At 39.4% G+C, this 144,179-nt stretch overlaps 5 protein-coding genes and 3 pseudogenes across 16 annotated transcripts in view; 1 reads left to right on the forward strand and 7 right to left on the reverse strand.

The window, feature by feature from the left end:
* Positions 1-10,786: 10,786 nt before the first annotated feature.
* Positions 10,787-12,040, forward strand: LOC118003980 (annotated as a pseudogene).
* Positions 12,041-22,938: 10,898 nt separating this feature from the next.
* LOC118004225 (olfactory receptor 52D1-like) lies at positions 22,939-23,939 on the reverse strand. The gene has a single exon (XM_034995457.1). It carries the CDS (start codon positions 23,914-23,916, stop codon positions 22,939-22,941), a length of 978 nt encoding a protein of 325 aa, XP_034851348.1. The 5' UTR covers positions 23,917-23,939.
* Positions 23,940-35,791: 11,852 nt separating this feature from the next.
* On the reverse strand, positions 35,792-36,784 carry LOC118003981 (annotated as a pseudogene).
* Positions 36,785-49,747: 12,963 nt separating this feature from the next.
* Positions 49,748-50,770, reverse strand: LOC118004105 (annotated as a pseudogene).
* An 18,887-nt stretch (positions 50,771-69,657) lies between these two features.
* LOC118004138 (olfactory receptor 52H1-like) lies at positions 69,658-70,627 on the reverse strand. The gene has a single exon (XM_034995312.1). The coding sequence runs from the start codon at positions 70,582-70,584 to the stop codon at positions 69,658-69,660; it is 927 nt and encodes a 308-aa protein (XP_034851203.1). The 5' UTR covers positions 70,585-70,627.
* A 20,909-nt stretch (positions 70,628-91,536) lies between these two features.
* On the reverse strand, positions 91,537-104,887 carry TRIM22 (tripartite motif containing 22). 3 transcript variants are annotated; one of them, XM_034995250.1, is made up of 9 exons: positions 104,714-104,834; positions 101,027-101,077; positions 99,312-99,782; positions 98,644-98,739; positions 97,772-98,002; positions 95,174-95,196; positions 93,849-93,949; positions 93,523-93,549; positions 91,537-93,265 (listed from the first exon to the last, which is right to left on the reverse strand). In XM_034995250.1, the coding sequence occupies exons 2-9, from the start codon at positions 101,048-101,050 to the stop codon at positions 92,670-92,672; spliced, it is 1,569 nt and encodes a 522-aa protein (XP_034851141.1). In that variant the 5' UTR covers positions 101,051-101,077; positions 104,714-104,834; the 3' UTR covers positions 91,537-92,669. The 3 variants fall into 3 exon arrangements, with proteins under 3 accessions (XP_034851141.1, XP_034851140.1, XP_034851142.1); XM_034995249.1 differs by having other exon boundaries at positions 101,015-101,077; XM_034995251.1 differs by lacking the exon at positions 101,027-101,077 and having other exon boundaries at positions 104,714-104,887.
* A 5,930-nt stretch (positions 104,888-110,817) lies between these two features.
* LOC118004097 (tripartite motif-containing protein 34-like) lies at positions 110,818-132,708 on the reverse strand. Of its 4 annotated transcripts, XM_034995265.1 has the most exons (7): positions 132,575-132,701; positions 129,981-130,101; positions 122,327-122,813; positions 119,464-119,559; positions 118,595-118,825; positions 113,626-113,648; positions 111,089-112,434 (listed from the first exon to the last, which is right to left on the reverse strand). In XM_034995265.1, exons 3-7 carry the CDS (start codon positions 122,750-122,752, stop codon positions 112,290-112,292), a joined length of 921 nt encoding a protein of 306 aa, XP_034851156.1. In that variant the 5' UTR covers positions 122,753-122,813; positions 129,981-130,101; positions 132,575-132,701; the 3' UTR covers positions 111,089-112,289. The 4 variants fall into 4 exon arrangements, with proteins under 4 accessions (XP_034851158.1, XP_034851156.1, XP_034851154.1 ...); XM_034995263.1 differs by having other exon boundaries at positions 129,981-132,708; XM_034995267.1 differs by lacking the exons at positions 111,089-112,434; positions 113,626-113,648 and adding an exon at positions 110,818-110,842 and having other exon boundaries at positions 129,981-132,706.
* A 1,050-nt stretch (positions 132,709-133,758) lies between these two features.
* The window catches only part of LOC118004095 (tripartite motif-containing protein 34-like), a 19,071-nt gene continuing 8,650 nt past the window's right edge, over positions 133,759-144,179 (reverse strand). For all 7 annotated transcript variants that reach the window (XM_034995256.1, XM_034995258.1, XM_034995259.1 and 4 more), the window contains 4 exons: positions 138,118-138,140; positions 136,783-136,883; positions 136,451-136,477; positions 133,759-136,146 (listed from right to left, as the gene is read on the reverse strand). In XM_034995256.1, coding sequence (XP_034851147.1) covers positions 135,581-136,146; positions 136,451-136,477; positions 136,783-136,883; positions 138,118-138,140 — 717 coding nt within the window. In that variant the 3' untranslated portion in view covers positions 133,759-135,580. The remainder of the gene's footprint in view (positions 136,147-136,450; positions 136,478-136,782; positions 136,884-138,117; positions 138,141-144,179) is intronic.

The raw sequence follows: 144,179 nt of genomic DNA on the forward strand, positions 1-144,179 counted from the left end.
GCAGCCAAGAATACTCTATCCAGCTAGGCTGTCATTGAAAATTGAAGGAGAGATAAAAAGCTTCCAAGACAAACAAAAACTAAAGGAATTTGCAAAAATGAAACCAGCCCTACAAGAAATATTGAAAGGGGTCCTCTAAGCAAAGAGAGACCCTAAAAGCAACATAGACCAGAAAGGAACACAGACAATATACGGTAACAGTCACCTTACAGGCAATACAATGGCACTAAATTCCTATCTTTCAATAGTTACCCTGAATGTAAATGGGCTAAATGCCCCAATCAAAAGACACAGGCTAACAGGTTGTATAAAAAAACAAGACCCATCGATATGCTGTCTGCAAGAGACTCATTTTAGAACCAAAGACACCCCCAGATTGAAAGTGAGGGGGTGGAAAACCATTTACCATGCTAATGGACACCAAAAGAAAGCTGGGGTGGCAATCCTTATATCAGACAAATTAGATTTTAAACCAAAGACTGTAATAAGAGATGAGGAAGGACACTATATCCTACTTAAAGGATCTATCCAACAAGAAGATCTAACAATTGTAAATATCTATGCCCCTAACATGAGAGCAGCCAATTATATAAGGCAATTAATAACAAAAGCAAAGAAACACATCAACAACAATACAATAATAGTGGGGGACTTTAACATCCCCCTCACTGAAATGGACAGATCGTCTAAGCAAAAGATCAACAAGGAAATAAAGACTTTAAATGACACACTGGACCAAATGGACTTCACAGACATATTCAGAACATTCCACCCCAAAGCAACGGAATACACATTCTTCTCTAGTGCCCATGGAACATTCTCCAGAATAGATCACATCCTAGGTCATCAATCAGGTCTCAACCGGTACCAAAAGATTGGGATCATTCCCTGCCTATTTTCAGACCACAATGCTTTGAAACTAGAACTCAATCACAAGAGGAAAGTCGGAAAGAACTCAAATACATGGAGGCTAAAGAGCATCCTACTGAAGAATGAATGGGTCAACTAGGAAATTAAAGAAGAATTAAAAAAATTCATGGAAACCAATGAAAATGAAAACACAACTGTTCAAAATCTTTGGGATGCAGCAAAGGCAGTCCTAAGAGGAAAGTATATAGCAATACAAGCCTTTCTCAAGAAACAAGAAAGGTCTCAAGTACACAACCTAACCCTACACCTAAAGGAGCTGGAGAAAGAACAGCAAATAAAGCCTAAACCCAGAAGGAGAAGAGAAATCATAAAGATCAGAGCAGAAATCAATGAAATAGAAACTAAAAGAACAGTAGAACAGATCAATGAAACTAGGAGCTGGTTCTTTGAAAGAATTAACAAGATTGATAAACCCCTGGCCAGACTTATCAAAAAGAGAAGAGAAATGACCCAAATCAACAAAATCATGAATGAAAGAGGAGAGATCACAACCAACACCAAAGAAATACAAACAATTATAAGAACATATTATGAGCAACTCTATGCCAGCAAATTAGATAACCTGGAAGAGATGGATGCATTCCTAGAGATGTATCAACTACCAAAACTGAACCAGGATGAAATAGAAAACCTGAACAGACCTATAACCACTAAGGAAATCGAAGCAGTCATCAAAAAGGCAAGGGAAGCAAGGGCAAAAATGAACTATTGGGACTTCATCAAGATAAAAAGCTTTTGCAAAGCAAAGGAAACAGTCAACAAAACCAAAAGGCAACCGACAGAATGGGAGAAGATATTTGCAAATGACATATCAGATAAAGGGCTAGTATCCAAAATCTATAAAGAACTCATCAAACTCAACACCCAAAGAACAAAGAATCCAATCAAGAAATGGGCAGAAGACATGAACAGACATTTTTCCAAAGAAGACATCCAAATGTCCAACAGACACATGAAAAAGTGCTCAATATCGCTCAGCATCAGGGAAATCCAAATCAAAACCTCAATGAGATACCACCTCACACCAGTCAGAATGGCTAAAATTAACAAGTCAGGAAACGACAGATGTTGGCGGGGATGCGGAGAAAGGGGAACCCTCCTACACTGTTGGTGGGAATGCAAGCTGGTGCAACCACTCTGGAAAACTGTATGGAGGTTCCTCAAAAAGTTGAAAATAGAGCTACCATATGATCCAGCAATTGCACTACTGGGTATTTACCCCAAAGGTACAAAAGTAGGGACCCGAAGGGGTACATGCACCCCGATGTTTATAGCAGCAATGTCCACAATAGCCAAACTATGGAAAGAGCCAAGATGTCCATCGACAGATGAATGGATAAAGAAGAAGTGGTATATATATACAATGGAATATTATGCAGCCATCAAAAGGAATGAGATCTTGCCATTTGCAACGACGTGGATGGAACTGGAGGGTATTATGTTGAGTGAAATAAGTCAAAAAGAGAAAGACATGTATCATATGATCTCACTGATATGAGGAATTCTTAATCGCAGGAAACAAACTGAGTGTTGTTGGAGTGGGGGGTGGGGTGGGAGGGATGGGGTGACGGGGTGATGGACAGTGGGGAGGGTGTGTGCGCTGGTAAGCGCTGTGAATTGTGCAAGACTGTTGAATCTCAGATCTGTACCTCTGAAACAAATAATGCAATATATGTTAAGAAAAAAAAAAGAAGAAGAAGAAGAAGAAGGTAGCGGGAGGGGAACAATGAAGCAGGGGAAATCGGAGGGGTAGACGAACCATGAGAGACGATAGACTCTGAAAAACAAACTGAGGGTTCTAGAGGGGAGGGGGGTGGGAGGATGGGTTAGCCTGCTGGTGGGTATTGAGGAGGGCACATTCTGCATGGAGCATTGGGTGTTGTGCACAAACAATGAATCATGGAACACTTCATCTAAAACTAATGATGTAATGTATGGGGATTAACATAAGAATAAAAAAAAAAGAGACTAATAACCATTTAAGAAAATAGGAAAAATACACAGAAAGAAAGTTCATGTGGTTAATAAATTAGAAGAAAAATGTAACTGTAAATAATAATTAGATGCCATTTCATATACATCAGATTAACAAAAATAAGCCACACCAAGTGCTAATAAGAAATACAGGGAAATGAACACTCTCAAATATTGTGGATGAATGTGTAAGATGACAGAAATATTTTGGAGATAAATTTAACTGTATGTAGGGCCACCTGGGTGGCTCAGTCTTTAAGCATCTGCCTTTGGCTCAGGTCATGATCCTAGGGTTCTGGGATCGAGCCCCGCATCGAGCTCCCTGCTCAGCGGGAAGCCTGCTTCTCCCTCTCCCACTTCCCCTGCTTGTGTTCCCTCTCTCACTGTCTCTCTCTCTGTGTGAAATAAATAAAATCTTAAAAAAAAAAAATTTAACAGTATGTAGTAAAGGTGAAAGTATGCATACACTTGAGTAAAGCAACTCTGTTTCTTTGTATATGTTATATTGTAGGATATTTCCAACATTGTAATACCATGGAACTTCAAAAAAAAAAAAAAAAAAGAAAAATTATGACATTATGGTATAAAGAAATGAGGCTCCTTATGATTGGAGGCAGTCCAGCCTCCATAATAGTGTTCCATTCCTACCGCCAACCCCAATCCTAACCCCCTTACTCCTACCCCCACCCCCACCCCATTCCCACTCTCACTCCCACCCCACTCCCACCCCTACCCCACTCCCAGCTGCCATAAGGACTGAGATCAATAGCTCAGCATACCTGTAACTCATTTATTATCACAAAAGGCATATTATAGCAGGTCGATTAGAACACTAATGCAGAAAACTTCTTGTAAAAGGAGACATAAAAAGGATATTCTTTATCTGTGATAACAAAAGTTAAAACGTTCACATGAAAATTTTTAAAAAGTTGCATTATATTAAAAGGATGGAATATATGTTACAGATAAAATATAGAGCTAGATTATGCAAAATACTGCATGAAAATGTTATACTGTAAGTCTTCTATATTTAAACACATATGTAAAGTGAGATAATATATTTTAATAGCTCATTCATAATTATTACAGAAACAAAGTGTGTGAAAAGAATATATGCTAAATTTATGTCATTAATAATCTTAAGTGAGAATGAGGACTGTGCCCTTTTGGCATTTAATTGACAGAAGGCAGAGATGAAGTCCTACATAGTGAAAAACTATAAAAATCTCTTGATTATTATCTAGGCCAAAATTTAAATACTAAACAAAGTATATTAGCTTTAGATATCTTTTGTCATGATAATGCTGCATAACAAAACAACCCAAAACTTAATGGTTTATGCGGTAGGCAGAATAATGCCCCCACACCCTTCAAAAATGTCTGAGTCATAATCGCTGGAATATTTTAGGTTACATGACAAAGGGGAATTAGAGTTATAGATGGAATTAAGGTTGGTCAACATCTGACCTTGAGATGAGGAGATTATTTTAGATTATCCAAGTTGACTCAATGTAATCAAAAGGGTCTTTATAAGTGAAAGAAAAGCCAAAGAGAGAGAGAACCAGAGAGATTGCAGGGTGAGAAGGACCTGCTTTGCTGGCTTTGAAGATGGAGGAAGAAGGCTAAAAGCCAAGAAATGAGAGTGCCCTCTAGGATCTGGAGAAATCAAGGAAACAGATTCTCTCCTAGATCCTCCAGAGGGAACATAGCCCTGATGACATCTTGATTTTCACCCACTGAGATCGTTCTGGATTCCTGACCACCGGAATTATAAAGTAACAGATTTGGGGTGCCTGGGTGGCTCAGTCGGTTAAGCGACTGCCTTCAGCTCGGGTCATGATCCCAGGGTCCTGGGATCGAGCCCCGCCTGCTTCTCCCTCTCCCACTCCCCCTGCTTGTGTTCCCTCTCTCGCTGTCTCTCTTTCTGTCAATTAAATAAATAAAATCTTAAAAAAAAAATAAAGTAACAGATTTGTGTTGTCTTCAGCCTACTAGTGTATGATAACTTCTTACAGTAGCAGTAGGAAATTAATACAGTTTATAGCAAGATGAATTTTGTTTCAGTTCTACTTCAGTTAGGCAGATTCTAAACTGGGCACAGCTGGATGGCTCTGTACATGAGGCAAGTTGTATTAGCTTGGTTTCAGGATTTGAACTGAATTCATGTGAAGTCATGACAACTCCAAGTGTTTTCATCCTAGAACCCAGGCTAAGGAGATAGAGGCCACCTGGGGCATGCTCTTCTCAGAATAGGTGTGCACAAAGTGCCAAGTCCAACCACACAAACACAAAATTTAAGTTTCTCTGAGAAGTAATTGAAAATTGGTTCTACCTTAATTTATTTAGGACTTTACCAAGAACTGTAAAGTCACTAATGGCAATAAAGCGTGTTGTATTTGAGTTTTACACCACTGACCTCTATCCATCTGTGTGTGCAACTGAAGGGGAACAGAATTTGTCACTCTAAAATATGCCTCTTTATCCTAGGAATTATTTTAGCTTGATTATTTTTAAGAAACAGCAGACAAAAGAAAAGCTCTAAAAATTGAGTAGAAGTTATCCTTTTGTAAGAGACATTTACACTTAAAAGGGAAATTTCCATTTGTTTTGAGGTCTCCCTCTCTGTTCCAGGAAGAGAAGGAGGAGCCTACATCACTGGACATTCTTATCAGTGGAGAAGACAATGGTTTAAATCCCCATTAAAAACCTTACCCTCTTTGGGGAGCCTGATTGGCTCAGGCAGTAGATCATGTGACTCTTGATCTCAAGGTCATGAGTTTGAGCCCCATATTGGGCACAGAGTTTACTTCAAAACGAAACAAAACAAAACACAAAAACAAACCCCCAAAACCTTGCTCTTGGTGACTGTGCTTTCCCTAATAATCTCCCATAACTGCTTCTCCTCTCCCCCGCCCCAACCACCAACAACCTCTTTTGTCTTTAGCTGGAGATATTACTTAAGACAGTGGGTGGTTTGGGCCACTTCAGAGAATTACTCAGTTTCCTCAGTCTCTCCCATGTATACAAGAGATATACATGTTATCAAACTTCTGTTTTTCTCCTGTGAATCTTTTTATTTCAGGGGTGGCTCAGCCAAGAACTCAGTACAGTGAAGGGAAAATTATTTTTCTCCCACATACAACTGTCCTATTTACAGAGACTAACTTCTAACTTCACTAGATTTCTATTTTTTGTCATGCCTGAATATTGCACATTAAAAGACATTTGTCTTTATTACATATATGTATCATACATACTTGTGTATATTATACATATACTTATCACATATATGTATGTATCACATATATACAATTGTTACATCTATTGCAAATTATTTTTTATCCTTTGTATTACAATTGGGATATTATACAGATTTTAGGTCTATTAAGAGGATATACATGTAAATTCATAATTAAGAATTGCTTAAGGAAATGTTCAGTTTGAGAGGGATAGAGCCATTACCCTAGAGTAAAGCACACATTAATACAAAAAGGGCAACATCTTCTCCACACCTTCAAGATTTCCACGAAGAATTACAACCATGCCTTCATCATCTCAAAATGAAAAACAATATTACTCAATATCTTTATCAAAGAGGAAAATAGTTTAATTGCAAAATCAATTTTCTAAGGAACCTTGAGCTTTTTAGGTAAAGGCATTCCCAAAAGCTGTTCCTATTTTGACAGAAATGGGAAAAAACACAACTGAATAAATATGAAGACTTACCTGTTTAAAATGTAAATCTTGAGAGCTTGCTCAGAATCTGTGATCAGCTGCAACTAACCTTGAATGTTTTATCAGATAAAATTTATAAATATTGTCCATGTACAGTTCCTGGAACACAACTGACCATACATTAACCCAATGCTTCTCAAGGTGGGGTCTTCAGAACAGTAGTATCAGCATCATTTGGGGACTTGTTAGACACACAAATTACTGGGTCCCACCCCAGACCCACTGAACAGAAATACTGGGGATGAAGCCCAGCAATCTGTGTGTGTGTTTAAGATTTTATTTATTAGAGAGAGAGAGAGAGCACATAAGAAGGGGGAGGGGTAGAGGGACAAGCAGACTCCCTGCTGCGCAGGGAGCCTAACATGGGGCTCCATCCCAGGATCCTGAGATCATGATCTGAGCTGAAGTCAGATGCTTAAGTGACTGAGCCACCCAGGCATCCCCAATCTGTGTTTTTAAAAGCCCTTTGAAAGTTTGCCAACAGCTGCTGTATTATTTTCAACAGTGGTTATACGGAGAAATTCATTACAGAGGCATTTGGATAAAAAATGACTGTTTTTGTGTCTTCCAAAATTAGTGTCCATCCAGAGAATTCTATTACTTTTGATAGGAAATTACCATTTGCTAAATCAGCAGTTTGTGCTCCTCTTATAATGACACAGAGGTACCTGAGTTTCCTCAAAAGCAGTGTTTTGTATGAGGATTATAAACTATTACCTATTTGAAGCATGACTTTATTCAGAAGTCCCTATGAAAAGGGTTAAAGCTGTATCTATAGGCATCCACCAAACAGAGGGAAGTCACATAACACCATCATTATGTGAAAACTGGGAGTGGTCAAAACTGTCCCTTTTCCTCTGAGAACCACTCTTCAGGTCCTGTTGTTCTTTGAGTATCAGGCCCAGTGGGATCTCCTAATAAGCTATTTCTTTTACCTTTTCTTCTTACTTGGCTTCTGGAGAGTCGTAGCTATGCCCAGATTTCTTGGGTGATGAAATACTAGAGTTCAAAATTTCCCCTAAATAGTATGAGAGTTTTGGTCCACTGCAACAAGAAAGCTTATATGTTCTGTCCCAGGAATAATTTCAAGACGAGAGCTGGGGTGGGTAGGAGGACCCTTCCCAGGAGCTAAAATCAGCTCAGCAAAAAAAGGAAAAATAATGTGCTATGAAACATGAATAGGCAGATTCAAGTTGTGACTTAGAATAACAAGGCTCTGGTTATCAAAAGAGAAGAGTATAGGGGAAGAGTACAAGGTTAAGAAGAATAGAGTAGAACATTTCTAGGTAAGTTCTGTTTTTTATCATTAAAACTACCCCTACCTCTTCTTTCAATTAGATTATTTTCCCTAAATGCCTTCTATCTGTAGTCCCCAATAATTCTATTTAACTGGCATTAACTTGCTAGCACCAGCAATTCTACCCCAGATATCTAAAAATACTGCCCCACTTCTGAAAATTGAGCAAGTTTACAGAGGCTGTAAGGGTTGAGGGAGTAAAGATTCAAGAATCAGATGGTTTTGAAATAATGCAGAAACACTGTCAGATATGACAAAATAGAGTTGATTTACAAAACCTGGCTCATAGGGAGTACTTAATAAATGCAAGTTAAATGAGAGGAATTGTTTAAGAAAGGAAATTTAAAAAGTGCTATGCAATAGAACACAGATATGGGCAGAGCCACAATGTGGGCAAGAGCAGAGAAGTGAGGATACGAATTTGTTAAGAAAAGAAAAAAGGAATGTGGAAAGCAATTTAGGCAAAAGGAACTGCTAGTCAGGGGTCCACTTTGGACACCGTCTCCAGAATTCCATGCACTTGACACCAAGGTCACACTGAGTTTCTTAATTCAGTTACTTAAAATATACCTAAGCTTTCAAATATTGGCAAATTTTAAAACCCTCAGATGTTTCCAAATGCAGCCAGGACTGTGAGCCACTCTTTTGACTATGAAGTATGAAGATACCAGGGAAAAAAAGAAAAATGGCTGTTTCAGGAGATGATACGTGGTTTAGTATTATTAAAAATAGAAGTTTAAAAAGCAATTATATCTTCACAGACACACATAAAGGTAGGGAGTGGGTGATATGAAAGTGTGTGGGGAGATGGAACAGCAAGAGGAAACACGCTAAGGCAGGAACAAACTTAGCATGCTTATTTAAGAAGAGCAAAATGGTCAAGAGTGAAGTGAGCCAGGGAAGAGAGTGGTAGAAACTTGGAGCTGAAGGGGTGAGCCGAGGCCAAAGCACACTTTGTGTGTCATGAGTATCATGAGTATTCATGATTGGAGTACTTCAGAGTGCCTTGTCCATCATGGCAAAGACTTGATTTTATTCCTTATATAATAGGAAGCTATTGAATATTATAATATCATGCTATTTATGTTTTTAAAGATAACAGGGTCACTCTATGGGCAATAAGCAATATGTAGGCAAAAGAGAAGCAGAAAGACCAGTGAGGAGATTATTTTAGCGGTCTAAGTGAAAACAAAATGTGTATTGGCTAAAATGATGGTGGTGTAAATTAGAATAGTTGGAAGTCTAACTGGAAAAGGGAAAGTCAATTGGCCAAGAGAATAGTGTAATTGCAGGAACAGGATTTTAGTCAGTTAGGGTCAGATACCTATATGAAAAGCAAAGGAAATCTCTAATCAGGGATTGTATAAAAACAAGAGTAATAATTAATAATGAATGAGCTCAAATTTTAGGACAAGAACTAGAATGAGGCAGGTCTATAGTTTTTTAAATCATACACAAAATATTTAGTATAAGCAGGCTTTTTAAATATTTTCTTTCTTTCTTTCTTTCTTTTTTATTTAGAGATAGAGTCTCAAGCAGACTCCACACTGAGCACAGAGTCCCACATGGGGCTGCTTAAGATTCTCTCTCTCCCTCTCCCTCTGCCCCTCCCCCCCTTAAAAAAAGTGCACCCTGTATGACTACTTTTGAGGGAGAATTATTCCATCTAGTATATTCTACCAAATGCTAGTGACAGTGTTAACTTCATTTGGGCAAAGATTCTCTTTGTGTTATTGGTCCTGGTTTCCTCTCCGCCGCCCCCCCCCACTTTATTAAAAAGATTAGCTTCCAGGGGCACCTGGGTGGCTCAGTTGGTTAAGTGACTGCCTTCGGCTCAGGTCATGATCCTGGAGTCCCGGGATCGAGTCCCGCATCGGGCTCCCTGCTCGGCGGGGAGTCTGCTTCTCCCTCTGACCCTCCCCCCTCTCATGTGCTTGCTCTCTCTCATTCTCTCTCTCTCAAATAAATAAATAAAATCTTTAAAAAAAAAAAGATTAGCTTCCTTTTAGATGCCTAAGTTTAATACAAATTTCCATCATAATGCATACCTACTTCCTATAGGAATCACTAATCATCTCCATGACTACAACGGCTCAAGGGACTTTCTAAATATCATTTTATGTGATAATGTTAAGTTCCCTAAAATGTGAGACAATGAGTAGAGGCTATAGGCATAAACTGGATACACATAACCTAAAAATAGATGAAATAGACAGCATGTGGGAGATGAAAAAAATAGATACAATGCAGGCAGGTATTTGTGGAAAGGGTTCTTGCTTTATTGCTTGTTATCTATAGGTCTTTGGAAGGAAAGACAAATTCTGCTAATTCATGATAGGAACTGAAGAATAAAAGAGCTGGTGGGCTCTAATTTGAAGTAAATCCCTCATGATTAAAAGCAATTCAATCTATACGTGAATGAGGGCCAGCTGTAAATGAAAGAAAGATGCACAGTTCATGTAAAAAACTTCAAAGGACAGTTCATCGAGTGCATAAATACTTGAGAGCTAGTGGGAAGCAGCCATCTTATGGTGTCCTTATTTGGACAATATATCCTTCATATATTGTCTGAAAATCAGAGGACCCCAGAAGGAGAAACAGGTTCATGACCAGAGAGTGTGGATCCCTGAAAGAGGGACAACACAAAAAAGCAAAGAAACTCAAAGGAGATTTCCCCCAACAGCTCAGCTCTTCTGCAACAAGGGGTGAGTAAGCATATTTCTTCTCTAATTGGGAAGCTTCCCAATGAGAAGATCATGGATTTTTCCATACTTTAATCAAGGAGAAAAATATTTATATATATTCTTCTATTCTTACTTAGGACTCCAGAAAAATTTTTTGAAGTATGGAATTGCTGAACTGGGACAGGTAAGAGTAAAGGTCCACTACAACATCCTCTATACAGAAAAGAATCCCGAAGCTCAGCTCACAAAGAAATGAGTATGAAAACAATAGAGTTGCTTACAGATGACTTGAAGCCAGACTGCAGACTCAGTGACCCCAGAGGTATTTTTCTATCTTTCTCTGAGCCCCATCTCAGCAAGTCATTAAAAGCCAAACTGGTATAAACAAACCACCACACATGTCTCATTGACAGGTATCTAAACTTGCTTTAACAACCAACAGTTTCTACCATGCTAATCCTCATCCATTCCAGCTTCCTGACCTTCACTTTGATGGACATACCAGGCTTAGAGTCACAGCACTTGTGGTTATCTCTTCCTTTCTCCTCTATGTTTTTGGCTATCCTCATTGGCAATGGTGCTATCCTTTTTCTGGTGGCCACAAAGCCCACACTTCACAGCCCAATGTACCTGTTCTTGGCCTTGTTGTTGGGGGCTGACCTCATATCTACTCTGGCTCTGTTGCCCAAGCTCCTCTGCCTCTTCTGGTTCAATGATCGGGACATAGCTGCCAATGCCTATCATCCAGATGTTTTTCATCCATGGAGCATCTGTGGTATGATCAGCCCTACTTGTTGCAATGACCTTTGACCGCTTCATGGCTGTGTGTGAGCCATTATGCTACAACACAATTCTGAGTCATTCCTTAGTTGGATGCCTGGGACTGGTGGCTCTAGCCAAGGGTGTGATTCTTATTCTGCCTATGCCTCTTCTACTTCAAGGGTTGAAATTCTGCCACATGGTCCTTCCTCATACCTACTGTGACCACATGGCTGTGGTGAAAATGGCCTGTGGCCATACCAGACCTAACTGTATCTATGGGCTCTTTGTGATTCTGCTCGTGATGGGACTTGATTTGCTGCTCATTGGCTTCCCTTATGGACTCATTCTGCAGGCTGTGGTACGTCTCAACTCTCGAGATGCTACCTGCAAAGCCCTCAACACCTGTTCAGCTCATCTCTTTGTCATTCTTATCACTTATGTGACTGCACTCTTTTCATCTCTCACCCACCGCATAGGTCACAATATCCCACCTCATGCTCATGTTCTCCTTGCCAACTTCTACCTTCTTTTACCCTCAGTACTCAACCCTATCATCTATGGCATAAAAATGAAGGAAATACGGCACAAGGTGGCCAAAGGCTTTTGCAGAAGACCTGCAGAGGCTGTGAGCAAAGACAATATACCCATGAGTAAATAAAGAGTGAGGACAACTGACATTGTCTTTGCCCAAACATCCAAGACCCAGTTGTATCCCTGAATGAGATGTGGAGCAAATAGATCTGGAAGAGTGTTTGTGTGGTGTGGTTTCTTGTGTTTTGGCTTGAATAAAGAACCAATACGTTTGTGTTTTCATTGAGCTAAGAACTAAAAAGGAAGAGGCCAAGACGGCTCTTTCTATGTCTGTTTTTTTTTTTTTTTTTAAAGATTTTATTTATTTATTTGAGAGAGAATGAGAGAGAGAGCATGAGCGGGGGGAGGGTCAGAGGGAGAAGCAGACTCCCTGCTGAGCAGGGAGCCTGATGCGGGACTCGATCCGGGGACTCCAGGATCATGACCTGAGCCGAAGGCAGTCGCTTAACCAACTGAGCCACCCAGGCGCCCTCTATGTCTGTTTAACAAGAGCCCTCTTACAGCATGGGTCTTCTGATGACTTTCACATCTGTGTTCATGTTCATAAACTACACACAAGATTTTTCTGTAAATGATCCAAAATTATCTTTCCTTGTCTGGGTGGAAAGTTTATATTTGCTTTGGTTTTGTATTTCTTATTTTTTAAATTCTGTGTCTGTTTCTAAAGAATGTCTTAGTACTGAAAGGGACCTGACGTACTCATCATCTTTGGATACCACCTTAACATGTAATAACTCTTCAGGAAATTGATCTTCTCAATAAGAATTGTTTTTAATGCAATGGCAAGTCAACATATTCACATGATTGCAATGATGTAGATGCTTATAACAAAAATGAAGGAGCTTAAAGAAGACATAGAGACTCAAAACGCAGGGACTATTGAAATGCATATCACAGAAGGTTTCATTGCAAGGAAAAACATGTGTCCAGATGACTAATTTAAAAATCTTCTGAGACCACTACCTGTTCCTCAAGTGATATTCCACGGTGACTCAGATAATGCACAAAGACCAACTTATATGATGAAGCTTTGCCATGCTCAACTACTTAAATCATTGCAGTGATTTCTATCCAATCATTTTAAATACATAGTTATCATAGGGTCAATTGCATAATGTAATAAGACAAAAGTTTGGATAGGCAGAAATGACCCCATTTCTAACAAAAGTTAAAATGAATCCATGGGGTAGGAACTACTAAAAAATAAGATAGTCACAGTTTTGGGACACCTGGGTGGCTCAGTCTGTTAAGCGTCTGCCTTTGGCTCAGGTCATGATCCCAGGGTCCTCTGATCAAGCCTCGTGTCAGGCTCCTTGCTCAGAGGGAAGCCTGCTTCTCCCTCTGCCTACCCCTTCCCCTGCTTGTGCTCTCTCTCTCTCTCCCTCTCTCTCTCTTTGACAAATAAATAAATAAATAATTTTAAAAAAAGATAGTCACAGTTTTAGCACAGTTTTAAAGTTAAACAATTTTGATTATTGACTGTAAAGTCAGAAAAAAGAATCCCAAATTTCTAAATCCTTCTTAAATCTCTACCCCTGTGCTTGAGATTCTTAAAAAGATATGACACTGGGGATAAGAGTTGTGTATGTACTTTTTAAACCTAGCCAGGACTTCTGACCAATCCTGACCTCCTCTCTACTCTGTTCAGCTCGCCTGTCTATAAACCTTAAGAACATCTTCAATTCATGTGACCTTGACTGAGAGAGCCCTCTGTACTAAATATTCCTTTTCCTTTAGTTTTCCCCGGTCTTGTCTAGCCTGCAGAGTAGGAAGAGGCTTACCAAACAGGGGGGAATATCATATTACCCTTATAAGAAAAGAAAGAAACCCTTACCTCCAGTCTATTCTGCTATTTATCTCTCTTAGTAAACAAATTTCCTAATTCATTCTTAACTATGAAAGTGTTTTTCTTATGAAGGATGTATTGGGGGAAGTTTAGCCTGGGGGAAGGAAACAGAGTAGAGTCAGATAATTAGTCTATGGTGTCTTCCCTGTGCCTTTGTGTATTTCATAACCCAGATTTCCCATTGAAGGGTGGAACGTAGAGAGAGGATTTATGTTTGACACTGACTTTTGGCCACCATCATGATCAGCATGTCAGAGTTTAAAAAACTAAGCAAATAAAGGAATGAATATTCTACTGTTATCAATATAATATTAATGATAGAGAAGAATGATAACATTCAAACCTTGGATAAACATGTGAGGATACTGGATAGTAAGAAACCATAAAGTTCAGGGCAATAGCTAAGGTTGAGGTAGTTCTGTCCTAGAATAGGAGTGAATGGAAGAGTCCTGTCTTATGTTTCTGACATTCTATTAATTTCATCAGACATACCATCTGTTGAAGTGCCTCTGTGCTAGTTATTCGAGGTATTTTTATATATAATAGCTCATGGAACCATTTCTACTCTAACTCAAGTTGTGTAATAATATCCATTTTGCAGATAAAGTTACAGAAGCTCAATTTCTTTATAATATCCCCATAATTATGCGGGTAGTAATAATGCTTGTAGAATTTTATTTACATAAGGAACTGGTCTGAATAGATGCATGCTTTACTTAGTTGAATAGTGTCTGCCAAAATTCATGTTCACCGAGAACTTCAGAATATGACCTTGTTTGGGTCTTTTCAGATGTAATCAAATTAAGATAAGGTTATACTGGATTAGGGTAGGACCTAATCTAGTGACTGGGGCCTTCATAAGAAGGAAATATGGACACAGAAAAACACAAAGGGAAGATGATGTGAAGAAACAGAAAGGAGAAAGCCATGTGATGAAAGAGGCAGAGGTTGGAGTGATGTGTCTTCAAGCCAAGGAATACCAGGAATTGCCAGCGCTCATCAGAAGCTAGGAGAGAGGCAAGGAAAGACTCTCCCCTTCAGTCTTCAGAGGGAATGTGGCCCTTTGGACCTATAGCTTCCAAAACTATGAGAGAAAAAAATTGTTTTAAGAGACCTACTTTGTTTTTGGTTTTAAGTTTTTATTTAAATTTGAGTTAGTTAACATACAGTGTTATATTTTAGCTTCAGGTGTGCAATGCATGATTCAACAATTCTATACATTAGTCAGTGCTCATCACTGTAAGTGTGCTCTTAATCCCCTTCATGTATTTCACCCATCCCCCCATCCACTTCCCCTCTGGTAACCATCAGTTTGTTCTCTATAGTTAAGAGTCTGTTTCTTGGATTGGCTCTCTCTCCACTTTTTCCCCCTTTGCTCATTTTTTTGTTTCTTAAATTCCACATATGAATGAAATCATATGGTACGTGTCTTTCTTTGACTTATTTTTCTTAGCATTTTACTCCCTGGCTCCAACCACATCATTGCAAATGGCAAGATTTCATTCTTTTTTATAGCTGAGTAATATTCCATTATATATGTATATAATATCTTCTTTATCCATTCATTATTCAATGGACACTTGGGCTATTTCTATAATTTGGCTATTTTAGATAATGCTGCTATAAACATCAGGGTGCATGTATCCCTTTGAATTAGTATTTTTGTATTCTTTGTGTAAATACCTAGTAATGCAATTGCTGGATCATAGGGTAGTTCTATTTTTTTTTAATTTAAATTCAATTACCCAAAGTATAGTACATTATTAGTTTTTGATATAATGTTCAATGATTCATTAGTTGCGTATAACACCCAGTGCTCATCACATCATTTTTAACATTTTGAGGAACCTCTGTAATGTTTTCCACAGTGGCTGCACCAGTTTCCAAAGAAGACATACATATGGCCAACAGACACATGAAAAGATACTTAATATCACTGATCATCAGGAAGATACAAATCAAAACTGTAATGAGAGACCACCTCACAGCTATCAGAATGGCTAAACTCAACAACAGAAGAAACAACAGATATTGGCAAGGGTGTGGAGAAATGAGAACCTTCTTGCCCTGTTGAGAATGCAGATTGCTGCAGTGACCTAGATTTGTTTTAAGCCCAAAGAAACAAGTGCAAATATGAACTATTACCAGTCATTAGCTGACTGGAATGTTTATATTATATCTTTATTTTAATGTTTATATTTCATGTAGTATATTTTGGTGATCAGGCAAAAAAGAGCTACAGTAAGAAAGAAAAAATGCATATACTCTTTCCTCTAATAATCACATTTCTACTTCAATAATACTTGTCATATGCAGGGGAAAAATGGTCAGTATAACAAGATGCTCATAAGACCTTTTTAAGAAACAAACATCAGTCCATTAGTAGGTAACTGTTGGAATAAATGTTGGCAATCATATGAAGGAGTGCTCAGGAGTCATAAAGAATAAAATAGGTCTATTTCTGCTGATAAAACAAAATTGCTAAGAAATAACACTAAGTAAACACATTTAAACATTTATAATGTGTTCTCACATGTGTAAATTATAAACATTAATTCAATTTTGCCCACAGAAGTTATTTCTTCTTTAATTTTCACTATGAAACTTTTTCTATAGAAGACATGTAGACACCTATCTTAAGATGCATTTTCTTGGGGTGCTCAGGTGGCTAAGTCAGTTAAGCATGGGCTTTCCGCTCTGGTCATGATCTCAGTGTCCTAGGATTGAGCCCCACATCACGCTCCCTGCTCAGTTGGGAATCTGCTTCTCCCTCTCCCTTTCCCACTGCCCCTCCCCGCCCACTTGTGCCCACACTATCCTCTCTCTCAAATAAATAAATAAATAAATAATATATTTTTAAAAAGATGGAACTAATGAATCATTGAACACTACAACAAAAACTAATGATGTACTATATTTGGCTAACTGAACACAATAAAAAAAAAGATGCATTTCCTTAAGTTCACTTAGAAATTAAATAAAAATTAGAATATTCTATCATCAAATTTATTGTGGTACTCAACTATAACATATATTTAGATATCAGTGACTCAATCCTGCTTTTCAGGATTCTAAGTTATCCAGAAAACAAGAACTAATTATATTAGAACGGGCAAAAGTGTCCTAATGTTATTGTGTTATTAATATGTTATTAAAAATAATATGTTTTAGAACATCTAAACACAAAAATAATTGGTGTTGCCCTTAATACTGCATTTAAGCAAATGGCAGACCATTCAAATAAAATGCAGTTGAAGGAGACTTGATACAAATTGAAATTTTTCTTTTCATCTGTCAACAATTGCTTAAACTTTCTCTCGTCAGATTGTAGGCATGTAGCTCAGTAATCCGAAGTGGAACTTCCCTAAAATCAGACCACCTCTGAGACAGCTCTGCTACATGTGACTGGTATCCACAGCCCACAGTTCACAGCAAAATCTCTTGAAGTGTGATGGAGTTTCCTTCCGTTGCAGTCAGCAGGGTTTTGCATGACTTGTTTGACTTCACTTCTATTCTTTTATTAACTATTTGAATTAGTATTTAAATACTCAATTTCTGTTCTCTGTCCTGAGTACATTTGAGAAAGTATCAAATCTGTAGTTTCTTCCATTGAACTATAATATAAAAATGCTGAGAACTTCCTAATAGTCCCCAAAATGATAACAGGACTTTTTTTTTTTGCATTAAACTGTAAACCTTAAACAAACAAACAAAATAAAGCAATGTCTGTCAAAAGCTGAAGAATTGACCACTGGAAAAGGAGGTCCTCCGTTGGTGGCACATATTCCGAGTATTAAACTCTCAGAGTTATATATGTGTATATGTATACAGATATACATATGTGTGTGTACATATATGTATATGTATACAGACAGAATGGAGTATTGACCTGTTTGATATAGTTACTGACTTGTAAGACTCCAAGACCAAACAACATGATATTTTAAAAACAACCAGGCAAAATGCAACAAGAGACACACAGTAGATTAATAGCTTTGCTTTGCTAGTATGAACTCAATAAGCTAAGAAGTTGTAAAGGTGCTAGCATATTCTCAGGTGTATTGATCTATTAAAACAGCCAGCCACATGACTGAAGTTTTAAGAACAGAACTTCAAAGCAGTGGTACTTTAAGTAGAGCAGAAAAACTCACCTAAATATCCATTTTTAAAAAAGATTTTATTTATTTATTTGACAGAGAGCACAAGTAGGCAGAGCGGCAGGCAGAGGGAGAGGGAGAAGCAGAGCCCCCACCCAGCAGAGAGCCCGACGTGGGCTCGATCCCAGGACCCTGGGATCATGACCCAAGCGGAAGGCAGCCGCCTAACCAACTGAGCCACCCAGGTGCCCCACCTAAATATCCATTTTTAACTCAAAGTAGGTATGTTTGGAAAAAGCGTATTCCGCCTCATAATATGAAATTGTGTGTTGCACAAGCAGAAATGAACTATTTAAACATACAAACTAAACAGGCTCACAAAGCTACATTTGACACTTCAGATAAGAATAAAGAAAATGACCAAGGTTCCCACAAATGCCTGCGCTCCTGCACACCCATAGGAGACACTCAGGAGAGGCTTGGAGTGGTACTTTCGCTTCTGTCAAATGGAGCATGAGCTCAACATGGCTCAAGTTCACAACCAAAGGAGAAAGTAGAAAGCACTACAGGAAAAGAAGCCCTGCAGTGAAAGAAGAAACATGGTCTTTCTCAGAACTACCAGACAGTGAGGGGGACAGGGTGATCAAAGGAAAGGCACTGCCAGTTTCATTTGTCTCTATTCCTGGATCTGTTTCACAACGTTTGTGTTGGAGGAGATGACACATGGATAGGAAAGTGTGATTTACCAAAGAAACAAAGTAGAAACATCCAGGAATGAATGAATAAAAAAAAAACAAACAAAGAATATGCCTGTTGGCTGATGTCAAAGGGGAGGAAAGCTAACTTGTAACTGGCAACAGCAGAGAAAGGAAATAAAAAACAAAACAAAAAAACCTGCTGCAAGTAAAAGAAGAAAGCTAAAGTATCTAGGAATATGGATGGGATAGTCATCATTGTGAGAAAGGGAACTAACTATATCCAGATGCTTGTATTTATGCATTAATATTTTAATATGTAAGGGAATTATGAGTATACATAACACATGTCTAAAGGCTTGACTTCGGGAACTGACATCACGTTGAAGTAGATGGATAATTTTACATCCTATTGTGTATCCTACCATATTTGATTGCCTTTCCGAGCACATGTATTATTTTAACAGCAACAACAGAAATTGGGATAGCAAACATAAACAACATTCTTATTTAGTTCTGGGTGAAAAAGAAAACTCGGAGAAAAATAAGGATTGAGGAGAACCATGCACATCATTAGAAGCTCTTTTTAGGAGCCCTTCAAAATATATATATTTTTAAAGATTTTATTTATTTACTTGACAGAGACAGAGATAGCGAGAGCAGGAACACAAGCAGCGGGAGGGGGAGAGGGAGAAGCAGGCTTCCCCCCGAGGAGGGAGCCCGATGTGGGACTCGATCCCAGGACCCTGGGATCATGACCTGAGCCGAAGGCAGACGCCTAATGACTGAGCCACCCAGGCGCCCCAAAATATTTTTAAGGATTATTTTTAGGGAATATCTGCTCGGGTTACCTGAGTTCACTTTGTGGAAATTGAGTTATCATAATAAAGATAGATGACTTTGTTACTAAAAGTTAGAAAATTCAGATAATAATTCTGTTGGATGGATGCAAGATGTGAGCTCCCTGTTAATCTCAAAGTCAGTCCACAGGCCTCCTGTGAGGCCTCAGTCGTGTGGACTGTTTCAGTAGATAATCCCCATGCCACTTCCTAATGCCCTTGGTCCCACTTCCTATTCAGCCACTGGTGCTGTGACCAGTTCCAGGCAGGTGTAATCAGATAGTGGACATCAGGTCACACCTAGTTCCTTGCCATGGGACTTCCCCAACTCCATGGCATGGGACAGCCCAGCCACCAGCTCTGCTGCCATGTGTACACAACCATGAATTACTGGGGTTGAGGACATGAGCCCCACAGGAGCCTTGAGCTCCATAGGAGCCATTGGGTAGAATCCTCTCAGCTCTTGGGGATGACAATTCTGAAATGCATTTCCTAAGGCTCTTTAGCTGGTCCTGGCAGGGTTGGACACCAGTCTCCACTAGTCCTGTGTAACTGGATAAAAAATTCCCTGTATTGGCTTTTCCTCTTTTCAGTTTTCACTCCACCTGTTTTTCACACCACACCTCCTTAATCACTTTTCTAAATAAAGCACTAATATGCAAGCTTTTGTCTTAGGCCCTGCTTTCTGGAACACCCAGCATATACTCCCCAGTGGTGAAAACTCCAGTTCTTCTGCCCTAGTACCTCAGACTCCAGTGAGAGTTGTTGCCTGCTTCAGAATTTTTTAGGAGTTAATTATATACAAAACCATTATATAATCATTTTGTTATAATAATTTGTAATTTATTTGGGGGCTTAGGACATCTCCAGGCAGAAATCCCTCAGGAAAGATAATGAAAATGAAATGGATTCAGCATTGATTCAGCCTCCAAAGACCTGACAGCCAAGCACAAAGTGATTTAAACTTGACCAAGATAACAAACATATGAACATTGTTCTGATTTTTGCATGGCTAGGAACAATTCTATAGGGTGAAGGGTAAACTAGTCAGTTGACATGTTTGTGAGCATAACAACACTGCAACCAGTATTAAGGTTAACTAGCTGCAAGCTTGTGAACTCCTTGCTTGCTGACATAAGGCCTTGCTCTGTAGCAGAACAAATTTACTCTCCTTGAAATTTGCAGACAATCAGCCTTGAGGAATGAAGGACTAGAACTCTCCCAGAAGATAAGTCCTGACTATATTCAAAAATAGCTGCCAGGGATGCCAGAGGGTCCATTCAGGTATCCACATGAGAGTAACTGCCTGCACACCTCCTTCTACACGGAGCGCCCCAACTTTTCCCCAAGCCTTCCCTTTAACATCTTCCGGTTGCACCTGGACAGGGAAGATGTCTTTGAGACATTAGTCCACCAACTTCCCAAGTTGCCGGCTTCCTGAAAAAGCAACCTTTCTCTCCACCATCACTTGCCTCTCTGGTATGGATTTTCCAAGCAGCAAGCAGCAAACCCTGAGTTGGGAATCAGTCTGTGTCCCATATCATCATCTGGCACATTTATAGCAAGGCCACAGGAGAGAAATCAAGCTCATCCTGAAGTAAGAACAATCAACCACAGATTAATAATACTTGTGAAGAAGGAAAAATGCTCAGCGAGAAAGGCAGACATAGTCAGGCTTCCTGCAGTGGCTTCTTCGATTTTCTAGTTTCCCAAGTTTTCCCAGAGTCAGCTGCTACTGCCAGGGTTCCCCACACATTCTCCCAAGTGTATGGTGTTCAAGACTTAGTAAATTTTTAGCCCACAATATCAGTAAAACAGAGAAAGACTTCTCATGTTTATAGAACAGCTCACCAAAAAACAGAAGGAAAACTATTTGCAGCAGGTGGATTCCCTTCTGTACCTGAAATCCTTTCAAATCATGCAAAGAAAACCACTCTCAGATCTCAGCAAAACCTAAGCCTCCTGCTATCACAGCTCCTCAGATGATGAGTGCCTCAGGCCTGTTCACTCTCTGCTACTTATTTGTCAATTAAATTATTAATCATCAAACCTTGTGCTCAGGGTTTTGTTTTGGTTTGAATTTTGTCTATGTTTTGTGGAGGATTCAATGTCTGACCTTGGTACTCCTTTCAGACAGGCAGGACCCTGCTCCTCACCCTCTGCTCCTGATTCTTCCATTCATAGAAAAGACACTTCCTATTCAATCCTCATTTTTTTTTGTCTTGAAGGTTGTGCCCCTTATTTCAAGTACTGAAATATCCTACCTTTCTCAATCCTTGTTACTGAACTGTTCAGGCTACTGGAAACATTTATTTATTATTTCTTACAGCAGGCACAACACTCTAAAGAAGTTTCATTCATCTCCCTCCAGTTGTAGTATCGTAAGAGTTCCATCTAAATAGTGGCCATGTGGCATTAAGGATAGGCATCTTTTCACTGAATTTTGCCTCATATACGAGTTCTACAATAGGATGAAAACACTAGAATCTTTCTGCTTTCAAGCTCCATGCAACTTCTAGTACTTGCCATTACAACCACATTAATTCTCCAGAGAAGAAAGAATATCCTCTGAATGTAATGATTCCCACATCTGGGCACAGGATCTGACCTCCACAGCTGCCATGAGTACCTGTTCAGGACTTCTTCCTGGATACCCACAGAAATTGCCTTGCAGAGGTCTGTAATCAAAGAGTTCCAGTATAAAACAGACTTTTACAACTAAAACCACTAAGGGGACATTCTCAGAAGTTCTCCTTGTAAGAGAATCTTGCCAAACCATGAATTAGTTGAGAGGAGCAGGAGAGGTGACTCTGGGAGTTTTTACAAGTATAAAATTAGGTCAAATGCTTTTAAACCTTTAGGCTCAGGAGCTTGCATTTTTTCTTTTTCCTCTGAAATGTCTCTGAGTGTAGATTATATCTCCTGTGCATATTCCTTGGTTCTTCATGGAGACAATAAAGTCTTCTACCCACAGGTAAGGGCAGCCAGCAAAGAAAATAACATAGTAACTACAAATACTATCTTGTACTTTCCTTCTCCCTTCTCACTGTTCCCAATCTGTACCTCCACTTCCCCTTAAACACTCAAATACAAATGCACACTCACACCCAACACACCTTGGCTTTGCATGGCACGGTGGTGGGCAAGTCATTCTTTCTTTTATGTTGCCTGCATAGGAAACATTCCACCTTATTTCATGTATGTTCAGCAAGTGCTGTTGTTTGGAGTCCTTTTACAAACATGATCACATACAATTCGCCCAACCAACATGTCAGTATGGAAAGACTGTATCACTACCTTCATTTCAAAGGGGATGATAGTCTTACTTCAGAGTTACTGAAAGCAAGGAAGTCCCTGTGACTTAGCCTCTGTATCTAAGGATTCTGGTAGTCAATCTGACCACATGACACATTTCTGCCACTTGAAAATTTGCCCAGAAACTGTTTCCATTTAACATTTTTTTCCTCATAGACACCAGTGCTGGATGATCAGACAAGCTTCTGACCATGGGCAATGGTTATGGACTCCTTCTTCCAGCACCCATATTTGGTCAGTTTGTCCCGAAACTCCTTGTTTTTCACTGCATAAATAATAGGATTGAGCATTGGAGGTACAAGGAAGTAGAGGTTTCCAAGAATGGTGTGCACATGGGGTGGAATTCCCCTGCCAAAGCGGTGAGTGAGAAAAGAGAACAGGGAAGGTGTGTAAAAGATAAGCATAACACAGATGTGTGTGGTGCAGGTGTTGACTGCTTTGTGGTGGGCTTCTTTAGAAGACAGTCGCAGGACAGCCTGGATGATAAGCACATAAGAGGAGGCAATAGCTGAGATGTCTAGCCCTGCAACCAACAAGGCCACCACCAGGCCATATATCCGGTTGACTGTGGTGGCCACACACACCATCTTCACCACAGCCATGTGCTCACAGTAGGTGGTTGGGATTACATGATTTGCATGAAAAGGCATGTTCTGGAGGAGAACAGGCATGGGCAGAATGAAAAAGATGGCTCTCACTAAACTGAGTAGGCCAATGAGCCCAATGCGACTATTGGAAAGAATGGTGGCATAGCGCAGGGGCTCACAGATGGCCACATAGCGGTCAAAGGCCATGGTCATCAGGATGGCAGACTGCAAGGCAGATATGGAGTGGATGAAGAACATTTGGACCAGACAGCCCACATAGCTGATCTCACTCTGGCCAAACCAGAAGATGCACAGCACCTTGGGAATTGTGGTAGTGGACATGCCCAGGTCTGTGAAGGCCAACATGCAGAGGAGAAGGAACATGGGCTTGTGCAGGGAGCGCTCTGTGCAGATGATGAAGATGATGGTGCAATTCCCAAGAATGGTGACAAAGTACATGGAAGAGAAGGGGATAGAGATCCATCTGTGTTTGTCCTCCATCCCTGGAATGCCTTGGAGAATGAAGAAAGGAGGATGACCCAGGGAGGCATTGCAAACGGTCATGGTGTCACCTTGGTGCAGTTCCTGAGAAGAACAATAAAATCCTTCATGAGCCTCAAACGTAAAAGAATCAAGGGTTTCAAAATGGAAAGCAAAACGTGGAGTGCTTAGATACACAAAAATTTTTCTGAAATCAAGACGATATATTTTCCATATCATAGTTGAATATTATATGCTTTATTATATAACATATTGAACTATTCCATAATAATAATGTGGTCTTCCAACATTAATATCTCACAGAATATATTCATTTGGAATATTTTTATTAAGGATGCACTTAATCATAATCATTGTTCACATATAAAGCATGTCAGTAAGTATATGAAAATATATTTTGTGAATTTTTGAATATGTCTCCACTTGAAGAAGGGAACTTGAAGAATATGAAACAAAAAATGGATAGATATACCATGAAAAATGACAGAATATTTAATACCACTCACAGTAAACATAAGATGAAATAGGTCAACAAAAGAGCTTTCCACAAATAAGATAGCTTAAGTGCTTAACAGAATTGTTCACCATACCTTGAAGGATCCATGTTTGCAGCACATAAGGGATTTGCAGGGACCTCTGATGACAACTGTTCTATGAGGAACAAAGGGATCAGGTGACAGGCTTGTGGGCACCTGAGACTAGGCTGCCAGAATGGGACTGTGAAGCGCAGCTCACCAGGAACCACTTACCTGGATGTGAGGCAGAGTGTGGGAAGCTGGGCCCAGACAACTTCTTCAAACATGTGTGTCTGAGTGTGGACAGCTATCTGTAGCTGTATATACATGCACAGCCATATGGATCCTGGACAACACACTCAGGGCCCCGCATGTCCCCCTCCTCACTCTTGGGCACTGAGAAGCCCTGGTGTGGCCATCTAAGTCACCTAAAGAAAGGCCCCCTGGGTGCCCAGAATTAGCTCTTTGCCACTCCCTCATTCCCCAAAAACACACAAACCAGGCACCACTGCTATTATATGCAAACTTGAACCTAGAGGTTTCCCTGAGCTCCCAGGAGATGGGGCTGGTTGACCCCAGGGGTTCTGGGCATGTTGCAGTCTTTGGCAGTCATGGAGGAGCCTGTGGAAAGAGGCTGAAGTTAAAGCTGAATCTGGAACTAGATTAGGGTCTGGGAGTTTGTATCCCAAAAGCCCTCTTTCCCAAGTGTGTGTAGGTGTGGGAGCCCAGCCGTGCCTTACTCCGTGGCAGGGTTAGTCATGCTCCTGAAGGCACCAGAGGTACTGAGCCTGTTGCTGGACACTCTGATAAAATGTTAGCTGCTCTAGTTCTATCTATCCTTAGCATCCTCCAGATTCTTTACTCTATCTTGTTTCTCTGGCCAATGGCTTTACCCTAGACATTCTCTCTCTCCCAGTGCCCAAGGTGTTTTCTGCAATCCCACCTCTCATGTTCCAACATCCCCTCAACTTTTGGGTCCAGACGTGGCCATGTTTCTTTCTTATTAGCTCAGAGGAAGAAAGTTTGTCAAAAATTCTGCCATGTCCATTGCAGAATGCATAAACCAACACCATACATTGTCAAAATCTGCAAAATCATTTCAGGAGTGGGACTCAGAGGACCAGATTCTAAATCATGGTGTAGTGCAAGTTCTTTTTACAAACAGGCCCTCTAGGGTGTCTTTGTTCTGAGTCAGGTGTCAACTGGAGGTAAGAAGTGGCTGAGGGAAGGAGTAGCAGAATGAAGGACCTGACACAATCTATATATCAACAGAAAGAATCACCAACAAAAATAGACAAACAGCGATGCATCTGCTCATAAACACATCTGCACAGCTTCCCCTGAAGAAAGCTTGTTCTAGTATCATGCCAAAATTCTGGGCTCAGTCATTCTTTCCTCTCTGCCCCAGGGAGATCCTGATGGATAATAATGACAGGTAGTAACCAGCAAAACTCCTTTTTTCCTAGCCCTACTGTCTTAGTTTTACGTTCATGATCCAGAGAACTCCCTGCATACTCCTAAAGAATCTTTTCTTGTAGAATATTCCAAAGTTTTCTAAGTGCCATGGTGTTGCCCAGAATCTGTGACCTCTCAGTCACAAGTTTGAAGCTTGCTCTTTGGATAATCACACTAGTCAGGGAGAATAGCCCTGGTCTGATTTCTCCCCAAGTATTGTACCCTGATCACTAGCATCATGCTTGTCACACATTGGGCAGATAATAAGAGTCAAATGAATAAGGAGATGAATAAGCCCATGAATAAATTCTTTAAATATGAATTAAGTGTGTCCTAGTTTATGAGATCTTACATGGTTTGTTTTCTTGTGTTCATAAAAAGCAAAGACACAACTACTTGAAGGCTATGCCTTCTTCAATGAATTCATAAATCACGGCCAATCCAAACAAATTTCAATGATTCATTCTTTTTAGAATCTTGACAAAATTCTGAAATTTAACTGGAAGAACAAGTATCTGAAAATAATAATGATATAACAGAGGGGACCTTACCCTCCTAAAAATTAAAAGGTATTATAAAATGTTGCAAACAATGAGCCTATGGTGTAGAAATAGACAACTTATTTGAGCAGAATGGCATCAATACAAATACCAAAGTACGTATACAGACAATATCCAAAAACAGTAGGGAAAAGATGGATAACAGATAATATAATTATATAGAAATAAATAAATCTTAGCATCTCACATCACTCAGGATGTTTTGATGTCTACTAATGTGAAGTCTAGGTTCTTTATTTTAATGTATTTTGGATACACAAAGGTTATAAAGAATAATCTAGCATATATTCATATATTCACAATGTAGATTAAGAAGAAAATGTTACAAACATTGTAAGATCTGCCTGTGTAGCTTATTCCTGTGGCATTTATTTCCCTTTCCCTTAAGAGATGAATTGTATCAACACTTGACATGACCAAGGAGGCTGACAGCAAATACACAATCACTGTCAAAATCAGCTAGATCCTGCATTTCCCTATAAAATTCCCTAGCCCTTTACTCCATGCAGACTTGCAGTTTCTTGAAGGTCATAGCCTGTTTCAGGCTCCAGCAAAGCAATAAAGCTACTATCCTCTTTATCCCAAACTCTGTCTTTGCATTATATTTTGGCTCTGAAGTATGGATGTCTGTTTTCAACAATACCACATATAATTCATAGATTTATTTGAATGAAGATAATCTATTTAATTCATTTTCTTTGATAAACATTTAGTTGGTTTACAATTATTATAATTCTATTGTTGATAATATTCTTATATAAGTCTACCTTATTCACTTGTGCATTGTGCCTCTCAGGCTTGTATTTGTGAAGTTTCTGTTTTATAGGATATGTATATCTCTAATTTTGCTAAATATTATAAATTGATCCTTGAAGTGGTTGATTCATAGTTAATATCCCACTAGCAATGAATAAATGTTCCTATTTCTCTATATCATCACTAATTGTTAGTGTTATTTGATTTTTGTTTTAATTTTGCCAATCTGAATGGTGTTTTTTTAAGTTTTTATTAATTTTTATTTTTTTATTGCGTTTTTATTTTTATTGCGTTTTCCTTATTACTCAGATGGTTGAGGGTTGTTTTCAGGAAAGGTTGAAGTGTGAAGCTTCTGGTTGTCTTTTCCCAATGGGTGCTACCTCCTCTTGGTCACTATTTTGACTATACACAGTGTTATTGACAACCAGGGATGCTCACTTGAGCCTTTGGAATCCAGAATTGGTAATTTGGCCAACCCTAAGTAACTATAAGCATTGGGTAGAGATTCATTTTCTTAGTTTTATTAGATTGTTAATCACGTAGAAAATTGTTTAAGTTAGACATTGTTTCAGTTATTTATTGTTGTATAACAAATCACTTCAGGCTTAGTAGCTTAAATCAACATTATTTTGCTCATGAAAGTGAAATTTTAGTGCCCAGCGGGGACAGCTTGTTTCTGTTCCCCCAGTGATGATGGGGACAGATTGAAGGCTGATTCTATTTGGCATCAGAGAAGGGACAGGAATCATCTGGCTACTGGCTTACTCCAGGGTCTGGTGTCTGGGCTGGGAGGATTTAATAGCTAACGGCTGGAACAGCTAGGAATCCTCATGAATCTCTCTTCATTTCTAGATGATATAATGGCAACTTCAGAGAAGCTGGAATACTTACATGTGAATGAGAGAGAAGAACCAAGAGGAAGAAGGAGGGCAACGGTGAGGGGACAGTGGGGAGAGGAGAGAGACCAGTCTGTATTTCCTTCCATAATGTGGCTTCAGAAGTAAGTCATACTCTGTCACTTCTGACACTAGAACTGAGACACTAAAGCCAACTCATATTTAAGGGGAGGGAACATAGCTTGTATCTCTCAGTGGAACGTCAAGGTCATTTCATTAGAAGAATGCAGAATAGGATACATTGGTGTAATTATGTTTTTATCATCTGCCATGGACATCATTAAATTTAAAATTTTTTCTAAGGCAAATTGGATACATATATATAGACAGAGATTCCAATATTCCCAATCCTGATTCACTTCATTTCCCTGATTCCTTTTTTAATTACAGTATAATTAACATACAATGTTATATTTGTTTCAGGTGTACAATATAATGACTCAGCAATTCTATACATTTCTCAGTGCTCATCAAGATAAGTGTACTCTTAATATCCTTTATCTATTTCACCCATTCCCCCACCTACCTCCCCTCTGGTAACCACCAGTTTGTTCTCTGTATTTAAGAGACTGTTTTCTTCATTTGTCTCTTTGTTGTTTTGTTTCTTAAATTCCACATATGAGTAATATCTTATGGTATTCATCTTTCTCTGATTGACTTATTTCACTTAACATAATATCCTCTAGGTCCATCCATGTTGTTACAAATGGCAAGATTTCATTCTTTTTCATAGCTGAGTAATATTTCATTTTATATATAATCTTTATCCATTCATCTATGGATGGATACTTGGGTTGTTTCCATATCATGGCTAAGGTAAATAATGCTGCAATGAACATTTTCAAATTAGTGTTTTTGTTTCTTGGGGGATAAATATCCAGTAGTGGAATTACTATTTTTCTTTTTTTGAATTAGTGGGGTTTTTTGGGGGGGAAGGGGGTAACTAACTACCCAGTAGTGGAATTCCTGGATTGTATGGTACTTCTATTTTTAATTTTTTGAGGAACAACCATACTCTTTTCCACACTGCTGCACCAATTTGCATTCTCACCAATAGGGCAAGAGGTTTCCTTTTTTTCCACATCCTGACCAATGCTTAATATTTCTTGTGTTGTTTTTTTTTTTTAATTTTAGCCATTTTGACAGGTGTGAGGCAATATCTCATTGTAGTTTTGATTTGCATTTCCCTGATGATGAGTGATGGTGAACATCTTTTCATGTATCTGTTGGCTATCTGTATGTCTTCTTTAGTAAAATGTCTATTCAGGTCCTCTGCTTATTTTAATTGAATGATTTGGTTTTTGGTATTGAGCTGTATAAGTTCTTTATATAACCAAGGAGGTGAAAGACCTGGACTCTGAAAACTATAAAAAAATGATGAAAGAAATTAAAGATGACACAAACAAATGGAAAAATATTCCATGCTCATGGATTGGAAGAATTAGTATTGCTAAAATGTCCATACTACCCAAAGCAATCTACAGATTTAATGCAATCTCCATCAAAATACCAACACCATTTGTCACAGTATTAGAATAAATAATCCTAAAATTTGTATGGAACCACAAAAGACCCCGAATAGCCAAAGCAATCTTGAAAAAGAACAAAGCTGGAGGTATCACAATCCCTGATTTCAAGATATAATATAAAGCTATAGTAATCAAAACACTATGGTACTGGCACAAAAATAGACACACAGATCAATGGAACATAATGGAGAGTCCAGAAATAAACCCATGCTTATATGGTCAACTAATCTATAACAATGGAGGCAAGAATATACAATGGGTAAAGACAGTCTCTTCAAAAAATGGTGCTGCATGCAAAAAAATGAAACTGGACCATCCTCTTCCACTATACACAAAATAAACTTAAGATGGATTAAAGACCTAAATGTGAGACCTGAAACCATAAAACTCCTAGAAGAAAACATAGGCAGTAATTTTTCTGACAAGAGCAGTAGAAACATTTTTCTAGATATGTCTCCCAGGCAAGGGAAACAAATCCAAAAATAAACAAGTGAGACTATATCAATACAAAATATTTTGCACAGCAAACCATCAACAAAACAAAAAGGCAGCCTACTGAATAGGAGAAGATATTTGCAAATGGTATATCCAATAAAGGGTTTATATCCCTGATTCTTTTTAAAAATAATGTAGCACAAGCACAATTACAAACCCACTAAGAATTTGTGATGGTTAATTTTATGTGTCAACTTGACTGGGCTAAGAGATGCCGAAAGAGCTAGTAAAACTATTTGTGGGTGTGTCTGTGAGAGTGTTCGGGAGGTGGACCAGGTAATAGTAGTCCCTAATGTGGGCAGGCATCATCCAATCCACTGAGGGCCTGAATAGAACTAAAAGGGAGAGAAAAGGTGAATTTGCTTTCTGTTTGAACTGGACATCCATCTTTTTCCCTTGAACATCAGCATTCCTGATTCTCAGGCCTCAGGTCTCATACTGAGCCTCACATCATCAGTTCCTTAGTTTTCAAACTTTCAGTCTCAGACTGAATTACACCACTGGCTTTCCCAGGACTCCACTTTACAGACAGCAGATTGTGGGGCTTCACAGACTCTAAAATTGTATGAGCCATTTTTTTTTTTAACTTAACTTCTCCTTTCCCTACAGCGTGAGTTTCCTGAAGTCACATACTGTGCCTTATTCAACTGTGAAATTCAATGCCCATCATACCTAGTACATAATTGATCCCACAATAAATCTCTTCTTTTATCTGTCTGTCTATCATCTTCCCATCAATCTACTTATTTACCTATCTCTGTAATCATCTATCAATCTATCTCCTATTGGTCCTGTTTCCCTGGAAAACCTGACTAATAAAAAATCCTGTGCTCTAATAAAAGGTGCCCAAAGGTTAGTCTTTGGAGGAAATTTTGATGTGCACAAGATATTTCATTTGTGAGGCACCTAAAACAAAAAGTAAATAATGTAGCCAATGATCTGCTTTCTTTAACTAGCATGAGTAGTGTTACATAGACTCAAAAGTCTCCCTGTTATCTTCCTGAGTCACTCCAAAAAGGGAAAAGCCTATTGAAGACCTATTAAGTTCCTACATTCTGTCTGGGTAGAGCCAGAAGATGCAAAATTGTGACTGCAGAAGACTAACTGACATGGTCCTGAAAATCATTTAAAGTGATATGATTTCTAACATACCTCTTACTCTCCCTCTGCTCCAACATGTAACATTTTTACATGTTAATCTGTGGCTAATTCTCCCTTCTTCCTTCCCTCTTTCCTTCCTTTCCCCTTCCCTCCCTTTCTTCCTTCCTTACTTCTTTTTCTCTTTCTTTCTCTCTCTCTGTCTCTTTCTCTTTCCCTTTTTATTCCTTCTCTTTCTTCCTCTCTTTTAAAAAAGTTTAAGGATTATTGGCCCCCCAAATTGTTCTTTTGGTTTATGCCCACTTTAAAATTGTCTATTCCAGATAAATCTAATATGTATAATATAAAATTAACCTATTTTTCTTTTAAGAAAATGGCTGAAATTTATTAAGATTATAAATTCTCTATAATATATACATTGTTTTATTATCTTAATATAATTGGTTATGTTTTAAAACTTTAGTTGATAGCCCTTAATTTATAATTTTATATTTGTATATTTGTATGTTTCTGTAATTCTATTTATATTGATACAAATATACATCAAAAAATTTAAAAATCCATAAATAATGAAGAAAATAATATAACAGCTCAAAAATACAGATCTTTAAACATTTTCTCTTTTGGCTTTCAATTGCTTTATCAAAAGTTCATTTTTAAAAAATATATAGTAAAGGTTTTAATAAACAAGTTTCTTATGGTTTTGTGTTCTCAGTATATTACCTTTATTATCTTGCATTATTTATGTCTTATATTCATATCTTGTCTTCTCTGATAATTTTCTTTGACTTTATATTTCCCAAAGTAAGGCTTTGATTTCAAAATAAGAAAAATGGTAAGATGTCTTGATACTTAAACTATCTTTGAGTTGTCTAAATAACCATTACTTATCATAAAGATTTGCTTGCATACTTCCTTTTTTTAAAGCATAATAGAAATAATTAGGCTTGTTTCACATTCTCTTTTTTTTAATTTTTTAATTTATATTCAATTTATTTATTTATTTATTTATTTAAAGATTTTATTTATTTATTTGAGAGAGAGAGAATGAGAGACAGAGAGCCCGAGAGGGAAGAGGGCAGAGGGAGAAGCAGACCCCCTGCTGAGCAGGGAGCCTGATGTGGGACTCAATCCCGGGATTCCAGGATCATGACCTGAGCCGAAGGCAGTCGCTTAACCAACTGAGCCACCCAGGCGCCCGAATTTATATTCAATTTAGTTCCCATATAGTGTATTATTAGTTTCAGGGGTATTTGGTGATTCATCAGTTGCATATAACACCCAGTACTCATCACAAAAGGTGCCCTCTTTAGTGCTCATCATCAGTTACCCCTTCCCCCCAGATACCTCCCCTCCAGCAACCCTTAGCTTGTTTCCTACAGTTGAGTCTCTTATGTTTTTGCATTCTCCAAATTTTAATTCTATTGTGAGAGCTCTCTCATTATCCATATTAAGATAAACTTTTTGATGATTGTTCACTTTTTAGATTAGATAAAACATATTCATTTTTTAAATTAATTAATTTTTATTATGTTAATCACCATACATTACATCATTAGTTTTTGATGTAGTGTTCCATGATTCATTGTTTGCGTATAACACCAGGTGCTCCATGCAGTACGTGCCCTCCTCAATACCCACCACCAGGCTAACCCATCCTCCCACCGCCCTCCCCTCTAGAACCCTCAGTTTGTTTTTCACAGTCCATCATCTCTCATGGTTCGTCTCCCCCTCCGATTCCCCCCCTTCATTCTTCCCCTCCTGCTCTCTTCTTCTTCTTTTTTTTTTTTTAACGTATAATGTATTATTTGTTTCAGAGGTACAGATTTTTATATTTAAAGATACAAAAATGTATTAGTAACATACATTATGGAATAAACAAGAACCTTGAACATTTGTTAATATCTTTACTGTCCATAATTAATTCTTACTAATAGGATACTTATGTGATACTAAAAGGGTAATCACAGATTAAAAATCTTTAAAAGTTAATTGTGTGTTATCAATCAGTTGGGAATTCCATTTTGATAATGCTAGTTAAGATGATAAACTGACTGTAGCTATTTAAGATTATCAACAGATTATCACCAACCGCCTTCCCATACCAACCACCTATTTACCCTCTACCATACAATCTTAAAAGAAGAGATAGGATATTTTGGAAACACCATCAAAAAGAGATTACCCTGATTCTCACTAAGAGAAGACTTCTCAGGTACTGTAAATAACCAGCACAGCAGTGAAGCCCCAAAGAATAATCCTTGAATACATGTTTCCAGCTAACAATGTCCCTTTTCTAATGAAAATTATTTTTTATTTTATTTTATTTTTTTAAAGATTTTATTTATTTATTTTGAGAGAGAGAATGAGAGAGAGAGCACATGAGATGGGGGAGGGTCAGAGGGAGAAGCAGACTCCCTGCTGAGCAGGGAGCCCGATGCGGGACTCGATCCCGGGACTCCAGGATCATGACCTGAGCTGAAGGCAGTCGCTTAACCAACTGAGCCACCCAGGCGCCCCTCTAATGAAAATTATTAAGGAATCCACATATTGGAACCTTAAGACTCCTCCAAAAGCAGACAATCCTTGGAGGGCAACAGCTCACCCAAAATTTTCTGCTTATCAGATGATGACACAAAGTGTCCAGCCTCTAGGCAAGAAAACAAACCAAGATTAATTTTTGAGATCTCTGTTCTCTTTTATTAATTTGCTTTATTACTAATCTTCCATATTATCATAGTTTGGTGTATTTTGCCAGTCTTGAATTGGTTTTAATAATTTTCAACAGAGGAGATAGGTATCACAGTTACTTAATTGTCCTTTCCCCAAAATATAGGAAGCACCTTATTACAATTACTTTTTGATAGAATTTTTTATAGAGATGGCTTAGTTATTTGGCATAGGAACCATGAGAAGATTAAAACCAAGATACAGACAGGTCATACCTTTTTGCCTCAGACCAGTGGAAAGAGGGCCTAGTATTAGGATGGATCATAAATTAATGATTATTTCATTGTAAGAAAAAATAGGATTATCTTAACATGTACGTATTTTCCTCTTTAATAGTATCTTTTACACCTTGTCACTGCAAATGCCATATTCTGTTGAATTACTTTACTTCCTCTCTCTCTAGAGTGTGAATTTTCTGAAGTCACACACTGTGTCTTATTCACCTGTGAAATTCAATGCCTATTGTACCAATTACATGGTTGATCTTCAATATATACTTTTGAATGAATGTTCAGCTAAAGGGATAAATAAATAAACAGTCTTTCTAAAGTTCTTGCAAAAGGCCTATTTTTGTTGTTGTTAGTAGATTAGAGATGTCCAAAGGCTGGGCAGAGGTAGGAATGGAGAGTTATTGCTTAATGGTTATTAAGTTTTTATTTGTGGTGACAAAATGTTTGGAAATACATAGTGCTGATAGTTATACAACATACTGGTTTGAAAGGCAAATTTTATGTGATATATTTTATAATAGCACAATAAAAATTCTTTTTGATCTCTGCTTATATGACCCTTATGCTTATGCTTCAAACATCACATTACAAATTAAATCAAGTCTTTATAAGTTGAATCTCAGATCTTAGAAAAAGAAAGATATGGATACTGAAGTTGAAAAGTGGCACAAATGCCTTAGAAGATGGAGAATTTCTGGTCAAAGACAACATACAGAAAAAGTGGCTCAGGAGAAGATTGATGTATTGTGTATGAGGGTAGACTGGTTACTTGCTTTCATCCCTTTCAAGGTATCCAAAAACAAACACCCCAGCTATGGAAGGCAAGCCTGTGCTAAAGTATGAAGTTCAGCTATTTGCAGAAAGCAACTTGTCAGCTCTGATTAACCTGTGTTACCCTGGCTAGCATCAGCAGGAAACTCTTTGTCCCCAGGATTTGTATATACCCAAAGCGTTGACTAGATGAGGCAAACAAAAGGTCAGACTACCTCCATAGTGGCCCACAAAATCATTTACACGTAAATCAAGTTCATTTCAGAGAATATCAGGGAAGAATACAAAGATCAACAGAAATGAAGTGAATATATTAGCTACAAAGTGTCATTTTTTGAAGCAATTCTTTGAGAAACTTGAGTTACGGCTTTCCCGTTGATACATGTGCTTCCAGACTTCTTACAAAGCGTCACTTAGCAATCATCTCCATTAGTTTAAATCTAATGCCAGACCCAGAGGATCCTGGGCTGCCTCAGCCCATCTCTCATCTAGGGTTGACACTCCTACTGCAAACACTCTTGGTTTAAGAAAGTGCTGACAATCAATCAATCAATATGTATGTGTGTTTTAGTCTCAATTTCTTGAAGCTATACGTGAGTAAATCTTTTTTGATCACTTTTCCTCTTTCCAGCGCTGGGTTTTCTGAACATAGAGTAACTTAACTGGCTCTTATTGTCAAATGTACTACAACAATGCCTCCTGATATTTTCCTACAAAGATTCAAAACCTACGGGCCTATTGATGAGCCACATAATAGCCTTACAGGAAAATAATATTCTGTAGATTTAGCAGGTATAAATGTGTTGTTCTAAATACTTCAAAAAGTTTCAGATAATACATGATACTGACTTGCTAGAACTAGCAGAAACAGAAATCTCTAGTCCAAGGAAGATGACGGATTAATTATAACTTTTTCCATTGGTCCTTGGGGTACATAGAGATTCTAGCTACCTCCTTCCCATAAAAAAAGCCAAATATTCTCAGGCAGATCTGTTTGGTATTAATGCCATAGACCAGGGGGTTGAGAACAGGGGCACAAGGAGATAGAGATTTGCAAGTACAATGTGGACATGAGGAGGTACTTGGTGACCAAAGTGGTGGGTGAAAAAGAAAAAAAAGGCAGGTACATAGAAAACAAGAATCACACAAACGTGGGCTCCACAAGTGCTAAATGCTTGGAATTGGGCATCCTTGGAGGGCAGGTGTAGCACAGCCTGCAGGATCAGGCCATAGGAGGTTGTGATGAGGACCACATCCATGCCAGTGACTGAAAGTGCCATAGTGAGACCATAAATGGTGTTGGGCCTGATGCTGGCACAAGCCAGCTTGGCAATGCCCATGTGCTCACAGTAGGTGTGAGGTATGATGTGATGTCCCCAGAAGGGTAAATGTTCGATGAGAATGACAAAGGGAAAAACAAAGAGGAGGCCATGGACCACACATGCCAGACCAATCTTTCCAATCACTGTGGCATTAAGGATGGATGTATAATGAAGCGGATGGCAGATAGCCACAAAGTGGTCAAAAGCCATGGCCAGTAGAACAGCCGACTCTGTGGCAAAGACAGTGTGAACAAAAAACATCTGTGTGAGACAGCCATGGTAGGAAATTATGTGGGACCTAAGCCAGAAGATTGTTAGCATTTTGGACAATGTGGTGGAAGAGAATCAGGTCAGGGATAGAAAATAGGCACAGGAAGAGGTACATTGGCTCATGCAGAGTTCTATCTGTCATGATGATGTAGAGGATGGTGCCATTCCCAATGAGAGTTAGGATATACATGGAGCAGAAGGGGATGGCAGCCCACACGTGCTGGTCTTGCATCCCAGGGATTCCAAGTAGAATAAATGTGGAAGGATGGAAGGCAGTGTCATTGGTGACTGACACAGAAAGCATAATGATGAAGAGAACACATGGCTTTATCTCCCTGAAAGTGGTTAGAAAATGAAATGAATCATCCTAGATGTCATTTATTCCTCCCACATAATCATTCAATTTCTTGCCTCTCTTTCATTCCCACCAATTCTACTCCAATTCATGCCTTCCTCACGTCTTGCCTGGGGTATTAAAATAGCTTTGTAACTAATATGCCTACTTCTAGGATTTCCATCTTCCAGTGAAGCCTCTACATTGCTAAGGAAATATTCTATCATGTGAAATTCATCAACAATAACACAAACATAACCTTTCTTAGTGTGTGCTGTTCAGAATCCCTTGTATTACCCTCCTCTGGTCTACCCTCCACCACTTCCCATCATGTTCTAGGTCCTGGGACACTGGACTACATCCAGAGACACCCTGCTCTCTCACTTCAGATTGGATTTGACAATAAGAAACACCAACAGAGGATTAAAGGCAGATGAGAGATTTATTCCTTCAGCTCCCTTCCTGCAGGATTGCTGCAACCTGGCTTTATCTCTCTGTAAATATCTTTCTCTGGCTTTGGTTTCTTCTTGTAACCATGTCCTCCTCTTGTCCTTTCAGTCCAAGAGACAATAACAGTGCCTGCTGTCACTAATCCGGGAACTTCACAAGCACTTGTGACTTCCCTACACTTACCCACATCTTTGAAACCCACATCTTTCTGTATTACACTGCCCTGAATGTTCCTAATGTAACTGTGGGTTCCATTTCCTGCTAGGATCTTGATATGGCATGCAAAGCTCTTCTTCCTTCCACTCTTTCCCACATCTCAGATTGTTCACCATCCCACTCCACCACATACTTCATGTTCCAGCCATATTTAAGTGTTTTGAAATGTCCAAAAGCATGCTTTGTCACATCTGCATGCTTTTTCATATGTTGCTTTTTGGGGGCACAGAATAGCTATTCCCATTGGTCACCTGGTGAACTGCTCTTTAATAGTTCAAAACCCACAGGAATATGTCCCCCTTTATGAAGCCCTTCTGTGATCCCTGCTGTTGTGGTGAGACAGTCACACATCTTCAGTATACCTCCTTTAGGAAATATAAACGACTTCTGATGATGTGTATGTCTCTTGTCCCATTATACTATGAAATTTGAGTCTCATTTTTTTCCCCTACAACTAGCATTAATGCCTTATATACATAAGACCAAAAAATAACATTTAACAGGTAAATGGATAAAAGATTGAACACAGCAAATGAATTTTTTAACAGACTTTTGTAAGTGACCACAGTTGAAAAATGGTGTTTCTTTGGATCAGACAAGATCTTTTCTCACCAGATCTATGATCTCCATCATGTTCTTTTCACTCAATATATTCCAGGATGTGCTCCTATTTAGCTCTTCAATACATATGTAATCTAATCTACATATATAATAAATCCCTACCTGCTTTCTTGATTGGCCATATTATTTAGTTGGACCGTAAAATATATCTACCTTAGTCTGTTCTGTTTGCCTTAAAGTATGAGCCCTGATATGATCGGTCAGGCCAGGAGCCTCTCAGGCGGGTGCTCCCTGAAGTCTCCAAGTGAAGCATGCCATGGGAAGGGAAGTAGAAAGTCAGAGACCAGGGGCTCACAGGTGAATTAAATCAGGGAAGATTTCTGGGAGAGACTGGGCTATAGATTGAGATTATGACAATAGCCAAGCAGAAAAGAGTGAGAGAGGCATCTTTCCCTGGAGTCATCTTGCCTTGAGAGATCCTTGTAGGTGAAGTCAGAGTTATCATTCCTACCTTATTGAAGTCCAGTGTTTGGGACTCAAAGATCCTCTTTTTTGGAAGGGACATTAACATTAAGTTCATCCAATTGTCCTCCCCTCAAAAGAATTTAGAATGTGGAAACACCTAAGACAAGATAAAAAATTCTATAATAATTAAAAAGAATATCCTTCCTTCAATCCCCTATTCATATCCAACTGTATTATTAAAAGACCAACTAATTTTGTTTGTTTTATTAATTGCAATATGCATTTCTCATATACTACTGCAAGTTTATTACTTCATGCTAACGATTACTATAACTACAAATCACATAGGTTATAATGTTATTACAAGCTTTAATTACTAGTGAAATTATGATTTTGCTTAACTTTTTAAGCCATAAAACAGAATTTACTACAACTCTATTGTAATTTTTTTATGTCCTTAAAAATCCAATAATCAAGTTATAACAGCAAGTGACTATAAACATGTCAATTTCCATCTTGGAAAGTATAAATATTTTTTTTACTTCCATCCAGGGAATACCTGTGGCTTTTAAACAATTGATAGATTAATGGAGCATAATCTTTCATCTATTTTGGAAATAAGTTACAAAGCATGTATAGTTCAGTAATTTTATGGTGCTTGGCTCCCAAATGTGATATCCTGAAAAGTGGTCACCTGGAAGTTGCCTATACAACTCTAATGGCAGAAAATCTATGCTTTCTTGAAGCATCCATTTTCAATTTCAGACCCTCTGGGTCTGAGAGTATTTCTCCTTTCCTTAAGTCAATATTTGTAAATAATCCACATCAGACAAGCACTATTCCTCTTCAGTGTCTTAGGTTTCCAATCTTATGAAATTAATATCTTTTCTAAAGTTGTTCTTTCATTTGGCTTCTTTGTCAAAAAGCACATTATTGATAGTCTACTATGTACCAGACACTCTTCTAGATGTTTTGTATATGCTAAATAGTAAGAATATGCATGTTCCATGACACATTAGTTTTGCTAATGAGAAGACATAATTAATCAAATAATCTCCAATATACATGTGGAAATGCTATGTTGATATATGCTATGAAGAAAAGAGAAAGCTTCACAAAGGAAATAAAATTTAGTCTCCAAATCTGAGTCTTCCTCAAATGCTTCAAGCATCTCTTGTGCAACTCACTTCCTAGGATTGTCACCCTTTTTATGTGGTCTGCAAAATAAGAGATCAGAGACTAAATTCAGACTGCCTGAGTTCAAAATCTGGCCTGATTGCAGTTACTTGCCGAATGTCTTATTCCCCTCTGTTCTCAGTTTCCTAATACAAAATTCAGATAATTCTTTATAAGGTTGTCAGGGAATTGAGAAAAATCATATAAAACATAATACAGTTTCTGTAATTTAATAAGCATGTATTATAACACAGATATTTCTCATACTTCTGCACATGTCAGAGTGCATTGCCTCTCAGAAGAAGAAATTTCATTTAGTTCCTCAAGTTGAAAGACATATTGTCTTTTCTTGAGTCTGTAATCCAAGGGTGAAGGCACTGTGATTTCATCCACTTTTAAATCAAGATCTTCAGAGATATGCAAGACCACTTCTCAGCTGGATTTGGTGAGTTTCCCGAGATCTGTGATAGAATGGTTTCTCAATGATCCCAATCCCATCAATATGATAATGTCATTGAGTTCCCCTCATTAATCTCTTTTGGAGACCAAGAAATAATTGTGATATTTGGGATCCTTCAGTACAATAGGAATGAGCATGCTCTGTGCTGCCACTAAGAGACAGTAAAGATGAAGAAAAATGTGTATCTTATTTGAGTTAAGGAAGAACTTCTATTAGGCTGGTCAATAAGACAGTCATCTGGTTTTGCCCTGGAAAAGACAATAAAACCTGGAGATACTGAAGCAGAGATTCCTGGTTTGGTGGGCTTCTAAGTTTCCTACATGTGAAGTTACTGGAAAGTGTTAGAGAATTGATTGAAAGGGTGCCAGCTATACTTGGACCCTGGTGAGGCTGGAAATCAGATGAGTTTACTGATTCCCTAGGCTTTCTGGGGGCACTGTGAGAATTTTAGGTAGTCATGCACAAGGTTACTCTCTAACTGATAGATGATTAGATAAATAGATGATAGATAGATGATAGATTCACTCTTGCCAAGCTGATATGAGTGAGAACAAAATACAGCTATTATCAAGAAATTCTGAATTCATCATTGCTTTAAGAAAGACTGTTCCCAGAGATTTATCTGACTGGCTTGTTTTGAGCCCAAAAGGAAAATAGCAAGAGACTAAAATCTCTAACTGCAACATAAAGGACTGAAGTGCAAAGAAAATAAGGAGTTACTGATGATACATTTTGATATGCAATCAGACTATGCAAACACTTGAGGAATTCAGGAAACTGTACTTCTCATAATGGAGTCAGGGGACAATCTGATATGACCTCCAGAGTGGCCAAGGACATCAATATCTTTGTATGATTGTCATCCCACTGTATCTTCCCCTACCACTCCTCCTGGCTTTACAGAACTGTCCTCAACCTTATTTTCTGTCCATTTCATCCATTTAACACTTACCCCAGCCTTGGTGGTTAGCCGTACTGGAGAAATCTTGATCCAGCACAAGTAACATAGCTCCTGGATGTATGATTTGGTCTCATTTATCTCCACCTTCTGAAGGCTTTTTTGACTCAAGGAGACTGTGGTGTGACTCAGAGCACCAAAAGTCCCAACTGCTAAAAGGAGAGGTGAATTTGCAAATAAGATCCCTAGGGAGACACACCAGTCATTTCAGAGTCTTCTCATAAAGGCTGGACATTTTTTAAGGCAGGGGAAGTGTCATCACTATCCTACAGTAAGTTAGTATCTGCCCAACTTTCAAACAAACAAACAAACAAACAAACAAAAAACACAAAAAAACCCCACAAAAAACCAAACAAAACAAAAACAAAAACAAAAACAAACCACATAGCCAAATTGTGTCAAATTGTTGGGGAGGGAAATTCAGGGAGAAAGGAGGTGACATGGGATGAAGATAGATTGGGAGGAGATATACCTTGAGATAGATTTTGCATGACTTCCTTTGGTTTCTAATTCAATACCACATATTATCTGCTCTCAAGAAAATAATCACTCTGCTTAATCTGAATTTCTCCACATTGACCTTGAGCCTGAGTCTTTATTTCCCTTTAACAGTTTATGTCTTCATTAGGGTAATTCTTTGTCTTTTCTCCTTCGTCTAATTAGATGAGAGGATAAGCTACTGATTCAAAGATACTGCTAGTTACAGTCCAGTGTAAAATGCATTCTTCTCCTATAACACACTGAGGTAATGACATGGTGGCCCTTTGAAATGTTTCTCTTTATTCGCCATCAAAGTCTCACTCAGGCCAAGTATCTAAATAACCTGGAATGAAGATGTAAAATATATGTTGAATTGATTGGGTCAGGAGAGACTCATAACAATAGCATTTCCTTCCAGGACTGGATTGTCATCTGGAACTATCCAAGACTAGGGTATATCTGAGCCATGGGTGATAGCTTTCTAGGAAGAATGGACAAAGTGGACTCAGATTCATTTCAACTGTACTTAGCAGGCAGATCTCATAGAACTGTAAACATCTTAGTTATCTCTCTTCTCCCTCACTCCAGCCCTAAGCATCTGACTCATTGGTATTGAACTATAAGTACATACTCAGAGCACAATAATATTGATAATTTGTTTGTGACTTCTTTCATGCAAGTTGGTGTGTAAATTGGTTCAAGATTTTCAAAAAGTAATTTGGAAGTAAAAGATTATTCCCCTTAATCTAGTGCTGCTACACAGAGGAATCTATTTTATAGAAAATAAAGCAAATTAAAATGAGAGAGATATAAATTTGAATCCCAGGTCTGACATTTACTAGATGAGAAATTTTGAATAGATTGTTTAATTTTTCAGGTCCTCAGTTTCTTCATCTGCAAAATAGAGCTATTAATTACACCATAAGTCTGTGGTTCCCAAACTATTGTACACTGGGACTTCCTGGGGGCTTTCAAAAAAATGCTGATGTCTTAATCCTACCCACAACCATGCTGATTTAATTGATATGGCATGAAACCTAGGCATGACAGCAGGTAGAGATTATCAAGGTTCTGAGGGGGAATGTACTTGGTGTAGTTGAGAAGATTCAAGAAGACAAGTATGGCAAAAGCAAGTAAGTCAGGGTAACGTAGAAGTAGATGTGATCCGCAATGCACAGAAGTCAAGGTTGTGTTGGATTCTGTAATAGAGATTTCTCATTCTCAAATCTATCTGGTTTCTCCATCCTTTCTCTATATAAGAGGGGGCCATGTGACTTTTTATGGCCAATGAAGTTAGAATAGAAATGGCAAATGTCATGTCAGGCTAAAATATTTAAGAAAAAGTGTGTACGTCCTGTTTTCTTGTCATCTGCTGCAGTGACAAGGAGGCCATGCTGCCATCACTGAACTGCAAATTACAAGCAGCCTCGGTCCCTGAGTCACTGCACGGAGAAAAACTACCCTTGAGAGTTGTCAACTGCTGTAAGACTTTGTGGACATAAGAAAACAACCTAAGTGTCCATCAACAGATGAATGGACAAAGAAATTGTGGTGTGTGTGTGTGTGTATAATGGAATATTATCCAGCAATAAAAATGAAATCACACCATTTGCAACAACATGGATGGAACTAGAGAGCATTATGCTAAATGAAATAACTCAGAGAAAGATAAATACCATATGATCTTTCTCTCTTTTATATGTAGAATACAAGAAAAAACAAAAAACAAAAACAAAACCAGCTAGCTCATGGACACAGAGAACAGATGACTGGTGGTGGTTGGTGGGGGATGAGAAATGGATGAAGGGTGCCAAAAGGTGACAGAGCTAGCATTTTTTGAGACTTTTTCTGAGAGGGTACTAGAAACCATCCCTACAGGATTTTCTTCATCCCCATTTACAGATAATGCTAAGATTCAGAGGTCCCCTGCCCCAGGTGACTTCAATGGTTTAAGTGTCCGGAGAACCCAGGAGGTCTCTCCCCCCAGCACTCACATCCTAAACCAATCCACACGGGGCACTTGGTGGCAGGTAGGGTGGAAGGCAATGGGCAGAGGAGCTTGCAGGAGGCCATGGGCAGAGGCATGGATACTGAGGCAGCAAGGGCATTTCATGAATTAGTAGTGTGACAGTCATGGCTCTGGGTTGGTGGGGATCTGTAGGTGTGGGTGGCCGTGGCCCGAGGTCCTTCAGGGAGGACTGGAAGTTATCCAGTCAAGCAGGCCTTTGTAACTGAGAGGTGGACAGTCCCAATGGCCAAGGAAAGCTAGTGGGATACACACACCCCCACAAACACACATCCCAGTGGCCAGGAAATATTTTTTCCAAGAAACTAAATTTAGTAAAGTTAAGATAGTGCATAGAATTTAAAACTTAATCTACTCCCCTCCCTGTGTCTTCCCCAAGACTTAAGGTTTAGTGGTTGAGAATGTGGACTTGGAGACTAGATTGTGTGGGTTAAAATCCCAGCTCCTCCATTTTCTAGCTGTGTGAATTTGGGCAAAGTGATACCCTCTCTGGGCCTCAGTTTTTTCATCTATAAAATGGGGATAATAATAGTACTTCATTCATAGGCTCCTTAGCAAAATGAAATAGAAGGATTTTACTTGGCACTCGGTCTGGGACCAGGCAGGACCTGGGAGGCTCTGGGGCATTGAGATGCCATAACTCCAGGTTTTGAAAGTTGGGAGGGCCAAACAGCACATAGAGCCAGAAAACTGCCCAAGGCACTCACATAGCCCAGGGAAGCAGCTACTTGCTGGGGAACCTTAGTGTCTGAGGGGGCAAAAAACCCAACAACCCCAAAACAAAACAAACAAACAAAAAAGTATGAAAATAAATAGAGAAATGTGATATAATTGCCATGAATTAAAAAACTTAGGTGCTGTACTACTGGGTATTTATGCCAAAGATCCAAATGTAGGGATCCGAAGGGGCACGTGCACCCCGATGTTTATAGCAGCAATGTCCACAATAGCCAAACTGTGGAAAGAGCCAAGATGTCCATCAACAGATGAATGGATAAAGAAGATGTGGTATATATACACAATGGAATATTATGCAGCCATCGAAAGGAATGAGATCTTGCCATTTGCAACGACGTGGATGGAACTGGAGGCTGTTATGCTGAGCGAAATAAGTCAATCAGAGAAAGACATGTATCATATGACCTCACTGATATGAGGAATTCTTAATCTCAGGAAACAAACTGGGGGTTGCTGGAGTGGGGGGTGGGGTGGGAGGGATGTGGTGGGTGAGTGATAGACATTGGGGAGGGTATGTGCTATGGTGAGTGCTGTGAATTGTGCAAGACTGTTGAATCACAGATCTGTACCTCTGAAACAAATAATGCAATATATGTTAAGAAAAAAAAAAGAAGAAGAAGATATATAGCAGGAGGGGAAGAATGAAGGGGGGGAAATCGGAGGGGGAGACGAACCATGAGAGACGATGGACTCTGAAAAACAAACTGAGGGTTCTAGAGGGGAGGGGGCGGGAGGATGGGTTAGCCTGGTGATGGGTATTAAAGAGGGCACGTTCTGCATGGAGTACTGGGTGTTGTGCACAATGAATCGTGGAACACTACATCAAAAACTAATGATGTAATGTATGGTGATTAACATAACAATAAAAAAACCCTTAGCTGCTGTATATTCCAGCTTGCCCAGGAAAGTCCCAATTTGTAGCTGTTGTCTACGTGAAATTATGTTTCCCTATCATTATCAAATTATTGTGGTCTCTTTATAACTAAAAACATTGTTTTAAAATAAGGTGAGTCAGCACATTTACAATTTTCCCATAGCTGCAGACATAGAGTGGGCAGTTAGATGTAGAAAAAAGTTACTGGAAAAGCACAGTGAAGTGTGTGTGTGTGTGTATGTGTGTGTGTTACAAAAGGAAGGAGGGTGAAAGGAGAGAAATAATTTGTAATCAACAGTAAATCTAAGAATGAATCTAAGAGTGAATTCTAAGAATGAGTAATTCTTAGAATGAATAATTCTAAGAAATTAATGCTGGTAAAGAGGAAGGAAAAAGGAGAAAAAGAAGGAAATATAAAAAGGTAAAAGAATCAGTTTATTATAAATGCATTGAAAGAAAGAGATTGGGGCGCCTGGGTGGCTCAGTTGCTCACGCGGCTGCCTTCTGCTCAGGTCGTTATCCGGAGTCCTGGGATCGAGCCCCGCATTGGGCTTCCTGCTCAGTGGGGAGTCTGCTTCTCCCTCTGCCCCTCATTCTGCTCTTGTGCTCTCGCTCTCAAATAAATAAACAAAATCTTTAAAAAAAAAGAAGTAGAGAGATTATTGGACTAGGATTTGAGGTAAAGTGAAAATAGAAGGTGATGGATCAGGAACTGAATGCCTAAAATTTAGATTATTAATAATTTGCATATATTTGTGGAAACACAAATTATAAGGTGTTTCTAAGGAATTAAGTAATTAAGTAGATGAGGTAGGATGGTCAAGATCTTTAGAGAAAAATTCAGAGTACTGAGAATCTAATTGTCCCAATTATTTATTATTGCATAACAAACTACCCCCAAAAGTAGTGGTTTCAAACAATTTATTATCTTATGATTCTGTAGATCTCCTGGGATCATACGGGCAGTTGTCATTTGGCATCTCTCCTCTCTCTTTCTCTCATGTGGCCGCAATCAGATTGTGGATGGAGCTGCAGTTACTTCTTTTTTTTTTTTTTTAAAGATTTTATTTATTTATTTGAGACAGAGAGAATGAGAGCACATGAGAGGGGGGAGGGTCAGAGGGAGAAGCAGACTCCCCGCTGAGCGGGGACCCCAATGCGGGACTCGATCCCGGGACTCCAGGATCATGACCTGAGCCGAAGGCAGTCGCTTAACCGACTGAGCCACCCAGGCGCCCTGCAGTTACTTCTAAGTAACTGATGCAATTAATTCAATTAATTCTGGCTGTTAACTAGTAGCTCCGCCAAGCTGTTAAGCACATGAACTCTCCATGCGGTCTGGGATTCTCACAGTATGGTGGCTGTGTTCTAGGGAGAATGTCCCAAAATGCAAATATCTATCCAAAAATACCAATGAAGAAGAAGTAAGGGTTCTTATAATCCAGCCTTGGATATTCTGAAATGTCATATCTATTACATTCTTTTTTTTCAAGGACATCACTAAGGCCAGCCCAGGTAAGAGGGGAGTGGAATTACACCACACCTCTTAGAGAAGTAGCAAGATCATATTGCAGAAAAGTGTATAGGATGCATGATATTGTTTAGGCCATCTTTGGAAAATAAAACCTGCAACAGTGCACGCTAGGCCACAATAACACCAATCTCCTTTTACATACAAAAACATTCACAAAACAAAACAAAAAACAAAACAAAACAAAACAAAAAACAAAAATAAAAACAAAATACATTCACCTCTTCCCTAAGATCCCAAGGTCTCATTCCCATTATGGGACTAGTTCAAAGTCCAGGATCTCAGCCTCTAAATCAGGACCAAGTGTGAATCAGCCTCTAAATCAGGGCTCCTCTGGTTCAGTTCCTTGTATGCAGATTCCTGAATGCAGTTCCTTTCAATCTGAAGACCTGTGAAGTAAAGAAATGAGAAAGAAATCTGCAATCTACACAGCCAACACACTCTGGTGATGCTGAGATGGAGAGCTGCAATTGATACTCATATGTAAAATATTGGGAGAGTCATATTACAGTCACTAGTCCATTAGAGTTTCTAAAATCCAGCCAGAGATTAATATCACCAGTTTCTTAATAAGGACCCAATCCTGCTTCCTGGAAATGATTTTTCATGGCTTTTGTCTAACCTCTGGGCACTTGGCTTTATATTCTGTGTCATCTTTGCTTCTCATTGAGTAGTGCCCTGTGTTTACATCTGAGTACTTTTCTTCATCCTGCTTCCTACCTAATGAAGTTGGAGACCCAAAGTCCCCTTTTCATTTTGTATTAACTCTGTCCCTTTTAGTTGAAGCTATGGTGCTTACCTCTGTACATTTCTCTTAAAAATTGTGGTTCTTTATGAATCCTTTAGGGGTTTATTCCATTAGAAAAAAATCATACCTCTAGTTTGCTCCCTATCTGATTTTGCCTGAAAGTTATGGTTCTCTGGGAATTTCCTTAAGATTCCTAGAAACTTCTTTGTCTAATTGAAAAGATTAATTAGGCATACCCTTAAATATTTCTCTACTCTTAGCAAAGGATTTTATAGTCTCATCCTAGAGATGATATTACACCCTGAGGACATTTTTTTTTTTCTTTTGAGAGTCTTTTGTCATTTGGAGAGGATGGGGAGGGGAGAGATTTCTTTTTTATTTGATTTCAGCCAGCTATGACTCCTTTGTATTTACTCTAAGTTATGCTTGAACACTGAATAATTTCACTGTAGCTTACATCTATCTGTACCTTATCATCTGTGGCATAAAAATAATGTTGATATGTTCAGTACTCCGCTTCAAAATCTCCTTGGCCAAATGCATTAGTTAATTAGGTGTATTTTCTACTTTCCAAGTTATGGTATTTTCAAACTTCCTACAACTATCTGGTACCTATACCTTTTTCTCCAGCCTCAAATAATAATTTTCTCACTGTCTTTGACCTCCATTTACAGCTTCTTCAAGGTCTTTTCAGCTTTTGCTTGCTGCCTATGCCAAAGCTAATGCTACCTGTGTTAGGTTTTTGCTACACCAGCACCTCACTTTCTGTTACCAATTTCTGCATCATTTATCTATTGCTGCATAACTAACCATCCCCAAGTTTATTAGCTTAAAACAGCAAGTTATTACTTCTTGTGGTTCTATGACTTAGCTTCAATTGGTTGGGTAGTTGTCTCTTTGAGTCTCTCATACATTACAGAGAGATGCCAGTTGAGCCTACAGATACCTGAAGTCTCAACATGACTGGTAGTTGTTGTGGACGGTTGGCTGGGATCTCAACTTAGATCGTCCACCAAAATATTTAGACATGGCTTCTCCATTTGCTCGGGATACTTGTAGCTCAGTATTTGGGTTCCAAGAAGGAGCACACCAAGATAAATCATTTCAAGAGACCCAAGTGGAAGCTGCAAAGATTTTTGTGGTCTAACCTCAGAAGGCTCAGAATGTCACTTTCACTGAATTCTGTTTATCATGGAACCCCTCTGTTTAACAACAGATTCAAGATAAGTAGTATTAGACTCCAACTGTAATGTGGGAATGGCAAGTTCACACTGCAGAAAAGCATGGAAGATGGAATATAGTACTGTGGCTATCTTTAAAGAATACCACACAGAGTTATTAATGTGTCATCTCTGTGTTTATTAAAATAACCAACAATCATGACAAGAATTTTTTGTGCCAGAAGTGAAATCCTTCAAAGACTACAATAAGTAGAGGTAATTGATAATATATTTTGATGATATGAGACTTACAGTTATGGAATTTTAAGATGGATCACTAAGACTATACTTTCAGGGATTATTTCTATAGTTCTTTAAGATGGATCACTAATACTAAGCAAGAGGCAGTTATGGGGAGCATAAAAGGGAGCTATGTTACTTCCAAGCCCAGGAAATTACTAGAAGAACCAAGTCTATGGGTATTTCAAAGGACCAGGACTTTTCTGATTTGGAAGGATCCAAGATTTCTTAGGTATTGGAATCACCTAGAGAACAGTCAAAGAACACAGAGACCCATTGAAGTAGGATAGAACCCGGGACTTTGCATTTCTATCAAATTCCCCAGGTGATTTTGATACTCATCAGTGTTTGAGAACCATGCTTTTAGATGATTAATCTTCCTGGATGATTCCTAAGGAGGGTAATCATTTGCTGTTAATGTTACCAACTTTCATCTGGAAAGTATCCAACAAAGATATCTCAAATTGTTAGACCTTTAGTCATCTCTTTTAACCTGTTAATTAAGAATAATATTCTATTTTTTTTCATCCACATTATATACGATCAGTATTCTATCCTGTAAGTCTTGGAAATCTATCCCAAAATGAAATAGAAATTTCCCTCTGGTCTATCTTTTCAATCAGACATATCTTCTTCAACTTTTTTTGTTGCCCTTCTTTACATCTACTTCCTTACCTTGTCTTACTGATTCCTCCAACACATGGAAAACTTTTAGGATTTCATCACCTAAATTTAAATTTATTTAAATACCTAAATGGTATTTAAATCACCATTGTAGATATTTTAGCTGTAGAAAAAATGAAATGCATACTAAAGTCAATATAGTTACCTGTTTCCTTTCCCAAGCTCTCAGTCTCATGTCACTGGTTCCCTTTAGGGAAAAAGGGTAGGATGATTTTTTTCCTGAATCTGCTTGGTCTTCACCCCATAGATGAGTGGATTGAGTGCAGGAGGGATGGCTACATAGAGGTTGGCAGCCAGTATGTGGAAGGAGCGAGGAATATTGTGACCAAAATGGTGGGTGAGGACAGAGAACAGGGCTGGGGTATAGAATATAAGAATGACACAAACATGGGAACCACATGTGTTGAGGGCTTTCTGGTGGGCATCTCGAGATGGAAGGTTAAAGATGGCACGGAAGGATGAGAATGTAGGAGATGCCAATAAGGATCATGTCTGATGTAACAGTCATTATAGGTACAGCAAAGCCATACCAGATGTTGATGGAGATGTCAGCACAGGCAAGTTGGGCAACACCTATGTGCTCACAGTATGTGTGAGGGATGATGAGTTTTCGGCAAAAAGGCAGTCGCTTTAATAAGAATACACATGGGAAGATGATACAAAAGCTCCTGCTGACAATAGCCATTACAATCTTAGTAATAATCTGACGGGTAAGAATAGCGGTATATCTTAGGGGGAAGCAAATAACGACATAGTGATCAAATGCTATAGCCAGGAGAATGGCAGAATCCATAGCAAAGCTGTAGTGGAGAAAGAACATCTGAGTAAGGTATGCAGGAAAAGTGATTTCCTGAGGACCTAGCCAGAAGATGCTGAATGTTTTGGGTACACATGTATTAGACAGGATGGTATCTGTAGCAGCCAGCATGGAGAGGAAAAAGAACATGGGCTCAGGAAGGCTGCGCTCCACAGAAATAAGATAGAGAAGGACACTGTTGCCTGTAAGGGCCACAAGGTAGATAATAAAGAAGAGAATCCCCATCTAGACATGGAACTCCTCCAGCCCTGGGATTCTCAGTAGGATGAATGGGCCTGGATTGAAGCTGCTCAAGTTCAATGTGGCCGTCATGGTCTTGGATTGGATACATCTCATAGCCTGAAAATAAAAATTTCAAGGCTGATTGTTATAGTGATCTACAGACATCCACCTCTGAGCCTTCTTCAATATTATCCCCTCACTTTCAGCTCTGTAAAGTGATAAACTATCGCTTGTCTCTTCTCCTTACTAATAAATACCTGCCAAACTTTTCGTTACAATTTTGTCATAATAGAAGTGGTATCAAAATAATTTTTTTCCCCAGAGACACAAATCACGTAACTCCAGTCATATAATTTTGGACCTGCCTAGTTATCAGCAAACCAGGAAGTTTTCTAGGAAAATAGGTGCCCAAAATACTATTAGGTGGAGAGACAATGACTAGTTAGGGATTTGGAACAAAGTTCAATGTAAAGTCCCAGCCATAGTGAATTGGAACAACAACTATGGGGTCTCAGGGGGTTGAACAAAGGCAGGCTCAATGTCTAACACCAAAGTAGACCACACAGTCTCTTTTTTTTGCTCTTTCTCTGCAATGGAACATCTGCCCTGGTTCTCATCAGTATTGTAGCAAAGTTCACCAACATAAAGAGGAGACAAATATTCTTCCCTAAAGGCTAAGGTTTAGATGGTTTACTCTGCCTTCAGATATTCCCAGGTTTGAAAATTTCCAAGAAAAGACATTCTCTAATAACTTACTATGTCAGATTGGTCTCAAGGAAAGAATAGAACCCTCCTATCCTCACGGAGGACATCTCAGCAGGAGGAGCCCAGTCTCTGGGTAAAGTTATACCACAGCATTCTTGACCCTGTCTAATCTATATAATGACTCATTCGTGTGAGACTTCATCAAAAACAGTTGGGCCCTTCTTCCAAAATTCTTCTATTTGTGACATGATACACAAATCTTTTTCTTCAACTTCAGTAGTCTCTCATTTTTCTTTTGGCCTATTCTTGAATGTTGGTATTCTGTAGTGCTCTATGTCTGCTGCTTTCTAGGTCAACAAACTCCACCTGGGTGATATGCCCAAATGCCATGACTTTGTGACTCCTATGTTGAAGATTCTGAAGTTTGTAATTTTGAAGATATTCCTCTCTCCTCAGGTTGGAACTAGTTACCCAATGCCTGCCCTCTTAGAAATCCTTTTGGTGCATCCGATTCAGCATGTTCCAAACTACCCTATTTCTCTTTCCATTGCTCCAAATCTGTTTCTTCTATAATGTTTTCCAACTCAGCAAATGATAGTATAACACAATTTCTCAATCTAGAAACCTTGAAATTATCTCAATCCTATTCTTTCACACACAATCATCTTGCTCATCTTCCAAACATTCAGGTGCTCATTCCCTAAGTATCTCTGTCTTACATCCACTTATTGCTATCCCTGCATTAACTGCTTTATCCCACATGCTATCATTTCTCACCAAGACCTCTGCATTCTAACTCAAATGCACCAGTTTTCCTTGAGCAATTAAAAGCAGATGTGATATAAAGTCTATCCCAACTAGAAAGAAAAGAAAAATGGAAAGACTATAATTCCAGATAGGAAGAAATGACAAGGCTGGCAGTCAGCAGCAGTAAATATCCTCAGGGCTCAAATCTAGGTGGAGTCCATTTCATTAAAAATAGATATAGTTACAGCAGAGGCCAATGTATAGAGAAGCCTCAGCTAGGTTTCAGGATCCAGGATTTTGGTTCCCTATTCACTGCCACAAAATTATGTATAAGCCACATTGTTCACATCCCATATCCCCTACCACATATACACCCAGATGACTTCTAAAAGAAGGAAGAAAGGACAAAATAGAAATTGGAAGGACAAACTATTACAGAGAAATAATAATAAAACAGGAAGCAATAAATTCCATGACAAAAGCACTATGATTAAAGATTAATCCAAATGAAAAATATATAATAATTCCATTAACATTTATTTAAAGTCTTCTTACAGATCACTAAAGCAAAGTGGAAAAAGTGACAACGGATATGAACAATGAAGTCATATAAGAAGAAACTCTAATGTGTAATAAATATGTAGGATATTCTCAGTCTCATAAATAATTAAACTCAGTATAAATATGAATGACAAGGTATATTATTTATTAATTAAGAAAGACTTAAAAATATCAATGGTATCATTGATAATATCCATCCTGTGAAGGGTCTGAAGAAACAAATTGTTGTAACTATTTTAGAAGGGTTTGCTATATAACATTCCTAGATACTAATTTGCCAATGTATATCAAAATATAAAATTCACATATCCATTGCCCCAGAAGTTCCAAATATAGGAATGCTTCCACAGATACAATTATACTAAAAAAAAGGCATAAAGATATTCACAGCAGGGGCACCTGGGTGGCTCATTCAGTTAGGTGTCTGCCTTCAGCCCAGGTCATGATCCCAGAGTCCTGGGATCAAGCCCTGCATCAGGCTCCCTGCTCAGTGGGGAGTCTGCTTCTCCCTCTGCCCCTCACCCCACTCGTGTTCTCTCTCTCTCTCACTCTCTCTCTCTCTCAAATAAATAAATAAAATCTCTTAAAAAAAGATATTCACAGCAGCAACACTTACAATATGAAGTTTGAGTGAAATTATAACATGAAAAATTAAAACTGAAATGCTGGCACCACTTTAATTTTTAACATGGAAGTGATTTTAACATTTACAGTATGGTCATACAAGTGGAAGAGTATACAGCTTTCAAAAAGAATGAGGTAAAGCTATGTGTATATGAATCAAAAGATGCCAAAAGAGTGCTGGATTCTGCAGCACACATACTGAAATTGGAATGATTCAGAGAAGGTTAGCTGGTAAATATAATTAAAGGGTAACATAATTTCAGAATATTTTTTAAAAGTAAAAAATATGTAAAGAAAATGTTTTAAATGATAATAAAAAGGATTATGCTATTTATGAGTTAAAAATAAAATGGCATGATTAACTTGAATACATGTATAAAATGCATGAACACATAAAACAAATTAAACACATGAATAAATTACATAGTATATTGCTGGCTCAGGAATAAATATGCCCAAAGAGCAGAAATTATAGCCCCAAAGTTGGCTGTAATTTTTATAATAGTATATGCAATTGGAGGACTCAAGATCAGCAAGAAGATACTGGATAATTCCACAAATAGCTTGGAAATTATTTGTTATTTATTAGAGAAGAAAATGTAGGGGCACCTGGGGGTGGCTCAGTCATTAAGTGTCTGCCTTTGGCTCAGGTCATGATCCCAGGGTCCTGGGATCGAGGCCCACATTGGGCTCCCTGCTCAGCAGGAAGCCTGCTTCTCCCTCTCCCACTCCGCCTGCTTGTGTTCCCTCTCTCGCTGTGTCTCTCTCTGTCAAATAAATCAATAAAATCTTTAAAAAAAAAAAATAAAATGTAGATGGATCCATAATTCACACTAAGTAAAATAAAATTCCTCATGAATCAAAAAGATATATGTAAATCATATCACAATAAAATCTCTAGTTTATATTAAAAGTGTATGCACCTGAAATGCATATGAGAATGAGGTCTTTAAGGAACATATTTAGGTGAGGGGCACCTGGGTGGCTCAGTCCTAAGCATCTGCCTTCAGCTCAGGTCATGATCCCAGAGTCCTGGGATCAAGCCCTGCATCGGGTTCCCTGTTCAGCAGGAAGCCTGCTTCTCCTCTCCCACTCCCCCTGCTTTTGTTCCCTCCTCTCTTGCTGTTTCTCTCTCTGTCAAATAAATAAAATCTTAAAAAAAAAAAAAAAAAAAAGAAACATATTTAGGTGAATAAATAACCAGCAAATATCAAATAAGGCAGAAAGACAAAAAGGTAGATATAGACTAGAAAATGGCACCAAGGACTCACTAAGTGGCAAAACTTCAAAAAGTAGTAGAAGCTGCTTTAAGATGCAAAATATTAGTCTTGAACACATTATCAATTGAATAAGAAATAATTAATATAAGTATATTAAATATCCACAAGTGGAAATCAATTACTTTAAAAAGAAAAAAAGTAAAAAATGTGATCAGTAGAATTAAGTCTCTAAAGTCACAAGTGAACTACATAAACATAATGATTAAAATCCAGATAAGAAGACAAAAACAATATCTAATGACAAAGAAGATATACTTTTTAACAATAATGGTATTTTGAAATCAATTTTCATTCTCTGACAATTAAAGTAAAATTAATGACACTCAGGAAAATATACATTAACAAACATGATGAATAATCATAAAACCTAAATAAACCAATTTATATAAAATAAAAAGGTTGTCAGAGACCTATCTCCCTCCAAATGGTGCCCAAACTAGACAATTTAATCAAATATGTCTTCTTGTATTTAAAGAGCAGGTAATTCATGTAGGATACAATCGATTTCTGAGCATATAGGAAGCTTAAAAATGTTCTAAGTTTATTTTAAAAGCTGGTAAAACTATTTTGTGAAACCTAAATATATTCATTTATTCAAACACTATTTGTAAGTCCTAATATGTGCCCAGATGGAATAGGAACTCATTCTGTAAATAAGAAACCTAACCGAGTACGATAATCACTGTGGTGAGGTAGAGAAAGACAGCCTGAATTAATGTAACAGAAGAGGTTAATTGACTTCAGAAAGATGAGAAGACAGAATTGGTAGGACTTGCCAGTCAGTAGAGGGGTATAGAAAGAGGAGTAGTCAAGTTGGAAAGAGGAGTAGTCAAGGTGCTGAAACATCAGTGAACTCTTCCATCTCTATGAACTTGAAGTTAAGTTTGTCGTGTTTTATTTTGTTTTCGGGGCTTCTAATTTGTCTCCGTTTTTTTTTTTTTTTTTTAAGAATTTATTTATTTATGTATGTATGTATGTATGTATGTATGTATGTATGTATGTATGTATTTATCTATCTATCTATCAGAGAGAGAGAGCACAAAGCAGGGGGAGCAGCCAGCAGAGGGAGAAGCAGGCTCCCCACTGAGCAGGGAGCCCGATGCAGGGCTGGATCTCAGGACCCAGATATCGTGACCTGAGCCGAAGGCAGATGCTTTAACCCACTGAGCCACCTAGGCACCCCGTCTCCTGACGTTAGAGAATAATTTTAAAGATTATTCAAAATATGGCCATTTGTTTACTGGCTACTAAGGTAAGAAAATGGGCATTAACTTGAAGACACATTACCTGGTTGTGTGAGTAGTATCCACATCTGTAGATCTCTTGCTGCATACTCTCATAAAAGAATTTGCAAAGAACTCATGGTTCTCTACCTAACACCATGGTGTTACTGATACCCATGTAGTACCCCAATGTCACTTTAAAGACTTTCAATAGTTTTCCTTGTCCAATCATAAACAAGTATTATATTAACTAACACCAGACCCCAGATGAGAATATTAAAGTGGAAGAGGCCACAAAGCCTTCTCCCATGTCAAAAGTGAGATAACTTTAGTCTACTTAATGTGTCACTCCCAATTTAAACTTCAGCTTTGGGGAATACTCTTGTCTGATTTCTCTTCCACCTACATTTGGTCTTGGAAGTTTCATCAGCTTGGTCCATTTTCTTTCTTTCTCTAGCTAACTTTCTCTCATCTACAGTACAGAGCAAGCTTTCCTGAACAATATCCAAATTAGGTAATATTCCCAGGTACACTCCTGGCACTCCACATTATCCAATCAGAGCACTTACCACACTATTTTCATTTTGTTTTACTTAGCTTTCTCACTTAAGAAATGGTAAACTTTAAGAGGATAGATATCGTGTCTGCTTATTTCACTGTTCTATCCCTGGAACAGTATCTGCCGCAGTCTTCAGTAAGTTCTTGTTGAGTAAAGGAGTGGCAGAGGGCCCAGTGGACTTCACACTAATGAACTTCCAAATAGTGTTGTGAAACGCTATCATTCACCCACCTCTACCTCAGTCTTATATCCTCACAGCCTACCATAATAACACAAGATAGGCTCCTCCACCTAAACATTGGACAATTAAACATCTGGAAAAGCATGAAAACTTGCTTTCCATATTTAAATACTTCCAAACTGGATGAAGACTCCCATCAAACAAACCTAAGGAATCCACTGACCTTGCATGCTACCAAAAGATGGTCTGGAAGGAAGGACACAGCTAGATGTGGGAAATTAGTAGCACTTTCCTCACCTACCTTCAAAGTCCTATATACAATAAAAGGTCTGTGGCTTTACATTTCCTTTCTTGAAACTTCTCAGGTATCACTAACTATGCATTCTCTTTAATCTACTAGTATTGGTACTCTTTGATCACAGTCCCTTTGATTACAGATTCCTGAATAGGATTTTGCATTTAGCAAGCATTCCACTCCCACCTTATTTACTGGTCTCTGATTGTTGAGCATTTTTCTCCTCCCTCCTAAGGCTAGGAATATTGAAATGACACATCCTATATCTCTACATGCTCCATCTCTCCCAACACTAAACACAGGACAAGTCCCTCAGTAATATCTTCATCACGAAGAATTATAATTCATACCTTGACTTTATTTCTCTTTTTTGTGCTAAGTGTCTATGTGAATATCTTTCTTTGGCCCCATTTTATGGAAAGGAATATCCATGGTTGGTCCATGGATCACAGAAGGACCATTTTAAGACCGATTCCAGAAAACAACTGTTCAACTGCATTTTGTATTTGTGTCTCTCTATTGTGTGTAGGGTGGGTGGATATCTTAGTGTTTGCCCCTATCATCCCAAAAGAACAACAGGACACTCACTCATAAGTGCATTCACAAATACAAACCACTGCTCACACATATAAGATAACCTAAATATCTCTGAGATGGCATATGAAATTTTAATCTCCAGGTGCCTGGCCCCAGTCTGAAGTGGTTAGTTCTAAATCTATCATGACCACTCATGCTCGCTTATTTATTTATTTGTTTGTTTGTTTATTTTTACATCCATAGCATTATAAATTTTGATCTTTAGAAAAGCCTAGAAACGTTTTAGGAAATAAGTGGGAGGGGCTCAGAATTAAGCTCCTAATAAACACCTCTCTTCCACACCATTCTCTTAGCATGAGTGTCAGCTCAATAATCTATATGTAGAATTCTAATCTTGTCCTTTCCTCTTTCCTGGAGCCTCCTCTTTCTCCACCTGCCTCTTTCCTCTTCACCAGCTCCTTTTCTCATCGACTCTACTCCATTACTCCCTAATAGTTCTGCATTGCTCACCATGGGCTTATACCTTGCAGATCCTTGTCCCAGAACTGCTTTGCAAAGACAAGGTGATGATCAGAGAGTGCAGAAACACAGCAGGTGAAAAACAGACCAAAGAACAAAAGAAGCAATTCCAGGGTTAGTAAGGACAAGCACAGGGACATAAGGGACAGACATGAGATCATGCTCACAGTAAGGAAGAACTAACACATTGGGGCGCCTGGGTGGCTCAGTTGGTTAAGCAACTGCCTTCAGCTCAGGTCATGATTCTGGAGTCCCGGGATCGAGTCCCGCATCGGGCTCCCTGCTCGGCGGGGGGTCTGCTTCTCCCTCTGACCCTTCCCCTCTCATGCTCTCTGTCTCCCATTCTCTCAGATAAATAAATAAAATCTTAAAAAAAAAAAAAAAAAGGAAGAACTAACACAGAACCTGGAAGAGTGGAGTACAAATGTACTCCCTTGTCATCTCTGGGGATTAGAGACAGGTTAGAACAGAGGACCCTGAACCCGGGGGATCTATGGGCCTCAGGTCCCAAGGCTCCAAGTCAGTCCGGGACATGAACAAGGATTCAACCAAATCAACACTTTCCCAGCTTAGAAACTTACACCTCTGCTCATATTAGCGGTAGCTTGGAAATTTTGGAATCCATGATGATAGCATACCTGAGCCTCAGCAGGATCTTGATCTAGTTTGATCAGTAATTTGATAAAGAAAGTCTGGCAAGAGTCATTCTACTATGTGTCAGCCTAGTTATAGAACTCCTAAAACTTCTTGTGCAGAGACTATTTCATTTTCCTCTGAATCCCTAGCTGAGAGTACTTCATAGTGGAAAATCAGTACATGTCTATTGGGTTGAAATGCATCTGTTTCTAGCCTTATATAACAAAACCCTGGAGATATTTCTCACAGGGGCTGCATCTCTCCAGGTGTGAAGAGGCCTCTCCTCTTAGATACTTACTTCAATGTTCAGTATTGCTTGGTAGTTCTATCTTCCATCAGTGGAGAATCATCACTAACTCTGTGTTCTGTCAATTTTTTAGACTACACGCTAGTAATCTGTTTGTTTAGGGCAAATGTCTAACACAAAGCACATGCAAATCTGAAAATCACAGCTAGCCAGCCAGGGTAGCCAGCCAGGGTAGTCTCACCCTTCCAACAGAACTCTACATACAAATTCCCATCAGACCAACAAGAAAGTCTACTTTCAATGTCTAGTGGCTAAACATCTGGAATTTATCTCTGTTCTACTCATCCCTCCTTTTGTGCTATAACAAAATACTTTAACTCTTCTGGAAATCAGTTTCTGCATCTATAAAAAGGGAATAATAACTTAGAAATGCTTAATTTAAAGAAGGGCTCTGAAGAATAAGTGCGGAAACAACTCTTACCTTACTGTGGAGAAAATAAGTCTTTTTCCATGACTCTCCATAATTTTCTGATTATTCAGAGTTACAAATCCAGGTAGATGCTCACCAAACAAAAGGGATTTCATTCATTCATTAAAACTCATTCATTTCAACTCTTTTATTCAGCAAACATTTATTGCATACCTATTACAAACTAGGAGCTTGTAAATGATAGGAATGCAACAGTAAACAAGGAGGCATGAACCTGGTCTTTGATGATATATAATGGAGGAATAGACATTAAACAACTGAGTATACAAGCAATCATTTTTTTTTTTATTCTTATGTTAATCCCCATACATTACATCATTAGTTTTTTTTTTTTTTTTAAAGATTTTATTTATTTGACAGAGAGAGAGACACAGCGAGAGAGGGAACACAAGCAGGGGGAGTGGGAGAGGGAGAAGCAGGCTTCCCGCGGAGCAGGGAGCCCAATGCGGGGCTCGATCCCAGGACCCTGGGATCATGACCTGAGCCAAAGGCAGACGCTTAACGACTGAGCCACCCAGGTGCCCTACATCATTAGTTTTAGATGTAGTGTTCCATGATTCATTGTTTGTGCATAACACCCAGTGCTCCATGCAGAATGTGCCCTCCTCAATACCCACCACCAGGCTAACCCATCCTCCCACCCCCCTCCCCTCTAGAACCCTCAGTTTGTTTTTCAGAGTCCATCGTCTCTCATTGTTCATCTACCCCTCCGATTTCCCCCGCTTCATTCTTCCCCTCCTGCTACCTTCTTCTTCTTTTTCTTAACATATATTGCATTATTTGTTTCAGAGGTACAGATCTGAGATTCAACAGTACAAGCAATCATCTTATTAAAGTTGTGGTAAGTCCTAAAATGAAAGGTACATTGTGCAATGAGAATGTATATGAAAGATACTAATCTAATATACAGGACTAAAAAAGGAATATCTGAGGGGATTTTTAGTTGAGGCCTAAACAGGAATTGCCAGGCAAAGAATAAAGAGAAAGCACAAGTAGAAGAGACAAGGAGAAATGTGATGCATTTGAGAAGCTGAAACTATGCAAGTATAGTGGTTTACTGTCTTAATTCATTAACAGTAGTATCAGTCTGTCCTGTGCCATCATTTTCTCCAACTTCCCCAAAATACAGGGCTAATTTCATTAAGATTCATTAAGATTCCTTTTTTTTTCCAACTGAGTATGTAAGAGAGACAGTTGAGTTTAGAACAAGATGAGTTTAGGATAAACACGACAATGGCTGCAATGATATACTATGGAATCTAAACTGGATAGAGAAGGAAAAAAGAAAAGTTAGGGATAATGGCACCAAGAAGGAGTTTCTGATAAAGTTTGAATATGTACGAAACCTTTGTTGAGAACACATGATGTGTCAGATATTTTCATATAAAAGGGCATAAGAAGATGCCTAAGACTAAGTTTCTGCCTTCAAGGAGCTCATAATGTAGGTGTGGATAGATAAATAAATAAGCAAATAATTATGATGGTTTGTAATTGTGGCTTGGATAAAGCAGCACTGCCTGTGTATCTTCCGAACTGCCTAAGGGCATCACAGACAGCAAAGAAAATGTCGACACACACACAGACCCACACACACAGAGGATCTCACCTCATTATACCAATTTTACTCTTTACTTCTTACTCCCAAGTAATTTAATATGTTCATCTTAATTTATGGCTTCTTTTTCAGTGGAGATTGTAGGAAATGGACGTTTTTACAGGATAGTTTCTTAAGAGGAACATAGATGACTCCTGTCCAGCTCTACTCAATACAGTCTACTCACACCAAGTTGTTGTTGTTGTCATTTGAAATAAGCAGACACTGAGTATGACACACACAAAAAGAACATCACTTCTGGAATTATTGCTCAAAGACTCAGGGATGTGCAAATTAAGTGTGAGAAACATAAATGAAGTGTAAATAAATGTAAATTAAATGTAAGTCTCCTACTTTCATGGAAGATTGATCTTTTCATTAAATTCCTCCATTCCTTGCATTGATCCTAAGGACAATGGAATTACTGAAGAGATACAAGGTGCAAAGTGACACAGTCATATGAATTCTAAAACGATCACTCTAGCTTTTATTGAGAGAGTGGATTGAATGGAGAAGAGTTGGAACTCCTTTAAAAAGATGACTCTGAGGGGGGGCAGAGCAAGATGGCGGAGGAGTAGGAGACCTGGATTTCGTCTCCTCTCAGGAATTCAGCTGGATAGGGATCAAACCATTCTGAACACCTACAAACTCAACAGGAGATCGAAGAAAAGAAGAGCAAAACTCTCTCATCAGAAAAGCGACCACTTTCTGGAAGGTAGGACGTGCGGAGAAGTGAATCCGAGGTGATATTTGGGAGGATAGACGGCGGGGGAGGGGCCTCCGTCGGCCGCTTCTGGCAAGTAATAGAGCCGGGGAGCACAAAATCGGAACTTTTAAAAGTCTGCTTCGCCGAGGGACGTCACTCTGGTGGCTAAGCGGGGGGGTGGAACCCTCCAGGACAGTGTGGTCTCAGGACCCTCGGGGTCACAGAAAGACCGGGGGTGCCTGAGTGTGGCAGAGCTCCCAGGTAACGGAGCCAGGAAGCCGGCTGCAGAGGCGGAGCCGAGGCGCGGGCTCTCAGCTCGGGGTGGCCATAAACCGTGATCCGCGGCACAGTCGGGCCCCTGCTCCTCCAGCAGGGACCCAACAAGCGGCAGATCCAGGGAGACTCACCTTCCTCCCCTGGGAGGAGCCGCGCGGGAGTGCACCGCAGGGATCTGCTGGGTTTGGAGACTCCACCCGGGGTCGGGTGCCAGAGATAGAAACGCGTGGTCACAGGCCGGGCGAGCACGGAGTGCAGCCGGAGACCGGGGAGACGGGAGTGACTGACGGCTTTTCTCTGGGGGCTCACTGAGGAGCGGGGCCCCAAGTTCTCGGCTCCTCCGGGGCGGAGATTGGGAGGCCGCCATTTTCACTCTCCGCCTCCAAAGCTGTACGGAAAGCTCGCAGGGAACAAAAGCCCGGGAGAGCAAACCCGAGCAGATTACTTAGCCGGGACGGGGCAAGGGCGGGGCAATTCCGCCTCCGGCAGAGACATTTAGGAACCACGGCAACAGGCCCCTCCCCAGAAGATCAGCGAGAACAGCCAGCCAAGACCAAGTTTACCGATCAATGAGAACGGCAGAACTCCAGCGCTAGGGGAATACTGCACATAGAATTCACGGCTTTTTTACCATGATTCTTTAGTCTTTTAAAGTTAATTTTTTTTAACTGTCTTTTTGTCTTTTTATTTCTTTTTGAATTTTTCTTTTTCCCTTTTTCAACCAACATCTTATCAATCCCTTTTTTTAAAAAAAAACATTTTTATTTTTCATTTTTAGAGTCATATTCTATCCCTTCATAGTAGTTAGCCATATTTTTGGCTTATATATATAAGTTGTTCTCTCTTTAAAATTTTGAAATAGTTTCTTCTAACAGATCAAAATATACCCTAAATCTCTAGTATATGGTGTTTTCTCTTCCCCTGCCTGATCACATCCTCTCCCTTTTTTTTTCTTTTTCTTTTTTCTTTTTTTAAATCCTCTTCTTTCTTTTTTCAAACAACTTCTTATCAATTCCTTTTATAAAATTTTTTATAATTTCCATTTTTTCAGTCATATTCCATCCCTTCATCACATCAACCCGTATTTTTGTACATATATAAGTTTTTCTTTCTTTAAAATTTTGGGAGGCACTTTCTTCTAAAAGACCAAAATACACCCCAAATCTAGTGTGTGGCACTGATCTATACACCATATAGATCATATTTGATCACATTCTGGTTTTTCTTTTGTTGTTGTTGTTTTGTTTTGTTTGTTTTTGTTTTTATCTTTATCTTCCTCTTTTTTTTTCTTTTTCTTTTTTCTCTCTTTCCCTTTCTTATCCCACTGCTTCAGGTCTTTTCTGATTTGTTTAGAGTATATTTTCTGGGGACGTGGTTACTCTGCTAGCATTTTGTTCTCTCATTAATCTATTCTCCTCTGCACAAAATGACAAGGTGGAAAAAATCACCTCAACAAAAAGAACAAGAGGTAGTACCGACTGCCAGGGACCTACTCAATATGGACATTAGTACGATGTCAGATCTAGAGTTCAGAATCATCACTTTAAAGATACTATCTGGGCTTGAAAAAAATATGGAAGTTATTAGAGAAACCCTTTCTGGAGAAGTAAAAGAGCTAAAATCCAACCAAGTAGAAATCAAAAAGGCTATTAATGAGGTGCAATCAAAAATGGGGGCGCTAAGTGCTAGAATAAATGAGGCAGAAGAGAGAATCAGTAATATAGAGGATGAAATGATGGAAAATAAAGAAGCTGAGAAAAAGAGAGATAAACAACTACTGGATCACGAGGACAGAATTCAAGAGATAAGCGATACCATAAGATGAAACAACATTAGAATAATTGGGATCCCAGAAGAAGAAGAAAGAGAGAGAGGGCGAGAAGGTATAATGGACCAAATTATAGCAGAGAACTTCCCTAATTTGGGGAAAGAAACAGGCATGAAAATCCAGGAAGCACAGAGAACCCCTCTCAAAATCAATAAAAATAGGTCAACACCCCGACAACTAATAGTAAAACTTACGAGTCTCATAGACAAAGAGAAAATCCTGAAAGCAGCTCGGGAGAAGAGATATGTAACCTACAATGGTAGAAACATTAGATTGGCAACAGACCTATCCACAGAGACCTGGCAGGCCAGAAAGGACGGGCAGGATATATTCAGAGCACTAAATGAGAAAAATATGCAGCCAAGAATACTCTATCCAGCTAGGCTGTCATTGAAAATTGAAGGAGAGATCAAAAGCTTCCAGGACAAACAAAAACTAAAGGAATTTGCAAACACAAAACCAGCCCTACAGGAAATCTTAAGAGGGGTCCTCTAAGCAAAGAGAGAGCCTAAAAACAACATAGACCAGAAAGGAACACAGACAATATACAGTAACAGTCACCTTACAGGCAATACAATGGCACTAAATTCCTATCTTTCAATAGTTACCCTGAATGTAAATGGGCTAAATGCCCCAATCAAAAGACACAGGCTAACAGACTGGATTAAAAAACAAGACCCATCGATATGCTGTCTGCAAGAGACTCATTTTAGATCCAAAGACACCCCCAGATTGAAAGTGAGGGGGTGGAAAACCATTTACCATGCTAATGGACACCAAAAGAAAGCTGGGGTGGCAATCCTTATATCAGACAAATTAGATTTTAAACCAAAGACTGTAATAAGAGATGAGGAAGGACACTATATCCTACTTAAAGGATCTATCCAACAAGAAGATCTAACAATTGTAAATATCTATGCCCCTAACATGGGAGCAGCGAATTATATAAGGCAATTAATAACAAAAGCAAAGAAACACATCAACAACAATACAATAATAGTGGGGGACTTTAACATCCCCCTCACTGAAATGGACAGATCGTCTAAGCAAAAGATCAACAAGGAAATAAAGACTTTAAATGACACACTGGACCAAATGGACTTCACAGACATATTCAGAACATTCCACCCCAAAGCAACGGAATACACATTCTTCTCTAGTGCCCATGGAACATTCTCCAGAATAGATCACATCCTAGGTCATCAATCAGGTCTCAACCGGTACCAAAAGATTGGGATCATTCCCTGCCTATTTTCAGACCACAATGCTTTGAAACTAGAACTCAATCACAAGAGGAAAGTCGGAAAGAACTCAAATACATGGAGGCTAAAGAGCATCCTACTGAAGAATGAATGGGTCAACCAGGAAATTAAAGAAGAATTAAAAAAATACATGGAAACCAATGAAAATGAAAACACAACTGTTCAAAATCTTTGGGATGCAGCAAAGGCAGTCCTAAGAGGAAAGTATATAGCAATACAGGCCTTTCTCAAGAAACAAGAAAGGTCTCAAGTACACAACCTAACCCTACACCTAAAGGAGCTGGAGAAAGAACAGCAAATAAAGCCTAAACCCAGCAGGAGAAGAGAAATCATAAAGATCAGAGCAGAAATCAATGAAATAGAAACTAAAAGAACAGTAGAACAGATCAACGAAACTAGAAGCTGGTTCTTTGAAAGAATTAACAAGATTGATAAACCCCTGGCCAGACTTATCAAAAAGAGAAGAGAAATGACCCAAATCAACAAAATCATGAATGAAAGAGGAGAGATCACAACCAACACCAAAGAAATACAAACAATTATAAGAACATATTATGAGCAACTCTATGCCAGCAAATTAGATAACCTGGAAGAGATGGATGCATTCCTAGAGATGTATCAACTACCAAAACTGAACCAGGATGAAATAGAAAACCTGAACAGACCTATAACCACGAAGGAAATTGAAGCAGTCATCAAAAATCTCCCAAAAAACAAAAGCCCAGGGCCAGATGGCTTCCCAGGTGAATTCTACCAAACATTTCAAGAAGAATTAATACCTATTCTTCTGAAACTGTTCCAAAAAATAGAAACGGAAGGAAAACTTCCAAACTCATTTTATGAGGCCAGCATTACCTTGATCCCCAAACCAGACAAAGACCCCATCAAAAAGGAGAATTACAGACCAACATCCCTGATGAACATGGATGCAAAAATTCTCACCAAAATACTAGCCAATAGGATCCAACAGTACATTAAAAGGATTATTCACCATGACCAAGTGGGATTTATCCCTGGGCTGCAAGGTTGGTTCAACATCCGCAAATCAATCAATGTGATACAATACATTAACAAAAGAAAGAACAAGAATCATATGATCCTCTCAATAGATGCAGAAAAAGCTTTTGACAAAGTACAGCATCCTTTCTTGATCAAAACTCTTCAGAGTATAGGGATAGAGGGTACATACCTCAATATCATAAAAGCCATCTATGAAAAACCTACAGCAAATACTATTCTCAATGGGGAAAAACTGAGAGCTTTCCCCCTAAGGTCAGGAACACGGCAGGGATGTCCACTATCACCACTGCTATTCAACATAGTATTGGAAGTCCTAGCCACAGCAATCAGACAACAAAAAGAAATCAAAGGCATCCAAATTGGCAAAGAAGAAGTCAAACTCTCACTCTTTGCAGATGATATGATACTTTATGTGGAAAACCCCAAAGACTCCACCCCAAAACTGCTAGAACTCATCCAGGAATTCAGTAAAGTGGCAGGATATAAAATCAATGCACAGAAGTCAGTGGCATTCCTATACACCAACAACAAGACAGAAGAAAGAGAAATTAAGGCGTTGATCCCATTTACAATTGCACCCAAAACCATAAGATACCTAGGAATAAATCTAACCAAAGAGACAAAGGATCTGTACTCAGAAAACTATAAAATACTCATGAAAGAAATTGAGGAAGACACAAAGAAATGGAAAAACGTTCCATGCTCATGGATTGGAAGAACAAATACTGTGAAGATGTCAATGCTACCTAGAGCAATCTACACATTCAATGCAATCCCCATCAAAATACCATCCACTTTTTTCAAAGAAATGGAACAAATCATCCTAAAATTTGTATGGAACCAGAAAGGACCCCGCATAGCCAGAGGAATATTGAAAAAGAAAATCAAAGCCGGCGGCATCACAATTCCGGACTTCCAGCTCTATTACAAAGCTGTCATCATCAAGACAGCATGGTACTGGCACAAAAACAGACACATAGATCAATGGAACAGAATAGAGAGCCCAGAAATGGACCCTCAACTCTATGGTCAACTAATCTTCGACAAAGCAGGAAAGAATGTCCAATGGAACAAAGACAGTCTCTTCAACAAATGGTGTTGGGAAAATTGGATAGCCACATGTAGAAGAATGAAACCGGACCATTTCCTTACACCACACACAAAAATAGACTCCAAATGGTTGAAAGACCTCAATGTGAGACAGGAGTCCATCCAAATCCTAAAGGAGAACACAGGCAGCAACCTCTTTGACCTCAGCCGAAGCAACTTCTTCCTAGAAACATCACCAAAGGCAAGGGAAGCAAGGGCAAAAATGAACTATTGGGACTTCATCAAGATAAGAAGCTTTTGCAAAGCAAAGGAAACAGTCCACAAAACCAAAAGACAACCGACAGAATGGGAGAAGATATTTGCAAATGACATATCAGATAAAGGGCTAGTATCCAAAATCTATAAAGAACTCATCAAACTCAACACCCAAAGAACAAAGAATCCAATCAAGAAATGGGCAGAAGACATGAACAGACATTTTTCCAAAGAAGACATCCAAATGGCCAACAGACTCATGAAAAAGTGCTCAATATCGCTCAGCATCAGGGAAATCCAAATCAAAACCTCAATGAGATACCACCTCACACCAGTCAGAATGGCTAAAAGTAATAAGTCAGGAAACGACAGATGTTGGCGGGGATGCGGAGAAAGGGGAACTCTCCTACACTGTTGGTGGGAATGCAAGCTGGTGCAGCCACTCTGGAAAACTGTATGGAGGTTCCTCAAAAAGTTGAAAATAGAGCTACCCTATGATCCAGCAATTGCACTACTGGGTATTTACCCCAAAGATACAAAACTAGGGATCCGAAGGGGTACGTGCACCCCGATGTTTATAGCAGCAATGTCCACAATAGCCAAACTGTGGAAAGAGCCAAGATGTCCATCGACAGATGAATGGATAAAGAAGAGGTGGTATATATACACAATGGAATATTATGCAGCCATCAAAAGAAATGAGATCTTGCCATTTGCAACGACGTGGATGGAACTGGAGGGTATTATGTTGAGCGAAATAAGTCAAACAGAGAAAGACATGTATCATATGATTTCACTGATAAGAGGAATTCTTAATTGCAGGAAACAAACTGAGGGTTGCTGGAGTGGGGGGTGGGGTGCGATGGATGGGGTAACTGGGTGATAGACACTGGGGAGGGTATATGCTCTGGTAAGCGCTGTGAATTGTGCAAGACTGTTGAATCTCAGATCTGTACCTCTGAAACAAATAATGCAATATATGTTAGGAAAAAAAAAAAAGAAGAAGAAGAAGGTAGCGGGAGGGGAAGAATGAAGCGGGGGAAATCGGAGGGGTAGACGAACCATGAGAGACGATGGACTCTGAAAAACAAACAGGGTTCTAGAGGGGAGGGGGGTGGGAGGATGGGTTGGCCTGGTGGTGGGTATTGAGGAGGGCACATTCTGCATGAGCACTGGGTGTTGTGCACAAACAATGAATCATGGAACACTTCATCTAAAACTAATGATGTAATGTATGGGGATTAACATAAGAATAAAAAAAAAAAAAGATGACTCTGAAATACTCTCAGAGGGACAGATAATAGAAAAGGGCCAGGCAAGCTCTATGGTCATGATAAAGGTGAGATTGTCATGTATATATCTACTGGTATGACTTATAAGTACCTTGAAATCAAATATTTAACCCAAATATTGACTTAATTTTGTTGGAGTGTGACGTAGGATTAATCAAGGACAAGCCATAGGTTTCTGGCTTGGAAATTCATGTGAGTGGTAGGACCACTCACTGTAAAAGAAGATTGAAAAGGAAGGGCACTTTTTATGGAGGAAGTTAGTGAGTTTCCAGTTCAGCTTTGGAGAAATTAAGTTGGAGGCATTTGTAAGCCATTCCAGTAGATATCCAGGAAGCAATTGGATAAAGAATTCTGGATCAGACAGACCTAGGTTTGGATCCTAAATCTACTAATTGTTTTTCTGTAATCTTTGTAAGTCTCTATTTCCTCATCTGTGAAATGAATTAACTAATATTACCCTATCATAATTATTTTTAATTCAATTAATTAATACTTGTAAAATATGGACCAAGGGCGGTGAAAATTTTCTTGGAGCTCGCAATTGAAGAAAACAGATACAAAAGATAATCAGCTCTATGTAATTTAAGATGGGTAAAGAAAAAAATAAAGCAAGTACAGGACACAGGATACAGGACTGAAGCTCAAAGCAATAAGTTTGGTAGTTATACTTGAGAGCATTGATAGCTACTGAAAGAAGGAACACAAGGCCTTTGTCTTTAACTCAGGAACTGAGAAATACAGGGGTGAGTTGTATGTTAGGAAATATCTAGCCTTCAAATATCTCAAAATTAGCAACAGGAAAAATGTAAACCAGAGTATTAGTGCTCTTGTGTACCCATCATCACCTTCTTCATACAAGTGGTGAGAAAACTGAACCAACAAAACCCTTGATTTCCTGAAAGTCTAGAAGATTTTCTCTCTCTCTTTTCCTCCCTTCCCATACTTTACACATGGCTAGAACTCTAAAATTTCAGGTTAATCGGAGTTACAGCTTTATTTTTATGTCTTCCTGGGTTATATAAAATTTCACCTAATTGAATTTTACCTAAACTTCTCCTTCGGTGGCCCTCCCCCACTCACTGTGTCTTCTTCAAAAGAAGAGGAGAATAAATTTGTCCTGGATCTGCTTGGTCTTTACTCCATAGACAACAGGATTTAGAGCAGGGGGGATGGCCACATAGAGGTTGGCAAACAGGATGAGCACATTTCGAGGGACACTGTGCCCAAAGTGATGGGCAAGGATGGAGAAAAAGGCAGGTGTGTAAAACATGAGGATGACACAGACATGGGAACCACAGGTGCTGAGGGCCTTTTGGCGGGCGCCCTGAGATGAGAGCTGAAAGACAGCATGGAGGATGAAGGTATAGGAAACAGCAATAAAGATCACATCCGAGATGACAGTCATGAGAGGCACAGAAAATCCGTACCAGATGTTGATGGAAATTTCAGCAGAGGAAAGCCGAGCAACACCTATGTGCTCACAGTATGTGTGCAGTATGATGCATGTCCCGCAGAAGGGTAACCGTTTCAGCAGAAAAACATCTGGCAAGATGATAGAGAAGCTCCTCACAACGATGCTCAACACGAGCTTGGTGATCACCTGCGGAGTCAGGATGGTGATGTACCTCAAGGGGAAGCAGATGGCCACGTAGCGATCAAATGCCATGGCCAACAGGATGGCTGAGTCCACGACAAAGCTGAAGTGGAGGAAAAACATCTGGGTGAGACAGCCAGATAAGGTTATTTCCTGGGAGGCCAGCCAGAGGTTACTGAGCAATTTGGGCACTGTGGCAGTGGACAGGATGAGGTCTGTGGTAGCCAGCATGGTGAGGAAGAAAAACATGGGCTCATTGAGGCTGTGCTCAATGGCAATGAGGTAGAGGAGGGTGCAGTTGCCCACAATAGCCAAAACATAGATGACACAAAAGGGAATCTCAATCCAGCTGTGGAACTTCTCCAGGCCAGGTATTCCCACAAGCATAAAGGAACTGGGATTGTAACAGCTCAAATTATACATGGTCTCTTCAGTCTGGGACCCACCGGCTTTGGGGCCCTGAGGTCAAATCATTTGTCAGAATGGGCTGGGGCTGACCGTCGTAGGGGACTGCAACGGTCTCATTCGGGCTTGCTCTGTCCCCTGGATGTTGGCACCTATAAAATTGACTTGTTATTGTCCCTTTTTCTTTGGCCCCACTTCCTTTCCTTTATACATTTATTAATACACCTTACGGAAGGGTTACTTTTGTAGGTCAGCAATTTCGTATGATTAAACCTAAGTAACTGTGTCCCTTTCTCAATGTAGATTATTGGAATAGGCCCAGGCTCAAATGGAAAAAAGAAAACATATTATATTTGAGGAGAAGGTTTGTGTATGTCAGTGAGAGGGAGGGCAAGGGGAGGAGACAAGCAGGAAATATTACAACTATTAAACGGGATGAACTGCGAATAATGGACTTTTATACAGCAAATACTATGTTTCTGAAAATAGTTTTGATAAAATAAACTGAAGAATTTCAATAGAGTAGTAGAAAAGGTAATGAAAAGGGAAGGAAAAGAAAGAACAAGTTCCAGAGCTATGGGTGATATAGGAGATTTGCTGCGCAGGGATTGAAATATGGTTCAGATTAGGAGGGATGCTTCCTGGGATGTGAAAATGAGAGAATGTATCCACCAACAAGTGCACGGGACAGGTAAGCAGCATTCTCCTGACTCAGGCAAAGGGCAGTGAACTCAGAGGATGATTTATGGCCTCAGGGATGAGTCCCTAAACCTTAGAGGATCTCTGTTCCCTAACTTAGTAGGGGAAAGAGCTCTACCCACCAGTGAGTGTGACAATGCCTCCGTAACAGATACCCTGGCCTGGGACAAGTCAAGCAGAGCAGATTTCTCACCTCCTAGAGATAAAATTAAAAATAATAAAATAGTGCTGCCCGAATGTTTTCATTTCTGGTCTGCCAGTGCTTGGACCCCATCTTTGCCCTAAATAGAGCCTGCCTTTGGAGTGCCCTTTGCATTTCAGTTTTAACTCCATTGTGTGATCTATTTTACAAAGTACTTTTGCAAAGGGGACCTGTAACGGTGATAGCAGGGAGTGCAGCATTGAAGAGGCCAGCACAACCAGAGTCATCCTTCGGCCAGGTTGGGAGAGGTTTAGTTCTTACCCTCTCCAACAAATTTACAAAGTCATTCAAAAAGCGTTGAAGGAAAGGAAGTGGATCTTGAGGACAGGTCACAACAATTCCATATTATTGTGTCTGGGAGGAATCTGTCGTTGTGTGACAAGCAGGGAGGAATGGGTTAAGACATGTGGGATTTTGTCACCTCTGCCAGAATCCCGGTCAAAACTTTATAGAGTGAGTTCTCTCACACGGGGTATGATTTTGTCATTGCCAGAGTCCTTACTTAGTCCAAGTGAACAGGCACTGACCTGAGAGTCATGTTAACTAGTTCTTACTGTCCCAAAGCAGCCTCCCACCCCGCCCCAACCGAGACTCATCCTCCACGCCCGTAAGAATGTATTGTCTAAGTTCCGTCTGCAGGTCTGAGGCAGGCTAGCAGCCTGTGGGCACCGAACTTATTAGAATAATGGTAATGATGAAATCTTCATGAAATTGTCCCCAAAGGACAGCCACCTCATCTCCTGTGGTATAAAAGGTGAAAGGACTGAGAAAGACCCCAAATACCAAAATGTAGGCTAGATTGCAGCTCAGTCTCTTGAAGCACAGACTCGCTGCCTCTGACAAGAAGCACATTTCCTCAGGGTCCCAGGGAAGAATACATTTGAAGGGGACAAAGTAAACCACGAATCATTGAAACTACAAAGGAGGTCGGCAGAAAACATGCGCACCAAGGTTTGCTGCTTCAGTCCGAATCTATTCTGATTTTGCTTCTTTCACCCAAAGAGCTCTCCTTTCCTTCCGGATTCCCCACTGTATTCCTGGTCACATTAGTTGGTCTGCACGTGAAATCAGTTATTTTCTGCCAGGAGCTGTCTTCTTATGGAATCATTGGTGTCAGCAGGACTCCTTCCTCCCAGAGTCATATCCTCTACGACACAGACCCTACTTGGACTGAGTAAGCACAAGGTTACATTGTTTGATAAAAACCAAAGAGCCAAAGTAGTGTTTTTCTCTTCCCTAATTGGCGGTAGTTTTCAGCTCACCAAATTGTCTTCTATCTCTTGCTTTATAGGAGTAGTGGAAAATATCTGTTCAGAAGGAAACAAGTAAAATTTTAGGCTGGGAGATGTTCCATAAGAGGTGAGATGGAAGTTTTTATGCATTACCTTATATTCCTAGGAGATAGACTCCTATTATGTGGGTACCACCATTTCCCTTGAGATGGAATGTAGCTTGGTGGCTTCAGTAGGCTGTGGATATTGTATCCCTAGGAGATTCAGTCTAGACAATTTATTTATTTTTTTTTTTTTTTAAGATTTTATTTATTTATTTGAGAGAGAGAGAATGAGAGACAGAGAGCACAAGAGGGAGGAAGGCCAGAGGGAGAAGCAGACTCCCCGCTGAGCAGGGAGCCTGATGCGGGACTCGATCCCGGGACTCCAGGATCATGACCTGAGCCGAAGGCAGTCGCTTAACCAACTGAGCCACCCAGGCGCCCCCAGTCTAGACAATTTAGACACAGTCAGTTGAGACAGAATTCTGAGAGGCCTAAGAATGTTTCTGTACATGTGGTACTCTTTAATTAGTCTATTTGTATAACCTTGCATCAATATTGTATGACTACAATTAAAGCTTTCTACTCTTTTTTTTTTTTTTTAAAAGATTTTATTTATTTATTTGACAGAGAGAGACACAGCGAGAGAGGGAACACAAGCAGGGGGAGTGGGAGAGGGAGAAGCAGGCTCCCCGCAGAGCAGGGAGCCCGATGCGGGACTCGATCCCAGGACCCTGGGATCATGACCTGAGCCGAAGGCAGTCGCTTAACCAACGGAGCCACCCAGGCGCCCAAAGCTTTCTACTCTTGATATTGGAATGTAAGACCTTCAACTTTTTCTTCAAAAAATTTCTTAGCCAGGGGCGCCTGGGTGGTTCACTTGGTTAAGCATCCGACTCTGTATTTTGGCTCAGGTCACGATCTCAGGGTCCTGAGATTGAGCCCCATGTGGGGGGGGTTGGGATTCTCTCTCTCCCACAGCCTCTCCCCTCTCCCCATCGCTAAAAAAAAAAAAAAAAAAAAAAAAAAAAAAAAAAATTCTTAGCCATTCTTTGCACTTTGCATTGCCAAAAACTTTATAAGCACTTTCTCAATTTATAAACACACACACACTTAGAGTTTTTGTTTTGATTGCATTGACTCTGTATATCAATACAGAAATACCTGATATGTTTATAATACTGTATCTTTATATTATAAATATGATATATTCTATTATTGATGTAGTCTTCTTTTAATTTCCCTGATAATGGGTTAAAAAACTAACTTGAAAAGATATCTGCATAACCATGTTCATTGCAGCATTATTTATAACAGCCAAGATATGGAAATAATATATATATGTATATATATGTGTGTATACATATATACAATTCCACAGTATATACTGAATATTATTCAGCCATAAAAATAATGAAATCCTGCCATTTGTAACAACACAGATGGACCTTGAGGGCATTATGCTAAGTGAAATATGTCTTAGAAAGACAAATATTATATGACCTCACTTATATATGGAATCTTAAAAAACAAAATAAGACAAAAAAAGAAGCTCATAGATACAGAAAACAGACTGGTGATTGCCAGAGGTGGGGAGTGAGGGGTAGAAAAAATGGGTGAAGGTGGTCAAAAGATACAAACTTCCAGTTATGTAATAAACAAGTCATGGAGAGGTAATGTAGAATGTACAGCATGGTGACTATAATTATAATTGTTAACTAGACATTGTGGTGAACATTTGCAGTGTTTACAAATATTGAATCATTGTGTTGTACACCTGAAACTGATACAATGTTATATGTCAATTATAATTCAGTTAAAAATACAAATACTCTTTTTTTGTGGGATGCAGAATATTTTTTATAGCTATTATAAAAAAATTACCACAGATTCCATGGCTTAAAATGCCACAAATCACAGTAATTATCTTACAGTTTTGTAGTTCCGAAGTTCAGCTTAGGTCTCACTGAGCTAAAATCAAGGTGTTGAGAAGGCTGTTTCTCTTTTTGGAAGCTCTAGAAGAGAAACTTTCCTTGCTTTTTCTAGTACCTAGGAGCTCCTTTCCTCCATCTTCAAAGAAAGCAATATTACTTCTGCCCTCCTTCCTGTATTCAATTTCCTTCCACTTCTCCCTTCGGGCCTTCCTCTTCCACTTTTAAGAATCTCTGTGATTACATTTGAGCCAGCTACATATTCTGGAATAATGTCCCTATTTTTAAAGTCTACTGATGAGTTTCATCTGATAGTCATCTTAATCCCTCATGGCCATGTGACATAACATAATCACAGAGGTTTAAGATGGGGACACCATTTGAGTGGCCATTATTCTGCCAACCACACGAAGCTTCAGAGTTTGTAAATTTATGTTTGTTGAACTCACTATTCTTGATTAATTTAATCTCTAGATATATTGACAATAATAGATGCATTTAAACATCTCATTTTGTTTTGTTCATTTCTCCTTGCTTCTTAGTGAACATTTACAGATTGAGGCTATATTGTAATATACATATATAATGCCTGTTTTCACATGTCCTGGCAGTTTGCAGCATGGTTCTGAGTGGAAGATTCCCTCTGGCTTTTCTCTTTCTTTTTTACTTCTTATGTGTGCTCATTCTTCCAGTTACCTCATCCTATGCTCCTAAGCACTCTGTCCTGACCCAAAGCTTAGTGGGTGGCTTCTGATCCTGGTCCAGCAATCGTTTCCTGGGCATCACAGCTCTAGTTACTGGGACGGAAGGAAGATTGGTTCAGTTCCTTGGGGCAGAATGTGTCTCTGTCCTTTCACATCTCTAAGTAAACAACTTTCTATAAAGGTAATTCTAGAAAGTGGTTTGATGCCAGTTTTTGGATGTGTGTGTGTGTTTGTGTATGTGTGTGTGTTTAATTTACGTTTTTGAGCAGGGACCCTATCTCTCATTCTTAGCCTCAAGTAGTGACCTTAGTTTTGATCTGCTACATGAAAGAACTGGTCAAAATCTTACAAAGCTAAATATCTTCCTAGGCTACTACTACCTTTTTCTAGATCTGGAACTCAGAATATTTATACATTTGTGAACCCCTTGACCCAAAATCCTTGTTTTATTTTTTTCCTTGACCCACAAAAATGTCATTAGTGTTTAGATATCACAATTCCACAATATTTATTTTCCCTGAGCCTAAAAATAAATGTTTAATCTATTTTCCCCATTTTTCTATTACTTTAAAATGAGGAAGAAGGTTTCATTGGTACCATTTTCTTCTCATAGACTAAAGACAAAGTACCTGTGTTCATTTCTAAAATGACTACTATCAAACTCTCAGCTCTCCTTCTCCATAAGGGTGATTCCTTTGCAGGGAATGCAATAGGGGAATAGTTAAAGTGTTCAGAAAAGTCTTCCCCTGCCTTCCAGGACATCATATCTCTGACATCATCTGCCAAATTCTCAGCTTCCTACTGTTATTTCCTCAGCAAATTTGGAGTTGCTTACAATTTCTTTGAGAACTACGTCAGGTCAATACAGAATGTCAAGGTGTCTTAGTGTCAGAACATGGGAAGACTAGGAGGCAGATATTATGTTTCCTATGAAGAGAATGTGATTGAAAGATCCACAAGCAATGTGACTGCATGACAAAATAAAAGTCAATACTCTACAAGGAAAGTCAGTAAACCAGATATTAAATGTAAAAAATACAAGTATAAACTCTTTAGAAGAAAGCATAGGGGATCATTTTACAATCTTGAGTAGTTAAAGATGTTGAAAAAGATTTTTAGGCCCAAGATGGAGCTGCTCCTGTCCAGTTTGCCACATTAGCAAACTGAAACTTAGACAACTTTCTTGTCCCTGTAAATGCTCTACTTGACCAGAAACACAGTATATCCAGTTAGCAAGGTCCCCAAAGCCAAGCCAACTGTGGGCACACAAGGTTGATTATGTGGCCCCTGGCCGGTCAGATATTTTTTATTTGCCTCTTCCTTGTTTATTCTTTATTCCATGAAAGCTTTTTGCGTTCAGCCCCATTTTGTGGTTGTCTGAAAGGAGACTATCCATTTCATGAAGTATTTAAAAAGCTTGTGTGTATCACACATAATCATTAAATTGTCTTCTTTCTTTTAAAAATTTTTAAAGAGGTTTAGTTATTTATTTGAGAGAGAGAGACACACACACACACATACACACACTCACACACACACATGCTAGCACAAGCAGGGGGATGGGCAGAGGGAGAAGCAGACTCCCTGCTGTGCAGGGAGCCTGATGCGGTGCTCCATCCCAGAATACTGAGATCATGACCTAAGCCAAAGGAGGATGCTTAACTTACTGAGCCACACAGGCGCCCTACTAAATTGTCTTCTTTATTTTTTTAACTGTTCTTTTTTTTTTTTTTAATGTGGAATTGTTTTTGAGGTTTTCTTTTTTTTATTATGTTATGTTAGTCACCATACAGTACATCATTAGTTTTTGATGTAGTGTTCCATGATTAATTGTTTGCCTATAACACCCAGTGCTCCATTCAATACGTGCTCTCCTTAATACCCATCACTGGGCTAACCCATCCCCCACACTCCTCCCCTCTAAAACCCTCAGTTTGCTTCTTGGAGTCCATAGTCTCTCATGGTTCATCTCCGCCTCTGATTTTCCCCCCTTCATTTTTCCCTTCCTTCTCCTAATGTCCTCCATGCTATTCCTTATGTTCCACAAGTAAGTGAAACCATACAATTGACTTTTTCTGCTTGACTTATTTCACATAGCATAGGCTAACAAACACATGAAAAAATGTTCATCATCATTAGCCATCAGGAAAATTCAAATCAAAACCACATTAAGATATAACCTGACACCTGTTAGAATGGCAAAAATTGACAAGGCAAGAAACAACAAATGTTGGAGAGGTTGTGGAGAAAGGGGAACCCTCTTACACTGTTGGTGGGAATGCAAGTTGGTACAGCCACTCTGGAAAACAGTGTGGTGGTTCCTCAAAAAGCTAAAAATAGAGCTACCCTACGGCACAGAAATTGCCCTACTGAGTATTTACCCCAAAGACACAGATGTAGTGAAAAGAAGGGCCATATGCACCCCAATGTTCATAGCAGCAATGTCCACAGTAGCCAAATTGTGGAAAGAGCCAAGATGCCCTTCAACAGATGAATGGATAAAGAAGATGTAGTTCATATATACAATGGAATATTACTCAGCCATCAGAAAGGATGAATACCCAACTTTTGCATCGACTTAAATTTGTCTTCGTTAATCATTTTTTCCACAAAGATTTTCCAAAAGATAACCAGAAATAATAAACTTTTAGAAAATGATAAATTGCATAAGGAATATAGTCAATAATATTAACATAATAATAATAATATATCAATAATATTATAATAACTACACTTATGGAGAACATTTTGTAATGCATGTAATTGTTGAATCATAGTGTTATATACCTGAAACTAATATAATATTACATGTCAACTATACTCTAATTCAAATTTTTTAATACTCCAATTCAGATTTTTTAAATGATAAACTTCAAACAAATTTAAAGTTCTTCTCAACCACAGACACCTTTAAAAAGATGGGTATGGGGGCCCCTGGGTGGCTCAGATGGTTAAGCATCTGCCTTCGGCTCAGGTCATAATCTCAGGGTCCTGGGATCGAGTCCCACATTGGGCTCCCTACTCAGCGGGGAGCCTGCTTCTCCTTCTCCCTCTGCCTGCTGCTCCCCCTGCTTGTGGTCTCTCTCTTTGACAAATAAATAAACAATCTTTAAAAAAAAAAAGATGGGTATGCAAGCCAAAGACAGAGAGAAAATAGTCCAATATTCACCAAACATATATTTGCCAAAGGACTTATATCCAGAATCGGTATAGAAATCCACATATCAATAATAAAAAAGACTAAACAATCTAATTTTAAAATAGACAAATGGGGGCCCCTGGGTGGCCTCTGGCTCAGGTCATAATCCCATGGTCCTGGAATTGAGCCCTGCATCAGGCTCCCTGCTCAGCGGGGAGCCTGCTTCTCCCTCTTCTGCTCCCCTTGCTTGTGCTCTCTCTCTTTCACTCTGTCAACTAAATAAATAAAATCTTTAAAAAAAATAAAATAGAAAAATTATTTGAACAGACATGTCATTGTAATTTTAAAATTGCGGAAGATTTGAACAGACATGAAGAAAAGTTATGAATGGCCAATTTGCACATGAAAAAGTGCTTGTCATTATGAGTTCAGGAATATGCACATTAAAATCATAATGAAATAGCACTAAAAATCACTAAAGCTCTTAAAATTACGATGACTTACAGATTCATATGTTGGCAAGGGTATGTGGCAATCCGAATCCTCATATATTGTTGGTGGGTGTGTAAAATGGTATGACAACTTTGTAAGAAAATCTAGCACTTGTCTTAATGAAATATATATCTACCCTGTAACAGAGAAATTCAAATTTTAGGTATATTCTCAAGAAGAATTAAGCACATGTCCACCACAAGAAGACTTGTATAAAAATGCTCATAATACCTTGATTCATAATATCCAAAAATTGAAAACACTTCAAATAAGCCTCAACAGGAGAATGCATAGATTGTATATATTCATACAATATTATGAATATTAATCAGCAGTAGAAGAGAACAAACCACTGATACATAAAATGATATGAATAAAGAACAAAATGTTAAGTTAGGTGAAAGAAAGTTTATACAATGAAGTTCATACTGTATGATTCCATTCATAAGAAGATTCAAACTGGCAAAATTGAGATTCAACTTCAAGTAGTTGAGGAATTCATTCTATCAAAATAACCTTCCCATAGATAACTTAAAATCATGTGTATGTGGGGGGATGGGTAGGGAGGAGAGAAGGGAAAATAATCTGAAGGCACCATAAAATGATCAAAAACAGAAACCAAAAGGGATTATGCCCTTAGTAGAAAGGAAATAACATTGGGTGAGTTTCCTGTTTTTGTGTCTTTTCAACTGAGAGGTACAAGGTAACACAATTAAAATTTGTAAAAAAGCTCAATTTGTTGACTAGGAAAGGAATTTAAAAAAGAAAATGCAAGTCTACCATGTATGCTGAAAAGTGAAGAGAAATACCGACAAAAGAAAGAGCTTGAAAATTCTATGCATAAATGCTGCCCACATATCTAAAGTACACATGTTTGAGGAAGACTCCATACAATCTAAGTAAAGCTACAAGACCTGAAGAGGTATTTTAGCTGCTACTTACTGCAGAAAAGTAGATGGAATTTGAGATCAGCCAAGTAAACTACCTGAAAAAATAAATTTAATCCAGAAAACTGTAACAGAATCTAGTTTTGTTTTTGCAACATAGCATTCACAATTTCTGGAGTACAGTATGTAATCTAAAATTATTAGACATACAAGAAAAATAGAAAAAACATGACCCAGGCTCAAAAAAAAAAAAAAAGACAATCAATGGAGGGTGACTCCAAGATGAGCCAGATGTTTGAATTAGTGGACATAGATTTTTTTTTAAAGATTTTATTCATTTATTTGAGAGAGAAAGAGAGAATAAGCATGAGTGGGGGGAGGGGCAGAGGGGGAAGCAGGCTCCCTGCTCACAGGGACCCAGATGTGGGGCTCCATCCCAGAACCCTGAACCGAAGACAGATGCTTAACTGACTGACCCACCCAGGCACCCCAGTGGACAGATTTTATAGCAGCTACTTTAACTGTATTCAAGGACACAAGGAAAAACATGTTTCTAATGAATGAGCAAGTAGGAAATCTCAGAAGAAAAATAAAAATTATTTTAAAATAATGAAAAGTAAAAACTATAAAAACAATAACTGAAATTTTAAAACCACTAAGTGGGCTAAAAGAATGATAAGGGATGAGAGAAGAAAGAGTAAGGAATTTGAAGATAGATTAATTACAATTATCCAATCTGAGAAAAAAAAAAAAAAACTGGATACCCACCTGCAGAAGAAGGAAACCGGACCCCTGCCTTACACCATACACAAAAATCAACTCAAAATGGATTAAACACTTACACACCTTGAAACTGTGAAGCTGTTAGAAGACAACGGAAATATCTGACATTGGCCTGGACATTATTTTTTTGGATATGACATCAAAAGCACAGGCAACAAAAGTAAAAAATGACAAGTAGGATGGAGATGGGGAAAAATATTTGCAAACCATGCTTCTAATAAGAAGTTAATACCCAAGGGGCGCCTGAGTGGCTCAGTTGGTTGGGCGACTGCCTTTGGCTCAGGTCATGATCCTGGAGTCCCGGGATCGAGTCCCGCATCGGGCTCCCTGCTCAGCAGGGAGTCTGCTTCTCCCTCTGACCCTCCTCCCTCTCATGCTCTCTGTCTCTCATTCTCTCTGTCTCAAATAAATAAATAAAATCTTTAAAAAAAAAAAAAAAAAGAAGTTAATACCCAAAATAATGTAAGAGCTTCAAACAACCTGAGAGCCACAAAAACAAAAACAAAACAAAAAAAATAAGCAAAGGACCTGAATAGCTATTTCTCCAAAGAAGACATACAAATGGCTAAAGGGTGTATGGAAAAGGTGCTTAAGTCTGTTAAGTGTAATAAGCACAGAACTAATCAACAGAAAAAATCAAAGAGAAACCAAATTGAGAGATCACCTCACACCTGTTAAAATAATTATTGTAGGGCGCCTGGGTGGCTCAGTTGGTTAAGCGACTGCCTTCAGCTCAGGTCATGATCCTGGAGTCCCGGGATCGAGTCCCGCATCGGGCTCCCTGCTCGGCAGGGAGTCTGCTTCTCCCTCTGATTCTCCCCCTCTCATGCTCTCTCTCTCTATCTCATTCTCTCTCTCAAATAAATAAATAAAAATCTTTAAAAAAAATAATTATTGTAAAAAATACAAAAAACAGCAAGTGTTGATGAGGGTGTGGAGAAAAAAGACACTTGCACTCAGTTGTGGGGGGTAAAGTGATACATCCGCAATGGATAACACCATGGAAGCTCCTCAAAAAATGAAGTAGAATTACCATATGATTCAGCAATCCCACTTCTTGATATATATCCGAAGGAAATGAAATCTACATCTTTTTTTTTTTTTTTAAAGATTTTATTTATTTTTTAGAGAGCGAGCGAGAGAGAAACAGCATGAGAGGGGAGAGGGTCAGAGGGAGAAGCAGGCTCCCCGCTGAGCAGGGAGCCCGATGCGGGACTCGATCCCAGGACCCTGGGATCATGACCTGAGCCGAAGGCAGACGCTTAACCATCTGAGCCACCCAGGCGCCGGAAATCTACATCTTGAAAAGATATATGCCCTCCCCTGTTCATTGCAGCATTATTCACAAGACATGAGCATTATTCACAAGAGCCAAGACATGAAAACAACCTAAGTGTCCATCACCAGATGAATGGATAAAGAAAATGTGGTGTGTACACACACACACACACAGTGGAATGTTAATCTGCTTTAAAAAGAAGGAATTTCTACCATTTGTGACAACATGAAACTTAGAGGACATTATGCTACGTGAGATAGGTCGCAGGAAGACAAACACAGCATGATCTCACCTACCTGTGGAATCTAAAACAGTCGAAGTCTAGAAGCAGAGTAGAATTGTAGTTGCCAGTGGCTGAGGGCTGAGGGAAATGAGGAAACGTTGGCCAAAGGGTACAAACTTTTAGTTATGTAGTGTAAATAAGTTTTGGAGAGCTAACGTAGGGCCTGGTGACTAGAGTTAATAATACCGTAATGTAGGGGTCCCTGGGTGGCTCAGTCAGTTAAGCATCGAATTTTTGGTTTCAGCTCCGGTCATGATCTTGAGGTCCTGGGATCGAGGTCCCTTGTGGGACCATCCTCAGCGAGGGAGTCTGCTTCAGATTCTTTCTCTGTCCCCCACCCCGCTTGTCCCTCCCCCTACTCACGTGCTCTCTCTCTTTCTAAAATAAATAAATAAAAATTAAAAAAAATACTGTATTGTATACTTGAAATTTGCTAAGAGAATAAATCTGAAGTATTCTCACCACACAAAAAAGGTAACTCTGTGAGGTGACAGATATATTAATTAGCTTGATTGTGGTCATCATTTCACAGTATATACATATATCAAAACATTATTTTGTAGAACTTAAATAAATATATACAATTTTTGTTTGTCCATTATACCTCAATAAAGAGGAAAGAAATATCCAACTTGAACAACATATTTAAAAAATGGAAGGGGGGCGCCTGGGTGGCTCAGTCGTTAAGCGCCTGCCTTCGGCTCAGGTCATGATCCCGGGGTCCTGGGATCGAGCCCCGCATCGGGCTCCCTGCTCAGCGGGAAGCCTGCTTCTCCCTCTCCCACTCCCCCTGCTTGTGTTCCCTCTCTCGCTGTGTCTCTATCAAATAAATAAATAAAATCTTAAAAAAAAAAAAATAAATAAAAAATGGAAGGGAAAAAAAGAAAACAGAGTCCCAGTGACTTGTGGGATAAAATAAAAGGAATAATATACATTTAATTGGGATTCCAGAATTAAAGGTAAAGGAAAACAGTATATATCTAAACATATTTAAAGAGATAATAGCCAGAAAGGTCCTAATTTTATGAAAGACCCTAATTAGAATAAATACAAAGAAAATCAGGTTCAAGCATTATATTCAAAGTGCTGAGAAAAATTTGACAGCAGCCAGAGGAAGCAGCACAATAAATATAGTGGGATGATTGTTGGCCTCTATTTAGAGACAGCAGAGGCCAGAAGGCAGTGGTATGATATTTTTTAAAAATTGAAGGAAAAAAATTATATATATGAGTCTACAATTCTTTTTTTTTTTTTTTAAAGATTTTATTTATTTATTTGACAGAGACAGAGACAGCGAGAGCAGGAACACAAGCGGGGTGGGGGGAGAGGGAGAAGCAGGCTTCCCGCCAAGCAGGGAGCCCGATGCGGGGCCCGATCCCAGGACCCTGGGATCATGACCTGAGCCGAAGGCAGTCGCTTAACCAACTGAGCCACTCAGGCGCCCCTGAGTCTACAATTCTGTGTGCAATTAAAATATTCTTAATAAAGGCAAAATGAAGATATTTTATCAGATAAACAAGAACTATAACTATTTTTATAGCCCAAAGATTAGGAGAGAAAAAATAGAAATGTTTTGTTTAAAAATTTCTTATACTATACCTAATGAAGGGAGGCAGAAATAAGGAGACCATGGTATTTCTGGACTCAGCAGTGCAAAATGAAATGAAGTTCTTGGTGAACAGGAAGACCTGGGGCCATTGAAAACATCTGTGAGGGCCCAGGTGCCACTTGTAAGGTATCATCAGTTCATTCTAGTTTTGCTAGACTATATTAAACACCAAATATATATATAATGTTACACATTAAATATAAATATTGTAAAATTGCATGAATTTGTTGAAGATGACCACTCGGCATAATGGCATGTTTGATAGAAAGAAAAATAACATTTATTTATCTGCTATGAGAATTTTTCTCCATACCTTGAAGACGATATGGGTTATTGCTTTCCAATACTCTCAAAAGCAACTGAAAATACTGAGTCTGGGGATGTACCTGTAGGGTCTTAGTGGCAAAGCACCACTCAGGAAAAAAATAAAGCCACACTTACCACCCCAGACAGACTAGATGAGAGTCACAAGAACAGAGGAGTGGGCTGGGGGAGGGGAGGGTGCATCATCCTGAGAGGCAAGGCAGAGGGGGAGGGGCTTAGGACTTTGAGATTAACAACAGATTTGGGGTTGGACAATTTAGAGAAATTAGGGGGTCTGGTCCAGTATCCTCCTTGAGCAAAAAGGTAATCATTGGAATCCCAAACCCATGGGTGCAGTCCGTGTATCACTCTTCCAATAACAGTATCTCAGATCAGCATATTGAGAAATGTCTGATCACTCTCTGGTGATGGTTCTAAGTACCACTGCCTGTACATTGTCCATGGGTGATCCTGAAGGTTGAAGTCTTCTTATGCCCTGAGATTCTCCTGAGCCCATCCAAACTCCCCACTGTGATCACCCACCTCATTCATTGATGTCCCAGCAAATTCCTAAGGCCCCAGAAACTCAAATGGTGTAATTGCCACTCCAAATTCAGAGGTAGTAGGAAGGGCAAAGTCTGAGAACAGACATCTGGATGCTGAGAGTATCTGGAGCTCAGATGATCTGGAGAGGGCTAAGCAATCAGGCGTGAGAGTAGCCGATTAAAAACAATAAGCTAAAATGAAAGTAATGGTGAAGCCTTTAAACATTTACTACAGTAGCATCAGGAAGAGGATAAAACAGGAGAAAGTGCTGTTGACGTTCATAAATAACAGAAGTAACACCGGCGAATTACTGAAGCAGTTATCAGAAATTTATCATGCACACATCAAAAAGACAGTTTGCAAACCAGGAGCACTCAAACCAAAACATGGTATGAGGCGTGGGAGTGTATTAAACAGCTCGTATAGGGGGAAAGCTTTGACTGTTTATTCTTTACAGTGATTGGTTATAATTTTAGAATTTCCTTATAAATTATAGGGAATTGGTCAGTGGTTACCTGATCTCAACCTTGGGAAACAGTTCAAGTTTTGCTTATGATTTCCAAAGGCAGAAGCAAGAAGTGACCCAGATCAAGGTAGCCTTGCAAAATGAGCTAAATTCAACTTTCCATGACTAAACTGTTTTTTTCTGCTCAGACAAAGACTGAGTCTATTATTGATTTTAACAGTGCCAACTTCCTCATTCCATCTCCCCTTCTGGAAAAGAGCACAAGCTAAGGGTCAGCTAGATCAGTGCCGACATGGGGGTTGTCCAAGGGAACCCTGAATGAAAGCCTCCTGCCATTTTATGAAGCCAGCGCCTGATGGAACTTGAAGAGGGAGGGGCTAGGAGAGGAAAAGTACTGAGTACTGAGCCAGAGTAAAGTGTCCTCCCAGGTTCCCAATAAGGAGACCTCCAAGTGAAGGCTTCTGGGTTAGCAGTGCCGATGTGCACAAGAGCGTGGCCTGCTAGGGGGGCCGGGGTCCCTGACCACAGCTTCCTTCTGAGGCTGCCATGCATGGCGGTGCACCAAGTCTGGTGTGGGAGGGGGTTTTGCCCTGTGAGGCCTGCCCTGTGAAGTAAAGCTTTTTCAATTGCCACTGGAGGGGCCTGAGAAATTACACACAGGATTTTGGCCTGAGCTAAAATCCTTCATTTCACTCCTTAAATTTTCAGGACCCAACCTAGACACAGGTTACTCCATCATGAACCCTAATAGGTGAGACTTTGAGGGTTCTGTCAGGAACTGAGTAATTAGTCTGAGGCAACAGTGGACCTGACAATGATCAATATCGCTCTGAGTAGGATGAGACCTGTCTGAAGAATTGAATGTAACCATGAGTCTCCAAAGGTACCAAGCCAGAAGAAGATGTCCCATAGCCAGTAGGGTTTACTTTAGAGAGCCAGGAGGCTTTCTCCCTAAGTTTCTATATGAATCCTTTCTCATCTGGTCCAAAGCATTGAGTCAAGCACAGCATGGCTTTGGGCACGGCACAGCTGAAGTCTGTCCTGCGGCTTTGAGGGGGGCTGAGGCGATGTCAGGATAGTCAGGTTCACATACAAGAAGTACGATCCCAGGGGGCGCATGCAGTTCCCTGGAGAAACAGGGTTTACAGTTGAGGGCACCCCAAGCAGGACATCTACTCATCAGGGAGCAGGCCGACAGAGCTCCTGCCCTGAGGTTCCCAGTCCAGACCCAATAATTCCGTTTAGAACTGAATGGTTTCAGAACTACCACAGATGGTCCGTTTCAGTCTGGTTTGTGTGTGATACCAGTTTATCAGCCTCATGGTGTGAATGACATCTGGGTGTGCTCTGTTGTGTGACTGCCGGCCGGTAGTCAGTCTGAATCCAGAAGTCCTCACAGCAGCTCACAAGGTTTCAATTCAGGAACAGGGCAGAGCTCTCAGGGCCAGTTCTGAGAGATTGGAAAGACCGCTGATGTCTTTCCCCCTCCACCATGCCTCCTTAGGTACCAGAGTTTTAGGATTTTGTTTTGTTTTGCTTTCTCATTTTCCGGTGTTGTTGCTATCAATATGTTCCTTTCAATAATGAACTTTACATTTTTTTTTTAATTCCCTATTTTCATCCAAACCTTTTAGTCCAGAAGGATTGTATGCAAGAGGGACAAAAGCATTCATACAGGAAAACATTTTTGTCCAACTTAATCAGCAAGACACATCGTATTGAAGAATTGGTTAGCACAAAAGTCTTGAATCTCTCATCCTTTGCTGTCATGTTAATCTCTTACATATTTGAATCTTTAGGAAAGGGGTTGAAGGGATTAGATGGCCCTTGTAGGGTCCTCCACAAATACTGAGATGTCAGAATTGTAAAAGAAGGATATACAATTGAAGGATGGGAGCAGAAAGCCTGACCAAACAGGTGCAAGTGAAAAGTGTCCTTTTGTGGAATTGCTGCTTTGAGAACCCAGAATGTTTGCCTGAGATGTGTGGTCCAGGCTGGGGTTGTCTTATCTCTTACCATCAGCTGCAAAATTCCATCCATTAATTGTCCATTAAAATGCTCAGTTTCCCCTGGGGCTTGAGTGAGGCATGAAGCATGAAGAATCCACTATATGTCCCATGATTAGGTCCACTGATTTGTAGCTTGGGCTGCAAACCCAGGGCCATTATCAGAGGCAAAGTGCTCAGGAAATCCAAACAGGAAACAAATGTGGCATTGTAGGGTCTGGATAGTGGGGCAAGCTTGAGTCAGTGGAATGTATGGGCTGGCTAGGACACATGCAATGAAAGAATCAACTGTAGACAGGATCGAATGAGATCCTCTGATGGGACAAGAGGTTTGATGTGAGGCAGGATGTTTCACCTGCCAAGAATATACTCCACCCCGTGGCCTGGGGAATCTGTACTTGGGCATTGATGTCTACATGATGTCTGAGAGGTGGGATGGGACAGGCTCTTTATACTCTTCCAGCATCTTTTTCTCACAGGGCAGTCTGCATGTGTAGGCCTGACCTAAGATGGTGTCTAGATTTTCAAAGGCCATCCTCACCTGAATTCAGGAGGAGATTGGTCACATACCTGTTTGCTCTGGGGTAGTGCCCATGTTTAGTTGACAATCAGGGTCTGCTCATTGATTGTTTCCTTGGCCAAGTGTGGGGTCCTCTCTGCCGAGCATCCACATGGATCACAAAAACTTAGTAGGAGCGGAAGAGATTTTTCTCCACATGCCCCATTTCCGTGGGGAGACTTGTTTCATATGCCAGCCTGAGTTTCTTGAGAGGCCCAATCAAACAGCCAGGCCGTTTGTTATAGCCCCCAAATCCGGGAGGTTTACAGTCTTCCACATGCCCCACAAAAACGTCTCTATCATAGCTTGGGTGCAGAGACTAGCGAAGGTACTCACAGACATTTTCTCAATACCAGTAATACATTCAGCAGTGAGGGCATTACAATAGAAGGCTGCAGGGGCCCAGAGACACTTGCCCATCATCAGGCTTGGGCAAAGGCATGGGTGGTGACAACGATTCTCTCCTTGATCGAACTCGGTCAGGCTCCTCTGAACTCCCTTCTCAACTGGGCCCTGACTTTCAGGCTTCTGGTGTCCTTCTCTGCATTGTTCAGGATACTGCTGAATTTTCTGGAAATTCCCACCCCCGCTCCGAATACCCTTCAACATCTTATCACCCTGGCCTGCCTTCAGCAAAGATTCTGTTGGTCATTTTAGCCATATTTACCCTTTTGGTGATTTTCTTAGTAATGTTAGTAATTTTCCATCTAAAGTCTGACCCTACTCCTTGGCTATAAATCCATTTTCCTTATTATATTCAGAGTTGAGCCAATTGCTCTCCCCCACTACAACACTCCATTGTAGTAGCCCCCCTGGAATAAAGTCCTCCTTACCTTACATCTTTAACAAGTGTCCTTCCTGAATAGTTTATTTTCTTTAAATGGTAGTGGCTTTAGACCCCAAATCAGAGAGCATTATCTATTTTTCCTTCATTTTGGTGCCAGGGATTAAGGGACCACAGGAACCAGTGCATGGATACGTAAAATACCTAAAAAGTGCAATTCTCTTTAATCTGGTCCTTACTAGAGACAGAGGGGCATCCACTTAACTCTTAGTCTTGCTTGTATCTGAAAGCAGACACATCCGGGCAAAAGTGGCAGGGCCCTCTCACCGCCTCGGGCTCCAGAGGAAACTGTGGTCCCTGGATGAGTCACAGGGGTGGCCCTCAGGATTGGAACACGGGGAGGGACTGGAGAGCTGGTGGCACAGTGCAGGCAGATGGATTTGAGCTGAGCCCAAGCTTCCCCTAGGCTTTCCTGGCCGTGCCTGGAAGCGTGTGGCTGCTGCCGGTGTTCTGCTGGGGCAACAGCTGCTGTCGGGGCCACCAATTCCCTCTCCAGGACAGGGCTTGTACTGAGGGCTACTGCCATTCTCGCTTACCAACTGGAGCAACACTGCCTCCTTCCAAAGAGGATCTGATTAAGGCTCTAACATCCTTTTAGGGCTGCTGGGCAAATGGATCCCAAAGGGCTCTACACTCTTTTTTCTTCCTGAAGTGTCAACATCTGCCTGCACTGCAGAGTGTCTATCAGGGCCAGGGGCCTGTGTAGAGTCACTCAGCTCCCAGAAGGCCATTGGCTGTTCCCACCTGGCAGGGCACCCTGGGCAGTGGCTGGGGAACAGCTTCCCTAGCTTTTTTCAAACCCCTCTGGGTGAAGAGACCCCCAGTGATCCCCAAATCCTGGTGTTCATGCTTTTGTGCAATCCCTTCCTTTAAAGAGAAGGCAGAATTTGTGAATTCCCTGTGGCCGACAGAATGTGGCAAAGGTGATGAGCTGTCATTACGGTGGGTTATCTAAGGCTGCCTCCCTAGAGGTGCTTTCTCCTGCTGGCCTTGAAGAAGTAACAGCCACATTATGAGCTTCCTATGGACAGGCCCACAGAGCTAGGAATTCTGGACACTCTGTAGAAGCTGAGGGTCTCAGTCCTGCAAGTGCAAAGTGCAAGGATTCTCCAAAAACCTAAGTTAGTTTAGATCCAGACCCTTCCCTGCTCTCACCTGTAACTTAGGCAACACCGTGTGCGCATCCCAGCAAGATGCTAAATGAGAGAACCTAGAAAAACTGTGCCCAGGCTCCTGATCCACAGAAATTGTGACATAATAATTGTGCATTCTTTTAAGCCTGAAAGTTAAGCCTGCCACTAACTTCGTGGTAGTTTGTTGGACAGCAGGAGAACATGAATTCAATTTTATCTAGTATGTTAAGTTGAAGAGGCTATTATGATTATAGGGGATGATGAGAATGAAGTTGTTTTTACAGTAATGTAATATTTACTTTAGAACTGGATAGAAAGGAATTTTAAAGACTGTGATTCTTTACTCAAATTATTCTATTTCTTGAAATAAAGCAAAGTTAATTATTTTAGAATGAATGAATGTGCTTTCTTAAAATCATTTATTTCAAGTCAGAAAAGAAACCAATAAAAACACGAATAGGCACGAGTCTGGGGCGGTACTTTTGTGCTAGAAGACAGCAGGTTATCACCAATTTCCTAGTATTTAATTCCCACAACATCCCCATCAGGTAAGTTTTATAATTTTTATTTATTTTATACACAAGAAATTGAATCCCATAGAACTTAGTTAATTTGGTAAGGGCCGCAAAGGAACTATATCATCATTATGCAAAATTTGATCTGTTTTCAGAGGCCAGTCCAATTCCAATGTTCACCGTCTACACTAAAAAGCGGGATATTTTCTTCATGTCATCTACAATAGAACGTGGCCATGAAGAAGCTTGGCATAATATGCCTATGGTCATGACCTACTTCCATCTCATTTAGGATCAAGCATATCAAATTGCATTTCATGGCACCTAAGGTTTTCCCTAAGATGCACCAGACTTCCCCTGCAGGTAGCACTTCCCGGCTCTCCCTTCTTCCCCACATTCTTGGGAGTCAGGCTGCTGCCCCGTCTGTGGTGTGGTGCAGAGGAGAGCAACAGATGCTGGAGTAACACACAGCTGCCTCTCTCACTCTCTAGCTTTGGGACCATAGGAGAAAATTCTAATGGTTTATAAAGTCCTTTTTTTTTCTAGTTTATAAATTCTTTTAATCTCCTGATATAAATATCTCCCTCTTAAGATATTTGTAAAGACTAACCAAGATAATATTAATATATGTACATGTATTTATACAAATGGTTACGTGTATATATACCCATAGGTGTACATATATATGTGTGTGCATATAGATAGACATGTAAAGATATATACACTGATCCCATGGCAGACATTTTCATTTTTATCCAGCGTGGCCAAGATACTCATCTTTCTCTAAGGTCCTACAAATCTTGATTGAAATTTTGTATAGTGGCGTAGCCTGCCCTAATTTATAATGCATGCTTCTCAAAGAACAATCTGTGTCTTCACTGTCCTAGGTAGTTCTATCTTTCATTTCATATTCTTTAAAGAAGAAGAAGGAGAAGGAGGAGAGGATGGAGAAGGATGGGGAGAAGGAGGAGGAGGAGGGGGAGGAGAAGAGGGAGAAGGGGGACAATGAGGGGGGAGAGGGGGAGGAGAGGGGGAGAGTGCAGAGGGTGGTAAATGCAGTGGCATACTCAGGTGTTTCACCACAAGGAAAAGAACTGAGCACCAGAAGGCTGTCTCTCATAAGCACAGCTGAGCCTAGACCTGACCTTCTCTACAGGACACATCATGAAAAGCCATACTGTCTGCATGGGATTTTAGGATCTGAGAAATGAGACTTCAATAGAGTCAATTATCATTTTATTAAAGCAAAACCAAACCAAACCAAAACAAAACAAAAAAATTGTTTCTCATCGATACAGCTTTCTTTTTTCAGCAATAAAAATATTTATTCTTACATATAAGACTCTTAGGTAAGTGCTTCACATCTAATAAAATTTGGTTTCTCAATGTGACCCTAGGAAATAGGTAGAATCTTTAACAGCAATTTTTATTTTAGGAAAGTGAGACCAAGAGATGCTAAGTAAGTTGTTCAAGTTTACACGGCTTTTAAGTAATGAGACAAGATTTGACCTCAGAAACTCTGAGCACCAAAAATCTACTCTTGATAAATATTTTTTTATGTGCTTCTGCTTGAACTCTGTGATACATAAAGGGGTGCCATTGATAAGGCAATACACTCTGAAGGATCCAGTACCTAGTGACAGATTCCTATGCATTGTTCTATGTCCTATGCACTTAGATAGAATTGATAACTTTTCCTTTGTTAATTCCATTAAACAGCAGAAGGAATGAGGAAAAGAGATGTCAGAGGAGGTACAGAATAGAAGGGATTAGATGTGTTCCCTTTGTAAATAAGCAGTCTCTCCTAATACTAAGCAAAAACTAATAAGGAAAAATAAAGCATTCTCCCCTAATGAAAACAAAATATTAGGAAGAAAACATCAAGCTTTCACTGCATGGTAGGGATGTGTAAAAGACTGTTGAGTTGACTTGTGTTCCCCCCAAATTCATATGTTACAATCCTAACCCCCAATACTTGAGAATGTGACCTTTTGGAGATAGGGTCTTTATAGGGGTGATTAAATTAAAATGATGTAATTAGGGTGGGTCCTTTTCCAATCTGACTGGTGTCCTTTTAGAAAAAGGGAGATTTAGGCACAGAGAAATGCAAAATGGGAAGATGATTTGAATAGATACTGAGAGAAGACAGCCATCTGCAAGGCAAGGAATAGACCCGTCCCTCACAACCTTCAGAAAAAAAAAAAACAACTCTGCTGACACCTTGGTCTTAGACTTCCAGCCTCCAGAACTGTGAAACAAGAAATTTCTGTTGTTAGCCTTTGTTTGGGGGGACTTTGTTACAGCAGTCTAGCAGACTATTCCAAAAACATTCTAAACTGAAAGATGGAGAAAAGAAGGAGATGTGTTCAGAATGGTGCAGATGAGCTCAGGTGTAGATGAACCCCAGGACAAGGGGCGTTACACAGAAGTAGGAGAGGGACTAAGAAGGTTCAGGAAGTCGGTGTGCACAGGGTGATTGGGCGTTGACAGTTCCAAGGATTGAAATATGGGCAAGTAGTCCGAGAAAACTGACAATTAGAAAACTTGTAGATGACTGACCCATGGTTTGTGACATTGAAAAATGAGACAATACGTGCTTCACAGTCTAGGAAAACCCCAACCCGACAAGGAGGAACAGGCATAAAAAGAGTCAAGACCTTGGAATCAGAGGTGGAAGACTCCTCAAAGACCTTATACTCAGATCCATTCTGTAACCCAATAACCCAGTAGCCAAATTGAGGTGTGTATCTGGAGTAAACATCTGGACGGTTTACATTCGGATCAAAAACAAACCCAGAGCTCCCTTTTCTCTTGAGGTTTCTTACTTTACTGTACACCCCGAGGATCCAGGCAATCTTCTCAGACACATCTACTTCCCAGTAATACTTCCCTGAGGAGAAATATTGGCAGCCCAAGACATCAAAAGCAGAGAAATCACATAGAAATATATTTTTAGGCGAGAAGTTGTGCACAGCTGTCACTTGTCTTTTATCAGCAGAAAGGGCAATATTCGAAATAGCATTGACTGGCTTCAGGATCATGTCCACTGTAGGAAAAATGACAGGGTCAGGTGATAGATACAGAGTAGGTGTGTCTTGTGACATTGGAGGTGGAATATCAGGAATTGACTGGGAGGAACTTATGCTGATGGGTCAGAGATGAGTAGAACACTTAAGAACTGTTGTATGAATGGGTGTTTGGGGAGGAACACATGAAGCTAAGATCATAGGGCCTGATAGTAACCACAACGTCTAAAAAGGGATCAGAATATGGTGATTTGAAGAACCTGTAACTCCTTCTTACCCCAGTAACGTTGGGCCTCTGTCAGCTCTGAAATGACAAAAGTTTCAATGATGTTGTTAGAAGCAAGGAGTAAACACTGATATCTATCTTCTCACTAGAATAAGGATAGGGAGGGGAGTCCTGTGAGGCTATGAACTGGTGAATGAGATGATGAACCAGACACCTTGACCATTCCCCCTTAGGTCTGATCACACCTTCAGCATTAGAGATCTATCTCTCATTGTCAAGCCTAGATCTTCTCTCATCTAGAAACAACATCCTCTCTCCCATTTTGCCCTGATACTACAAGAATTCCACACCCACAAACTTCCTCTGACTCTCCTTACCTTTAAACACTTGCAGCATCCCATTCAAATCTGGAATTAGGAATGTACTCTTCAGTTTCTTGGAAACAATGTTTGGCTTCTTCAAGGTCCAGCTCTCACTCCTAGAGAAGACAAAAATTGATCACCCCACACTTCTGACCTTGTGTCTCTGCAGGACCACTGTTTCCCTTACTTTTCACTCCACTGATGCACTTGAATTCTCTCCACTGGAGACACTGAGGAGGGGGGGGAGAATGGAATGAGCACTGATGCTGCAACCAGAAGAAATATGCTCATATCTACCTTTCCATTTACCTCTGTGTGACCTTCAGAAGATCACCTCAAAGAAGCTCATGCTCTTCATTCTAAAAAGGAAAAATTAACTGCATACTCTATTCCTTAAAAATAATAAAACTAGATTAAATAATGGTGCCTTTAAAAGGTATTTGATACCTCTAAAAAAAAAAGTATTTGATATATGAAGTAGTCACTGCCATCTTAGTGGTTCCACCTGGGACAGGCCAAAGATGTGAGTTCCCAGGCAGGTGATCAGTAAAGAAGCTCCAGAGCCCAGCTACTGAAGGATTTAGGTTATCAAGTATGGAGCTCCTGTATTAAAAGTCTGAAGGGTCTCCAAAGCCTCTTATCCCAGTACAGAAGTCCAGATATTGATATTTGAGGTTATATTCTCTGGGGAAACATTACAAATATCTGGAAAAGGAGAAGTTATGACACCAAATTAATAGTGGTCTGAATTTCATGTGTTTGGGAAGACCTTATACTGCCAAGTAGGTAGGCAACTTTAGACACAAGAAGACCATATTTTCTACAAGATGCTAAAGTGTGTAAGCAAGGTGAGATTAATTATTGGCACCAGGATGAAAGCCACTATTCCCCAAAACTGGAGACTTTTGTTTTTTTTTTTTTTTTGGAAATCCAAATAAAACCACTAGAAAGATCTTGTTTCTTCTAACATCAGGAAGAAAATAAATGCAAAGGAGCTGTCCTTGTGGAAAATTTGGGGGCCTGGCAGATGGAAGATAGGGTCTTCTCTGAAATAAGATAGGCACCTATGAAATATGGAAACAAACTGAGGCAGAGACTGAGGTTTGACCAGAATGAGTGAAATCATGGTCTTATTGTCCCTAGCTCTGTGACCTCCCACCACCCAAATTCCATTGAAAACCTTCATCTTTGATCAAAAATTTGAAATGATATAATTCCCAAATTCCCCAGCTCTGTGTTGTTTTTTTTTTTTTTTAATTTTGATTGATCCCAAGATAACTCTCATGGCTCTAATTCTGTCCTCACATAAAAAAGGACCATACCTGGTCTCCCACACATACCTTTTCATGACATAAATCATATCCTGGGGAGAAGAGAGAAAACATGAGTCAAGTATAGGATTGCCATATTTAGAAAATAAAAATGGCTGGTTAAAATTTAATTTTAGGTAAATAACAAATATGCTTTAGTTTAAGTATGCCTCCTACAATATTTAGGATACCAGGATACCCTTCTACCAAAAAAAAAACCCCAATTTATCGTTTATCTGAAATTAAAATTTAATTATGCATCCTGTATTTTGTCTGGCAACCCTCCCAGGAGTTATAAGCCCTCCTACCTTAAAAAATTTTATCCACCTTAGATCCCTAAAGCCCCTTGGTATGATGTGAATAGATTATCAGAGTATGGAGGACAAAATGTAGAGATAAGACCAAGATCAACCATCCCAAGGACTCATGTGAGGATGTTAGAAAGATGATTTCCAGTATTTGGAGATGGGATATATTTAAAAAGAAGGTAAGAGACTTGACATTTAAAAAAATACATTCATGAGAAGACCTCATTAATTCATTATGCTTTTATTTATTCTAGAGACAAATAAAAGTGAAACCCATATTTGCCAGACATCATTCCAGGCTCTGAAAAGTCAAATATGAATAATCAATAATAATAGTTCTCGAAAAGTATACTTTCTTTTGCTGCAGGTACAAGTAAACAAGAACTTCAAACAAATGTTTCTCTGACTTCCCTCTACTCATTCTATATACCTCCTCTACACTACCTACAAGTAATCTTCCCAATTTTTAAGCATGAAATAAGCCACAGGAGCCAGAACCTGAGGAAGTCTAAAATGTAACTTACTATTTCCCAACTATTTACATTCCATTGTCCAAAACGATACCAATATCTACTCAAGTCACTGTTTTAGAAACTATAATATCCTACTCTGAATTCCAATATTGTATTGTCAGTCCAGTCTATATCCTCAAAATATTTTAGCCATCTTTTTATTCCCAGCATAGCCATTATTTGCCTTATTTTTTGAACAGAAATGTAACAATATATTTGGTTTCCCTCTCTCTAGCCTAACCCCTTTTATACCAACAATGACTTGGCCACCAGTTGGCTCTACATCCTCAGATAAAGTTTTATTCTCTGTATTAAGCTTTTTTTGTTGTTATTGTATATGACTAAAACTGGTTTAAATTCAAAAGAAAGAAGAATAAATTCCAGGGCAGGTGTAACTTTAGTCATACCTAGGTTTTTAAATGAAAATCTTGTCATCAGAATCTGTTCTTCTCAAAATTCTATTTTCCACCTGCAATATTGACTTTCTTCTTAGACTGTATGGAATCAACTTGAATCTCCTGGTTTAAATGATAATCCCTGATATATTACTTAGTGAAAAAGAGAATTTTTCTTTCTAGTCATGATAGTAAAATTCTAAGCCATAAAAACTGACCTAAATTGGGTCAGGTGCATATCTTAAAATAATTACTGCATCATTGGTAAACATATAGGAATCTGATATTCTGATTTACCTAGAATTGAGAGACACATACCTCCCTGATGCTGCTGATTTTATAAAACCTAACCAACTACATGGACTGAGGGTAAGGATGGTTCCTTAATGGGTAATTCAAGAGGTTGTTATAAAAAAAAAAAAAGGTAATGAATTGAGGTTGGACAAACAAATATCCCATACAGCCCATCCCTTCACTGGCTACCATCTCCTCACCCTTTTTAACAAATTATTTCTGCCAAAAAAGGCTCAACATAATACAACGGTTACAATAATTTTAAATATGGATGACTTATATCACATATAAATTATAATTTAAGATCAATTAAAGATCTAAACTTAAGATCCAAAAGTATAACACTGTTAGAAGAAAACAAAAAGAAAAATCTTCACAGTACTGGATTTGGTAATGGTTTTTTGGATATGACCAAAAAAAGCACAGGGAATAAAATAAAAATAACTAAGTTGGACCACAACGAAGTTAAAAACTTCTGTGCATCAAGGGACACCAGGAAGACAGCGAAGAGACAATGCACAAAAAGGGATAAGATATTTGCAAATCATATATCTGATAAGGTATTAGTATAGAGAATATACAACAAACTCCTACAACTCAACTACAAAAAGCAAACAACCCAACTGGAAAAACGGGGAAAGAATTTGAATAGATGTTTCTCCAAAGAAGATATACAAATGTCCAATAAACCACATGAAAAGATGCTCAACATTATTGGTCTACACTCAGGAAATGCAAATCAAAACCACAGGTATTGCACAGTCTGGACTCAACACAACAAGAAAATCAAACATAAACAGAGATTTGTGTTATCTGACTAAACTTAGTGAAGAGTTGCCTTACAAATGCAAGATGACAGATAATGGGAGCTTTTGAAGAATTTCTCTCCAAATTTTTTGCACTGCCTTTTATAAATTACTAACAATGGCAATTTCCCTTGTCGTTCATACTTTGAATTATCCCTAGGACACTTGAAATGACAGAGAAGAGGTACTGAGGGGCCCAAGAGCCTTGAATGTCACCAGGGGGAAGAAAGTGCGGGGACCCAGCAGAGAAGGAAATTTTGTCTCTGTATTGCCCCTGAATCTCATCATGTAGGAGCTCCAACCCAAGACTTACCTGCACTGTGTCTGCTGACGACCCCCATATCTGATGCTCAATGTCTGAGATGAGCTCTCTCAAGCACTGCTTCTGCCGGGCCAGCTGGTCTCTGGCCACTACCAAGTTATCCAGCACATTCACTTCATCTTCCTCCAGCTTTTGCAGCACCCTCTTCTCCTCGCTGTCCAGGGTGGCTCTTATTTCATTAAACCCTTTCAGAATCCTTTGTCTCTCAGTCTGCATATGATTCTTTGGGGATGAGAAGAGAAAGAGGCAGTCAGTCTGTCTGGCCAAGGGCCTACATTGTCTGGGCCTGGGAGCCAAGACAAGAACTATTTTCCTCAGGGACTTCTCAAAGAGAAGGGAACAGGCAGTGAGCAACTACTGAGAAAGCCATTTCCCCACTATTTTCTCTTGAGTTTCTCCCAAAGGAATATATTAAAGTCTACTTTAACAAGGCCCACCCTGAGACACAAAGTGACACCTGGATGAGGCTTGGATTGCAGACACCTGTCCTGGATAATCATGCCACACTGCATAGGAAGACCTTCCACCCACAGCTCCTAAGTAGGGAATGCTGGGCTTTTCTCAGTGTGTTTTCTGGAAGTATTAGTGCCTCAAAGTTGATGATGGATATGGGACATGGGATTCATGAGTCATTTTTGCATTGCTTTCCTCCATGCCTTCACCTCCAAATATTTGGTTTCACTTGTGATATTTGTACTCACTGGCACCCAACCCCAACAGGGAAGGAATGAAATGAGGACTAATTGAGAATCCCCTGAACTCATTAATTCTGAGGTAACAGAGGAAGGGGCCTCCTTGTGACTGGACTGAGGTGCTGCCCAGTTTTCTGTTTCAGAACTCCCTCAGGAAATATCTCTTCCTGCCTTCCAGGAAGCTTTCTCCTCCCTGATGTCAGCTTCCAACTCCTCCATTTTCGGCTGCTCCTTCCTCAGCTTCTTCAGAGCTGCCTGGAGCTTTTCCTGTGAGAAAAGAATCACCAGAATCAAGCTATGAGCTTTCTTAACACCTGGATAGAGGAAAGAAAACAGACTCCTCTCAGAAGAGACTAGGTTACAGAAATGAAACTGGTGATTAGAATCTAGGATGTAGACAAAAATCTGAAGAGATTAATGTACTCTGTATCCCTGGGTGCTGCAAGCTACCATCCCTTGATTAAGAGTAACCTGATTATCTCTTTTCCTAGAGGAAGAACTGATCCTGCAGCAAGGAAAGTCCTTTCATCTCAGTGGCATGTTCCCCACATCCAACCAACCGTGTTCCCTAGAAACCCTTCTGCTCAAAGGCACAATCAGAATTTATCTTGGGAAGCATTTCTCCACTCATCCAACTGCTCTTTGTAGCCTAGACTTATTTCTGATCAAATGAAAGAATGCACAAAAATATCCTTTAAATCTCAGAAGCTGAGCAAAGGGTATGGAAAGAGATAGCAGAGCTCAGTTCTATGATGACTAAGGGAAGAAAGTAGTTTATAAAAGTGAAGGATTCACTTGAGGTACCTTTCTGCCCCATCTACCTTCACCTTTGGGCCTACCTGACATTCCATGACCACCTTTTCCATGAAGAATATTTGATGACCACGGTGCTCCACAGACTGGGCACAGTGCTGGCAAATGGCCTTCTCATCCTCCTTACAGAAGATCAGGAGTTTTTCTCCATGGTGCTTACAGAGATTTTTCTGCTGTGGGCTCACATTCTCCCTGACTTTCTTCACTATATTGGCCAGGGGCTGATTAGGTCGGAGATTCCAAAACTGGTATTTACACTGGCATACTGGGCAGTTGCCTTCCCCTCCTTGGAGGGCCCCTGACTCCTTACTCTTTGCAGTGATGCAAGCTTGGCAGAAGCTGTGGCCACAGTCCAGGCTCAGGGGCACTGTCAGAAGATCCAGGCAGATGGGGCAGGTCACATCCTTCTGTATGTTCACCTGCACTGGAAAATCCATTGCAGCGTTCCCCTGGCTTCTTCTGTCCTGACAACTGAGGCTGTTCTTGCTCACAGACTCCTGCAGGGCCGGGAATGTTGAAGAAAGGCAGAAATAGAAAGGATACTGATTATGTAGAGATTTAGAGCAGGGCAAAACATTAATATACAATAAAGAAAAGAAAACAGACAAGAGGAGTGGGTCAGTAGCAGAATGAAAAGGGCTCTTGGTAATAATTACAAACATTTTACTCTCAGTTTATGTTGCATGACAAATTTCACCCCATCAGGGCAAGCTTGCTAGTTTCTCTTCTTCTATTGGAAGGACAAATTGAAGCCCTTCCTACCAAGAACCTTGTGCAACCCATCAATTTTTCCTGTCTTTATTCCCCTACCCCCAAACACATCCTCCATGTGAAATACACTAAACCCACTGTGGCCCTTGGTCTTTTGCACTGCTCTCCTCCTGCGTGGAGTGATCCTACCCCTGATTTTTGCATATTTTAAAAAAATTTTATCAAGTCATATTTATATCAAATGCATTCATTTTAAAAGTACAATATAATGATTCGAGTAAACTTAGGGAACTGTATAACTACCCACACAGTCCAATTCTAGAACATTTCCATCGTTTGAAAACAAACTGAATGCCATTAGCAGTCACTCTCATTCTGAACCTGAGCCTCAGGCGACCATTAATATTATGTTTTTATAGATTTGCCTTTTCTGGTCAATTTATTAAAGTGGAATTATATCATATGGTCTTTTGAGGCTGAATTCTTTCACTTAGGATACTGCTATTGAGCTTCATCTATCCTGCCTTTCTCTCTAGTTTCTTAATGTCGAAAGCACAAAAGCCACTGCTGCCTCAGAAACTTTGGCCTTGCTTGTCTCTCTGCATGGAACCACTCTCCCCTGATCTCAGCACAACTCACTCTTTTGTTTCATTCAATCTCTTCTTCTGCCCTCTTATCAGGACCTGCTTTAACTTCTTTATAGCAAAACTGCTGATACTATCGCTTGCTGTACATTGGCTATAGTTCTCTTATTTTTACTATATAATATATAGCATCTTTCTTTAAATGTCTTCCGCTTCCTCCTAAAAAGTAATCCACGCATACATCAGGCATGGTTTTGTGCACTGATGGATTCTCAGTACCTAGAACAGTGCCTCAGACACAGGAACACAAAATGTGATGAATACATAAAGCTAGAATCTCCTCATCTCTCCATAAATGATTAGACCTTTCTCATCAGGTTTTCATCTTTTCTTTCTATCTATTAACAGTTCTTTAATAGTTGAGAAGAATTTACCTCTAAACGCACCTGTCCTGCACAGAGCCTTCCCATGCCCTCAAATTCATTCCCCAGAGACACCTACAGAAACAGCAAGGGCCACAATCGGGAGGTGATTTTATCACTAACAATTTTATAATCAGTTACAATTTACAAATCACTTTGACTTATTTATCCCTTATATAAAAATCCTTGAGAAATAAGAGTACTCCCTTTCTTCAGATGTATAAATAGAATCAAATGACCTACAGATCATTCTTTTACAGAGACCATTCTATTATAAAAGGTAGAGTTGGGTGGACATACCATCCTCAGGATCCTCTTTCAGAGTTCTCTCCATTACTGCATGGATTTTAACAAAGACAAACAGAGGTAAAGGTTGTAAGAACTAGATGGATACCCATTGCTATGGACGTGTAAAATGGAGATAACAAGACCAGCTTTGTGGTTCTGGGGAGTCTTGTATTTGTAGATGGGATTTTACCTTGGCCTGGACATACAGCAAGAACATCTGTCAATGGGCACCTAAAGGAGTGTTTTTAGGGTGGAAAAGAACAGGTTCATATACACATAGGATCACACACATGACAGATACTCAAGAAACATAAATTCCAATGAGGAATCTGTTGGTCATGGGAGAGAAGACTCTACACTTTGTATGGAACAAAGGCCATAGGTAGAGAGATAAAGTCTGTTCTGTTTCAAACACATTGGGTGCTATTACAGGTTAAACTGTATTCCCCCAAAAGAGGTCAAGGTCCTAACCCCTAGTATGTGTAAATGTAACTTTACATAGAAATAGTGTCTTTGCAGATGATCAAGTTAAAATGAAGTCATTCTGATGGGCCTTAATTCAACATGACTGTGTCCTCACAAAATGAGGCTATTTAGAAATACAGATGGATATGCACACGTGGAGAAGGCCATGTGAAGACAAAAGCTGAGATCAGGGTGGTACATCTACAAACCAGGGAACACCAGAGATTGCCAGCAAGCTCCAGAAACTAGCAGAGACATGGAACAGATCCTCCATGACCACCCACGGAAGGACCAACCTGGCCAACACCTTTGATCTTGTACTTTTAGACTCCAGAATTGTGAGAAAATAAATTTCATTTAAGCTAACCATTTGTGATGTGTTTTTTTATGGCAGCCCTAGAAAACTAATATAAATGCTTATGTTTCCTCTATTCATTTATTCTTTATTCTATCATTGAAGAAGTGTGACACCATTGAAACTCTCTCCACCTAAACCAGACAGACCGATACAGAGACAAAATGTAGGCTCCCCTTGGAGATGGTACAAATGTAGAAGTTTTTACAGTAGGGTAAGTGCCAACTAGATCCTAAGTTTCCTTATCTCACTATATCCTGATTGTCTGCACAGAGGTCTGCACAGTTTAGATGAGAAAAATGAAAGTGTCTCCACAATAAGGAGAGAAAGTCCTGTGAGGATTTTAGACAACATCCTTGATACTTCCTCTGTTCCCTGGGTCAGGAGCTGCCAGTGGGAAAGCAGGGCCTGTTCTTGGCATCCAGAGACCTGGGGAACTCAGAAGTGTTGCAATTCCTCTGCATTTCTCTACATTCAGAGCTCCCTCTTTTACCACCCCTTGGAGTCCAGGGTTTAATCTGCCCCACATAAATGGCCCTGTCCCCCAAGAGCTCAAGCTCTGAGGTCAAATTTTTTCAAAGCAGTCATTTTGTCATAGAAGTCCATGTCCATAAGGCTATGGCAGGCTCATCCCTGTCTGTCTCTTCAAATTAGATCCCATCCAACTGAGTCTTTTACCTGATTTCTGGAATAGGTTCCCCACCAGTCTCCCTGATATTGTCATTCATCTTATACAATCTGCTTTCATCACTGTTCACACCACCAGCAAGAAAGACTTTTTTTTTTTAAGCTTCCATTAATCTTGCCATTCCTCTGCTCACATACATGTCATTCAGGGGCGCCTGGGTGGCTCAGTTGGTTAAGTGACTGCCTTCGGCTCAGGTCATGATCCTGGAGTCCCGGGATCGAGTCCCGCATCGGGCTCCCTGCTCGGCAGGGAGTCTGCTTCTCCCTCTGACCCTCCTCCCTCTCATGCTCTCTGTATCTCATTCTCTCTGTCTCAAATAAATAAATAAAATCTTTAAAAAAAAAATACATGTCATTCAGTTTGAGTCAGTCTTTAACATGGTAGAGTTAGGTTCACATTATATATCCCTTCCTATTGCCTCATCCCCTCAGTCCAGCTCCTACTCCTCCCCAACCCACACTGGTTGCCTTATGTGTTCCTTGATCACTCTGGGCAAAAATTCATCTTAAATCCATCAATTCCTTGAAAACTCAGCTCAAAATCACCTTCCCACACTGAGACCTAACCTGAAATCTATTTTAAATTGCAAAGCCCTTTACCAGGGCACATCATAGATACAGAGCCTTGTGGTGGGCTTTTTGTCTCTTAGTGCTATTGTTTCTTTGTTTTCATCTTTTCTCATACTGCATTATTCTTTTGCTATTTGTTTATTTTCTCTCACTCACCCAGAATATAATCTTTTATAGATGCTTAATATTTATTGAATGCTCAGTAGGTGTTAATACAATTCTTTCATCATAGCTATATGCTTTTATTCTTGTGCATTTAATCAAAAATATTTTTAAAATTTCAAAACCCACTTTCTTCCATCCATTGGACCCTGTACTAGCCCCCTGAGTAAACAATATAAACCAGATATGAACCTTGTCTAGATGTAAGACACAGACCAATGACTTCTGAAAAGTGAGAGGAAAGGAAAGTACACATCAAAATATATAACATAGAGATCAGTTACAAGGTATTCAGAGGTGAGATTAAGATGGAGTTATTTCTGAGAAATTACCAACTCCTTTCCTTAGCTCTGTGCAGGGAAAATGCAGTAAGGAGTTGAGCTAAAAAATCAATGGAAAGGTTTGTCTAAGATGATGGAGGACAAGTTCTGAATCAGGAGTAGACACCAGAGTGTCATGGGGTGCTGCTGAGGTGAGAGTAAGCCATGCACACTCAAAAAAGAACAAATTCCCTGTGGCTGGAGCTCCAGAGAGACAAGTGACCATGGGGGAGCTGCAGAGATGCACAGCAGTCTGATCATCCAGCCTCTTTCATCAGGCTGGCCAAAAGTCTGGTGATTTATCAGGAAGATTCTGGACAGCTTCCTAGAAGTTATCAGGACAAGAAGAGTAAAAGGATAAGTTTCAAGAGTGTCTTCTGCCCGGCATAGCCCTTAAGATCGCTTTCCCTCCCACAAGTCCAGATAAGCACTCTTGTCTCTACTGGCTCTGTCCAGGAGTTTGGGCTTTTATGAAGAGGGAAAACAGAGCTCCATCTCATAGGCTTTGCTGGAGGAAAAGAGGAAGAGATTTTCTGTATCTGAAAAAAAAAAGTTATTCTGGCTCACCTTGGCAAGGTAGAAAAGTCGAAACTACAGAATAGAAAGAAGATGAGAGTAATTCAGCCTGGAGAAACAATGATCCCTCCAAGAAACAAACAAGGCTCTCAGTGTTCTTAAGTCTCCCTTTTTCAGCGGTCATGCCACCCCCAGACTCCATGCACCTCTCTTCTGCATTAAACATACAAGCTGGCTCTTGGGTGAGTTCAGAGCAGCTTCAGAACCACAAATTAAACTCATCCAAACACATTCAATCTGTTCCTCCCAAACTTCCTGCCCTTTGCCTTCACAAACTGCCCCACAAACCTTTAGGCTGAAGTGCAGAAGTCTTGACTCAGTGGAGATCAGATGCAGGTATGGGCAAGATTCACTCACCAAGCCAGAAAACTGGTCTTCACAAGGGAGTTTCCCTAGAGAAACTGGGAAGAAATGAAACTTAAAATCTGAGAAGGGGAAATGAAAGAAAGGAAGTAGAATTGAAACTTACAAAACAATAACAGTGGGGGGGCACCAAGTAGGGTGCCAGGAAAGGGTATGTTCTAGGACTTGCACCAGCTAAGCACTCAGTCACTACATTTTTATTCCTGCCCTGGCTTACTCTGGCAAGAATGTTTGTGTAAGAAAAAATGTGAAGTACAATGATACAGCCTGAATACTCAGCCTTTCAATTCAATCCTATAATTATTTGTTGAGCTTATGCTATATTCAAGCCCCAGGCAAGCCACAAAGGATAAAGTAATGATCTGGAAAGGCATGGCTCCTGAACTCTTGCAGACTGTGGTGGGAAAGATAATCAGTTATAAAACTCTGTAAATATGAGCAGACATAGTGACTATCAGCAGCCATCATTGTGAATAGTAAAAATAAAATTTAAAAATTTCTTCAGTGTGAGCCTATGGAGAAAAATTTTCCAAAATGTCATTGAATCTTAGGAGTATACCAGTTAGCTACCAGTTCCTATTATGCAGGCAGGTAAGAAAGAAATTAACCATAGTAGAACCAAGTCAGTGCCTTGTTACCCAACAACTAGGAAGCAGGTGAGAACGTGGAGGTTATACATGGTAGTATTCAAGCATAATCTTTTACTGAGTAACACACCTCCATAATTTTTCTACCTTTCCCCACTTCCTTTGGGAAAAATTTGTCCTTTTTAATCTCAGTCAAAGGCAGGACTGAAACATCTTGTATTTCCTATACAGACTTTTGTGCTGTGTGTCTATCTTGTTCTTGTTCTGATGACATGTTCTAGATGGGGCAATTGCATGATGGTGGAAGCTCCACCACGGACCCCTGACTGGCAGAATTGCAGAGCATGGCAAACTTCACACATGAACCGATGGGAGACCCTGTAGGGTGACTGAGAAGCCAATGTTTGGTGAATTAAAGCACAAAGATTTTGGTATTGTTTGTAACCCACAGAAATGTAAAGTAATCATGGCTTAGAAACTCCTTTTGAATCACTTACATCTACGAGGCAGGAACTGAAAATCATGCAGGCATAATCACTGAGCTATACTGAAGTAAGTTTTTCATAACAATGAATAAACTTGTGATGCTTTTCAAGTGCAATCATAATCACCTACATTTTGTACAAATTACATTCTGAGAGCTGGCATTTTTTATCACCTTTTTATCATATAATACTATCATCGAGTATCCTTCCTCATGCAGCTCTGCACCAAACAACAGTAAGTTTTATGAAGGCAGGAAGGGAACTTTTCTGTGTTGTTCCTTTTTGTCCCAGATCTATTACAAGGTGCTGCACATAGGGAATGATATTAGAATAGAAAAACAAGCAGTTATACAACTCTAATATTTTAATTGCATTGAACATGCTGACGATAATCAGAGTTCTGTTCCACTATTGCCCTTGCAATCAACGTAATTGCTGTGGTGCATGTAAATTCTGGTATGAACACTGATACCAACTCCTTTGAAAAATGTTAAATAACAATTTTTCCTGTCTTCTCTGTTTTGTTTTTAAAGTTTACTCAGATACTTATCTCAATGCCTGTTGTTTATTTGTTCTGTATGAGCACAATCAAACCACATTACTTCCTGTGGCCTGTGGTTTTTTTCAGACTGAAACAGTTAAAATTCATGGGCCCAAAGTGGGAGATCTCTCATTTAGATTCCTTCCCAGCAGGAGGTATAGGAAATGGAGGGGGACACAAAGCCCTAAGGAGGACTTTTTATTCCCTGATACCCGAGTGCATAGTAAGCTGGAATATGGATCACAGCAATGTGGTGAGCTCCAGAGACAGACTTTGGGTGGTAGGAGAAGGAGCAAGGTTCATTCAGGTTTCCGACCAAAAGCCCATGTTTCTTTGTATTGACAAACTCTGATTTCTTCACTGATTTCTCCCACTTTAAACCTGATGTCTCAGAGGTGGTTCCTGGGACATCAGCCAGTGCCATCCTCTTACCCTCCTACCCTCCCACCCTCTCATGCCTCTTGGGCCTCTGATTCCCTCCCACATTTTCCAGATGAATTTTTTGTTATCTCTTCTCAGACAAGCTCAAAAACATCAGGTCCTCTATGTAAGTGTAATTTTCAAATTATAGATTGATCCAAGGTTTTACAGTCCCAAACTGCCCTATCTCAACTTACTCAGAAATGCATAAGGGGTACTGGGTGTTTGAGTTTGGGAAGTAAGGGAGTTCTTGAGGGCTAAATAGAAGGAATCCTGATTAAAAAGTCAGCTTTTACACCCTGTACTGCCAAGCATCTCTTTCTTCACATTCCAGAAGCTCTTGCCCTCATAAAAACTTCTCACATGAAGTCTGGAGGGAAACTTTAGGTGTCTGGGGCCCAGGATGTGAGGTCAAATCAGAGATTCAAAAGGAGTAAAAGGATGAATATAGGATTTGTAGGAGGCATGAGAAAGGAGGAAGTATTAGGAACTCATCTCTTTTGGTCCTCGTAATAAACTCACCTATCCTGCCCCTGTTCACACCCCATAAATACACACACACCTGGAGCCCTGCACTCCCCTCCAATTGTCAGCAAGATTTATAGAGCAAAAAAAGACTATCCAAAGTCACATCTACTGTACATCTCTGCCTTCACCACTACACACCATATCATCCCTCTTCTCCTTTCTGACCTGTGATAATGAAAAAAGGGACAACCACTTTGAAAAACATCTGGCAATTTGTTATAACATAAAATATGCATTAATTCTAAAAACCAGTAAGTCGATTTACAGTATTCACTCAAAAGGAATGATTGGTCTGGATTTTTAGAGGAGTGGACAGGGAGATCTCACCAAGGCCTGCCTGAGGAACCACTACAGAAAAAATTCTGGAAGAAAAGAGGGGAGAACTGGCTTTTCTTCATTCCTGAGGACTGTCAGAGTCCATCAGCTCACTGGGAAGAAAGAGGCAAACCAGGAGAAACCAAAGTTTGGCTTAGGACATTGTTGAGAAATCCCACAAAGTACTCTGGACTCTTCCCATATTACCATGAATAATGATTGAGTAAAGCCAGGCAAACAGAAGGAGATTTCCAATGAAATAGAATTACTGCAGAAACAGGGGAGGATATTAACTTTCCAATAATATATTCAGTTAAAGAGGCTATTATAATTATAAATAAGACTGGGAAGCTATGAAGGTGGTAAGAAAAAACTCATAATGCTAAAATATTTATTTTACAATCAGATAAAATTCTTTTAGAAATCTGTAATTATTTAAGCAATTTATTCTATTAATTAAAACCAAGCAAAGGCAATAATTTTGAAATCAAACTAATATGTGTTTTTTAAATAATTTATTTCAAAGTCACAGGTAAAGGGAATCAGGAAAATAACAGACATCATTCTAAATCACTGCTCATCTGTTAGGAAATAGTAGCAATTATTAAAAATATTCTGTTATTTAATTTTCACCATAACTCATTAAGCAATTTCATTACTTTTTTTTTTATAAATGAGAAAGTATATCTCATAAAATTTAGTTTATTTGATAAGGACCAGTATGTGGCAACATCAGAATTATAATAAAAGTCCACCTGTGATACAGAAAGAGAAATACTGCATTTATGTGCAGGCTCTGCAACAGTTACACTAGGAAGTAGAGATCAGAATTGTGGTTGTCAGGAGCTAGGAGCTGGAGGAAATGGGGAGACACACACACACACATACACACCACACAATGGTAACCATGTAGAGGTGATGCATGTTTATTAGCCTAATTGTGGTGATCATTTCACAACATATACATGTATTCAACCATTAAGTTGTACACCTTAAATATTTACAGTTTTTATATGTCAGTGATATCCCAAAGCTGTTAAAAAACTGAAAACAGGTCTGCCTATGAGGGGGGTGTGTGTGTGTGTGTGTATCTAAAGCAGAACTGGAATAGTCTTGACAGTGGTGACAAGGATCTGAAAAATGGGGGAAATTGAGGAAAGTATACAAAGCATGTCTCTTTGTTATTTCTTACAAATGTATGTGAAGTTACAGTCATCTTTTATTTTTTAAAAATGTTGACAATTTTGGGAATTCTTCTTTAGGGTACAAGTTTTACTTTGGTTTTGCATCCTTGGCTGAACTTTGCTTCCAGGTGGCAGACAGGGCCCAGGCAGAAGCATGAGTATTCAGAAACCTGTTGGTTTTTCCAAAGGACTGGGCAAGGGGCTCAAGAGAGACAAGTGAAGAGAGGAGAGGTTGCAGAACTGTGCAGGGGCCCCATCATCAAGCCTCCTTTACATAGTTAAAGGGAGCACTAGGAATTTTTCCATAGGATTACAAACATACTATATATTTACAAGTACAAGAAGCAAATGGACCGGCTTTCCTAGATTCCTCTGGCTTTAAAATAATGAAGTCTCCTCATTTCCTTTTCTCTCCTGAAGCAGGGCAGACAGAGAGATTATCTGCTGTCCCTGACTACAGAAGTGACCCAGATGCTGGGCTATCGAAAGAAGCATTGCCTCATATACTTTGGGCACCTATAATTTCATAGTTTTGTACACTTTCATTATTATGATCCTATCACATTTTCTGCTACTTCTAGAAGACATTTTTATATTCCTCAAATTATTCATTGTAACGATGGGGTGACAGGAAGGCAGAGGTCAAAGGGAAAATTTAGAAGATCAATTTCCTCCAGTTTCTAGGGATGAGTGCTGAGATATAGGTGTATGTGTGTGTGTGTGTGTGCACCTGCACACACATAGATTCCAGAAATATTCACCTTGGAATCCTTTGCGTCATCAAAGGTCATCCAAAGATGAGGCAGATGGGGTTCTGGGGATAAGCAGGAATGAGAGCAGATGCTGTTTAACCAGACAGCCCATTTTTTTTTTCTCCTAGCTCTGAACATAGTTAAAGAAGAGTTGGGAATACAGGGCGCTTGGGTGGCTCAGTTGTTAGGTGTCTGCCTTCGGCTCGGGTCATGATCCCAGGGTCTTGGGATCAGGCCCCGCGTCGGGCTCCCTGCTCAGAAGGAAGCCTGCTTCTCCCTCTCCCACTCCCCCTGTTTGTATTCCCTCTCTCGCTGTCTCTCTCTCTCTCTCTGTCAAATAAATAAATAAATAAATCTTAAAAAAAAAAAAAGAGTTGGGAATAAAAATGCTAAAAGACACAGGGATCCCACCAAGCCCCAAATGAACATCCATTGCAGAGATAACTCCCCTCCAATCTCACCGAAGGAGGAGAGCAGGATTTCCCTCTTCCTTCCTGAGAAGTTTCAAGTTGTTGCAAAAGGAAAGCTGATCAGACAAGCAAAACACTTACCTACACCATTGTCAAGAAATCCACTATTGTACTTCTCTTACTGTATCACTGTGAATAATAACTTTTTAAAGCTGGGCAAACAGCCCAAATCGAAATTCAATTTCAGTGAAATAGAATTACTGCAGAAAAATGAAAAAAAAAAAAAAAAAAAGACTAGGCAGCTATACAAAAACATTTATTAGCTAAGATTAAAATAAAATTGTAAAAAAAAAGAAATAAAATTGTAATTCTTTAATCAAGTTATTTTATTTCTTAACACAAAACAAGTGTACTAATGTTGAAAGCAAGCTAATATGTATTCTTAAAATCATTTATTTTAGTCCAAATGAGAGGGGGCCAAAAAATAAATAGACACCTACTAGATCCCTTCTTACGTGCTAGAAAACATTTTGTTGGTTAATTTTCACAATTCTATATCAGGTACCTTTCTTTTTTTTTTTTTACAAATGAGAAAACTGAATCCCATAGAATTTCATGAGACACTGACACAGCTTATATTTTCTAGGAGCAAATATTTATTAATAAATCAAGATACTCAGGGGCACATGGGTGGCTTAGTAGGTTAAGCATCTGCCTTCAGCTCAGGTCATGATCTCAGAGTCCTGGGATGGAGTCCCATGTCCGGCTCCCTGCTCAGTGGGAGTCTGCTTCTCTCTCTCCCTCTGTCCATCCTCCTGCTCTCTCGTTATTTCTAAATTTAAAAAAATAAATCAAAACACTTAGATGTTTATACTTAATGGCATTTATTTTCTTACAGTGATCCTAAGCATGGTGCAGTTTTTACAGCAAGATGATTTTAAGAAAATAAACACATCATTTATGTACATTATTCAAGGTTACACTGCATTGTGTGGAGAGACAGGACAGGAACCCAAACACTCTGGACACAAAACTATCACTCTTAGTTATTATTTTTGATGTTTTTTTCTGAATGAAGAGTGTTCAAATGGAGAGAAGGAAGGCAGCAAGGAAAAGATGATGAGAATGGTGCAGATAAGCTCAGTGCATCAGCTGCACCCAAGGCAAGAGGCACTACAAAGAAATGAGTATGGATGTAAGAAGGTTCAAGAGCTTGGTGAGCACAGAGTATGGGGTCATTACACTCCATAGGGTTGAAATACAGAAAAGCTTCCTGAGAAAAGGAACATGAAGAGAATTTGTAGATGAGAAACCCGTGGTTTGTGACATTGAAAAATGAGACAGTGCCAGCCTCATAGTATAGGAAAACTCCAACACAGTGGGGAGGGACAAGCAGGGCCAGGATTAAGATGAAGGGATCAGAGAAGGATGACTCCTCAAAAGCATTATATTCAAGTTGATCTGGCACCTTTTAATGCAGTAGTCATATTTGGTTGAAACCTAGAGTAAACATGTTGGTAATTTCAATTATGTCTAACATGAAAGTTCACATTGGGTTCTGGGCATTTTCCATTATATACCTCCAGAATCTACCTCCAAGTAATGTTTCCCCAATCCAATAATGAGGGATCCCAGAACACCATAATTGCTATTATATGCATTATTTGGTTTCCAACAGCACACACACCTCATTTGTCTTCGATCTGTAGAAATAGGCAGCATATGTTGTATTTTGGAGATGATATGGAGTCATGTGAGGTGCAGAAAAATTGGGGCTGGGTGAGAGACATGACTTAGCTTTGTTTGTGACACTGTGGGAGGGATCTTGGGAATAACGTGAGTGGGAACTAGGAAGAATTCTGTCTGTTCTTGGGAGAGGTATAACACTGCAGAAGCAGAATATGTATGTATGTGTTGGAAGGGAAAACAAGGGTGTTGGAACATGAGACCTACTAGGAATGAAAAATTCTGAAAGGTGATGAGAACAAGGTGGTTTGATGACACTGATTTCTCCTCACCTCAGTAGCACTACATGTGTCAGCTCTCAAATAATAAAAGACCATAATCAACACAAAGGAGACAGCCCTGAAATCTCTTTCCCCTGAAGATTAGGGGAAGGACTGGGGACTATGGAGAGCTGGTGAACTGGTTAAGGAGAGTGTGCCCCAGACACCTGGCCACGTCCCATTAAATATGACCATATCATCAGCATGTGATGTCCTTTGTCTTCTCTCTCCATACCTAGAAGTTGTGCCCTTTTCCCCATTTAGCCCCTGCCATCACAAGACTCCCACAGCCAACCACTTGCTCCAGCACTCCTCACCTCTAAACGCTTCTATTATCACTTTCAGATCAGGAATTCGGGACACTTTCCTTTGTTCCTTGAGAAACATGTTTTGTTTCTTCAGACTCAAGTTCTTACTCCTAAGGATGACAAAAATTAAACCCCACACTTCTGAATTTTTGTCCTTCCAAAATGACTGACTTCCTATTCATCCTATTGAAGAGCTTGAGCCCTCCTCCCCAGAGACCCTGAGAAAGAGGAGAGCAGACTCCTGACCTTGGAGCCAGAAGAAATGTGTTCATGTTTACCTTCCCAGTTACCTTCTGTGTGACCTTGGGAAAGTCTTGACCTCTCAGAGACACAGTTTCTTCCTTCCAAAATTAAATCATCAACCTCTCCCTCTCTATCTCCTAGAAGTTATATGAAATAATGGATATAACAAAACAAAATTTTGGTAACTTGAAAAAAAATGTGTGGAAAAGCCACTGCATGGTGCAGGTTCCCAGGCCAGATGTTCAGAAAGTGAAGTTGCAGAACCTGGCTCCTGGATGTTTGGAACATATCAAGTGTGGGAATATTGTCTGGGGAGGACCAAGATCTTTAAACTCTGCTCCCCAGTTGGGAAGCCCTCAGAATAACATCTGAGCTTTTAGGTTCTCTGGTAAAATTTGCAAACACTTAGAACAGAAGACACGAACACCAAAGTAATGATGGCCTGAATTTCGTGTGTTAGGAAAAAGCTTGATGCTGTGAGGTAGGTGTGCAAATTTATACACAAGGATGTTACCTTTCCATTCTGGCTTCTAAAATGTGTGACGGAGATGGATCACTTGTGTGTATACTAGGGCCAAAATATTCCATGAGATTCAAGGTTGTCTTTGGAAATCTAAACAGAGCCATATAGAAGGTCTCTTCTATTCCCAGGGCAGAAGTTTAAATATAAGGGAACTGTCTCCAACTCCAGGTGCTTGGCTATGAACTTCCCATAGCCAAGCTCCTATGAAATATAAGTACCTGAGTTAGTTACGGGCATGCAAGGTGAATAAAATTTATGAAGTCACAGGGGTCTGCCACCCCTTATCCACAGTACTGCTACTGACCCAAACTGTGTGACTTCCCACCACCCACCTTCCCTCCCACAGAACCTGGTCCATTGTCAATAGTTACAGAACACTCAAACCACAATTTGTGAATAGAAATTTAACATATAACTATACCCAAACTGTCCTGCCTTGAGAGATGTTTTATTCTAATTGATTACCATAGAACTCTAATGACTTTAAACCTCTTTTCACTGCACAAAAGGACCATCTCTGATCCCCCACACATACCTTTCCATGATGTGATTCACATCCTAGGGAAAAAAGGGAAGACGTGAGTCAAGAGGTAATAGACCCTTCTCATTTACAAAGCTTCATCACATCCCCACCAACCCCATGGTAGGAGTAAAGATGGTCTCAATGTGAGAGCAAATAAGTAAAAATAAGATCCAGGCTAATCATTCCAGAAGATATGTGAGGTTGTCAGATGTCCTAAAAGGTAGAAACAGCTTTGAGCCTTGTAGAATTATAGCATGAAGCTTCTAGTATCTGGAAATGAGACATATTTATGAGGACAACAAGAGTCCCATAATTGTTTCCTAAATGCATGAGAAAGTTTGAATAATGCAATGGTTCTTTCATTTATTCAACAGAAACATAAAGTGATATGCCATTATTTGCCAAACCTCAGGACAGGCTTTGGAGAATCAAAGATGAGTAAATAACCATAATATCCCTCAAGAAGTTTACACGGCTTTGCAGAGGACACAAGCAAATATATTAAGTTAGGTGTTTTTCAAATCTCTCCTCATTTTATACACTACCTATAATTGACCTTATCCACTCTCTTAAATTCAACACACACATATATGCACTTGATTTCCAACTCTTTGTTTTTACTCAGTTTTGTCTCTTAGATGCACATTAACATATTCAGTAGTAAAGAAGCCACAGGAACTAGTGGGTTAAGATGTTTAATATGTAACTTACCATTCACCAACCAAATCGTCTCCTCTCTTATACTCCATTGTTCATAATGTTACAAATATTCACTCAGCCACTGTCCTAAAACTACAATTTTTACCTGCACTTCAGGTTCTACTGAGCAATTTAATCCACATTCTTTTTTTTTTGTTATTGTTTTTATTTTTTTAAGTTTTTATTTAAAATTCCAGTTAGTTAACATACAGTGTAATATTAGTTCAGTTTAGTCCATATTCTTAACAGTTTTTAGCCATCTGATTTTCTTTATCATCACAGATATTGTTTTGGTTGTTTGAACAAATATCTACCAATATATTTGGTTTCCTTTACCTCAGCCTTCTTTCATGTCACCAAAAATTAGGCCAACAGGTGGGTCAACAAGGGCCAAAAAAAAGAAAGGTTTTGCTCTCTGTATTAGGACTTTTATGTTGTATATGACAAAAAGCAAAACCAAGTAGAGAAAAGGATTTGGGGGAGCAGTTATAACTTTAATCAAAGCTGAATTTTGAAGCTCAAACCCTATCATCAGGATCTGGTCTATGTCTTCCAAATTCTATTTATTCCCTCTATATTGAATTTACTCTCAGTTCATGAAGGAAACATGAATCTCCTGATATAAACTCCAGAAGAAAAGAGAACTTCTCTTCCCAGTTAAAAACAACACCAACAACACCACCAACAAAACACAACCAGAAAACAAAAACCAAAAAATTCTTATGTCTGCGTGTCATTGCTCTGCATTGGATCAGGTGCCCATATTAAAGCATCCCTGTGTTGGAGCTGGAAGGAAATGAAGCAGTGTTGGAGGCAAGTTTCTATATCTTACTGGAATTAACTTAGTATTAATCTGAAGTAGGCCATGATAGGGTAAGATGCATACTCTAATCACTAGAACAACCACTAGGGGGAAAAAAATTAAAAAACAAACAACAACAACAACAAAAGAAACCCACAGAAATAGGAAAACTTAACATTTTATGCTAGAAATATTTCTTTAACTCAAACAAATCTAGTTAAGGAGAAAGGACAATGAAAACTACAGGCGACATATGGAAAAAACCCAGTAATATGATAAATGTAAATACAGCTACATCAACATTAGCATAAAATGTTACTGTCTTTAACACCTCCATTAAAAGGCAATGATCATTGGACTGGATAAAAAGCAAGATTCAACTATTGCTATCAACAAGAGACATATTTTGGATACAAAGACACAAATATGGCAAAAGTAAAAAGATAGAAAAATATATACCATGCAAGCAGTAATCATAAAATAGCTCGTGTCTATATTAATATTAGACAAAATAGACTTTCAGACCATAAATATTATGAGAGAAGGAGAGAGAAATTTCAGAATGATAAAAAGTTCAGTACATCAAGAAGGGATATAACAATTACAAATGTAAATGTACAAGAGCAGAGTTTCAAAATACACAAACCAAAATTGAAAGGATTAAAAAGAAAAATAGACAATTCAGTAGTTGTAGATTTCGACAGCTCACTCTAAATAATTGATAGAATAGCATGTTACCAAAAATACAGAAGACATGGATGATACTATTAACCAATTTGACCTAACAGATATCTATAGACTATTTCATCTAATAAATGCAGAATACACATTCTTCTCAAATTCACACAGAAAAATTTTCTGGACATACAATATTTTAGTCCATAAAACAGGTATCAATACATTTAAATAGTGAAATAATAAAATATGATTACAAGAAATTATATTTGAAAACCACAGCAAAAAAAAAGTAAGAAATCAAGTATTGTTAAATTAAACTGCATACTTTCTAGGTATTTACCCAAAGAATACACAAATATAATTCAAAGAGATACAAGCACCCCAGTATTTCCAGCAGCATTATCTACAATGGCCAAATTATGGAAACAGCACAAGTGTCCATCAACTGATTACTGATAAATAAAACATGGTGTATATATATTATAATATATAATAATTTATTTATGTCTTTATATATATAAAGAATATGTCATATATATGTGTATGGGGTGTAGATAGATGATAGATAGATAGATAGATAGATAGATAGATGATAGATAGATGATAGATGATAGATAGATGATAGATAGATAGATAGATAGATAGATAGATAGATAGATAGATACTATGGAATATTACTCAGCCATAAAAAAGAATGAAATCTTGCCATTTGCAACAACACGGTTTGAGCTATAAGGTATTACACCAAGTGAAATAAGTCAGTCAGAGAAAGACAAATACCATATGTTTTCACTCATATGTAGAATTTAAGCAATACAACAAATGAGCAAAGGGAAAAGAGAGAGAGCGAGACAAACCAAGAAAAAGACACTGAACTATAGAGAACAAACTGATAGTTATCAGAGGGGAAGTGGGTGGGGGGGGATACGTGAAACAGGTGATGGGGGTTAAGGAGGGCACTTGTGATGAGCACCAGGTGATGTATGGAAGTGCTGAATCACTATATTGTACACCTGACACTGATATTACACTGTAGGTTAACTGGAATTTAAATAAAAACTTAAATAAATAAATAAATAAATAAATAAATAAATAAATAAATAGCACACTTTCAAATATCCCAAGGGTTAACCAAAAAATTCACAAAAGAAATTAGAAAATAAGTAGAACTAATGAAAACAACAACTAAAGAATCAAAATATGTGGAATAATATGTTGGCTAATTGAACATAATAATTAAATAAATAAATATAATAAATATATGGAATATACCTAAATTATTGCATTTATATCATTAAATACTATATCAGAAATGATGGTCTCAAATAAGTAATCAAAGTTTCACTTTAAGAAACTAGGAAAAGGGGCGCCTTGGTGGCTCAGTCGTTAAGCATCTGCCTTCGGCTCAGGTCATGATCCCAGAGTGTTGGGATCGAGTCCCACATTGGGCTCCCTGCTTGGCGGGAAGCCTGCTTCTCCCTCTTCCATTCCCCCTGCTTGTGTTCCTGCTCTCACTATCTCTTTCTCTGTCAAATAAATAAATAAAATATTTTTTAAAAATTTAAAAAAAGAAACTAGAAAAAGAATGGCAAACTAAACTCAATACACACACTCATGTTCATGTGTGCATACATATTAGTGTTCATGTATGTACACACATTCGTGTTCATGCATGCACACACACTCATGTTCATGCGTGCATATACACATACACACACAAAGGAAACAATAAAAAGGAGACGAGACACAAATGACACAGAAATGTTAAAAAAAGCGGGGCGCCTGGGTGGCTCAGTTTGTTAAGTGGCAGCCTTGGCTCAGGTGGTGATCTCAGGGTTCTGGGATTGAGCCGCTGTTGGTCTCCCTGCTCAGTGGGGAGTCTGTTTCTCCCTCTCCCTCTGCCCCTCACCCCTGCTCATGCTCTCTCTCTCTCCCTCTCGAATAAATAAAATCTTTAAGAAAAAAAATGGTTAAAAAAGTAAATGAAATAATAAAGTTTGTTCTTGAAGAAAATCAATAAAATTGACCAAAGACAACTAAACTGTCCAAGACAAAAAAAGAGAAAAAGCACACAACCAAAATCAGGAATAAAAGAGGAGACATTACTGTGTGTGCTATAGAAACCAGAGGGATTATAAGGGATTATTATGACTACCTTTATGTCTACAAATCAGGCAACTTTAAAGTGGACAAATCCCTACAATGACATTTATTATCAAAATATGACTTAAGAATGGTAAAAAATATAAGCAAACCTAGTACATATTTTTAAATATTATTTTAAGCCTTTTGAAAAAGAAAAGCCCAGAATGAGATGGCTTCACTGGTGAATTCTATCGAATATTTAAAGAATAAATAATACTAGTCCTTCACAATTTGTTTTTTGTTTATTTGTTTTTCAGGAAATAAAGAAAGAGGGAGAAAAATCTTAGTTTATTCTATGAGGGGGAAAAAAAGTCTTAGAATGTGACGTTCATTTGTCTGTGACCAAGCTGAATCATGAAGAGGTACCTGAGAAGTCCTTGGCACTAGATCACTGATCACAGAGCCCTCTAGACTATCACTGGATACAGTACAAATTCTGCCACCATCAGATTTCTGCACTGCACTTGATAAATAAATATGAAATTGTCCCTTGTTATTTATTCCTATAATCTCTGACACACATACAAGAAAGGGGATACTGCAAGGCCAAAGGAACCTTAGTGTCACCACCAGGAAGAGCAAAGCAACATGGGAGAGAAGGAAACTCGGTCTTCATTTTTGTCAAATCTCAGATGCTGGGGCTTCTTCCTGAGTTACCTGCAGCATGTCTACTGTCGACCCCTGCAGCCGATGCTCTAGTTCCGAGACCAGGTCTCTCACCAGCTGGCTCTGCTGGACCAGCTCATCCTCCGTTGCAGCCAGGGTGTCAAGAATAGCTTTCTCCTCGCTCTCCAGTTTCTGCACCACCCTCAACTCCTCATTCTCCAGGATAGTCTTGAGTTTTTTAAACTGTGCTTGGACACCCCTTTTTTCATTTTGCATGTGATTCTTCAGAAATGAGAAAGAGAGGTACTCAGGCTATTGGCAGAGACTGGGAGTCAGAAAGAGAACTATTTTCTTTGGAAAGTTCTCACTGGGAAATGACAGAAGAGCAAGGGAGCAATTCTTGGGGAAACGAACTTTTCCTATTATTTTTTGTCCATCACATTCCAAAACGATGATCTCAAGTCTGCATTATTGAGGCCAACCTTGAGCCCAAATAGGATCCTTGGGTTTGGCTCTATTTTCACGCAGCTGTCCAGGACAACCAAGACTCCTTGCTTTACTGCTGACCCCCATCCTCTCACCCTTGGCTGAAAGTTGAACAATGAAGACAAAACCATGAGTCATTGCTAAGTGTCTTCCCCAAGGAGGGTCAAAGACTCAAAATCACAACAGGAATGTAACACAGAATTCACTAGCCATCTTCTATGTGAATACCTCCCCCTAAACATCTGTGTTCATTTATAACATGTTCACTTTTCAGCCCCCACTTTATCAGGGAAAGGATAAAGAAGAGGACTAACCAAAATACTTTTGGACATATCAACTATCAGGGAACAAAAAGGAAGGGAGCTCCTTGTCACTAACACCCAAGGTCCTGTCTATACTTTTGTCTAACTCTCTCAGGAAGTATCTCCTCCTACCTTCCAGGAAGTTCTCTCTTCTCTGAGGGTAGCTTCCAACATGTTCGCTTCCTGCTGCTCCTCCCTCAGCTTCTGCAGAGCTGTCTGGAGCTTCTCCTATGAGAGAGGAGTCACACCAGAGTAAAACTGTCAGATTTCCCAGCATCAGCATAGAAGATAAATGGGGAAAATATCAGGCCAATCTCCAAAGGGACTAGAGTTTACAGAATCAGTGAGAATAGCAATTAGAATCTATGACTTGGAAGAAAACTCGACGTGGTGAACATGTTCTTTAAGGCCCAGTGATGAGCAACAACTAATGAACTGTTGAACACTACATCAAAAACTAATGATGTATTATATGTTGGCTAACTAAACATAATAATAAAAAAATCTTTTCAGCATCTACAGAAATAATCACTTTTTAAATATATAAATGTATCAATTATATTAACAAAATTACATTCTATTCAGAAAACTATATTAAGAGATTTCCCAGTACTTAATTATACTTGCATTTAAAAAATAAACCAAAAATTAATCAAGAAAAAAAAGACCCAGGTGATAGACATCACCATCCCTTCATCAAAAAGAGGACTGATTCTCTTTGTACTATTAGAACAAACCAAACCCTGCAGCAAGGAAAGAACTTACATCTCCATCTACCCTCCTGTTCAGCAGGGTGATGAGGACCTCTCTTGAGCACTAAATCTCCACCCATCTAGCACAAGGCATAAAAGTATCTACTTCTGACTAAATCTGTACTATAGGTTTATCCTTTCATAATTTAATGGAATGCACAAAAATGTCCTTCAGGCAAAAATTTTTTTTTTAAATGTTCTTCAGGCCTTGAAAGGTGAGAATAGAAAGAAAAGACATCACAGGCCTCAGGCCTATGATGACAAGGTAATTAAAGTTGAGTGCATACACCACACACAAAAATAGACTCAAAATGGATGAAAGAACTAAATGTGAGACAGGAGTCCATCAAAATCCTAGAGGAGAACACAGGCAGCAACCTCTTTGACCTCAGCCGCAGAAACTTTTTCCTAGAAACATCGCCAAAGGCAAGGGAAGCAAGGGCAAAAATGAACTATTGGGACTTCATCAAGATAAAAAGCTTTTGCACAGCAAAGGAAACAGTCCACAAAACCAAAAGACAACTGACAGAATGGGAGAAGATATTTGCAAATGACATATCAGATAAAGGGCTAGTATCCAAAATCTATAGAGAACTTATCAAACTCAACACCCAAAGAACAAATGATCCAATCAAGAAATGGGCAGAAGACATGAACAGACATTTTTCCAAAGAAGACATCCAAATGGCCAACAGACACATGAAAAAGTGCTCAACATCGCTCGGCATCAGGGAAATCCAAATCAAAACCACATCGAGATACCACCTCACACCAGTCAGAATGGCTAAAAGTAATAAGTCAGGAAACAACAGATGTTGGCGGGGATGCGGAGAAAGGGGAACCCTCCTACACTGTTGGTGGGAATGCAAGCTGGTGCAGCCACTCTGGAAAACAGTATGGAGGTTCCTCAAAAAGTTGAAAATAGAGCTACCATACGATCCAGCAATTGCACTACTGGATATTTACCCCAAAGATACAAAAGTAGGGATCCGAAGGGGTACGTGCACCCCGATGTTTATAGCAGCAATGTCCACAATAGCCAAACTATGGAAAGAGCCAAGATGTCCATCGACAGATGAATGGATAAAGAGGTGGTATATATATACAATGGAATATTATGCAGCCATCAAAAGAAATGAAATCTTGCCATTTGCAAGGACGTGGATGGAACTGGAGGGTATTATGCTGAGCGAAATAAGTCAGAGAAAGACGTATCATATGACCTCACTGATATGAGGAATTCTTAATCTCAGGAAACACACTGAGGGTTGCTGGAGTGGTGGGGGTGGGAGGGGTGGGGTGGCTGGGTGATAGACATTGGGGAGGGTATGTGCTATGGTGAGTGCTGTGAATTGTGTAAGACTGCTGAATCATAGACCTGTACCTCTGAAACAAATAATACATTACAGGGGGCGCCTGGGTGGCTCAGTCTTTAAGTATCTGCCTTCGGCACAGGTCATGATCCCGGAGTCCCGGGATAGAGCCCCACATTGGGCTCCCTGCTCAGCGGGAAGCCTGCTTCTCCCTCCCCCACTCCCCCTGCTCATGTTCCCTCTCTCACTGTCTCTCTCTCTGTCAAATAAATTAAAAAAAAAAAACTTAAAAAAAAAGGTGTTGAGTGAATAAATAAATGAGCTAAGAGCCAACCTTTATGTCAAATGCCAGGCATTCACTAGTGCCTGGTATGTACTTATTGGGATGCCTGGGTGGCTCAGTTGGTTACACATCTGCCTTTGGCTCGAGTCATGGTCCCAGGGTCCTGGGATCAACTTCTGCACCAGGCTCCTTGCTCAGTGGTGAGCCTGCTTCTCCCTCTGCCTGCTGCTTCCCCTGCTTGTGCTCTCTCTCTCTGACAAATAAATAAACAAAATCTTTTTAAACAAATAATATATTACATGCTAAAAAAAAAAGAAGATAGTAGGAAGGGAAAAATGAAGGGGGTAAATCAGAGGGGGAGACGAACCATGAGAGACTATGGACTCTGAGAAACAAACTGAGGGTTCTAGAGGGGAGGGGGGTGGGGGGATGGGTTAGCCGGGTGATGGGTATTAAAGAGGGCATGTACTGCATGGAGCACTGGGTGTTATATGCAAACAATGAATCATGGAACACTACATCAAAAACTAATGATGTATGGTGATTAACATAACATAATAAAATTAAATAAAAAATTGAGTGCAAAGTGGTGATTTCTCAACAAGTTCTATTTTCTGCCCTGTGTTCCCTCCATCCTGGTCTCTTACCTGGTACTCCTGGACAGCCTCTTCCATGAGGACTGTTTGGTGACCACGGTGCTCCTGAGACCGCTCGCAAACCCAGCAAATGACCCTCTTATCCTTCTTACAGAAGAGCAAAAGCTTTTCTTCATGGCGCTCACAGAGATTTCTCTTCTGCTCCTCTTCAGAGCTCACCTTGACCTCTTGGAGCCTCTCCACTATTTTGGCCACATGCCAGTTAGGCCGCAGTTCCCCAGAGCAGAAAGCCATTTGGCACACAGGGCAATTGCTGCTCTTCCCTCCTTGGCTTGTCACAGACTCCTTGTTCTCTGCAGCGATGCAGGCTTTGCAGAAGCTGTGGCCACAGTCCAGGCTCAGGGGTTCCTTCAGGAGGTCCAGGCAGATGGGGCAGGTCACCTCCTCCTCTATGTTTGTAAGGAGTTTAAAAGCCATAACAGCTGCTCTTTTGCTCCTATCTGTCCTGACCTCAGTGGTTCCTCTTGTTCACCGATCCCTGTATGATTGGCAAGGTTAAAAGGGGGCAGAGTTGGAAAGAGTAAAATTATAATAATTGTGTAGAAATCAAGGACAAGCCCAAATCATAATATTGAAGGGCAAGAAAGAAAAGGTGGAGAAGGTAGGAGTAGGGGACCCCGTTTCAACAGGTCCCTTGAATTTAGCTGGATATCTATGAAGCCATTCTGAACACCCACAAAAATCAGCCTGACATGTTAAGAATATGTATCGGGATCTCTACAAGCAGAAAAGCACTGCCTATCTCAAGGTAGGAAGGGCAGTCATGAATCTGTGGGGTGATATCCGAAGATAAACAGAAGGGGGCAGGAGCCACCATAAGCTGGCTCCTGCAAAGTGCTGTTAACACCAGAGTGCCAAAGTGTCCTGTGTTGGGGACCCAGCAAAAACCCGCAGAACAGTAGCTGCGAAAGGGCTTTAGAGCAGCGCTCAGACATGACCCAGGAGGTGAGGGTGTGGACGCAGCCCAGGGCCGCTTGAGATTTTAGAAGCACAAAGGGCAGGGACAAGCCCAGGCCCCTGGGATGACCTCTGAGAGAGTCACTGTGGGTGTGCACCCTGGGAGGCTGAGGTTTTCAGCATCGCATACAGAAACAGAGACTGTGTCCTGGCAGGTTTAGTGAAGAGAGCAGACTGCAATTTCTCTGCTCTGGGCCAGAGGTTTGGGTGCGGCCATTTGTGCTCTGACCCTCTGAAGAGGTGCAGAAAGCCGTCAGAGAACAAAAGCTCAAAAAACCGGTTTCCAATGAGCCCATCCCCCTGACAGGGGGCAAGGCAACTCCACCCAAGCAGGGTCGCCTGAGAAACAGCATGGCAGGCCCCTCCCCTGGAAGACAGGCTGGAAGAACAAAAGGGCGACAACCCACGGACCCCATAAGACTGTACAATCTCAACACCAGGGGAAAATAGTATATTGAGCTCCAGGCATTGCCTCATGGCTTGTTTATTTTTCACATACGATGCTCTTTTTCTTGTTATTCTTTCTCTTATGTTTCTTCTGTTTTTTCTTTTTACCTTTTTTCTCATTTCAACTAGATGTTTAATATACCAATTTATATTTCATAGTAGCTTTTTAACTTGTACTTTTTTACACCTATGTTTTTTATAGATACATTCTTCATTGTAGTCCTTTTTTCCCTATTCAATATTACCTTTTTACATATACAAGTTTTACTTTCCCTGTAATTTTGGGAAGTAGTGTCTTCTAACAAACAGACCAAAATACACCAAGAACAACTGAAACACCCTACTTTGTCCACACTGAGAGATTATAGCCCCCCTTTCCCTTACCCCAATTTTTTAAATTTTTATTTATTTTTATTTTTTAATTTTATAAATTTTATTCTTGCATTTCATTTTGACTTTGTTTTTTTGGTGGTGGCTTCCGACTGCTCTGAATTTTCCTACGGCACATCTTGCTTGGTCGTGGTTGATATTTTGGACTCTGTACATGCCCTCAACCATCCCTCAACAGAATAACTAGGAGGAGGAACTCCCAGCAAAGAAAAGAACCAGAGACAATGTCCTCTGCTACATTATCTAATGGAAATAAAGATAGACTTCAGGGTAGCAATCATGAAGTCAATAGCTAAGCTTGAAAAAAGCATTAGTGACAATATAGAATCTCTAAGTGCAGAAATGAGATCTAATCAGGCCGAACTTAAAAATGCTATGAATGAGATGCAGTTTAACTCATTTTCTAACAACCAGGGTAAATGAGGCAGAAGAACGAGTTAGTGATCTAGAAGATAAGCTGATAGGAAGGAAGCTGAGGAGGATAGGGATAGGCAGCTGGAAGCCCATGAGAACAGACTTAGAGAGATCAATAATGCCATGAAACGTCCCAATGTCAGAATTATTGGGATCCCTGAGGCGGTGAAGAGAGAGAGAGAACTAGAAGGTATATCTGAGCAAATCATAGTTGAGAACTTTCCTAATCTGGGGAAGGAAACAAGCATTTGTGTCCAAGAGGCAGAGAGGACCCCTCCCAAGATCAATGAGAAAAGACCGACACCCTGACATATAAGAGTACAATTCACAAATCTTAGATCCAAGGAAACAATCTTGAAACTGGCTAGGGGGAAGAGATTCCTTACATACAGAGGGAGGAACATCAGAATAACATCAGACCTATCCACAGAGACCTGGCAAGCCAGAAAGGCCTGGCAAGACATACTCAGGGTACTAAATGAGAAGAACATGAAGCCAAGAATACTTTATCTAGCAAGGCTGTCATTTAGAATGGATGGAGAGATGCAGAGCTTCCAAGACCAGCAGAAACTGAAAGAATATGTGACCACCAAGCCGGCCCTGCAAGAAATATTAAGGGGGGGTTCTATAAAAGAAGAAAGACCCCAAGTGTAATAGACCAGAAATTTACAGAGACAATCTATAGAAACAAGGACTTCACAGGCAACGTTATAGCAATAAAACCGTATTTTTCAATAATCACTCTCAATGTGAATGACCTAAATGCTCCCATGAAAGGCACAGGGTTGCAGTTTGGATAAAAAAACATGACCCATCCATATGCTGTCTACAAGAGACTCATTTTGAATCTAAAGGTACAACCAGACTGAAAGTGAGGGGATGGGGAACCATTTTTCATGCCAACGGACCTCATAAGAAAGCTGGGGTAGCAATTCTTGTATCAGACATATTAGATTTTAAGGTAGACACTGTAGTAAGAGATACAGAAGGACACTATATCATTCTTAAAGGGTCTACTAAACAAGAAGATCTAACAATTGTAAATATCTATGCCCCCAACATGGGAGCAGCCAACTACATAAACCAACTATTAACCAAAATAAAGAAACCTATTGATAATAATACTTTAATAGTAGGAGACCTCAACACGTCACTCTCAGCAATAGACAGATCGCCTAAGCAGAAGATCAATAAAGAAACACAAGCTTTGAATGACACACTGGGCCAGATGGACTTCATAGATATATACAGAATATTCCACCCTAAAAGAACAGAATACTCATTCTTCTTGAACACACATGGAACTTTCTCCAGAAAAGACCACATAACTGGGTCGCAAATCAGGTCTCACTGATACCAAAAGATTGAAATTATCCCCTGCATGTTATCAGACCACAGTGCTTTGAAACTAGAACTCAATCACAAGAAAAAACTTGGAAAGAATTCAAACACTTGGAAGCTAAAGAGCATCCTGCTAAAGAATGATTAGGTCAACCAGGAAATTAAAGAAGAACTTAAACAATTCATGGAAACCAATGAGAATGAAAACACATCGGTCCAAAACCTATGGGATACTGCAAAGGCAGTCCTAAGGGGGAAATACATAGCCATCCAAGCCTCTCTCATAAAATTAGAAAAATCCCAAATGCACAAGTTAATCTTACACTTAAAGGAAATGGAGAAAGAGCAGCAAATAAAACCTAAACCAAGCAGGAGAAGAGAAATAATAAAGATTAGAGCAGAGATAAATGAAATAGAAACCAGAAAAACAGTAGAACAGATCAATGAAACTAGAAGCTGGTTCTTTGAAATAATTAACAAGATCAATAAACCTCTGACCAGACTTATCCAAAAGAAAAGAGAAAGGACCCAAATTAGTAAAATCATGAATGAAAGGGGAGGAATCACGACTAACACCAAGGAAATAAAAACAATTATTAGAAATAATTACCAGCAATTATAGGCCAACAAATTAAGCAACCTGGAAGAAATGGATGCCTTCCCGGAAACCTATAAACTACCAAGACTAAAGCAGGAAAAAATTGACAATCTGAATTGACCAATAACCAGTAACAAAATTGAAGCAGTGATCTAAAACCTCCCAAAAAACAAGAGTCCAGGGCCAGATGGATTCCCAGGGGAGTTCTACCAAACATTTAAAGAAGAAATCATACCTATTCTACTAAAGCTGTTTCAAAAAATAGAAACAGAAAGAAAGCTTCCAGACTCATTCTATGAGGCCAGCATTATCCTGATCCCAAAACCAGACAAAGATCACATCAAAAAGGAGAATTATAAACCAATATCCCTGATAAACATGGATGCCAAAATACTCAACAAGATCTTAGCCATAAGATCCAACAGTACATTAAAAGAATTATTCACCATGACCAAGAGAGATTCATTCCTGGGATGCAAGGGTGGTTCAACATTTGCAAATCAATCAACATGATAGAGCACATTAATAAAAGAAAAGATAAGAACCATGTGATCCTCTCAATTGATGCAGAAAAAGCATTTGATAAAATACAGCACCCTTTCCTGCTTCAAAGTGTAGGGATAGAGGGAACATTCCTCAATATCATAAAAATCATCTATGAAAAACCCACAGCGAATATCATTATCAATGGGGAAAATCTGAGAGCTTTTTCCTTAAGGTCAGGAACTTGACAGGGATGCCCACTTTCACCACTATTTTTCAACATAGTACTAGAAGTCCTCGCCTCAGCAATCAGACAACAAAAAGAAATAAAAGGCATTCAAATTGGCAAAGAAGAAGTCAAACTCTCTCTTCGCAGATGACATGGTACTTTATGTGGAAAATCCAAAAGAATTCCCCCCCCAAATTACTAGAACTCATCATACAGCAATTCAGAAATGTGGCAAGATACAAAATCAATGCACAGAATACAGTTGCTTTTCTATACACTAACAGTGTAACTGTAGAAAGAGAAATTAAGGAATTTATTGCATTTACAATAGCACCAAAAACCCTAAGATACTTCGGAATAAACCTAACCAAAGAGGTAAAGGATCTATACTCTAGGAACTACAGAATACTTATGAAAGAAACTGAAGAAGACACAAAGAGATGGAAAGACAATCCCTGCTCATGGATCGGAAGAATAAACATTGTGAAAATGTCTATGCTGCCCATAGCAATCTATACTTTCAATGCCATCCCGATCAAAATACCAATATCATTTTTCAAAGAGCTGGAACAAACAATCCTGATATTTGTATGGAACCAGAAAAGACCCCGAATTGCCAAGGAAAAGTTGAAAAAGAAAAACAAAGCTGGGAGCATCACACTGCCTGACTTCAAGCTATATTACAAAGCTGTGATCACCAAGACAGACAGCATGGTACTGGCACAAAAACAGACATATAGACCAATGGAACAGAATAGAGACTCTAGAAATGGACCCTCAATTCTATGGTCAACTAATTTTTGACAAATCAGGAAAAAATATCCAGTGGAAAAAGACAGTCTCTTCAATAAATGGTGCTGGGAAAATTGGACAGCTACATACAGAAGAATGAAACTCAACCATTCTCTTACACCATACACAGAGATAAACTCAAAATGGATGAATGACCTCAATGCGAGACAGGAATCCATCAAAATCCTAGAAGAGAACATAGGCAGTGATCTCTTTGACTTTGGCCACAGCAACTTCTTTCAAGACACATCCCCAAAGGCAAGGGAAACAAAAGCAAACATGAACTTTTGGGACTTCATCAAGAGAAAAAGCTTCTGCACAGCAAAGGAAACAGTCAACAAAACAAAGAGGCAACCCACAGAATGGGAGAAGATATTTGCAAATGACAGTACAGATAAAGGGGTGGTATCCAAGATCTATAAAGAACTTTTCAAACTCAACACTCAAAAACAAATAATCAAGTCAAAAAATGGGCAGAAGACATGAACAGACACTTCTCCAAAGACATACAAATGGCTAACAGACACATGAAAAAATGTTCATCATTATTAGCCATCAGGGAAATTCAAATCAAAATCACATTGAGATACCACCTTACACCAGTTAGAATGGCAAAAATTGACAGGGCAAGAAACAACAAATGTTGGAGAGGTTGTGGAGAAAGGGGAAACCCTCTTACACTGTTGGTGGGAATGCAAGCTGATACAGCCACTCTGGAAAACAGTATGGAGGTTCCTCAAGATGTTAAAAATAGAGCTACCCTATGACCCAGCAATTGCACTACTAGATATTTACCCCAAAGATACAGATGTAGTGAAAAGAAGGGCCAGATGCACCCCAATGTTCATAGCAGCAATGTCCACAATAGCCAAACTGTGGAAGGAGCTGAGATGCCCTTCAACAGATGAATGGATAAAGAAGATGTGCTCCATATATACAATGGAATATTACTCAGCCATCAGAAAGGATGAATACCCACCATTTGCACTGACATGGATGGAACTGGAGGAGACTATGCTAAGTGAAATAAATCAAGCAGAAAAAGACAATTATCATATGGTTTCACTCACAAGTAGAACATAAGAAATAGCATGGAGGACCATAGGGGAAGGGACGGAAAACTGAAGGGGGAGAAATCAGAGAGGGAGATGAACCATGAGAGACTCTGGACTCTGGGAAACAAACTGAGGGTTACAGAAGGGAGGGGGTTGGGGGAATGGGGTAACTGGGTGATGGGTATTAAGGAGGGCAGGTGTTGTGATGAGCACTAATGCAACTAATGAAACATTGAACACTGTATCAGAAACTGAGGTACTATACAGTGGCTAACTGAACATAATAAAAAAAGTTAAATTAAAAAAAAAAAAGTTAGAAAAGATACCACATTTGGAAAGTGCTCCCCTTGCTCCTGATCTCTCAGGTGGCCTCTGTTTCTGGGTGGCAGATACGGCCGGGGGAGAGGGATGAGTAAGGTAAGTGATTGGGGCTTGCAGCTGTCACCCCATTAAGCTCCTAAGCACAAGACAGACCAAGTTGATGAGAATTTACATAGAGTCATGCAGAAATGCTACATTGTTACGGGATGGGCATTAAAATGTTAGGATTCAAAGATCCCTCTGCCTTTGCTCTTGCTGTGGAGAGAAGGAAATTTCTACCTCTGAAAAATAGAGGATTCTGGCTTGTCCTCAGCAAGGTGCAATTCAAAATTATAGAGTGGGAAGGAGAATCTCCAGGGTAGATTCAGCCTGTAGAAATAATGGTCCCTGCATGAAAGAACAAAGCCTTTCAAGCCTTCAAACCTCCCTTCTTTGGGGACTGCCCCTCCCCCAACCTCCCCGGCCCATATCCCTGCCCCCCTCACTCTCAGCCGGAAGCTTGCAAGCTGGGCGTTACCCCCCTCCACCCTTCACAGCAGCTGCCTGAACACACGTTCAGCTCCCTCCAAAATTCAGGTCTTCTCCCCACCTCTGCCCTCTGCAAACCACTCCACACACCTTCAGACACCAGGTGAGAAGTCGTGCCTCCTTGGAGAAGAGTGGAGGCAGGCCAGGGAGGGAATGTGGTCAGGATTCTCTCAGCAAACCAGGGGCCGATCTCCACCAAGATCCGGAGGTGCTAAGTGAAAATGAAAGTTAAAATCTCTGGTTTGGGCAGGAAGGGAGGAGAGAGGCTGCAGACCAATGGGAGATCCCTAAGAGGTGACAAGGCTTTGTGCGGGGGCCCGGATGAGCCAGTGGTTGCACTCATTCCTTTCCGGTCCACTCCTAGATGCTGCTCTCCTGTCCTTTCAAGGTAATCAGTCCTTTGGGGCACTAGGCTTACCTGAGCAATATAATTTCACACAAGTGCGCCTAGCCTTTTTTCCCTACAAATGAGCTGTCCTGTGGAAGGAATAAAATTCCTCCTTTACCACAAGGAGGGACCCACACTGAAGGCTGCCCTGAAGCAGCCTTAGGAACACGGTCTCTACTGTTCTGAATCCATTTGCTAGACTAAGTGAATCTGGCAGGGGTGTATCCTATTAGGTGTGTGAGCGGGAAGGGCTATGCAAATCTGCAAGTCCCTCAGTGGGACAGTCAGTGGCTCTCACGGAGTGGCAGCACAGTGAGCCTGACCTTCAGAATTTGGATTCAGTATGGCCAAAATGACACTTCTGCTAAAGATGCTGGGAAGATGAAACTGTGGATGGTGTCATTTGTTGGGCAATGCTATCTAACATTATTTAACATACAATCCCTATAATCTTAGCATAATAAAAATGAAGCAGGAAAATCATTGTGAAGATTAATTTTGTGTTATCAACTTGACTGGCCACGAGTTGCCCCCATTAAACATTTCTGGGTCTGGGAGGTGGTTGTTTCTAGATGAGATTAGCATTTGAGTCTGTGGACTCAGTAGATTGCACTCCCCAGTGTTGTCGGGCATCATCTGATTTGTTGAGGGCCTAAGAGAAAAGAGGAATTCATCCCTTTTGTTTCCTGTTTGCCTGCTTGAGCTGGGATATAGGTCCTCTCCTGTCCTTGGACTGGAATTTACACCGTCACCCACCCTGGCTCTGCAGCCTTTGGTCTTGGACTGAATGACACCACCAGCTTTCCTGGGTCTGCACTTTGCAGGTACCAGATCCTGGAACTTCTCAGCCCCCATAATCATGTGAGCCAGTTGTTTATAATAAACCCCTTCGTGTAGGTTCTGTTTCTCTGGAGAACCCCAACAATTCTAAAGTTCTGTGTCAAGTGGCACAGGTGAATTGTGGTAATGACAGTGACAGTGAGACAGGTGAAATGTGCGGTGTCTAAGGATACATGCCAAACAGTGATGCAGTAGAGGTAAGGGCACAAGGAGGATATTGTAGAGGTGATAGTGTTTAAGAAGTCAACCATAATCCCATAAGACCTAGTCACATAGGAGGGAGTCATGGTTTAAAAAAAAGAGCTTTGAGTGGGATCTGCCATCTGAGTGGGTCAATCTGGGGTGCGGCTGTCTTTCACAGGAAAAGAGGTAGTTAAACAAAGAAGTTCCCCTACGTTAGCCCCTATTCTCATAGGTCTTAGGATCTTGTTATCACGCCACTTCTTCTGATGTCTCTTCATACTATTAACAACAAGCATGCATCTCATTTTGTTGCTGTTGTTGCTTAAACCCTGAGATCAAGACCTGAGCTGAAATCAAGAGTAGGATGCTCAACCTACTGAGCCACCCAGGTGCCCCGCATTTTGTTCTATTAAAAGTTGTCAAGATGCCCCTTATGGAAATTCCTCCTACATGCTCTTCTAGCTGTCTCCCAGGTGAGCTCAGTTTCTGGGTGGCAGAAATGGCCCAAGAAGAAGGATGGGCAAGGTTAGTTTTTCTGTTGTTTGTTTGTGAACTGCAGTAGATCCCGGAGTTTGAACTTGCAAATCTTGTAAGACTAGAAAACACCAAAGAAACTGCAAAGCAGAGCAACCATCACCCCATTAAGGCTCTCAAACCTAGGGAGGACAGGGCGCTAGGAATTTCTATGGAGCGTCATGCAGAAATCCAACATTATTATACTGAAACATTAAATTGTTAAGCTTCAAAGAACTTTCTGACTTTCCCTTATTGTCTTCCTCAAAGTATCTTTTTCATCCCTGAGCAGAGCCAGGCCTAGTGCTCTTCTCTGCTGCTTTCAGTGCGGAATTGGTCCAGAAGCCTGGGCTGTGGCCCATGGACACTTCATAGGCTCTTTGTCTAGGGCTTTCTTTGCTAGAATTTTTCTGGAAGTCGTTTCTAAAACTAGGGTTACTCCTAGAGGTGAGGACTCGGTCACTATTCCTTGAATTGGAAAATGAAAATGCATGAGTGGAAGGCAAGAGAGAGAAGTGCAGTGGGAAACCTAGTGTTATTACTGATCTTATCAGTGGTAATCACCCCACCTCACACTGCACCTCCAATTGTAAGTTTCATGAAGTCAGGGAGGGACTTTCTCTACTCTGTTGCTTATTGCCTTAAATCTATTAGAAGTTATTGCATATAAGGTCTGATAGATAGATATGCAGATATGTAACTATAAAAATATTTTTAATTGAATGGAACATCTTGATGATAAATCATACTTCCAGTTTACCATTCTTGCTGTGAACACAGTTGCTGTCACATCGTATAATTCAGTTATTCTTGGGATCCCTGGGTGGCTCAGTCGGTTAAGCATCTGCCTTTGGCTCAGGTCACGATCCCAGGGTCCTGGGATCGAGTCCCGCATCGGGCTCCCTGCTCAGTGGGGAGCCTGCTTTTCCCTCTCCCACTCCCCCTGCCTGTGCTTGCTCTCTTTCTTTCCCTGTAAAGTAAATAAATAAAATCTTTAAAAAAAATTCAGTTATTCTTCTGGTATCAATAACATACATATGATTCCCCTTTGATAATTTTTTATTGAAGTGCAATTAACATACATTATATTTGTTTAGGTGTACAACATGATGATTCAACATTTGTATACATTGTGAAACATTCACCACCGTAAATCAAGTTACTATCTATCACCATAGGAAGTCATGAAAAAAATGTTTTTCCTGTGATGAGAACATTCAAGATTTACTTTTGTAGGAATTTCAAATTTGCAGCACAATACTATTTGCTATAGTCACCATGCTATACATTATACCCCCATGACTTATTTTATAACTGGAAGGCCTTACTTCTTGATCCCCTTCACCCATTTTGCCCACTCCCAGACCCTGGCCTTTAGCAACCACCAATCTGATCTCTGTATCAATGAGTTTTGTGTTGTTTGCTTGTTTTGTTTTTCAGATTACACATATGATGAAATCATTATGTTATTTGTCTTTCTCTGACTTATTTCACTTAGCATAATACCCTCAAGGTTCATCTGTGTTGTTGAATGGCAAGATTTCACTCTTTTAATGTCTGAGTAGTATTCCACTCTATTATTCCATTGATGGACTCTTGGGTTGTTTCCACTTTTTGACAAATACTAATCAACCTTTTTATCTCCTGTTTTCTTCCTAAGGTTTACTTGGATTGGTGTTTAATCTGTCTCCACCAACACACTTCAACTGCGTTAACTCTTGCTTTACCCTAAGGTTTTCTCAAATGGGAAAGTGTTAAAAATCCATGGGTCAAAGGGGGGGGATATTTCATTATATTCCTCTCCAAGTAGGAGATGTAATGACTGGAGGGAAAATACAGAGCCCTAAGAAAGATTTATTTTTCCCTGTAACTCAGAATATACTGAGCTGGAATATGGAACATACCAACATATTCAGCTCTGGTGAAAAAAATGTGTATGGTGAGAGAAGTGTAAATCCAAGTATTCTGCTTGCTCAAGTTTTCAGGTATCTTGACGAGACCTGATTTTCTCACTGATTTCTCCCAGCTCTCATAAGAGAGTCCCGAGATACTAACCAAGGATGTGGGGTCAATTAAGCAATTCAGAGGAAGAGGAGTAAAACAATGGATCTAATATCCAGTAGATGGGATTGGGAAAGGAAGAAGTACCAGACAGAGAAGAGGTCTTTGGCTAAGGAAGCTCTTTCCTTCTGAACACTGCAGTCAATACCACTATGCTGTGCTCATCACGCAGTCAGACTCAGCTCTCCAATCCTCTTCAGTTTCAACCAAATATACCGAAAAATACACCTATTCTTAATATCTTGGCATTGACCACCCAACCCTATACCATCATTGTTCCCTTTCTGAATTTGTGGGAATGCAAAATGGCATAATCACTTTGAATAAAATCTGGTGGTTTGTATAACAAAAAAGGAAAAACAAACCACTAAAATTCAGCGATTGAACTTATAGCTTAGACTATCCAGAGCAAGAAAAACTAAAGTTCTGTTTCTATAAACGGAGGTATATATTCTAACAAAGCAGCATCCATAACCTATATATCAACACTATAAACCTTGAACAATTATAAAAACAAAGCAAAACAAACAAAAAGATGAAGGCACTAGAGACTGACAAAACACTTAGAACCTAGAGTGTAATAGACAATTGGAAGAAGGTAATACTATTGGAGGAGTTTTCTGGTTTTATGGCTTTTTATTTGAAAGCAAAACTCAACTGGTAGTGAGTGGGACAGTTAAAACTCAGCGGCATACAGACTTACTAGCTTGAAGAGCAAGAAGAATGATTTGGAGCTATCACAACAGCTGAAAAATGGTAGGAGAATGTCTGTAAAAGAGAGATCCAGAGGAGGAAATCTCAAATTGTACATACACACTGAGCAACTCTCTGAAATACACATGTTTGAGGCAGATACCAAGCAGCCCAAATAGAGCTAAAAGAACTGACCAGAGATTTCAGCTTCTGCAAAATTCAGGGGACAATTTCAAATTTGAGTTTAACCAAATGCCTGAAAAAAAATATTCTTCAGAAAAATAAACAGAATCCAGAATCTTTACATCTCATTCACAATTCCCCCTGGGGAATTTTAGATACATGTTAAAATTGTTCAACATACAAAGAAACGAACATGGTCCATACTCAAGAACAAAGGCAATCAATGGAGATCAATTCCAAGATAATGCAGAAGTCATATTTACAATAAGGACTTACAACAAGGAAGACAAGGACTTTGCAGCAGCTCTCACATCTAGGGTAAAGGCTATGAAAGAAAATATGCTTATAATAATGAGCAAATAGGAAATGTCAAAAAACAAAAATAGTTTTGTTAATTGAAATACTAAAACTAAGAGCTGCAATCACTCAAAAAAATGATCTAGGACTGGCTTAAGAGAAATTCAGGATTACAAAAGACTAAGTGAACTTAAAAGTAGATTAATGTAAATTATCCAATATGAAAATGATGAACAGAACCTCAATAATCTGTGAAAAAAAATCAAGGTACTAACAACATAGGCATAAACCACAGAATAACTACTAAAATACAATAATAACAAAACTATAAAGGTAGTTGAATTAAATAAGAAACAAAAGGGTAAAAGTTGCATGTTCATTTCAATACATGCAGAAAAGCATTGCACAAAAACATTCTATAATAAAAGGAGAAAGGAAGGACGAGGTGTTCGGAAGGGTGCAGGTAAGCTCAGGTGTAGATGAGCCCCAGGACAAGAGGCTTTACACAGAAGTGGGTAGGGGCTAAGAAGGTTCAGGAACATGGTGGACACAGGATGATGGGGCCTGGACAGTTCCAAGGATTGAAGTATGGATAAGCAATCTGAGAAAAGCAACAGTTAGAAAATTTGTAGATGAGTGACCCATGGTTTGTGACATTGAAAAATGAGACAATGCCTGCATCATAGTCTAGGAAAACCCCAACACGATGGGGAGGAACAGCCATGGAAATAGTCAAGACCATGGGATGAGATGTAGAAGACTCCTCAAAGGCCTTATACTCAAATTTATTCTGTAACCCAATAACCCAGTAGCCACATTGAGGTCTGTATCTGGAGTAAACATTCTGATGAACTGTGCCTTGTCTAACACCAAACTTTATATTACAGAAACGTTTTCTACAGTATACCCCCAGAATCCAGGCAGTCTTCTTGGACACATCTATTTCCCAGTAGTGTTTCCCTGAAGAGAAATATTGGGAGCCCAAGATACCATAATTAGTATACTTAACAGGCCAAATTGGCACAGACATCACTTGTCTCTGATCTTCTGAAAGGACAAGGTTTAAATTTAAGTTGATTGGATTCAGTGTGATGTCCACTGCAGAAAAAAAATAAAAATTGTAAGATCAGGTGAAAAATATAGGATAGGTTTATCTGGTGACATTGTGAAGAGGGAAAGTGGGAAGTGACTAGGTAGAGCTTGTATTGATGGATTGGGGAGGGGGTAAAACACTGGAGAAATGTATTTCATATATATATATATATTCTAAAATATATATAGAAATATATAATATTATATATATAAACACATGGAGCTAAGGTCATGAAATCACATTGAAATCACAAGTTTCTGAAAGGGGAGTAGAACACAGGGATTTAAAGAACCAGTAACTTTTTCTTACCCCAGTAGCACTGGACATGTGTTAGCTCTGAAACGATAAGAGATTCAGTGATGTTAACTGGAAGCAAATGATTAAGCACCAATACCTATCTCTTCTCTGGAGTAGGGCCAGCAGAGGGGAGCCCTGTGAGGCTATGAACTGGTGAAAGAGATGATGAACTAGGCACCTTGCCATTCCCCCTTAGATATAACCACATCTCTCTCAGCAATATCCCTCCTTCTCTGAATACCCTCCTCCTTTCTATCCTCTCTTTGAAACTATACCAGCTCCCCAATTTAGTTGCTGACTCCACAGGAGTCCCACATCCACCCTCCCATCCTGGTTCTCCTCACCTCTACACATGCGCAGCATTGTGCTCAGATCTGGAGCGTGGAATACACTCTTCAGTCTTTTGGAAACAGTTTTTGGCTTCTTCAGTGTCCAGATCTCACTCCTAGGCATGACAAAAACGTTAACCCTACATCTCTTACCTTGTACCCTTCCAATACAACTGCCTTTCTCTCTCCTTCCATGCCACTGATGCACCTGAACCCTCCTCCCTGAGAAGCCTGAGTTGGGAAGAAGGGAGAGTCCTGATGCTGAAGCCAGAAGAAATGTGCTCATGTCTACCTTCTCATTTACTATTTGTAACCTTGGGAATGTCTTCACCTTAAATAAACAGTTTATTCTTTGAAAAATGGAATAATTAACCTTTTTCTTGATACCTCATGGACATAATAGAAAATTCAATGAAATAACATGTAGAAAAAGCCTTTGCTACCTCTAAAAAAGGTATGCAATATGTGGTAAAGTCATCACAGTGGTCTTTCATGGAGGGCATAGATATGTCTTCCCAGGCAGATAGATCAGTAAGTAGTGAGGCTACAGATCCTAGCTATAATGTGAGAACCATAAGTCTCTTTTTGAGAGCCTGTGAGTTTGTGCCTTAGTCCAAAGCCTGAAACCCAGTGATGTGACCCACAAATAACATTTGAGATTTCAGGTGCTCTGGAAAAAAGTTAAAAACACTTGGCAAAGGAGAAGTTATGACCACTGAACTACAAATGGTTAGAATTTCATGTGTTTGTAAGGAATTTAATTCTGTCAGGTGGATTAGCAACTTAAGCCACAAGAACTACACTTTCTCATGTAAGTTTCTAACACATGTGACTAGGAAGAGATTAGTTATGGCACCAAGGTCAATGTCACTAACCCTGAGGTTCAGGTTTGTTTTTGGAAAACTAAACAGAACCTTGTAGAATGACCTGGTCTTTTATATTTCCGTGTAAGCAAAGTAAATATAAAGGAGCTGCCCCTATAACCTATTTTAGGGCTTGATGAAGCCTTCCATGTGATAGGATAGGCACCTATGGAATACAGAATTGAGAGCAAGGACAAAGTGAAGTCACAAGAGTCGAATAGTGAAATCCGTGATCCTTATTACCTTTACCATCCCTAATTTTGTGAACTCCAACCACTGAATTCACTGCCATAGAATCTGGTCTATTCTCCTTAGATAGGGAACACTTAAATCCTTTGTCAATGATCAGAAATTTAAAATAATACTACATCCAAATTTCCCTGATTTGGAATATTTTTTATTCTAATTGACCATCAGAACACTCTTATGGCTACAAACCTTTCTTCATAACATAAAAGCACCATTCCTGGTCACCTATCATACATACCATTTCATGATTCCACTCATGTCCTAGGAAGAAGAGAGAAAACATGAGTCAAGGAGTATAGAAAGATTAGAGCAGGATTAATGAAAGAAAGAATAGAAAAACACTAGAGAACATCAGAGAAATCAAAAGTGAACTAATTGAAAATATCAACAAAATTGACAAGTTTTTATGCAGACATACCATGAAAAAAACAGAGAAGACAAGTTATTAAAATCAGGAATGAGGGCACCTGGGTGCCTCAGTTGGTTAAGTGTCTGCCTTCGGCTCAGGTCATGATCCCAGGGTCCTAGGATTGAGTCCCGCCTCAGGCTCCTTGCTCAACAGGGAGTCTGAGTCTGCTTCTCCCTTTGTCCTTCCTCCTGCTTGCATGCTCTCTCTCTTTCTCTCCTTCTCTCGCTCTCCCTCTCTTTCAAAAATAAAGTTTAAAAAAATCTTAAAATCAGGAATTAAAGGGAAGACATTACTGCCGACTTTTACAAAAATTAATAGGAATATAAAGACTGTGAGCAATTGTAGGCCAACAAATTAGATAATCCACATGAAATGGACAAATTCCTAGAAACACAGAAACTACCAATACTGATTCAAGAAGTAATAGAAAATCTGAATAGTCCTAAAACATGTAGTGATTAGATTGGAAATCAAGAACTTCCTGCAAAGAAGTCAGGTCCAGATGGCTTCACTGGTGAATTCTGCTAAAGGTTTAAAGAGGAAATAATAGAAACACTTTACAAATTCTTCCAAAAAATAGAAAGAGAGGTTACAATACCTGACTCATTCTATGAGGCCAGTACTACTCTGATGCTAAAACTAGACAAAGGCATCACAAGAAAAGTGAACTACAGGCCAGTATTTCTTATGAATATAGATGTAAACTTCAACAAAATATTAAAAAACTGAATTCAGCAAAATATGAAAGAGTATATATACACCATGGTCAAATGGGATTTATCACAGAAATGTAAGGTTGGTTTAACATAAGAAAAGCAATTAATGTAATTCATTGTTATTAATAGAATAAAGGTAAAAACCACGTGATGATATTAATAGACACAGGGGAAAAATTTGACAAAATTCAACATCCCTTCATGATAAAAACAATTCAAAAAAGGAATAATAACAACCCACCAGGGATAGAGGGGAACTTCCTTAGCCTGATAAAGGGCATCTATGAAAAACTCATAGCTAACATCATCCTTATGATGAAAAACCTAATGATTTTTCCCTGAGCTTAGGTACAAGACAAGAATGTCTACTCCTACCACTTCTATTTAAAGTGGTACTAGAGGGCGCCTGGGTGGCTCAGTTGGTTAAGCGACTGCCTTCGGCTCAGGTCATGATCCCAGGGTCCTGGGATCTAGTCCCACATCAGGCTCCCCCTGCTCTGAGGGGAGCTTGCTTCTCCCTCTGCCTCTGCCTGCCACTCCCCCTGCCTGTGCTCTCTCTCTCTCTGTCAAATAAATAAATAAAAGCTTTAAAAAAAATAAATAAGTGGTACTAGAGGTTCCAGTCAAGGCAATTAGGCAAGAAAAAGAAATAAAAAGCATTTATATTGGAAAGAAGTAAAACTATCTCTATTTGCAGAATACATAGTTTATATATAGCAAAGTTCTGCTCCATACACTGCCTTTACGTAACCTCTTCCACTTCTTAAATTTCAGCTCACATGCAGGTGCTGTTGCTCCCAAACTTTATATAATCTAATCACGATCTATGGTCTCTAATCATGTATACAGGCTAATATAATAAACAAAGAAGAAGAAACACTAACCAAAAGCCCAGAATATCTAAAATATAACCTACTATTCACCCACTATATTGTGTCCTCTCTTATGTCCACTTGTCAAATACGTTACCAATATTCACTTAGTCCCTGTCCCAAACACTAAAACACCCTACTAAGCCAGTCCATTCCACATCCTTAACTTTTGGCTAATCTGCATTTCCACATCATCACGACTATGGATTTATTTGTTTTCAACGATATATACCAATATATTTGGCCTTACTCTTAAATGCCACCAGCTGGGTTAACCAAAACAAAGGAATGGTTTTGCTTCCCTGTATTAGTGTAGTTTGGTTGTATATGACAAAGAAGCCAACTAACATTGCCTTAAACTACCCCCCACTTGCCACCCCTCCCCCCCAAAAAAAACCATGTGGCCAGAGAAATACTATTTCAGTCACAGGTGGATATGGAAGCTCAAATGCTATCATATATGTGGCTTTTCTGTGTCTCATAATTCTCTTTTCTTCCCTGTCTGTTGACTTTATTCTCAGACTTTAATTGATAGCAACTTGAAATCTCCTGGTTTAAATTATTTTCACTGATATAATTCACATGTAAAAGGACAATTTTCTTCAATGAAGTGACAATACAATTCTGGTGCCTAGAGCCACTGACCAAAATTGGGTCATATGCCCAACTTCTAATGCCCAACTTTGTAGTCTGTGGAAATACAGGAATTAGATAAACTACTTTACCTAAGATTAACCTATGCATCCTCCATGATGCTGATTATCTTAGCCCCAAACAAGTACATGGATAAAAATAGACATGCTGTGTTTCTTCAGAAAGAAATCCCAGGAAAAGGGGCAATGGATACTGAACAGATAAAAACAATAGGTGCCATGTTCACTCCATCATTTAACTCCCTATTGTCATTCATTCATGTGTCATGCTACAAAATTTGAAAAACAAAAATGGCCCAATGTAATAATACTATTACAAAAACATTAAGAACAGAAGTGCCTCCTTTCTAAGTCTCATCTAAATTTTCATCCATTCTCAAGTTTGGCAATTCTCTGTTAGCTCATTCTTCCCAGTTAGTTTTGAGTGTAGCCCTCAAGCAAACAACAGCCCCTCTAGCAAACAATAGGCATATAATGAAATGACCCATCCAAATCACTACAATGAAGATCCAGACAGAAGAAAAGCTGTTTAAGAACTTTCAGGAAACAAGATTATGAAGGGACAGCACCACAATCAATAGCATATATCTCAACATGTTGGAGAGGAACATCCAAAATCCCTAATCTAGTAAAAGAGTAAATTCCTTGGTTAGCCCATTTGTCATTCTTTGAAGCTGTTATCTAAATGTGGGAAGTTAATCCCACAAAATGTATAACATTTATCTACTGAGCACTGTTTTTATTACAAGTAACCAGGTACCAACTTAAGCTGGCTTAAGAAGAACAGATGCCTGGAAAAGTGACATAAACACAAGAGTCTTTGTGAAGTTGGCAATAGAAAGAGTTGTGAAGAGCTTGTGGATGAACTATAAACAAGGGAAAAGGAATAAGCCTGCAAAGTTTTTGTTTTTACTCAGATATAACAAAATACCAAAAAAAATCACCTTTTATAGTGTACAATTTAGTAGATTTTAGTATATTTACTATGTATATTTACCATCACCACTATTTAATTCCAGAACATTTTCTATTGCAAAAACAAACCTTACTCTCAGTAGCAATCATTTCCTATTGCCTCCTCTCCAGTCTCTGGCAACTACTAATCTCATGTCTGTGTCTATGGATTTATCAATTACAGACTTCATATAAATAGAATAATACAATAAGGGCCTTTTTGTGTCTGTCTTCTTTCACTTATATTTTCAAGGTTCATCCATGTGGTAGCATCTATTAGTGCTAATTTCCTTTTACAGCCAAATAATATTACATTGTTTGGGTATAACACATTGTGTTTATTCCTTCTTCAGTTAATGGAGAATTGGGTTGTTTCCACTTTTGAGCTATTATGAATAATGCTGCCATGAACTTTTGTATACAAGTTTATGTGTGGACATGTTTTCATTTCCAGGAATGGAATTTCTGGGCCATATGGTAACTCTATCAACTTTTTGAGGAACTGCCAAGCAGTTTTCCAAAATAGCTTCACCATTTTACAACTTCACTAGCAATATATGAAAGTTCCAATTTCTGCACATCTTTGTCAACTCTTGGTATTGTCCATTTTTTTTTTTTGGTTTTGGTTTTACCTTTCCCCAATGGCTAAAGATATCAGTCATCTTTTCATGTGCTTATTTACTATTTATATATCTTCTCTGGAGAAATATCTATTTAAGTCCCTTTTTAAAAAAGATTTATTTATTTATTTGAGATAGAGAGAGCAAGTGAGTGGGGAGAGAATCCCAAGCAGAATCCACGCTGAGTGTGGAGCCTGACTCAGGGCTTAATCTTCTGACCCATGAGATCATGACCTGAGCTGAAATCACAAGTGGATGCTTACCTGCCTGAGCCACCCAGGCACCCCTCAAGTCCTTTATCCATTTTTAAATTAGGTTGTCTTTTTATTGTTTTTTTTTAAAGATTTATTTATTTATTTGAGAGAGAGAGTGCACGCACAAGTCAGGAGGAGAGGGTGGGGGAGGAGCAGAGGGAGAGGGACAAGCCAACTCTGCGCTGAGCACAGAGCCAGATGAGGGGCTGGATCCCAGGACCCTGAGATCATTACCTGAGCTGAAATCAAGAGTCAGATGCTTAACTGACTGAGCCACCAGGTGCCCCAGGTTGTCTTTTTATTGTTGAGTTGTAAAAGGTTTTCCCTATATCACGAATACTAAACCTTATCAGATATATGATTTAAAAATATTTTCTCCCATTCTGTGAGATGTTTTTTCACTTTTACATGGTGTCCTTTGAAGCACAACAGTTTTCAATTTTGATGAGCTCCAATTTATTTTATTTTTGGTTGCTTCTGTTTTTGGTGCCGTATCTGTGAAGTTATTGCCTAATCCCAAGTCACAAAGATTTATACCTATGCTTTCTCCTAAGAGTCTTATAATTTTTACCTTTTTACTTACATTTAGATTTTTGATCTACTTTGAGTTAATTTTTGTATATGGTGTGAAGTAGGAGTCTACCTTCATTTTTTGGCATGTGGATATTCTGTTTTTCCCAGCCCAATTTGTTGAAAAGACCTATTGTAGTTTTTATTAAAATTTGTTTGGTGGTATAATCACTTAGAGATCCTGGTTTTTAAAAAATGCAAAATCTGTTACTACAATGGGTCTGAGGACCTAAGGTTTTTATAGCACTCCAGGTGATTCCAATACAAAAAAAGAAGATTTTGTGACCTCTGCCCCAGAGTAATCTGAAATCAAAAAAGAAGAAAAAAGTCAAGGGAACTGAAAAAAAAGAAAACAGGAAAAAACTAAGATACAAGCATCAGAGACAAAGGAAACAAGCCAACATGTGAAAATCAATTATCCTTCTGCTTGATATCAAGAATTAAAAAAAAAAAAGTGGGGCGCCTGGGTGGCTCAGTTGGTTAAGCGACTGCCTTGGGCTCAGGTCATGATCCTGGAGTCCCGGGATCGAGTCCCGCATCGGGCTCCCCGCTCGGCAGGGAGTCTGCTTCTCCCTCTCAACCTCCCCCCTCTCATGTGCTCTCTCTCTCTCAAATAAATAAATAAAAAATCTTAAAAAAAAAAAAAAAAGTGTTTGGAAATCCAGAAAAGAAAAGGAAGAAGATAGGGAATCAGGTAAAAACTATGAAAAGTCTGGAATTCCCTGAATGACCATCATACATCATGGCTCAGAATCACAGTCACAGTATTAATGCTTCAAAAAAAAAAAAACTGTTTAAATTTTAACATTAGTTCGAATTGTTGCCTCAAGTGTCTATAAATTTGCACCAGCATGTTTTCCTGACACCAGCAACCTTTCTGGCACACACACACTCACATACACACTTGCACACAGACTCTTACCACTCAAGTATAATACCTCCTATCCATATATTTGCCCATCCTCCTAACAAAAGGCTCAATGTTCTATCTCTTCATGTTTAAAAAAAAAATCTAACAAGAGAAGTTTGTAATAATAAATACAGATTTTTTTTAATTAAAAAAAAGGGATAAATTTCTTATACCTGAAAATGCATGTATTTGCCTATGGCTAAGATGAATGAAAAGAACTTGAAAATTATCCAACACTGGATCACAGATAATAGGGGTCTAGAGAATATCACTGGATACCATGGATCTTCTCTCCAAGGTCAAATGTATTCCCTTACTTCATAAAATAATAAAGTAGGACAC

The sequence above is a fragment of the Mirounga leonina genome, unplaced genomic scaffold, assembly GCF_011800145.1.
Source record: "Mirounga leonina isolate KUSES-001 unplaced genomic scaffold, KU_Mleo_1.0 Mir_92, whole genome shotgun sequence".
Taxonomy (NCBI): Eukaryota; Metazoa; Chordata; class Mammalia; order Carnivora; family Phocidae; genus Mirounga; species Mirounga leonina.

Excerpts from the sequence above, each read along its gene's own strand:
- TRIM22 (XM_034995249.1), bottom strand. The coding sequence starts at position 101,050 with ATGGGAAGGCTCTGTGCAGGACAGGTGCGTTTAGAG. Across the intron at positions 99,783-101,014 it reads CAGGACAGGTGCGTTTAGAG|GAGTCTGTGAGCAAGAACAG; the intron begins GTAAATTCTTCT and ends CCGGCCCTGCAG. Across the intron at positions 95,197-97,771 it reads CGTCAGCAGACACAGTGCAG|GATATGATTTATGTCATGAA; the intron begins GTAAGTCTTGGG and ends TCTTCTCCCCAG.
- LOC118004138 (XM_034995312.1), bottom strand. The coding sequence starts at position 70,584 with ATGTATAATTTGAGCTGTTACAATCCCAGTTCCTTTATGCTTGTGGGA.
- LOC118004097 (XM_034995263.1), bottom strand. The coding sequence starts at position 122,752 with ATGGCTTTTAAACTCCTTACAAACATAGAGGAGGAGGTGACCTGCCCC. Across the intron at positions 119,560-122,326 it reads AGGCTGTCCAGGAGTACCAG|GAGAAGCTCCAGACAGCTCT; the intron begins GTAAGAGACCAG and ends CCTCTCTCATAG. Across the intron at positions 118,826-119,463 it reads AAGAGAGAACTTCCTGGAAG|AATCACATGCAAAATGAAAA; the intron begins GTAGGAGGAGAT and ends TCATTTCTGAAG.
- LOC118004225 (XM_034995457.1), bottom strand. The coding sequence starts at position 23,916 with ATGACCGTTTGCAATGCCTCCCTGGGTCATCCTCCTTTCTTCATTCTC.